The 144,179-nt window shown below is 47.4% G+C and overlaps 3 protein-coding genes across 4 annotated transcripts; 1 reads left to right on the top strand and 2 right to left on the bottom strand.

Annotated features, from left to right (window-relative positions):
* Nucleotides 1-51,246: 51,246 nt before the first annotated feature.
* Nucleotides 51,247-69,807, bottom strand: LOC144170471 (V-type proton ATPase subunit E 1-like). Of its 2 annotated transcripts, XM_077700299.1 has the most exons (3): nt 60,928-61,020; nt 59,160-59,447; nt 51,247-51,567 (listed from the first exon to the last, which is right to left on the bottom strand). In XM_077700299.1, exons 1-3 carry the CDS (start codon nt 61,018-61,020, stop codon nt 51,250-51,252), a joined length of 699 nt encoding a protein of 232 aa, XP_077556425.1. In that variant the 3' UTR covers nt 51,247-51,249. The 2 variants fall into 2 exon arrangements, 1 of the variants encoding a protein (XP_077556425.1); XR_013322619.1 differs by lacking the exons at nt 59,160-59,447; nt 60,928-61,020 and adding an exon at nt 69,693-69,807 and having other exon boundaries at nt 51,435-51,567.
* On the top strand, nt 69,570-78,799 carry LOC144170469 (V-type proton ATPase subunit E-like). Its single transcript, XM_077700297.1, has 3 exons — nt 69,570-69,956; nt 70,528-70,815; nt 77,694-78,799. Exons 1-3 carry the CDS (start codon nt 69,744-69,746, stop codon nt 78,006-78,008), a joined length of 816 nt encoding a protein of 271 aa, XP_077556423.1. The 5' UTR covers nt 69,570-69,743; the 3' UTR covers nt 78,009-78,799.
* A 4,723-nt stretch (nt 78,800-83,522) lies between these two features.
* Nucleotides 83,523-87,259, bottom strand: LOC144170470 (V-type proton ATPase subunit E-like). The gene is made up of 3 exons (XM_077700298.1): nt 87,170-87,259; nt 85,094-85,378; nt 83,523-84,204 (listed from the first exon to the last, which is right to left on the bottom strand). Exons 1-3 carry the CDS (start codon nt 87,257-87,259, stop codon nt 83,890-83,892), a joined length of 690 nt encoding a protein of 229 aa, XP_077556424.1. The 3' UTR covers nt 83,523-83,889.
* Between the last annotated feature and the right edge of the window lie 56,920 nt (nt 87,260-144,179).

Here is a 144,179-nt window from a genome sequence, read left to right as displayed (position 1 = left end):
GTATTTCGTCGGCGTGGCACCGTTACACGCACTGGATTAAACACTGAATTAAATTAGACCCTGGATAATTGACACTGGAGCATTGCGCAAATCCGACTAAAACCCCAGGCGCTCGCAAACCGTGCGAACAAAACCGAACGGGTTGGTAGCGAATCTTTTGGGGAAGTCACGGTCCGCTACAGCGAAAAAAGCATGATTTCTAGGTCGGCAGCAGTCTTGTGGGTGTGCTTGGCGAGCGACGTCCTGCTAAAATCATGCAAAATCATGCAAAAGTTTTCGGAATTTCCCAGTTCTTAAAAACAGTGACAGGTAGCATAATACGTCTATTCTTCGTGTGGGGCACCTCTTTGTACTATTTTGTCTTTATTAACCTTCCTCTACATTGTCTTATCTTTAGTTCTGTGTCATCTTCTTTCTTCCAGGGCTTTCCTTCTCTTTTTGTTTCTAGTGTTTTCATTTACTCTATTTTTAATATCTCTCACGTTTTCAAGACAAAACAGTTCGCCCTCGGTAACGTTGACCTGTGTCGTTTCGCAACTTTTGTAATCGAGCGCCATTACATGACGAACCTTGGAAACTACGTGAATGAAGGTCAGCTACTCCGTGGAAAAAATACCCTCTTAGGGCGAACACATAGATTCGTTACACAACAAAACCTCGCTGAAAGGTCCATCAGTCCAGATATAACATAAACAACGTAAACAAATATTTATTTTGTGTCGCGCTTTCGACACTCGATCCACACAAAAATATCCGCTTGCAAGATCGGGATCACTGCCCTTCAACGCTTAACGATATTGATTTCACGCTTTAGTTCAGTCGACCATCTCCACGTAATCACTTGTCTGGGTAGGTTTTTAATTCGACGAATAAACCTAAACAATGCAATAAACCCACAGGAAATTAAGGTAGTCGGGTAATGACGCCTAAGACTGCTGAAGTAAGGGCCTCCTACACGTATATCGTGACCTTTCACTGAGACGTAAGAGCAAAGCTCCATCTCTCGGCAGAAAAAAAGCACAGAAAAGTCGGCGGCGGTTCTTTTGAGCTACATCTGAAGAAGTAGGAAAGAATGAGGAGGAAGAATGCGACTGACGAGTAGAAGAAACTCATCTGTCTCAGTTCTTTGACAAACCTTCGGAGTAGGGAGCAGGGCAAATACAGCGGTTTCATTAGAAAGAACAGTACAGGAGCACTTAGGGATCCCATCCCAACCTTGGCGCGGATCCATTAGCGAGAGGCATTTTCCGCTATACGGTCGCACAGCAGCCGCTTTCTGTTTCATTCTCCTTCAAGCCGAGTTCACGGTTGACGTTCCGTGCTCCGCAGCAAGGCACGAACACTTGTTCTGCTTTGACGTGATCGTACGACGATGCGCATGCAAGCGAGGCGTTCCATGGATAACTGTGAACTAAATTACGAACTGCGAATCGGCTTAGAATCAAGACTACGGTGGAGCCGTTTTAGACTTTTATACCATTTTCGATAATTCTGTACTGTTCAGAGGGGAAAAAAAAGATGGCTACGGGATGACTTGCCGCGGTAGAGGCGGCGGGTTCGATCGATCCCCACCGTTTTTCTCATCGAGGAGAAAAAACGAAACGCCCGTCTATCGTAATTTCTTTGCACGTTAAGTTCTCCAGATGGTGTGAATTTATCCGCAGCCTTCCGCTAAGGTGCGAACCGTAAACTTAAAAAACCCTGATTACAGCATTTTTTTCTCTCTCCGCGGTACTGGTCGCTAAAGATCTTAAGATATATCAGTGGCTTACATACCTAGCTGACCCAGTTTTTGCGAACTCGAGGGACAGTAAAATCCCCTTCATGACACAGTGCTAGCCAACTTCCTCGGGAGCTTCCGTTCAAAAAAGGTTTCTAAATGTATGTGAGCACGCAAATAACTGTTATGCCGCATCCTTAACAACAGCCGCTGAACTTCATGCTGCAATTGTACAGCCTATGTTAAATTCATATATGTTTATGATATTTAGTACATAAGAATGGTAAATTCGATACTATTTTGCCAATTTATTAACAGCGAAGCTGTTGAGCAAATCGTTTGTGAATGGTGTCCGCAGTTAAAAATCCCAAGAAAATGCCGAGCGCGCGTGTACGCGTGCCTCGAACGCGCATTCGTCAAGCTAAGCATACCCACTTAGGGAGATTGGCCAAAAGTGGCCAAAAAAAAAAAAAAAAAAAAACTTTAGCGTTCGCGGTATTGTAGCAACGCTTGCTCGGAACGCGAAAGACACGTCATAGCGTACGCCCCTCGTTCGTTCGTCCTCGTGACGTCGTGAGGATGCGCTCTGTACCATACAAGAGCCGCAACTTCAATGTCAAAGCTGCTGTAGGGGATCGCTAACTCCACATGGCCCGGCCACAGATTGTCGCACGGCCGGAGAGGAGGCCGTGTTTCGGGAGGCTCGGCGTGCAAAGCATCCGCTAGAGGGTATAAGTCGCACTTGCAGAGTAACGTAGTACGAAAACGTGCAAAACGACGAGCTCACTGAGGCCTTGATCAACATAAGGTCATTGAAATGCCATGTCGCTAACGTCAACCACGACATCACAACGGTACTAAAACTCAACTTTGTGTCCGTCAATGATCACCTACAACAGCTTCGCCATTCAAGTTTTGCGCTTGAATGCAAGCTTCCCTGATTTTTGTGTGTGTGTGTGTGTGTGTGTGAGCTTAACCCTCCAGTGAGCCACATTCTCTTCAGAACGTAGTACCCCTCTGCCAAGAAGGATTGCTGATCGCTACGGAAAATTTCTCTCTTGAGCTCCGGCTTGAAATAACGGGCTAAGCTTGCCTCCCGCGCCACCCGCCAAGGAGGGAAAGTCCAGATGAAAACCAGTGCTCAAAAGTTTTGTTGAACGTTCTTGTAGCTACTATTGGAGACGGATTGGGAAAATAGGTAATTTTCTCATAGTCCTGCTAATTCGCGTCCTTATGAACACTGAAACACGGATGTGGCATTCAGAAAAGAAATCTTTCCGCCAGACGAAACAGAGCTATTTCTGTGCATGTCGTTTTATATTTATTATCCCGTGAATGGACAGTAACGTATATTCCATATCAGCGCTGGTTCGTGTCAAATTTAAAACTGGCAGCTAGGCGTTCAATGGATCTTAAACGACACGGCATCTGATGCAGCCAAAAGGGCAAATCACACTTTTTTTTTACAACCAGACCAAGTTTCCTTTCCCTCAACGGGACTGCAACATCTTTGTCTCTGTGGTGACCATATTGACTGCTGTGAAAGTGGCTGTACCCTCACCACAGATATCCACGTGGGCGTGCCATTGGCCCCCAATGGAAATTCTGCTTCCCGTACGGTGTCAACAAAAGGAATGATCGAGTTTTCTGTCGCCTGAGCCTGGGCGTGGCGTACACATGCAGCTTCATATTTAAGATTGGGTGGGAACATCCACCGCAGTGCCTGACGTAGTTTTTGTGCATCTGTCCTCGATTCGCCACGCACAAGCAACCGCAACTACCCATCTGTCTCAGCTACTTTGAGCCTGGAGAAACAGTGACGAATGGGCTTGTGGGTCAGTTTTTTTACTAGACTCCGTGCTTAAAAAAATTTCTTTGCTTCTTAAATAGCAACAAATAAGTGTTTATGCACATTGGTCGTGTTGTCGCGTTTGTACATTTCTTTTGCTGCTTTGGTATTTACCGATCTCTCTGTACCCCTCTCTCTGTTATTTTATCATTTTTTCTTGTGGTAGTTTTTTTCGCATTTTGTTTCTAGTATTTTCTTGTATTTTATTTTCAATACCGCATGGTATTTCCCACCATTCCAGCCCCCACTATTCCCCACCACCATCCCAGTTCGCAGCAGTCTTCCCCATCTGGCGTAGCAGGCCCTGCCGCTGTAAGGTGCGTGGGCTGCTTATTCGTAATATTTATCTGTCTCCCTCGCACCAAAGACACCATGAGGCCACTACGTGAAGGAGTGGTTGGGACAAGAGTAAATAGATTCAAACTTTCCTACGAGGAGCAACCACAATTAAAAATTGCAAGGGAGCAACATCAGGGTGTTATAAAAGAGGCAAAACAGGCGGAAAGTAGTAATAGGAAGCGATAAGAACCAACGCTTACAGTAGCAGTCTGGAGAGAGCATACGTCTGAATTTTGAAATTTAGCCATGCGCACGAGACACAATTGTCCCTCTTTCTTTCTAACGCACAAACACACGCACACACACCCACACGCACGCGCACAAAAAGTGACGAGCATGCCGAAGCATCTTGCAATTGCGCAGATATTTGTTAAGAGAGTTGCGTAAGTTAATAACAGCGGAAGGGAACGTACAGAAAGTGGGTGTAGTTGAAATTAACAAAAATGCCTCCCCTCCGGTACATGCCTGCCAACGAAACAACGCTTCTTTTCTTTCTCACTGTTACACGTAAGGATATCTATACATCCCATAGTACCACTTATTTAGTGCCAGCGGTGCCAGAAACTACTAGTTTTATTATCGTTACTCCGCAGTGATTTATGTATCTCCCGCGGTCGTTACTCACTCCTCTTTGCCCGTCATCAAGAAAACTGTCCCCAGCTACTAACGCATCGTGAAATGGGTCATTTCGAAGCGTACGATGAGCGACATCCACCATCAAATCCGCCTTCCACGCCTACGAGTTTGTGCTACGTGTCATATTCCTGTATTCCCGCCTTGGCGCCAAAGTGCGTTCCCATGTCAGTTCATCGCAATATCGACAAACCACTCCTGGATTACAAGCAGCCAGCTCAGGGGCGGTACTAGCGACGACAGTTACGCCAAGCAAATTTGCCGTTGCCACGTGCTAGAAGAATACGTTCGTCATTGTGTCTTCTTCACTATTTTGTATTTCTGGTCATGCGTGCTTCAGCGCGCACGTAGGGCGAAATTAGGCATGCAAGCAGAAGTTTTTAATGATTCTGTTTGAAGCGCGCCTCATAAACTACCCGAAACGTGGCAGCTCGTAATGACTGCTGTCGTATATCTTTGCTAAGGGCTTGCTAACATACTCGATACGTCTTCTAGTAACGCTGAGTTTTTGTGGCTATTCATAGATATTATCTATTCTATCAATAAAATATAACGGTACTGCTTTACCTCGTCAACGTCACTCGTCGTAATCGCCATCACCCTTTGCAATAACCTCCATCCTCGCAGTTATATTTTAGTGTGAATTGAAGAAAAGTTAACGAAGACGCGTGTACCCTACCTTCGGGCACTTTGCGGATGTAAGATGACGCCTTAGCTACGGCGCCACCGTTGTTGACGAGGAGCCGGCCGGACTATTCGCGGCGCAGTGGGAGGAAGGGGATGCCGGCATGCGCTGACCTGCTGTAAAGCCAACGTTACGATTTCAGATTGTAGCTTTAATGTTGCCAAACCGTGCCCGCAGCTTCCCGCACAGTAGGATTGACGTTACTTGGCAGGCTGCTAAGCTTAACGTTAGGGATGCCAAACGTTAAGCCTGAACATTGGGCCTTAAGCTAGCAAACGTTGGTAAAGCAATAGAAGCATACACAGCCGAGTTGACCCGCGCACAATGGGGGCAGTTTTGTGACCAGATGAAAGGCAACCTTGGCATGCGTCGCACTTGGGCCATATTGCGCCATATGCTCGATCCCGGTCACTCCCGAACAGCCAACAACCATCGCCTCACAAAAATAATCCAGACATTCCCTGGAACTAACCAAGAACTTCTAGAACGCCTCCAAGCACTATACATAGCCCAGGGGAGCACGATATCGCTTCCGCCTTATCAAGGAACGGACAACGAGGAGCTCGATAAAGATATAACCGAAGCCGAGGTCAGAGCGGCACTCCTTACCATCCGGCCTGGGTCAGCACCAGGTCTGGATGGCGTAACAAACAAACTGCTCCGCAACCTTGATGACAACTCCATCACAGTATTGACCCAATACTATAATTACTACTGGACCAATGGAATCCTACCTCCTACGTGGAAACACGCCAAAATTTCCCTAATACCTAAGCCTGGAAAACCGCTCAGCCTTGAACACCTTCGTCCAATTTCTATTACGTCATGTATGGGAAAAGTCTTGGAGCACGTTGTCCACGCGCGTCTGGTAAAATATATTGATCGAACCGGGGCATTTCCGCATACTATGATAGGATTCCGGCATGGGTTATCTACCCAAGACATACTTCTACAACTACAACACGAGGTCATCACACCTCCCTCCAAAGTGGACGCGGCAGCCATTCTTGCACTTGATCTCAAAAAAGCTTTCGACCGAGTATCCCATACAACCATACTCCAAAATTTAGAATCAATAGCTCCAGGCCAACGCACGTACAACTATGTAAAGAACTTCTTAACCGCCCGCACTGCAGTGCTACAAATTGGGGATATTGTAACCGACACCATACCCCTTCCTTCAATAGGCACTCCTCAAGGGGCTGTACTCTCCCCCCTGCTTTTTAACTTGGCCCTGCTCAATCTTCCTCAGCAGCTTGCTCGGATTCCTCATCTTCAGCATAGTATTTATGCTGATGACATAACCCTTTGGACGTCGGGAGGCAGCGACGCACAAATAGAAGATGTTCTTCAAACCGGGGCTGACATAGTAATTGCAGAAGCCACTAAGGCAGGCCTTGAATGCTCCCCAGAAAAGTCCGAACTTCTTGTACTTCCAGCGAAACGAACTTCTCCGTCAAACACCCCAATAAAAATCCATATGAGCCACACAAACGTACCGTCAGTACCGAGCATAAAAATCCTAGGGCTCACTATACAGAGTAACCGAGCCAACACTCGTTACATAGCACAACTAACTTCTCAGGTCAACCAAACGATAGGCCTCATACGCCGCATTACTGTCCGCAACAAGGGGCTAAAAGAGGCCGAGCGAATACAGCTAATTCAAGCTTTTGTAATTAGCCGCATTACTTACTCCTTGCCATATCTTAATCCCTCTCCATGTGAATTATCTAAAATCAATTGTCTGATTCGGAAAATTTATAAAACTGCTCTCCAGATACCTCAAAGTACTTCCACTGCCCGACTGGAACAGCTCGGCGTCTATAATACCGCGGAAGAGCTAATCGAAGCTCACCTGCTTAGCCAGTACTCTCGCCTGTCGGAAACACCTACCGGCCGACACATTATGAACAGGATAGGCATCAAAGCCCCAATAATAAGTGACGCGCGTGTCCCCATTCCCCAAGAAATTCATGGATTTCTACGTGTGCGCCCACTCCCGCGCAATATGCACCCAGTGCACAATCAGAAGCGGAGAGAACAGCGTGCACGGGCATTGGCTAAAAAGTACCCCATCAGGCCAAATACGGTATATGTAGACGCTGCTAGTTACAGACATCACGAAGCATATGCAGTGACGGCTATATATGACCCCATGGCACCCCCCCTCAATTCTCTCACCATACGTACGCGCCACGCGTCATCGGCGGAAGAGGCGGCTATTGCGCTGGCTATATCACATCGGCCGACCCCGGCAATTATAATTTCTGATTCGAAAACGGCCGTCAAAAATTTTGCCAAGGGGAATATTTCTCCCCTGGCGCTCAAAATTCTCCTTCAAAATCCTCCAACCTCCCAGGTGGAGCTGATCTGGACCCCTGCCCACACAGGGCTGGGGGGCAATGAAGCGGTCCACACAGCAGCTCGAGAGCTTACCATCCGAGCAGGACCTACTCTTGTCCCCCTCCATGGAGCCCAGTCGGCTCGCGACAGCCTATTGAGCTTCCACGATGTCACTGCGCATTACCGCCTCACCCGCCGTCGATACCCGCCTGCTCACCCGGAACTGACTAACGCCGAGGAGCGACTCTGGCGCCTCATGCAAACTAACACTTTGTCATGTCGAGCCAGGCTGAATTTAATTTACCCTACTGTGTACCCCTCACCCAATTGCCCTGCATGTGGTGCACACGAGACCATCACACATCTTATGTGGAATTGCCCCAAAGACCCTTTTCCCTTAATACCCACTGGCGAGTACTGGGAGGAGGCGCTGGGCAGCTCAGACCTGCAGGTTCAGAAGAATCTAACGGAACGAGCGGCCGAGGTCACCGGCAAGATACAGCTGTCGGTCACCACACCTCAGTAACCCAGAATGTATAAAATAAAGTTTTCTCTCTCTCTCTCTCTAGCAAGCGGTATTGGCGGCGGCTCTTAGTCGCGGTAACGAGGAGAAGAGAAAGAAGACGCAAAGGAAAAATGATGATGACGCTTTCACGACGACACCTTAATAAGCTACACAGGCGTGGACGTTCCCTGCAACTGGAATCAAGCTGACCGACAGTAGCACGTTCGCGCAGAAGTGATGGGACAGCGGGATGGCATGGGATGGGTGTGATGGGATGGGTGATAGGACAGCGCTTTACAAAGCATCTGATAAAATCAATCAATCAATCAATCAATCAATCAATCAATCAATCAATCAATCAATCAATCAATCAATCAATCAATCAATCAATCAATCAACCAGCCAATCAATCAACCAACCAATCAATCAATCAATCAATCAATCAACTTCAGCTAATGCTAAAATTCACAGCAACTCTACCTTCATTATTTTTTAAAGATTTCTCCGAACACGGACAGTCCACTTGCGCCCGGAAGTGCACCCCTGGAACCCACGACGTAGCAACAGTCATGCCTTGCAATTTTATGGCCGTGAACCCCGTGGATGCGGTTTGGGTGGACCGCACAACTTGGATGAAGTGTCATGACTCGAGTAGAGTAGCGGCGTGTGAGGGACGACAGGGCCGGTGTCAATAACAGCAGGTCGGAAAGCTCAAAGGGAGCTCGGCCTCGATGACGGGCTCTCGTCGTCACCCAAACGCGCACGCGGCCCCGGCGCTGCGGGGCCTGCCGGGCACATGAAACTCTAATCCGGCTCTTGCTTCTAATAGGGCGTGCCGATAATCGAACTGATTGATCTGAATTGTTTATGCGAGCGCGCCAGCCGCAGCGGTGCGCGGCTCTCGCCTCCACTGTCGCCTCCTTCACTTTTCCTCACTTCGGCGGGGCCGCAGTTTGCTTTCTTTTTAGCCGCCGTTGACACTTTCCCCTCCTTTGTATTTCGTTTTTTTCTTTCTTAATTTTGCTGCCCTTTCCTCTTAAATTAGTACTCCGCCCTTCTGTATGGGAAATAAAGAAAAAAAGATTAGGTTTAAAACCAAAACAGACAAAGGAGTAAGCGTTGTCGCTTAATTTTGAATTAATTAAATGTACAAAAAACTGCTTAAAGCTGCTTTTTTTTCTGGTATTGTTCGCTTGGTGAATTTATTCATGACAATAGTTGCGCAAAGGCGACTGGTCTCAAGCCCACGAGAAATAGCGGTGGATCAGCTCAGATAAATATTCAGTGTAAACATAGCTGCACCAAGCTGGACATAAGCGACACACTACTTTAAAAAAAATCTTCGTGCATAACATTATCATTCCAGAAAAAACGAGTAAAAGTGGTTGAGGTGTCTATGTTTCTGATTTTTAATTTTTTGTTGTGAAATGAATGGCTAGTACAGCTGACAATTGTGCGTTGTAATTATGATCCTGGCTACGGTGGCTGTTTCTTTTACAGAAGCGAGAAACAAAAAAGCTTGTGTGTGGAGATTTTGCTACAGGTTAGAGAGGCCTAGGTGGTCGAAATAATCCGTGCACCTATGGCACGGTGCGCTTTAAAGGCCAAGTGTAGACTCGGTGCGTAAACCTCAAAATTTTAAAACTTCTGTTGTCGGTTTTATTAAGCAAAAGTCGTCTGCTGGTGCGCGTGGTCGGAATTGTTCCTCGTGGGATACTGTGGTGAGAATGCGATTTTGGGCTAGCGTCACCGCTTTTCATTAGACATCCTTCCAGAGAGCTATTGTATCGCTGTCTTCACTGGTGCTTTCTAAACCCGTTTAAATTGCATTTTAATTGCATTACGAAGGTCTCTAGTTATCTGTTTTGGAGGCGTATGGTTCTTGGGAAGGCTTTTTTATCAAACAGTTTGAAACTTGCTGTAGTAAACAGGTATTTCAATTGGAAAGACTGTCTTGTTGGTGTTAAAATAAATCTGAGTGTATTGTAGAGGCAATGTTATTATGTTTTTATGGAAAGAATTGCCGGTCGTATGCATTGTAGTAAAGGTTAAAAATATTATCCCACGAACAAGAAAGCGAATTTCGGAAAGATAATCATATTAAGAATTTACGCCCAAAAGCAACAACACGGTCTTTGAAATTAAAATTATTTTTTAGTACAGGACAGATACGACCAATCGGCGACGGGTGTTTTGTATAAACTGCTATCTTTTCACCAGTAGCGACATTCTCCAATTAAACGGTTCCCAGTAAGCTTTTCCCCAACCTGAATCTGCCCGGGTGCGTAGCACGCCCAAACAAACCGGATGCATTCCGAGCGCAAGCTGCGATCAAATCATTTCCGAGTCTCTAACACTTCGCAAAAGCATTCGGCCGAACACAATCGAGCGTCCCAAGAGGCACGCAGTGATCTCTCCAAGCTGTGGAACGCGTCGCGACTCCGCAAGAAGGAAACATTCCCTATGCGTATGTACTTCCTTTACGACCCTTCCTCGATTTCCCTTTTTGGGAGTATTGGTATCAACTTCCTACCCAGCACACTGGCCGCGCACAGGGAAATCTTTGCCCATAGTATGATCGAGCTCCTCCTCATTCTCCCAGAGTATCCCATTTGTACCTATCCCTTCCTCTCCCGTCGTTCTCGTTGATGGTGTGCTTTGCGGGGAAGCCAGAGGCACGCTACTGATCGCCGTCCACGAACAACAAGAAGAGGTGCCCGTTCGCCACAGCAACACTAACAGTTCTCGTCGTTTAGATGCAGGCTCGCAGTAGACGAGAGTGCCGCGAACGAGGAAACGTCTTGGGCGAGATAGCGGCAACAGCGCGCTTCCCTTTTGGGGAACCAGGAAGGCGGAGTTGCCGAGGAAATGCGATGACGCGAACGCCCGAGAGTACGCCGTGACGACCTGAGCACGATGTTGTGAACACTTTCTCTGTCGAAGGAACGGCATTAAGTCATATGTCATACTACGGAGGGTGTAACGTGAGTGGGTGCAACGCCGTATCTCTTTATATTCGCTTTAGAGCGTAGGCCATTCCATCAATGCCACGAGTGCTCACGGAAGGGGGACGAAGACGGGAGGTGGTAAGGGCTTAGAGCTATATGCAGCTACACGAAGCTACAGGAAGCAACGTGGGCCCATTTAACGGGAAGAGTAAGACAACTGAGTGCGTCAAAATTGAAGTTCTCAGGACAAGTTGCAGCAGCGTGATTGGGAGACATGAAATTTCTCTTGGCCTTACAACCGTTACTAGAAACGAGCTTTCAGCTTTCCTGGCAAAGCGGTTTAGACTCGTGCTAGCGCTGATGATCGTCTCGATGCTTTGTTTGCGCTTACATTTCGTTCTCGGGTAGGGAGCAACTTCCAGCCGGGCATACCGTTCTTTCTCTGCCATACTCTTTTTATTTTAATGTCCTTGTATGTGGGCCTGCATGATGTGTGCGTGCGTGCGTGTTTGCGTGCGAAGCTGATCACAGAGGCCGTAGTATGTCGGTGTGTTTGACGTCGCGTATCTCGCGTGACGTCACGAGTGTTAGTCAGCATGGCGGCGTGGTGGGAAAAGAAAGATATTCGTCACTCTGCAGCTGTAACTAATCTGTAATAGATAGTCGTGCATTTTTTAACACGAAGGTGTTATTCCCGGATACACGAAGATTTCGCTGACGTTTCTCAAGTCGAGCGCCACATGATATTGCTGAGATCGTAATTTTCTTTTGTTTCATATCGCTTGGAATTCTTATAAACGTAGTGTATTATACTGCCACATCCGTATAATTACTTTTGGCTGGACATGTGAATTTATTATTGTTATTATCGTTATTAATATTATTATGGATGCGTGATTTGCTTTTGGAGGTAAGTCGCAGTTTTTCAAGAAGGCAGTAACAATACATTCTCCCATAAAATGGATTCTGGGAGTCAAATGACCTTGCTAAAATTCTGCCGCAACATTCCTTTCGCCTTAAAAGATAAAAAAATCCAACTTACTGCAAACAGCTTAAGGAGTACAGCAATATATTCGGTCTAAGGCTTGTAAGGATTAATGACTCCTGCTGCAAGGATATATCTTTGAACGAGTATTCTCCATCACTCTTATACACATTAGTATGCCACCGTCAAATCTACCCCATACGGGCTACACACTAATCTTGTTTCTGTAGTTTTCTATACCTGATTTTTTACACAGCCAAAATAGTAGGTTTAACGTAGGAAATTAACACATTGGCTGTGACGAGTGCCACGGTTGAGCGTTCCGGTGGGACGTAAAACCCGCCGGCGTGGCAAGTGGGCTAGAGAATGCTAATTGTTTGGTAACACATGCTAAGTAAGTAACGTGCAAACAGAGCGAGGGCCAAGAAGCGTACACAACGGTCGATGCCTGTTAGTCTTGCTGGCGGTACATACATTTACTGCGCTTCACTTTCATCACTATTTCAATAAAATTTATATGACAGTTCGCATAATCATTTGATACGATACGAGAATAACATGCAAATGAGATATAATGACAGAAATAACCTCCATAGTTTTGCCATGTACTTCGTGCCGGATTGGACTCTGTTTAACAATCAGTAAGGCTAATATCGTAAAGGTCACACTGAATCGCTACGAAAAATAACCAATGCTTTCTCTTGCACCGTGCTGTTTGCTACCGAAACGCGAACGCAAAGGCAAAAAGGAATACGCTTCTCATTATCATACGAATAGGCATGGCAACTAAAGACTAAGGCTTGCAGGGATCGAAGGACATCGAGAACACAGGCTCGATGAGCACAGAATTGGGAAGCGCCCTTCCGTATGCAATGGACGACTCTGGGCACCATGGAAAAGATGGCTGCGGCATCAAAATAAGATGAGGTAAATCGTGCACTATTGTCCTCGTGTATGTTGTAGACCTGCGTCACGTTTTATTTGTCTTCTTCGGATTGGCGTTCGGGCATATTAAAGCCGGAAGGCAGTGAGGAACTAAGCGGATTGGACGACGTAAACCTCTCCTTCGTATTGCGCTTGTGCCGAAAGGACATTGCGCTGCTCGCTTCCTCTCGGAAATAAAAGGATTCGACGTTAAGACCACGGGCGAGCCATCTTACAGGAAGCAGCTATGCAGTCACGCCGCTGTTGCTGAGGGACAATTTCAGGTGCAGCTGAAAGTTCGCTCTTTCATCCACGGGTAGTAACTACCACCTGGAACTAATTAATTTGGTAATAAATGCGATAGTGTATACGGGGTAGGGTTCGCAGTTTCTTTGCGTTTGTTCGTCTGTTTATTGCCGAAGAAGTTACATTTTCGGCGTCACCTCAGCCACCATGACGATGCGTACGCCTGAAAAGTTCCACAGGACATAGAAAGCAAAATAAAATGAAGCTCTCTTTTCTGCTTTCTTTTTTTTTATTTTCGCAGCGGAAAATGTCTCATCTAAGACTTGTCAACCTCCAGCATGGTCAATTACCTGACTGGAGGAAAAATCGGGGACGGCGGCACAAGAATTCCGCTCCTCTTCAATCCGCATTGCTCCTCAGCTTCTGCTGGATGTAGCTCCTTTGAAGCGTCCCCTCTCTCCTTAACAAAATTACACGCATACCGTTTTACACCATTTTCGCATTTCTTTGGATTACTTCGGACTAATTCTTGTCAGCCCTAATATGTTATTCCACTCGAGGTGCAGAATGACGTAATGGCGTAATAAAAAAAATCATTGAATGAATCACCCATTCACTCAAGCTATTGATAGACGTCTTTCGCCCCGTCTCGAGTGAACTGGGTGACAATTATGGGTGCATTTCTGAATCATTAATTGGTTTTGATGGCATTGTTATGACCCGGGTAAATAAAGTGTATATAAAGTAAATATGGTGCAGTCGTTTGGCTTTGGTTGTTTGTAGATGTTGAAGATTTATTTTATTTTTAGTGTTTTATAATGATTCAACAAATTGTAATACGTTGCAGTTAGTTTTATATAGATTTTAGTATATACAAATTTATCTCTTTTTCAGTCAACATGCGCACAAAAGATGCTCGCGTTTGTTTACTTCGCTTTCTTCCTTTCAGCTCTGTGCCGGGTAAATTCTTCCTTCCGACCTTTTTTTTAATATTTGATTGTCACTTGTGTGACAATTGATACAACGTCCAACCACTGGCCGTGAGGTGTCTCATTCCCCAGGCTGCCAGTTTAGCTATTCCGTGGATGTTATTGCTCTAAATTTTATTCTCTGCCTCCCATCGAACGCGCTGTTTCGTCTGTCGTGTTTAGTCCAGTCAGTAAACTGAGTCCCAAGTTCGATTTTCACAGCTCGTTCTAATTTCGTTCGTGACTATTTTTATAGTTTCTTCGTTCAACTATCTAGCGTCCGTTTTAAGCCGCTAAACGCAACCAAGTTGGCTGAACATTTGTCAGTCAACTGTAAGTGTATCGGTTCCTGCAACTGTCGGTTTTACTGCATTTATGGACAATCGCGATCTCTTTCAATCGGCTGTAGAGGCAACGTACCAAAACATGACGAAACCCACCGAATACCGTAATCTGCAAATAGCACAGTGCGACAGGTCCCTTAAAAGGACCTGCAACACTTTCTATAAGCGATTTCACTCTTTCCTTCGCGTCTGGAACCACTGCGAAAGCTATAGTTATCGCCAGCACGGAGCGGCACGTCGTGATTTGCTCGTCGCACTAGATACGCCTTCGATTCCTGCTCTGTTTTTGCGTCTTTTTTTTTTTTTAATTGCAATCGAAAAGCGTTCATTGCTGCAACTGAAGGAAAACCGGCCAACAGCCACTACATGGCCTTAGTGACGTAATTGGAGCCGTCGAAGAACGTCAAGACCGGGAAAGAGGAAAATCTTTTGAGCGAGTTTACAAGTTATCTGATGGGCATAGAGCAGTAATTTTTGGCTGAGGTACTTTGTTACTCCCTAATCTAAGTACTGGGTGTGTTGGGTGACTTCGTTCTGCAACCATTTGAGATTACGAAAAAAGTTAAAAAAAAGTCTTGCAGGTTCCCTTTAAGATTACTGTGACGATACACATGTTTCACCAGGAGTGGGGCAAAATTGCTGGCCAGATATCAGTTGTGGCTGCGTTATCGTGGCGTCAATGGTCAATGGTCGTATCTGTAGACAAGAAAATTCAATGGCACTGATTGGGCGGGCATTACGAACACATTTTAATGAGAATCGCGCGTCATTGGTGGCTTCGTTCGGTTTTTGCCGTGACGCAGAAGTGAATGGCAGAGGATTATGCATTCGATCCTGGATAAGCGATTGAGGCCGCACACCCCAACAACGGAGAAACTTGTTCAGTGACGGTAGAAACTCCTCTGGATAAAAACAACCTTCTATCTTTATTGTTTAGTGATATTTTGGCCTGTAATTACGTTTTATATTTGACAAATAACGCGCTCCATTGAACCAAGAGCAGCGTCATGATTCGCTATATTGTCATGTACTTCCTGTGGATATCCATATAATGGGCGTCGATCATACATAGTATACTTCTACTATTTCGATCCTTAAAAGGAACCCAAAAAAATATATTGTGTTTATTATGTCAAGCGGCCTCTTTTTCCTCTCGAATTTCGCGCTAAGTGTTTTTTTTAAAGTAAGCCAAGAACTACCAATCGGCATTACCCGAAAATTCGACTTTACAATGGTCGGATTAGACGGAGCTTTCTTTGCATACCACAGGGAAAGATAATCGGCTACAGATTAAATTACGTTTGGCGCAGGCATATTCACAAGCGTAGAGATCTATCCAATAACCTCTTTTTTTGTGCCTTGCGCAAAAAATAAAAAAAAAACTCATAAAGTTCTGAACTATGGTTGATATCGGTACACGTTCAGTTGGAAATTTAGGTTAACTGTGCACACCGTCTTAAAAAAAATTCTACTCACGCAGCTTTCTAAAAAAATTGTCATTGGCCTGTTTGCCTATCCTAAGAACCTCAAGGAGTAGTTAGTGGGTAAAAGCAATAATCTGCCGTTAGTTCTAAGCATTGAACTTGGATCTCTTGCGTTGCAGTTCGGTCCGCAACCGGTTCGGCTGTGCACGAAAGGTAAATCTAACGCGTTCGAGACGATGTCGTAGGAAAAAAAAAAGAAAGAAATGAATTGATGCTGCGATGTTTAGTAGCAGATCGCTATCATCGGTCCATGCGAGGCAAAAAATAGTGTGTCATGCAAGCTGTCGCTTCTCGACATATTATGTGGCGACGCCCGAATGATATATTCGGTTGATTCCAGAGGTTCCACATATGTTGGATATTAGGTAAGGTATACAGTAAGAACCCGGGATTGTCCGTGAAGTCACGATATGTGCAAAATGGAATGCAAAAAAATATATATTCCTGTGTTGCCCGATACCGCCATTACAAATATCCTATTTACAAAAAAAAAAAAAAAAAAAAAAGGTCGTCGGCGATTTATCTGTCACGTTGTACTCCACGTACCACGATTTGTGCATGGAGTGCAGTTTAATTTCATTTGTTTGGTATGTGTTTGATTTAAGCTAACCTGCAGCGCCATCACACCGAGTTCTTCGCGGAATCGATTTGTGTGTGTTTTCGTGGTGCTCTTTTTGCAGAGACAGAGAGGAACCACATTTTCCGGCGTGCAGCCTACATGGCATTTTTCAAGACCGTTTTAGATTTTTATAAAGATTTCCCTGTTTCTTCTTTTTCGTTCGGGTTGGTGCATCGATTACACTGCCGTCATCAGCTAAACTTTGCTTTTTGTAAGGCTGGCTTCTTCCATATACGACCCTGTCGATGGCGAAGCCAGCTTGCCGTATTCAAGCAAGAGCAAATCTTCGGGAAGAATCTTGGGGAAGAAATAGGTTTAGCTGCTGGAGAAAGGGGGCCGGAGAGCTTGTTGCTATTACTATTTTTTTGCGTGCTACCAATATCATCCGGAAACTAGGCTTGTTTGGGAGGGGCCGGCTAGAGGTTACTTGCTGGGGGCGTGTGCAGCACCAGACTTTGACCACTGTAATCCTCTTCCTATCGAAACGGGTAATCGCGTTTGCCGGGACCGTCCCGAGCAAGACTTGCCGGTGCCGTCGCAATTTCACTTCGGAGGAGGAGCCGGGAAAGTATTAAAATAAAACAACACGAAAGGGGCGAGTAGAGAAGGAAAAATAAGGGGAAGGGGGCAAGACAGTCGGGACGGTAGCAGCAAGAGGGCCGGGAAGAGAAGGAGGAGAAAGCTGGGCGAAGCATCTGATTGGTCGATCGATGCGTTACCGATGCCCTGTAGCTTATTTATAGCCCCGAAACTCCACCTATACAGACGTTCAACCTGAGCGCAACGACGGAAGCAAAAGAAAAGCCAACAGCAGCGGCCGCCGGGGCAACGTGATCTGAGTGTGCCTTTTGTTATCCGGCTTCGATTAAGAGAAGGGCGCACGACGAGTACGGCACGGCAAGCCTCCGTCCTGTTACCGGAACGCCGCCCAAGTTCGATCCGGCCCTGTCTTCGGCGCTCGGCCGGACGCCGCCGGCGCCGGTGCACGCTCTCTCCGGCTGCCCCAAATATCGCCAATACATCTACCAGCGCCGATGGACACTTTCCCTAAAAAGCCGCTGTCGTTCGGAAAGTTTGTTTCAATATCCGACAATTTAAACGTCGAATCAAGTACATACATCAAATGTCGGATAAGCATTTGGGGCTTACAATGGTTGGCGTTTGCTGTCCCGCCACGGAATATTTAGCAAGATGATTTAAAATAAAAATTTCGGCGTCATGGCGCGAAAAAAACCATATATCTTACGGCTCTCAGTATCGAATAACAACGTCATTAGTCTAAGTAGTGCGTTGAATGCTACGTTGTTACGCCACAAATCGCCCAGGCCGCCACCGGCGTCCGTCTCACCTTCGGATTAGCATCCTGTCGTGCTGGGAAGTCTTTGTCTCGTCCATCTGTCACGGGGTGAAAGTCCTATTGCTTGAAGAGGGAAGGGGCGGCGGTCTGGTGCCGAGAGGAAGCAGTTCGCCGCTTCGCGTCATACCTAGCTTCAGTCACTCCCCGCGCCAGCTTAACGACGGCGAGAGGCGCAGATCCTCGGGCTCGCACGTGCGTCCAAAGGAAGCCCCTCGCGTAACGGGCCGTCCGTAGCCCATGTTCGCTCGCTCGAGCACTGGCATCTATTTCTTGAGTAAGACCTCTGGTTCTCTTCTAACCGATTTAGTCTAAGGGAAAACTTAAACTTAAATCACATGAAACAAAAGAAAACAGGTGAGCCGGGTCGTCCCTTCAACCCATGGCCGGTGGTTAAGGGTCACCGCAATCTTCGGGCCGTGTCGCAGTCTAGGGTGCCGCCTCGGGTGCCGTCGCTCTTGTGTGGACCACCGCCCCCGTGGGCGGGCACTTACTGAGGTTTCTTCAACTTTTGCGGCCACGCGTCCCGTTGCGCCCCGAGCCGGGATGGCTATTGGGAAACCAAAACGGCCTGGTACATGCGCGGCCGGCGCGCGAGCTCGAGTCTCGCACGGCAGATGGCGACAGTGCGCGCTCCTAGAGGGCACCACCGGCTCGTTTGCGGGTGGCTCCGTCTTTAGGCCCGGGAACAAGACTCGGCGCAATTTTTTTTCTCCCCAAGGAGATTTTTGTTTTTTCTTCGATTGCGCGCAGGCGTGGGAGCTTATCACTCCTTCTCGGAATACGCCTGTCTGAAGTTCAGCGAAGGGCGCTTTTCGAGAAGCGCGGCGGTGTTACCGGTATTACCACTGTCGAAGGACGCCCTGCATCGTTTATGAGGGGAGTCAGGATACCTGTTAAGGTCTCTACAGTACCCTACTGTATAGGCATGGGAGAAGGGGCCTAATTCTCGCAGACAGCGTCAGAAAAGTGACGTCGGATGAATGTGAAGTGGTCGCAAAAGAAGAAAAAAAGAGAGAAGGAAGATGATCCGAACGAACTAAGAGTTCAGCGAATTAAAACCTCCCGTGTCAAGTGCAGGCTCGCCCTTCACGCTTGGCTGAGCCCATCCATTAAATGCGCGAGGTTCGCTCACCGTTATTATTAGCCGAGCGAGAAAGAAAAAAAAAAAGGGAAAAATCAAAGTCAACTTTAATGTGGGGCCTTTCCTAGTTGAATCAAACTTTGAGTATGATTGAGGACGGCGTGAGAGTGACCCGGTGTCTTTTCGTCTTTCCTGTCACCGTTTTATGCTGGCTTTTAATGGATTGCTTCTCCATACAAATTAGATTATCTGCAGCCAGGATTGGAGGTTTCTCTGCGTGGCTGAACGGTGAAGCAGCTTAGTTATGTAGCCGTCAGGGTCAATTCTTGACTTCGCTGTCTCTTCGCTATTTCGTGTGGGATGTCAATTGACAGTGCCAGACTCTAGTTATAAACAGCCCGGATAGGGGGCTTATAGGTAGGTAGTACGCGAAAGTTCTAAAAGAAGTAGGAAGCTGTTCAACAGATACTTTTTGGTCGACAAGACCACGGACACAAAATTCAGTACTTTTTTTAGGCTGGCAGGGAGCAGGGTTTTAACGGCGGTGTCGGGAGAAGCCGGTGAACCCACTTTTGTCGTGAGAGGTTTGGGGCATACATGGCGGTAAAAGCAAGTGATAGAGGTCAAGCATGTCGTCGCTCCAGATTATGGGGCCTGTGGTGATTTCACCCAGCAGTCTACGTGAGTTCATGGTTGTGCGATGGCGGTACGTACATTACATTTGACTATCAGGGATCTATTCTGTGGGGAAGGCCTCTCCGGCTACCGAATTAGAGCGCACTAAATTTACTGCAACCTCCAGAAATGCCCGCCATGTCCTATGGAGTCAAGCCTAAGTCTTCTTTTCTTACAATGGTCAGGGACGACACGCTGCATTTAAACGTTGAAACCACTGCAAACAAATTACATTGCCCCAACCATAACGGTTTTATGAAATGAGGTAGCTAACCTTGACTACCTTGCGTACACTAAGGAGTTATTCACGCGTTTTAAAATTGTACTTGTTCATAGTTTACATGAATTATGCCTGGCGACGGGTTATAAAAAATCTGTTGCTAAAAGTGAAGAAAGTTTTTTTACAAATGCTATTCTTTAAACCATACGACGTGACTTACACTTTTCGGAAGCAACAATTTTGGCTTCTTCCATTTTGCCGTACTGAGCATGGACGGCAGATGATGAGGTATACGCCTTACCGATACTGCTAAATGATTTCACTTCAAACGGTTTCTCTTTAGAAGGAGCTAGTGTTCGCGCTATACGAGAGTACTTCCTGTAACATTTCTTTTACTGTTTTCAAACTGTCACGTGTTATGCTGATTTTGTTGTCATATATATTTCTGTTGTGCATTGCTCTATTTTATGTTATATTTCTTGATTGACTCAGATCATGTATAAGTGTCTAAGCAGTGTGTTATACATGTATAAGTGTTATTTTATAAAGATAGTGTTTTTAACCAATCTGTTTTATTAAATGAGTGCGTGAAGCGCCTGCAACATAAGGTGCCTGTTTTGCTGAGGGTACGAGATGGGCCCTTGATGTATGCCTTGTACCCAAGAGGGGTGGGGGGCTCGGGTTTCCTCAAGTGAAAGCTGTTCACTTTTTGACCAAGCCTGCCCGCATCACTCTGATGCAAATAAAACTGATTTGATTTGATTATAGTGGACAACAAAGACTGCAGTGTATGAAAATGTCGCGTAAACTAGTTTACGATCGCTAAACTTGATGTTACTCTTCCGTTCACTATCAATTCTCGGCTAACGTTACCGATTAAAATGTAACTGGTTCCCAAAACGACGTATGCGATTCATGTTTAAATGTTACAGTGCCTCAGGTAGGGAAATATATGCTCGCAGATATATTGCTAAAAAAGAACGAGCGAACCAAACTTCTAGGTTAACGGCATTTCGCGGCAAAATGTGCACCATCACGTCATGTCCAATTAAAACGATACATAAATAGAAAATACCTTTGTATTAGGGACCGAAATAAAAACGTCAGTACCATCCCTTTATTAAGTGCGAACTGCGTTAGGAACTGCGAACTGCGCCGACGGAGCAACACAATTAGTCCAGCTCCAGACATCTTTCTTCCTTTTTAATTTTTTCGACAGCTGAACGCTCCGGCACCAAACGCGCACGAAAGCAAAAAAAAAAAAAACTGAATCGTTAGACCGTTAAAGTTGAATTAAAATATCCTGGCACGCATTAGGAAATCGCGGCATAAAAAGAGCTCCTGCTGCATGACTCATCAAACGCTCACAGCAGGGGAGAGTCGGAAATCATTAGCACCAACTACAACGTACCAACTACTAAATATTAGTCCGGCTTTGCCTTTCAGCAATTTGTGGTCGCGTACAAACGCCCTTCTTCGCTTGGCGATGCATAGCTCTTGAAATAGTTCTTTCGTAGACGAAGTGCGGAGTGAAAAAAAGATGTCCGCCGCCCAAATTGTCGTAAAGCTTATTTCGTAACCAAGGCGACTGCGAGTCGAAAACGGCGAACGTGCTCGTGCTTTTCTTAGTCGGCGCTAACGAGCTTGCTGCTGCGTAAGTGCCTTTGCCGGAATTGCCTTACAACTCGAATGTATGTCTCGCTGATTCAACCACTATACTTGCACGGAACAAAAGTTTCCAGACGACAGAAAAAGAAATTCGGTCGTTTTCACACCCAGCCTCGTACAATTGGAAACTGCCAATGGCAGCACCTCTTTTTTTTTAATTCTCCGTTCGTACAACTCCCCCTTCTTTTTGCAAAGGAGCAATTAGGAACTCAGCGAGCCGCTATTTAATGAGAGATTGGCAAGGGGAGGGAAGTTCTTAAATTCTAAAATTCATTACACGGGAAAATAAAACAAGAATAAATTGTAGGCACATTTTACGAAGTTTCTAGTAATTATGGGGTAAATTCGTTTCAATGTTTCTTGCGCTGAAAGGAAGAGTTTGATATTGCTGAGTGTATTGCGAAATAGATTCTGATAAACCTTTGAGCTTGATTACTATTACGTTTTTTACGCTTTGTCGGAAAAGTAGACATATTAAAAGCGTAAGTATAAAGTAAAAACTTATTAAATAGAAGTTCGAAAGTTCGGAAAATATTAGGTTATCCGCAGTTCTTGGTATAGGCGAAGTATTGATGATTTGAACTCAGATATCGTAGACTCCAGTAGTATAGCACATCAAGAAATCGCGTCAATAAAAACCAGACATGTTTGCGGATGTGACCACATAATAACCATGAAATATCATCGATATAACTAGCAATATCAATGACCCAGAGCTCACGCGAGCGAAGGGGACTCAAGAAGCATTGTTTTTAGAAATACATGCGAAATGCGAATATAAATTCCTATTTGTGCGCAAGCTAATCACTTGTTACTTGCTTTATTTATGGATCCGAACTTTGTTTTTTTTTCCTAATGTCAAAGCCGCGTCATACACTTCATAGCCTAACGCAGCCGAAACTAATTAAAACGAAGACATGTTATTGGATCAGGGTTCCAGAAAATGGGGAAGAAAGCAGGAAGCTAAGGTACACAGAACGAGGAGGTAGTTATACAGAGGCCCATGAGGACTGGGCTCTTGAGCTGCAGGGAAATGGTGGAAGGCTAAACTTCCTTTGAAAATTTCAGCCTACTTATCGCTGCGTGGGCGTGTGGAACGCTTGTTTCTTTAGTGTAGAAATATTGACAGCGCCAGGTGATTTCTTAGTGCAATTTTTATGAGGCTTTCCGCCACTCATAAAAAGGTGCACTAAAGCTAGGTTAACCATATTTTCGGAGGAAATACTCCGTTATGCTTAGGCTGTCCCAAAAAAATGTCGTGACGAGCAGGTTAAAGTACAAAAATGTACGGAGTAAACAGCTAAACAGTTGGAGCTCCTAGAAATAATTCGTAATAACTAAACTTGGAGTTACCGAGTTTGCTTTCACTAGACTTTAATGCTGTTTGCAAGTAGAAATTGCGGTTCTTATAGCTATGTGTAGAAAACGAGAGCTTATGTCACCAGCGCGGAGCTTTAGGGATGCTGTGTCGGCTTGCCAGGGCTGTATGCTTCGAGAGTGCCGAGCAAACATACAAAAAACTAATGGCGCCACACAGAAGGTTGGTTACCACGGCGAAATAATTCTATTTTATCCAGCTTATACACCGCTTAAACACAAGTTTACAAGCTAATAAATAACAATGATTTAATTGCTAAAAGGAATATACCTTAGTAACGAGAATCTTCGTCTTAAAGGCTGAGTGAATAACCCTGAATTTCGCCATTTTTCCAAAGGGTAATTAAAAAAAGCCGCAGTGTAAGGTTACGTGAACAAAAAAAAAAGGCTACCAGACCTGCAAACAAATGTTTCTACTAAACAGCCGCTGTTAATGTGCTCGCTATAAATGAAACATGCTCAAAAATTTAGTGACAGAAGACAAAAAAGAACACCTACCCTTCCAGGTACCACTTGTTCTCGCCCGGTTGCCTCCAATCAGCAGGGGCGAAAAAAAATTCAGAGAGGCGGTGCTGGACCCAGCCTGAGATGTTCGAACTTTTCTCTTGCCAGACTTTCATGCGACGTTTGGTGTACTTCAAGGTGCTCTCAAACATAAGGATGATCGTATCTCAGAGTCTGCAGTTTAGTCCCAAAGTTCTCGATGCCAACGAAATCCTGGTCGACGATGTCGGAGTGTGTGGTCCCACTGGGAACGGGGCCAACTTTGTCCTCGAAGTGTCTCCGATGAATCACAGCGGAAGAGAGTTTACGGAGCCGATACGCTCTCGGCGAAACTCAGTAACTTATAAAGTACTCTACGAAAGTTTCGCAAAGTATTTGTAGTAGTACAAAGTTACACCCACGCAACATGGAAAACAACAAGTTCTTGATGTCCTACAGTAACAGAAAGGTTTCTGCAGAACTTCGGCGTCTCGAGGGTGCCAGTACCCGAGGGGCGCAGCGTAAGTCCACCAAAGATTACTAACCACAGAGTAGCCACAGCCGGTAGCTGCTGGATTGAACTCGATGCTGATGTAATCTGGAGGAGACGGTTTGGTATCTTGTCACTGACGCTTGAAAGCGAAACACCAAGTTGTTCTTCAAAACCCGGAAAGACGGTGAACATTTTATGTGGCCCTCAACGAGAAAACACAAGGTAACCCATCTGTGTTCACAACAACACGCTACAGCCATAGACAGCAGGCCAAGCGAAAGCTTCCAGTCACCTCTACAATTCAAAGCAGATGCTTTTATAACCACCGCGCTACTTTGACCGAGACCAATCAGGTGGCTGCTCCCCCTCCCCCTGGTGGGCCCTCCCCAAACCACGGGCCCAGTCCTGGCCCCCCGGACTCTGGCACGACGAGAATTCGGCATCGGTCCCCGTAAGATTTCTGAGTAGAACGGCTAATCTGGAGACCGCTCAACGACCGCCTTCGCTGACATTGCGGGGGAGCCCCCCTACTTGCGAGGGAAGCCGCGCACGTGGATGGGACCTCCCGTGTCACACTTTTGCTTTTTCGGCTTCCTTTCAACGCGCGCTTTCCTCTTTGTTGTTGTTTTCTCTTCTTGAGGCGTTCGGGGGCTCAGCCGTGGCGCCGGCTTCGCGCGTACCTTTCTCCGTGGCGAACGCCTGGCCGGAGCCTGTTAGTTGGCGCCCAGGCGTTCGGTGAACGCATCGCTCGAGTGGGCGCCGTGTTGATCGTTTGCCAAGGAATGTGACCGCCGCCCGTGAACGCCAGGGCACTTCTGCAGTGCGCTTTGAGATAAGTGTCGTCCGCGGAACTGCAGGAAGCTGGAACATGGTGTCAGGATTCTCGAAGCGAAGAAGTAAAATTGTTTTGAATGTGCCACTGCAACTGCAGTTCACTGCGCCAATTGCTACCTCACGAATGAGTCAACATTGGAATTTGACGAGGACCTTCCGAATGCTAGGCAGGCGGCTGGCTTCGGGTGTTATGGGGCAGCGTTGTAGAGTAAGCACTAGTGTTGTTCCACAAAGGTCCGTAAACAACGTTGACCTCAGCAGCGCACCTCTCACCTTTCCGTCTTCGAACGTTAATCCCGATGACTTAGACCGTCCTCTGCCAACAAGCGAGAAGCTTGTTTCCGGTAACACGCCAGATACATTACTGTGCTGTGCAATTCGCACTCTGCTGAAACAGGATACATAAAGTGTGTGCGTATCCTCCTACTTCAGGAATGACAAGGCTATGCCAATGTCGTAACTAAAGTTCACTTTTTTTTTTTTGGCTAGCACTCAGTGTTGAAAAAAATCAGGAGGAGTGGGTGACTGAATTGCTCCATCGGCTCAGCAAAACCTTGACATTATGAAGCAGGTGTTAGTTTCTTTTTTGATTCTACGATGGGAGATTTTGTTGCACTAGGAAACTAGATGGTAACAAAGAGTAAGCGCTACAACGGAGTATTGAAAACTTCGCACCGCTTGGTAAAACGAAAATAAGGGATGGATGTTTAGGACCCTCAGGGCGTTCAAAGCGGGTGACTACATAGTCGACTTTTTTACATGCATAGCGTTGACTGCAACAGTTTCCGGAACGCAAGGACAACACACGGCAGTGAATACCTGTGCTACCTGTAACTTCTTCCGTACGCGTTATTGAATTTCTCGCTCGTCAAAAAATCGCCTACAGAAACAGACATGTCTGCCCAGCACATATATTTTAGCGACTGAGCCTCGAGTCCGGCTGACTTGTTACATCTGATGGTACACATTTCTTGTTTGTTAATTTTTATGGTGATTGAATTTACTTCTACCTTTCTTGTCTCCGTGTTTCCCTTTCTCGTTTGCAGCTCCACACAGCATTAAAAGGCGATAAGTCTAGTCAGCTTGCTCTCACCGCTTCACTCAGCCGCAACACAATAAAGTTATTAGGATCAGAAGACTGTTCGGGGGCTCGATCCCCGACCGCGGTGGTTACTTCTCTAAAGAGGGAGAAGAACAGATGTGCCCGTATATGCGGAATTTTCGTCGCACGTTAAAAATTCCTGGATTGCTTAAAAAAATTCTAGCTTTCCACCACACGGCGCGCCTTATACATAGCCCAAGTAAAAGCTTCGGCACGTGAAACCCAACTTCCATAGACCGGAAACCTGCGTTAAAGTCTTCATAGCGGTGTCGGGGTTCTAAAACAGTGCGTTGAGAATAGAAAAACGGTGGAGGTGAACTCCGTCCTCTCACACGCTCATTCATCACATCCTCCGTATCTCACTCTGCCACCCATTTCAACGACAACTGTGAGAAATTCGGAATAACATATAAATTTGCAGAGGTCACGGCTCGCTCCTTCGCTGCTTTGCTGTTACTATAACTTTCTTCCAAAAAGTTGGCCTCTTTGTTTCAAACTTCATCGGTAATATACCGAGAATCATTCATTTTGTGTGTTGATTGCAGGTGCGCTAATATTGCTTGTGTACATTACACTCTTTGCCAGTCTAAATTATTCTGGTGCTAACAAATATAGAGCTGCTGAGTTCGCACGCCTCCGCGGAATCGCGGAGTGAAGGGGCGTACTATTTATATAGCGCACTCCTCCGCCGTCCGCTCCCACGGAGCTCTCGCTGATGTGACTACGTATGCTCATCACGCATGCAATTAGTATTGCGTGGTGAGTTCTACGACGGAGACTGACTCATATTTCGGTTGATCACGGTACTAATTCCGGGTGTTTAGTAGTGTTCCGGGTGTTTAGAGTTTAGAATTCGTGGGAGCTGGGTTTCTTTTTTTCAGTCGGTATTGAAGTTAAGCCCTTTAGACTGAGTACTTTTATACTTACGACGACAGATTTTAAAAAATGGGCCCAGCATAAATGGCCCATTGAGCGAAACCGCCGAACTTGGCGTCGGGGCCTAAAGCAGCGGAACGTGTCATAACCACGCCCCTTCGAAGTGTTGCATAGCGCGAGGTATTCCAAAGCGTGCGCGTTACTCAGCCATAGCAAGAAGTTAGCCAGCACATCGCAAAAGCAAGGGAGCGCAAGAACGCAGCCAAGCGAGCGAAAAGACCCGCAGCTAAACCCACAATCATTTTCAATGCTCCCAACACACGGAGGGCACTACCGAGCAGCGGCGCAACGCGTTTGGAGAATGATCGAAGCCATTCGAAAGCGTTAGGCGCATCGCGAAGCAAAGCGTCTCAAGCGGAAAATTCATTCAGCAACAATAGGTGGAAGCAAAGCGTCTCCCCCGTTTAACTGCGCGCCAGTGCTTTCGCGCTCACAATACATCAGAAGTAGCTAATTGCCTCTCGGACGTTCTTATCGTTTAGTTAAAAATAAAAGAATCTACAATAAAATCCTAGTGTCGGGTTCATCAAGAAAATTAAATACAATTCAGTTGCAGAAGACTGAGACAGACACATCTTGCACGAATAATATAGAGATCACAAATTCACACTTGCATTTTTTTTTTACTCTTTACAGGTAATATATCTGTACATCCAACATTGTATCGCTATTATTGAACCGGATATGCGCCTGTAAGCATAATATTAGGTGGACGCAATCAGTATAAACGTTTCCGGAGATTGCATAAAGTTGAATCTTATTCTTGTCATTCTACCATCACAAGGAATTTCATTCCAAACTACAGCGCCTTTGAACACAACCAACCTTTGTTCGTAAATCTTGAAGAGACGGGTAAGTTAAAATGGTTACCACTTGTCCCTTTCAGTTCCAGCATTTTATTAATTTTTTTCAGCTAATTTTAACGTGTACACGAAATTAAAAGGTAAAACGAGTGGTTAGCTAGAGTCAGTATATTTCTAATACGTAATAATTCTTAGCGCTCTTAGCGCTCTTCTGTAATCGGACTAAAGATACTTCAAGGCATAAGGCCTGCCAGACAACCACTTGCATATACCTCTACTCAACGGTTTTACTGAAACTAAGCGAGCCATTTAAGGGCTGGAAATCACATCGTGCATTCCAGAGATCAGCTTTCTTAAACTTCATTTCTAAGGAGATTTGCGCACGAAAGCGGGTGGTCTGTAGATAGACAAAGAAACCAAGCTTTCATGATTACAAGAACTTATTGTACTAATAATTATTGTACTAATCAGGCCACCCCACGAAACTCGCATGTTTAAGCTAATTGAGGCTTCGCTTGTATGATTCTCAGAAACCCCCAAAATAAGCGGATTACGTACACCGAAACCTCCAAGTTTCCGAGACTGGAAATAGGCGGGTAAGGGCACAGGTGCATAAGGACACGTTATTAGTACTATAATAAATAACATAACTATGTACTGGTGCCTTCGAGGGGATCGTGAGCGGCCAGAGAACAGTAGAGGTAATCCCCTAATATAATTTGTTGTCTACCTCACTACGAACGTAAATCTTCTCTAGAGCTTTGCGGAAACGTCGTGGCTAGGCCGACAATTCTGGGAAAAATTAGATTTATCTCGACTAATCGGCAGGCACTATTTGCGGATTATCGGCTATCCCCAAACGGCTTCATTTTTTTCTCGCCAAGGTATCCTGGAATGAGGACACCTCCCACTATGAGACCGCCCGAAGATCGCGCTTGCTGCTTTATAAAGTTCATTTAATCACTTAGTCGTCTATATACTTTGGTCGTGTTTATTTCCGTGTGTATAAAACACACACTCAAACAGTTGTACATACCCAGAGAGAAGCACATAACTCCAGTGGAGAACTGGGCAACATTTTAACAGCAGAGCTGTTCGACGGACCACGCTGTTGAGCTTGGTCCGTTGGCGTTCGTAAAAAAGAATACCGAGAAAAAACAGGCGCGGGGCGCCCGGCATGACCTTCGCGCAGTGGTTTTCGCAAGAAAAAAAAAACGGCTGGATCGAGTGACAAACAAAACAGACATACAGGCAGACCAAAATTTATGCTTTAAAGTATCCTAATAAAGACTATCGTATTTATTATTATTATTATAATTCTTTATTTAGAAGGGGTAGCTCAAGGTCCATGAAAAATCCCGGACATCTCTACTAACGTGGAACCTGGGGAAGGGCGAAGCATGCAGTGTATAAGTGTATTCTTGGCGCCTTGGCGTTTTTGCCAACGGAGATGAAACCGTTGGGGGGTAGAGGTATGCAACTTTGCTGTACAAGTCTGTTGTCTTTGAAGCACGAAGCTCTCTAGCCCGAGGCGTAAATCAGTGTCCCGGTGTACGCGTTACGAAGCGCTCCAGCGCGAAACGTAAATGAGTGTCAGGGTGTTTTTTTTTAGTGCGCATTACGTTCTAGCGCGAGGCGTAAACGAGTTTCTCGGTGTTTTACTACCGTGACTACATCAGACGGCGCTTAGGACGACGGTGCTTAAGGGGCTTCGACCCTAAAATACCGAGCGCACGTGAGCTTAGGCCACGTGAGGAGCTTCCGTCTTCGTCGTCGTCATCGTGTAGCGACTGGCGCACCACGGGTTCGCCGCACCGAAGACGACGACGAATCTGTTAAGCCATCCCATCACAATCCACACTCGAGGTAGCAATCACTAAACTTCATTGCAAAATTCCCCCATTAAATTTTTATCTTTATATGGTCTGGCTCCATCTCCGCAATGTCCTTTTTGCGACGAACTAGAAAATATAGAGCATTTCCTGTTTAACTGCCGCAGCTTCTCCCCAATGCGACGCATGCATCTGGAGTTAACCTTTAGACACCTCCACCTTCCGCTGTCTACTTCCAAAAAGCTGTCATTAAGCGCTCCCGCCCTAGGAGTCTGCCACCGGGATGTTGTGTCCGCCCTTCACTCTTATGTTGTGGCGACAGGCCGGTTTTCCTGCTAGCCAGCTAAGCATTTCACATTTATTTACTTTTCCTTCCTGACTATACTTTCATATTATACATATAAAAAAATCTGTTCTGTATTTTCTTTTCTAAATTTTGAGATGTAAAAAATTATAGGTCACATCCTGATTAGGTACAAAGCTTCTTGGCCGATCCCCCGCGTGGGTATGTGCCATGGTATGAGGCAACCAACCAACCCAACTTCGAGACGGCCACCGGACTAGCTGACGAAGAAGTGGAGGTCTACCGCGGAGAGGACGCTCTACAAGAGGATTTGCCCTACGCGGCTGTGCCGTCGGGCGACGACGACGAAACGGGTGACGACGATTGGTACTGAATAAAACAGTGTGCATTCTGCAATGGTTTTTGCTTTACATGACCGTTCAAAACGGCTTTGCGCTGCTGGGGTCCGGCTGCCTCCCCTCTCCCGGGATCCGCTGTCAGTGTGCGGGGAAGCTAGGTCGACCCCCAGCTCTGCTGTTTCTCCAGCCTTGCACCACTTATGCCAAGCTGCGCCAATTTTTTTTTTTCTTTTCTGGATTTTCCGTTTCGTGCGAATGTCAAATTTGTTGCGAAGGTTCTAAACATATGACCATAAACCAGTAAGTTGAACAAGAGAAACGTTTTATGGCCCTGTTTGTCTGGTATAACATTTGAAAGCAGTGGAGTTGCACGGAGGACTTTAAAACATTGCCTGTGCCAAGGAACTACGATACGTTATTACCTGCGTATACAAACCACCATCGACCGGAGGCGGATTTAAAAAGGTGCTCTGGGGCCTAAGCCCCGTCCTAAATGTTAGTGTAATTTAGGGCAAAAGAAAAGTTGTTGCGGGTTACATTCCGAATGCGCGAGGCTGTTCGCACGTAAGAGTTCGTAAAATCAACTTCTGACTGGCCGGGGACCGTGGGAAATTGGTTCTCCGCGAAACGAAAGCTCACAGCCAAGGCACCGGCCAGCCACAAAATGCTCTCATGATCCCCTACGGCGGCAAATGGCCATTAAGTATGCGAAACAACGATGAAACAACCGAACACAAGTCTCAATGTAACACGTCGCCCGCGTGGAACGGACCTCAATCACTAGTAGACTCGCTCGTTGGGAGGAAGTCTTGCTACGAAGACTTCGTGTTGGTGTAGCCCTCTCTCCCGCTGTTACCCGGAAGTGGCCATCATGCTACCATGCCCCTTTCGCACAAAACTGCCCCTTTTGCATGGCTCCTGCCGAAGATGCGGACATAAAAAACCTGCTGTGGACGTGTCGTTTATTGAAAACGGCCAGAACATACCTTCGAGCCTTCGAGTCACAGGCCTCCACCCTGGCAGACCACCTGAGCTCCATCGGCGAATATGGGGACCCCACCACCGCTCCCTGCTTGCGTTTTTTCGCGAAACGGGAGTTAACTTATACCTGTAACGTAGCCTTTAATGCCATCGGGTATACTATCGCAATTTAAAAAAAGACCTCCCCCCCTCCCCCTGTTCGGCGTGGGCCCCCAAATCTACTTGTCTGGGCAACAAGAAATATTTTTGCCATAACTTCATAAGAGTGCCAACAAACAATGTTCCGATTTTAATGAAGATGTGTGACAAAAATGTGTGACGAATTGCTTTTCTGATTATACAGATACTCGCGTCAAACATTGTTCCAAAACTCGCGAGTTGTGTAGAGGCTTCCGGGAGAAACTAAACGAATCTTGTCTAGTGTGTCGCTATATTTCGCGCGTAAGCTGAGCAAGTTCCGCTGGCAACTGCAGATACAAAATTCGAAAAGAAAAAAAAATCATGCAACTTAATACATTTAGAATGTTAATGACCCTCAAGACACTTCAGGTACCGGAGATTCCGCCACACTGCGCGTGCGGGCTTGGCCGAGTCTTGCCTAGTTCCTCGTAGTCCTGCTTCCGCCGACAGTCCGTCTCGTTAGAGGCGGCACGTGACACCAAACCGAGCACCTGGGCACGCTCTCGTGCTACAGGCCAGTCAGTCGGAAGCCGCCGATTCGGACCTTGAAGCGGTTGGCGCTTTCGGCGCTGACGTTGGGTGGGGCCGGCAGCGCGGTGGTCGGACTTTTGGTCCCAAAGTGAAGCAGGCGCTCTGACGCGGGCTTGAGCACTACGCCGAGGCTGACTGGGGTGAACGCGCGCACCGAGATGACGTCGCTGACGGCCAGGGTTATAATGACCTTGGGCAGGCTGTGCACCTGCAGATCCAACCGGCGTTAGTTCGTCGACGGCGGGGCCGGTGACGTCATTCTGGCCAGCATCGTGGTCTCTTAATCCCCGGGGCTGAAGGCCTCCTCACTCGGAGCCAGCCCCGTGACGTGACTGGGCCGGGCAGCAATCAAGCTGTTTCTGGGCTGCACGCCACGAAGGCTCTGCTTCAAACGCGCCGCTTACGGCGGCGGTTATGCCAGAAAGCTTCGATGGCGATGAGAATCGGCTCCCGGTAACTATGATGTCTACTTAAACGGCAAGGGTGGCCTGCTATGCAGTCGCCTTCGAATCGGGCTTAGAGAAGGGGAGACCTGCTATGTCGTCGTCTTCAAAACGTGCGCACAGCGGTGGTTAAAGCCTCGTGCCACACGATGGCGAGGGTGATTATACACTTACTGGCCAGCCGGATTACGCACGCGTCCCCAAGGAGAAATAACTTTTCAGAACGCTTTTCGGAATTTAACGATGGCGAAGGAAGTAAGTTGGATTATAAAACATCCTTATGATTTAACTGAGTGAGAATGTTGGCGATGGGTGGACATCCTTGTCCGGAAGCCAAGAAAGCAGAATAAAAAAAAAAAAGTCTTATTTTTTTCTATTTTTCTCCTTCTTCTTTGGAATGGTTAGTTCCAATATGCGGAGGTAGAGGACGGTGTTTTTTATCATCATCATATCCTTCTTCTTCTGAGAATAAGAAGGTCTGCGGAGGTAACCCGCCCTAGCGACGATAACAGAACATCCTGGTCGGCCGAGCACCCGTGGACTTCTGGACGGGGAAGCCACACGACAAGTTTAGCTCAATAAAGTTCATCTTCTCTCTGACTTTGGGTAACGGCTGGCACCACCAAGTAAATAAATCACAACAAGCACAACGATGTGCCTCTCCCTTGCTTTCTAGAGACGTCTGCATACACTACAGGCGCTTCCTTGCGGTGAGTACGTTCTACAACAGCGGAGGCCGGGGAACAGCGCGCGTGGCTCGACACGCGCACGAGGAGAATTGGGAACATTCGAGTAACTCTATGTCATATTTCAGAAGTTGCGCTGAACCCGGAACTCAGCATGGTTATCGCTCTTGTTGGGCGGTGCAACCCAGCGCTCTTAAAGGGGCCATGAATACAAAATACATTCGAAAGATTGCCTTGTTACAGTAACACTGACACCTCTTTTAACGCAAACCTCACTAATATAAGCGGTATACTAATGAAAACGGAGAATAGCCATGCGACACTCTAGCTATTTTTCCGCACCTAGCTCATGACGTATTATGGGCAGCTCGTTGCGATGGGCTGAGGCCGACTAAATCCAACGCAAATAAACGGGAAATATAAGCTTTAAGAACTACCTATTTTCGCTTAAATTTATGTCACATTCTTTTTATAGCAGAAACAATGAAAGGGGGGGGGGGGCATGCAAATAAAGTTGAAGTACCAGTTGAAGTTGAAGTACAACATTGAAGTACCAGTACATTTATTTTTTTAGTTAATGTTTAATTTATCAGTGAATAAAGCATCGTTTGCTGCCGGACAACCGCTGGGGTAACCATGAAAACCAAACCTTTCGAAGAAAACAAACCTGTATTTTGTCTTCATGGCCCTTTTAAAGAGCACACAGTTCGGCCCGCATCAATACAACAACCCTGGTTCTTCAGTTCATCCCCAAGGACAATGCACCTTTTGTCTGGTTGACGAAACGCTTTTACTAAGTTTTAAGGGGTTTACAGTTGATCATTTGTCATTCAGTTTCAGATCTTCTGAACCCTGAGATCTGAACCCAGATCTTCTGAACCCTGAGATCTGAGGATCTGGACCCAGACCTCTTGCCCCTCTCGTCCTTCGCCTTTGCCGAGTCCAAGCTTTGCTCCTACCATCGGGTGTCCCGCCGCAAATTCATGCAGTATCCTTTGCTTTTTCTTTCAGAAGGATGCTAAATCCTGAATTAGAAACAATAATATAGGATATTTGCGGCGTCATTGGGACTCAGTCCCGATCAATGCGCTTGTTTATAAAATGTTGCCAAAATGCAATTTCATGCGCATTTGTCATTCATTTTGCAGTAGTGTTATCATTCGTATTTTAGTAGCTCCGCTGTTCAATCGTGTAAGCGCAGCTGAGTGTCAATATTTCTTCTTATTCTTCGACTGTAATTACCTTTTGTTTCCAAGAACGAGGAATTTTCCAAGTGTATATAGACAGTGTCGGTTTATGCCCGTCTCTCCTCCTACTAGACCGTCTCTTCGGCCCTCTCAGCGGGGCGCCATTCCTCGCGTCGTTCTGTTTCAGTTTGCTTGGCACGGGGCATGGCGTTTTTGCCTAACCAGCACTAGAATAATGCAGCTCCACGAGAAACGACGTCTTCCGCCACCTGTCAGGATGCCGTACCCCCCACCCGTTTGAGAAACTAGGCAATCAGCGAAGGGAGCATAAAATCGCGTCACCGCCGACTGTCACTGCACGGCCGTACTCCAGCCCTACTTAACTTCTTCCTGTCTCGAAACTCCGTCCAAGGTCTAGGACGTGTTTCACCAGTCCGACTGCGGCTTTCTGGCGGTGGCCGCGCGCAAATATCATGCTCCGTGCCATATTTTTTCCCCTTTTGAGAGCCGGATGGGCAAAGGAGGGTTCAGACGCCAAGAACGCTTTACGTTGATAGGGCGTCGACAACGCTGGTCACATGGAACTGTGGAGCTTAAGCCAATTTTATTTGTGCCTGGTACACCGAAATTTTCTATGATGTCCAGAAGACATGTGGGAGCTGACTCATTTTGTAAATGGATACAAAGAGGCGCCAGCCATGGCCTGCTTCAAGTTATCTTTATTGAACAAGTCCTTCGATTGTTATTTTATTTTATTTACAGATACTGCAGGTCAAAACTTTGACCCAAGCAGGAGGGGCTTATACAAAACATAGGAATGAAACGAGTACGAAAGGGAACACAGGCAATAAATATATCAGAAACAATTCATGGTACCCTGCATCTTATACACATGTATTACAAAGCAACACGACAGAACACATTAATTTGAAAAAAGATGACGCTGTAGCGCTTCTGCATAATCTTTTGCTTTTAAAACATCAAGAGGTAAAGAATTATGATTAAGTGTGCGGTGTCGGGCCTCGAAATTCTTGAAATATTTCTGTTGGTGTATTATAAATTACGTATATCGACGGTGAGAACGGTGTAATGAGGGTGCGTATAGAAATAGCCACTAGATTCAGTGGCTCTAGATATAGTACCTTATACTAATTACCCAGTATACAGTACAATTACAAAGTAAAGCAGCGACGTGAAATGAAACAACGTTAATAAAACAATCTAAAACGTGGCTGCCCAGGTGAAGTCGGTTCCCTCCTGCTCCCCAACAGCTGACTCTCCGCGTGCGAGACTCTGCGTGGGCTCTTTTCCGCGCCACAGTTTGCGCCGTAACGCCAACCGATGGAAGTGATGACGCGTCCAACGTGGGTGGAAAAGGGAACCACCCCTGCGCTTCCTTGGACACACTCCAGAACGCTGTCAAAGGCGTCGTTCTGCCCTCTAGTTTTTCGCTGCCACGGCCTTCGCACGAGCTTAATGTTTTCTTCGTTCGCATTTCCGGTGATCCCAACTATTGGCAGAGTTTAGAAACACGCTGTCTTATTGCAAGAGGTCTGTTTTCTCCGGACTGGAATCCTCTGCTTCTCTTTTCCTCGTACCGCACCCCACCAATTTTTCCCCAGAACATAACCGTACGGACAACATGATACTTATTAACCTAGCTAGGTCCAGCACTCTAAAGCTTCTCTTTTTAAAAGGGGAGATGGAGGGGGAGGGGGCAGCAACCCAGAAACAGAGAGAAAATGTGCGCATTAAACTTTCGGGCCTAACAACCGCGGTCCGAATAGACAAAGCTTACATTGAAGTCAACTGCGTCATTTCGAAGAAAAATTGCTGGGGCTCGTTCTAAATAACCTGCATAGTTGATATTTATTGGAACGAACATGCGATGCAGTAGCATTGCCACGCTTATGAGAACTAGCAAAGCCGAGGCATTAAGGGAAATACGTACGTAGAAATTGTAGGGATGCATTGCAATAAAAAGAGCAGCTTCTTTACATTTCTGTTAGAACAATATAGCTGTTCGTTCAGGATTAGTTTGGTTTGAGGCGTTGTGATGTGATTAGATAGGCTGTGCTGTGCTGTGCTGTGTGCGGCGCCGTACGGTAAGGTGCGGTGCTGTGCGGTGCTGCGGTGCGGTGCTCTGGTGAGGTTCTGTGGTGCGGTGCGGTGCGGTGCGGTGTGGCGTGGCGGTGTGTTGGTGGGTTGCAGAGTGAACGAAAGGGTTCGCAGGTGCATCTAGCACTCAACAACTGGGCCAGAAACAACTAGCCCGGAAAGCCCGTATGCCACCGATTCTGTATATAAATCGATAGGAGCTGCAGGCCTCCTCTGTGTGTCTCGCTGGAAAGGTATTCGTTGGAACTTTTGAAAATGTGTTGAAAAAAAATGGTCTTTGAAGACTTGGTCTGAGCACTTTCTACGGGCTGGTACAGTGATGCTTACTTTGCCGCTGTATAAACTACAAAAATGCCTCGCCGCGGAGCTAAGCGCTTTGAGCCTGCATGATAACGAGATCATTCAACCACGGCAACCGGGATAACGAGTGAACTATGGAAAGACTTGAATTAATTTGCTAAAATGTAAGGGTGATAGCGGGAGCTTGCGTTCTGTAGTCTGCTTCGTAAAAATTCTGGCACCACGCGGTCTTTTCCTTTCCTTTTGGACGCACCTCGTGCGGCAGTTAAGCAACAGCAACTACTGCAAGGGAAATGGAGGTGACGTACTGTTGGGTGTGAACCCGCGTGTCTCGGTGTAATTTTGTGCGCCCCCTTCGAGCGTGGCTGACCTACCATGTTAAATATTCGCCCACTTTCGCAACGCAGCTGTGTACAAATCTCTGAATTTCCCACGAACTCTGGCGCAATTTTCGAAACATTGCGTTTTCTCCCGCGGCACTGCCGAACAGAACTATATATATGAGAAGTGGCTTTGTCCGTGATTACAAAACGTCCTCCAGTGCGTAACATGAAATTGTAAAACCTTCTTTCACGAGCACGTAAGGCTCCGTCTGATCTGATTTATCCGTTCACATATGCAGCAGTCGGGGTTTCGTTCATGATTGGCGAAAGAAAACCGTGAAGTTCGCAGGTTTTGCAACTGAGTCGACGTAAATACGTTTGAAGCTCGTACTTTGCCTCCACGTTAGGCAAAGTAAATTTCACAAGCCTTTAGGACAATACCAACGTGTGAACCAATTTCTTTCTGTCTGCCGTTTTCTCCCCTAACTTGCTGCTGGCACGTTACTACTTTCACAGGAATCGCAAACCCCTGCTGTCGGGACCAAGATTGACAGGACTAATGGTGCTCAATTGTGCTCGAGAATTAAAAGGATGGCACTGATGAAAAATCCCTCTTTTTTTCGCCCAAATTCATAGATGAGGCAAGACAAAAGCGGCCGTTTCGATAAAACCATTTTTTGGCCGACAGAAGGTTGAGGGGAAGAGGGAGTGCATTGTGAGGGCGATCGATCACGGAATTGATTTCTAGTAGAGTAGAGTTCAACGCTCGTGTAGGCAAACGCGGTCCGTGTTTGACATCGTTGCGCGATCTGCGTGGGCCAGAATGCAGGATAAGTGCTCAGTGCGCGATTTGAAACGACTTGCAACATATGCCGAGAGTGCCACTTCAGTCGCAGTGATGTCGGCTTGAAAGTTGCGTGGGAGAATTTAAAACAGAGGACGAGGATAATAGGCTGGTACGAACCCATATATTATCCTCACAGTGGCCAAGACGGAGCGTCGACCGACATGTGAACACCCACTTCGGAATACTGAGGTCCTTCAAAAAATAGAACACACAGCCTATTCAGAGTAACTTTCTCTTCTTGAATATTCTCTTGCGGGTTTTCTAAAAGAATGGAAATATAAATGGCCGTGCTTTTTCTTTAGCACTGAACAAAAGGACACTCGGCGAGAATAGTAAGAAAATTGAAATTGTAGTCCGTAATATTCACAAAGAGGTTGATTCTTGCATGAAAAAAAAAACTTCACTAAAAATATGTTTATTTCAAATACGTATGGCGTCGACATGTCATTATGCCAGGGAGGCTTGAAATTCGAAATCGAGTACCGCACAAATGACATCAGTGTACTATACAGCGAAGCATTGGTATGGGAGAATGAACACCAATGCATCAATAACAAGCAGTATAAGTTAGGTTACAAAATTTTCAATAGCAGTATAAAACGAAGGCGGGAAACGACTTCGTTGAGGAGAAAGTCTTATCAAGCCACTGTATACCAAATAAATATGAACATTTATCGAACTAATCCGGCAACGATACGGGCTAATTTTGGTGGTGTTATGCCGCCTAACAGGGAGTTACTGTAAATTGTAATTAATCGTAACAAATTGTAACCAATAGTAACCAGCCGTGTTAAACCATGAAGTAGAATGTTTTATATATATAATAAGGAATATGCATAAAAAGGTTTGCAACTTTTAAATAAATTAAGGCTTTCCCGCGCACTAACTCTCAGTTTTCATATTTTGTAGCGTTTTTCTCGACCGTTATTATTCTGGCGCACATTGCGCAGCAACTAGTATTAGGCGGTCAAAGGCAGCTGAAAAAGAGTAAGTTCGCGATGTACTGCCAGACGGCTTATAACGTTCTCTGGGCGAATCCCCCATGTTCTGGATTTAACATAAGCGTGGGCCCACACACACAGGCACGCACAAACATGCATGGCAAAAACGTTAACGACAGACACGTCAGTGAATACAGTAGACTCGCGATAATTTTAACTCGGATAATTCAAACTTTCGGTTAATTAAAAAAAACACGAAGAAATTTTGTTGGGTCGCTACGTTTTCAATGTATTTAAGGCCGCGTAATTCAAACTTCTCCATTGCGTAAATTCTGTTAATTCGTACTTTTTGCTTGTCCTCGCCGGAAAATATCCGCTGCATTTTCCACTTCTAGCTGCACATTTGCATCCTCTTAGCATACTGCTGGGATCTTGAAGTTCTTGACCAGCGCAGAAAACTCTCGCAATGAACTGGCTACCCTTGCTGGCATCGGAAACATTGTTTTGAACTCTCGTACAAAGACAAGGCAGTCATCCATTCGTGATTTTTAGATGCGGCTGCATCTCATTCACCCGCCTTGTCCCTGCATCCGCCGTCGTCGGCGTTGTCGTCGTCGGCGTCAGCCCCTCCCCCATTATCCTCGCCGGGCCAGCTGCGCTCTCCCACGCTCACCCCCTCTCCTTTCCGATTGCGAACACTCTCTCGCGAGGGGCATTGGATTGGATTCGATTGGATTGGCTTGGGTTGGATTGGATTGGATTGGATTGGATTGGTTTTGGATTGGATTGGATTAAAGTGGATTGTGTTGCGTCATAGCCGCGGCAGACGCACTGGCGCCGGCGCGTCCCCTCACCGTTATGCGCGCTATAAAACGCGGTGCCTGCGGCGCTCCTCTCCATCGTTCTAGCGCCGTTCCTCCGCTGTCCAACGCTGCAACGTGAACCCCCTATGCCTCGCATCTACACAGGGGTTCCCGCGAGGGGAGGTGGGAGTTTTTTTTTTTTTCGGAGCGTTGAACAGCACTTCAGCATTGTGTGTGAATGTTATATCATTAAATATATGTGAATATTGTGTTACAACTCGAGTCCGCAGGTTTTTCAGAGTGAAACAATGAGAACTTGTGATAATTCAAACAATATACTGTGGTTACTTCGAGTTTGAATGATCGCAAGTCTACTGTATATATTGAGAGGCCGAGGTTCAGTCGGGAGGCTGATGTTCGGAGCGACCTTTTATTGGGACGCTCGAGCCAAGAAGAAGCGGGCACACGCGATGATGATGGTATCTACAAAGATGACAAAGTGCTGGCGACCCAGCTGATGACGCTGATAATATATCGACGAAGAGGAAGTACCGCAAATAGTCCACCCAATCCACACCAAAGGGTGGTTACACCAACCGGCCAACCTGGGTAATGACCGCGTGTGCTCGCAATATATATATTCACTCAACCGACAAGAGAGGCTTACCCTAGTTTTTAATAATCACAAAAGGCACCTCTAATTCGCACAGGTCGCGACACGTGTACGGAATTGCAATACATTGTAGCGTCAGCTACATTGGCCGAGTTTGGGAAGTTTCGCGTGGCTCCTGGAGAGCCGTGCTGCGCATGCGCGAGGAGCAGTGACGTTTCACGGCGCACAGCTGGCGCGCCGGAGCTGCCCCTCCGCGACTGAATTGGATTGGATTGTATCGGATTGAAATCGTTTTAGCAGCAGTAAGCATGATAATCAGCTAATCCTAGATAACCAGGAAACCTGAGAATAACTAGCTGAAACTTAGCTCACGCTACGTATATCATGGCATAGCCGAGCGAAGCCACCGCTAATTTTTTTTTTTTAATCAGCCAGAAGAAAAAGTCGTAATAGCCAGTATTTGTAATAACCTAGGGGGCAATGACAGCCTCGCTTCGCAGCGTCAGCGCCGCCCTAACCGCCACTCCTGACAGGCAGTGAACCGCTTGGGCCGAGGACGCCCGCTTGTCTCGTGTCGGACGCTCGTTATGGAGTAGACTCCGCGGAGAGTTTTCAAGCTGCCTAGAACAACAAAGCCAAACAGGAGAAGCCGAACTTGAGCCGGCTGACGCCCATTCTTCCCGTCATCTTCGTGCTTCTTGGAGAGACGGCGACACGCCCCTTTCGCCAAGCAAAGGAGGAGAGAGAGAAAGAAAGAGATGCCGATAGGGGAAACAGAAGAGAGAGCGCGCGGAAGCATGCTTGTGAAGTTTTCCGCCAGCGTGCCAGACACGTTTCGGCGAAAGTTGAACAGCAGCAGCGAGTGGGGAACGAGAGCGGATGATGATCGGTCATAGAGGATGCAGCCCCCGCGGGATGGGCGTGCTGCCACCTCGATGTCCGAGGAATCCCCATCATCACCAAGAAAACGTGTATGCGGTCTTGTGTGGCGATCGATGCTGACAGAAGGGCGCACGAGGGTCGAGAGGGGAAGGCTCGGGGGAGGGAAGCAACAGCGGCTAGGCACAAGCATTGATTAATTATCGATTTGGCCGCGGGCGGTCGCCTCGGAAATGAGCGATCTTGGCCGGAGCGGACGCCTTTGCTGCTGCATCAAATCTTGCTCCTCTTCCTCCATCCCAGCATCTCTCTCGTCTGTTGGCCTCTCGCGGACTTGCTTTTTCTCTGCTCGCCACCACCTCTGCTGCGCCGCTTTCTTTTCTTCTTAGTGTCCTCATATAGATTACGCTATTTTTTGTTCATTTTCTTCGGTGTTTGTGTCCTTCCGTTTCCGCCGCTTCCTGAGGTGAAAAAGAGATTAAGCTGACTTTTCCCAAGGCGGTAATTTCTGGATGCTCCCGGTCTCAGGCTAAGGTCTGAAATTTGGCCCAGTGGCAGAGGGGAAGATGTCGTTCCCCATTACCGGGCAACTTGCCTTGTTTCTTGTTCGCGGCAATGTGTCGTTGTTTCGTGCGTTTGCTGTGGTTGCTGTAGGTGTTCCCTGCGTACTACTGCTGGGGACGGGCATTGTAGTAGGTTGTCCGGTACGCTGTCCCTGTTATCACTCTGCAGGTCTGTCTTCTGCAGTTAGGACCCGTTATTAAGGAATAGGGATGGTATTCGCGGCGGGATGTGGTTACATTCATTGCGAAACCATTGCCACATGGTGGAGGCTCGAACAAGATGAAACTTCGAGCGATTCCCAGGTGCAGGCCTACTTCCTACCGTCAAGTTTGTGTCCCTCGCCCTTTTCTTCGTTTTTCTTCGGGGAAAGTCAACGGATTCACGTGCCGCCACTCCTGATGTGGACGACGGTAAACTCGAGAAAAAGAAATCGATTTCCTTCGCCGGGAAAAGGTCAACAAAACATTATGACAGGTTGGCCGGGCTCTGTCAACACCAACTTTCAGGAAAGGAGTGAGTTTTTATTCAGAAGGTAAAGAAAACACGGAAAGAAGTTTGACGCTCGTCTGTGGCGATTATTATATTGCCTTTTAATATATTTTAATCTCCGCTCGGTTGGTGCCCTTTTTATCGTATTGATAAGGAGAAAAGCGTTCGTGTTGGCAGTAAGGCGAAAACTGTATTTATTTGCACCGGCCGTACGGAAGAGAACGCAAAGGTCTCTCTTATCGTAGTCCTTCTATATTACTAGTTCTACACTTTTAGCAGTTACACGCCAATTTTGCGAAGTATTGTCCCTCGTGCGGGCTTAGGTCCCACTTTCTTAGTTTCTTTTTCGTTGTGATTCCGAATTCATTTACCTAGTCTGAAGGAAAACGCTCGGGGCGGCTTGGCTTATGCTTTTTTTTTTGTTTGACACCGCACCAGTGAGGGGGAGATTTCACTTCTACCGTTACACGTGCCACTAGTTTGATTAGATAAATTCACCGTGAAATGTCGCCAACGCGACAATTTTCTCTTATTATTCGCTAACTATTAATGTGCTGTTCGGGCGTACTACTTGTTATTTGAATCAAAGGGAAGGGCGTTCGCCAAGGAGCGTGAGCTCGGGATCGCCTCCAGTAAAGCGAAGCAGCAGTGCGGGAGGAGGGCCTCAGGACGGCTGTAAGGAAGGGCGATGCAGCGCGCACTGGGAAATGGAAACAGCGCCGCCGAAGCAGTGTAGGCCGCTGCTACCCGTGTAATACGAGCTGTTTTGAGATCTGAAGGTCCCGGCGAGGGCGAATAGGATGGTCTTGTCGATGGCGAGCGAGTGGAAATAGCTTCCGGGGGGTACTTTCCGGAGGGCTGGTCAAGTGGCGATGGTCGCGGTTCGCGAAGTTCAACAGGACGTTCAACAGCAGATCGCAGAAGAAACAACTGGGCTTTCACCTTCACATTCCTTACAGTGCTAAGGATAACAGTGATTATTTTTTTTGTTCGAGAAATACTGATCACGCCTCTGCTTTATCATCATCTCCGTCATCAAATAATTCACAATTATCGTCGTCCGAGGCATCGTCGTGTTCAGTGGTCGGCTGCCCGTCCACTGTATAGCAAATGCCTCCTTAAAGACTTCGCAACCCGCCTACTCGCTGAAAAGACAGCCGCTCCCGTGCTCTTTCTTTTTTAGTTCTCGCTACAGCTTAATAAAACAGTTCTGTGCGCCAGTAGCGAGTGTGTTGTAATGCAAAACACAGCACGTGCGGGGACTTATCCAGTGGGCTCTACTTTCACTTTAGCGTGGGTTCAGGCGGCACATTCTTCACTGTCCGCCTTCGTTCGTAGGCGCGCCCAACCTCAACTACCGCTCAGTGAAGCCTCGAAACCGCTTTCCGGCCCAGCGTTCGCTGTTTGAACATCCACCGCGCAGATACACTGCGTACACTTCCCGGGGGCTGCCCGGAACAGCCCACCCCCGGCTCGGCGGATATTATTAACGGTGCCCGCTCACGGTGAGCGCACATCCATTCTGCGACGCCGCCGCGATGTCGGTGCAGCCGCCGAATGCCGCTCGCGTACAGATTGCCTCGACGCGTGTTCTTGTGCGCGCATATGGGAGCTATGCGTGTCGGCTGCGGGGGCAAGCCTGATATAGCAACCCTTAATTACGCCGTGGTCGCTCCCGTAGCGCATTGCACTCATTAGGCGAATGCACGTGCATCTTCACCTTTCATTTTTTAGACGCGCTCGGTTTCATGCTGTATTGCTTTTTTCAGACTGCTTTTGCTTGCTTGTTTGCCTGAACACTCACGTTTTCCGTTTTGTACCGCTGCGCGATTCTTTCTCCTCCGCTTTCGGGGCAGTAATCTTAAAGAGCCCTAACGTAGCCAGTGTTTTGCCCACGTTAAGGGTCGACCAGGCATTGTAGATAGGGTGCAGTCATCGCATCCGGTTTTTACGGTAACGAACTTTTCTGCCGCCATCTAATAGTCTTCTTTTGTGGGGGCCTCGGTTGCCCGCGCTTTAAACGACGACGACGACGACGACGACGACGACGACGATGATGATGACGATGACGACGACGGCAAATGCGACAGGTCTTTATTATTACATATTGCCAGCAACCTTTATATTTCACAGATGCACATTCGGCACATTTACTGCCTATCGTTACCTAGATTATGTCTACATAAGCTGAAATTTAAACCTCCTGATATCGATTAATTTTTGGTCACCCCCACTGTATCAACTTTGCTGCTTATCGGCCCAGCTAAAAGGTAACTAAGTGTTCGTGAGGCAGTACGCAACGGATCCAGAACGGGGCAAGTGAGCGTCCTTCTCTTTCAAGCGCCAGCCCCCGAATGATCACGGCATGCCTCCTCCACCCCACCAGGCGAATGAGATCACCGTAAGTGCCACTCTGCCTCACGTGGCCTCAAAAAGGATCACTCCACTGTGAGAATTAAGGCATGAAGCAACAGCCTGCTTGGAGACCCTTAAGGGACACGTCCTTGTATTCACCGATGGGTCCGTGTTTCCAAGCCATGCACCCTGACCCCCTAGTTACATCTGACAAGCTACCCGACCCGTTTCCTTCGGAGGGACTGACCCGTGCTGAGCGCGCCCCCCTCCTTCGCCTGCGATTCGGCTGTCACCACTGCGCAGAAAGACGTCACAGGATCGGCGTCGCCAGAGAGAGAGAGAGAGAGAGAGAGAGAGAGAGAGAGAGAGAGAGAGAGAGAGAGAGAGAGAGAGAGAGAGAGAGAGAGAGAGAGAACTTAATTTGTCCAGAAGTAGAGAGCTTGGGCTCTCTCTGCCGCGTTCGTCATACAGAAGATCTTGGTTCCTGGGGGCGGCTTCGGCCATCTGGACAAGGCGTAGCAGCGTTAAGGGATCGGAGCTGCGCAGAAGTTCACCCGCCTGCCCACACTGTCCTGCAATAGAGACACTCGCGCATGCACTACGCGAGTGCCCGCAACATTCGCAGGCTCGATCAGCGCTTACAGCGTCGTACGCGAGACTCGGACTGCCTTCATGCACCCCTTCAGACCTGTTGTTACCGAACTGTTGCCCCTCAAATCGCGAAAAAGCGTTCCGTGTCCCGCTGGGCTTTTTCGAGGACACAGGACTGTCGGACCGTCTATGATGCTAGCAGTGCTGTTCACGCTGCGCGGCTAGTAATCCATCATCTTTATTCTTCTCCCGTTCTCTCCTCTTTTAGATGCGGCGCATCTCTTGCTCTGAGGCATGTCCCTCCTGCGTTGTCGGCGTCCGTACGCACGCCACCTGCGCATGCGCGACTCTCCTCCGTTCGTCTCTCCCACAGCTGGGCGCAACACTCTCACTCCGGCGCATTAGCATAACGACAGCTGGCGCGCTTGGTTGGCGCGCGCTTTGCTGCGTCAACGCTGCGTTAACAGGTGTTCCGGTGCGCATGTGCGCGCATGCGCGACTCTCTCCCGCGGTCTCCTCTCCTTCAAGCGCTGTGAATATAAAGCGGGTATCGCTCCGCGGCGTTTCAGTCAGCGCTCGCTCTCGTCCTTCTCGAACATCGACGATGAAACCAAGATTCGACCACTACTGCGGCAACCGCTCACTGTGCACTTTACTGACCATAAAGTCATAATTCCTAAATGTAATAAAGGGCTGGGTGGTGGTCACTAAAACACGTGTACTCTCTCATTTCTCGTATGCATGCGCCGCATCACACCAGGGTTCCCTCGCGGGGAGATGGGGGCAATTTTTGTCTATCTCCTCCTAGACTCAGTCTTGATTGAGGCACCCTCAACCCGAGAGGCAGTCATCGGTTGAGTCAACTTCTCTTTCTCCTCTCTCAATAAGGCAACACACCCCACAAATTATCCTTGCCAAACGCACTGTACAGGTCATCCCCCTTTTTCACTCCTGTCCACACTTTAAGGAGTCCACACTGTCATACAGCACCCGACCCGACGGGTCTCACTGGATACGCTTCTGGTACAGCAGTCCCGGGTCCGCATTAAGTTCAATTAGGAATTAGCCTGACAGAGATGGAGACAGAGTGAAGAATGTACGTCGACAGTCCGTGCTTATTAATCGCTTTGTCTTCGTTTCTGGTCCACTGGTTCCACTCAAAAAGGTCATTCCAGCTCGCCCAGCTTGCATCACTTCAAGTAGCATTCCCCCAGGGCATGGTTAGTGCCTGTGCTATTTGGTTGCTGGGCCGAAAACAAGTACAAAGTCGCTGCTTGCGCACTGTAGCCAAGTTTGATTATTATTCATTATTATTATAAATGCTGCTGCCTCTTGGTTCTTACGTCACTTTGCTACGCGCTTCTTTATTGGCTTCGCCCGTCGTTCTGAGCAGCTTTCGGGCCCTCAGTTCGACTACTCAAGAGGGCACAATTCGTTTCGAGGAAGATGCTGCAAAATTCCTTTGTGAGCCCGGTCGTAGATTTGCTACAGCAAATTAGTAGTGGTGTCGCCACGTTACCTTAGCAAGCAGAGACGGCCACGCGACAGCAGCTCACCCACGCTTCGCACCTTTTCTTTTTGGCATACTCATTTGCATAGTTTCGCTTGCCCCCCGCGGTGTCCGTTGCTGCTGGCATAGCTGCAGCCCCGTCGCCGCCCGCTCCCCGCCGTGATGGCCGGATAAGTGGGGCAGGCTCATTTGTTAAAAGCAAGAGGGCGGCGCGGAGAGGCTCGGTTGCTTCTGAAAGTTATTGCGCCCTCCAGGCGCCGTCATCTCGTCGGCGCCAAAAGCCGCCCTCGTTCTATATGCGGCCCCTCACTCCGGCCACTGGCTTATTCCTGATCCCGTGTTCGCGCTCCCGAACCCACGCGCACTTCTTACACTCGATTTTCCCAGCTTAGATGCTTGTTTTTTTTTTGGTTTCCGAGTATCATCTGTCATCTCGCACTTCCCCCTTACTTTTTATCGTGCGAGTGAAGCGCAGTGCCGTTTCTCCTGGCGCTCGTATGTTTTACACAGCGCTGTTGACTGCTACGTGACCGAGAAAAAAAAATCAGTCGCTTCTAACTTAAGTGAGTGTTACAACGAACGTGGATGTCGCTCGCACGACAGGAGGCGCACGTGACCAGGCATGCGAGACGCAGCATTTTGGTCGGAAGTGCACTGCTCCTCTTTAATTTAAGCCGCTCTGTCACCGCATAACACCCAATGCAGGGTTGGGTATGAGGCATTAGTTCGGAGTGAAGGCGTTTATGTACTCAGCCGGTGGTCGCGCGATAGATTCCTGGTAGCTCTGTTCTAATCCCTGTGCTCTGCAATGTAGGAAGCACCTCCATCGCCATCTAGTGACACCCTTTTAGATGGCACGGCCGGGGGGGGGGGAGCGACGTCGAAAAGATTCGCCAGGTTTTATTTCTGGCGTGCATTGGTATAAGTCCCGCAGTTCGAACTTTTTGATCAATTCCTTGCTTGAAAAGTATGATTTAATCATCTTCCTTTTATGAAAGAAATATTTGTAAAATATTCGGGTGATTGCCGCTGGCAATCGTGTAGGATACCACGTGCGGCCTAAACCGTCGGTAACTTCCAGTTTCTCTGTGACGTCATATCACCGCTATTCCCACCCATTTCCAACCAAGCACCCGCGCGCTTACCACAAAGTGTGCAGTTTGCTATGGAATTCGTTTCTCGCTTGATAAGATGGCTCAATGGAGTATTACATCCCTGATTATGGTTTTAAATTCGTCAGCGTTAGATTAACCACGACGTTCATCCCGGGGCGTGTGACCTTGGGCCACACGATAGAGATGACCGTTATTTTAAGCCCTATTTCTTGCTATCTGGACAAGTCATGTAATCAAAAAATTGGCGGCAACTTTTTTTTTGAGCCTGGCTAAGCGCCTATTCCATAAGGGGGGGTGGGGGGGGGGGGGACGGGCGTCAAGTACAACTTTGGACAAAAATCTCAGGCAATGCCAGAAGTTCCAAGGTCACAAACACTTCAAACAAGCTAAACGTTCGAATGGAATCAGAATGTTCTTGCTGTATTAACAATGAATGATGCTTTCGTTAGCTTTACGGTATAAAACATTTCGTTTTATTCCTAGGCTCCTGCTTTGAATTATTAGTACTTAAAAAAATTTGTCATGGCCTGGCGTCCTTTGACCAAGACCGCACGTGCGTGCATACACAAGCTGTTACAAACACACGAACACTACTCTGTCACAATTCCTTAAGCAAACTCGCCGAATCCTCATCCAAATGGCCTTCAGATCAACAGATTCAACGACCTTTGAATTTTCATCGTCTCCGGTCTCCCAAGTTCTTTTCAAGTACCGTTTTACAGCTTCGTTCGCTACTCTCTAGCCCTTTACGAAAAGCCTTGGTAGACAGGAAGGCACCGCATTAACCTGATTCCCGGAAGGTGCTCATTTTCTGGAATTCCTCATTTCCCTCCTGTCTCCGCGTTCAATCTAAAGAAAATGGGTGAGGCTCAAAAAGCGGCAAAACAACAACCGACGTCTTTTAGGTGCGTTGAGTACGCCGGGGGTCCTCGAGGTGAGCCGGCTGAATTAAACGCAAGAACCTCGCAAGAGCACCGCAGAGGGGAACGCCTCGGGTCCTCTAGCGAGGAACTTACGCCAGCGGCGACAGTGAAAACAGCCTGGTGCTCGGCAGTTGACTTGATTATAAGAAAAATGTAGTGCTACCCCGAGGCATTAATTAGAGCGTAATAAGGACAAAAGTTGTATTTACGAAAAACGTTTTGTTATCCTATTATCGAAATTTTTTTCAAGGAGAGAGTGGAGTTCCTTCTTTGAAGCCCAGTCGCCTAGAGGCTTGCTGGATAAGACGGCTGGTGCGTTTGTATTTACCCCCCGCCTCTATTTTTATTTGCGTTGTACGCCTATCATTCCGTTTTTGCGTTTCGTAAAATCGGTTCCAAAGTGGCCCTTGCCTGTCAAGAAAAAATGGCAGCACCACCACTCCGTGGATGATGGCGAGGGTGTGAAGTACGGGGACTCGAAATGACATCCAAGTTGCGCCCCGAGTGACATCCGGTTTGCGTCCCGACCGTCATTCTATTAGAACCGTGAGTTGCACCTTGATTATTACTAAATGAAACTGCAACTCAAGGCTCAAATCAAATTTCGCTTGATTTTCGCTTGATGGTGGTGTGCGCAGGGATGGACGCGGACGGACATTGGGAGGTCCTAAGGTAATCCGCACCGTTACAGGCGTGGGAGTAAGCCTTTCACGGTCGCAGTCCAATGGGTAAGACGACTGACACTAACTCTGTCTGGTCTACCAGACACAGGCTCGAATCCTGCCGGTGCCGGTGCCGGTGGGATGTTTTGCTATTGTAAATGCTATGCGCACGGACATTGCGCGGTCCTAAGGTACTCCGCACCTAAAATAAACGCCCGCAGTGCCTTATCATTTGGCACTTTTGTCGGGACAGGTGAAACTCAGCTTCTGAACCAAAGGCACTGCTTCGTGATCTCTCTCTCTCTCTCTCTCTCTCTCTCTCTCTCTCTCTCTCTCTCTCTCTCTCTCTCTCTCTCTCTCTCTCTCTCTCTCTCTCTCTCTCTCTCTCTCTCTCTCTCTCTCTCTCTCGGTGTCTATGTTGACACATTCTTCGTTTAACTAAACCCCAATAATCTGTCACCACATTTCGAAAATATACTGCTTCGCAGAATTAGCTGGCACCACCAGCGACGACTTCACTGTAACACTAATTTGCAGCGAATATGAACATAAAACTCTACCATCCCTTCGTTAAAGAAGTTAGAAGCGCTAAACCGTTCTCACATCAAAGGTGCGCCAAAAGTGCGTCGAAACCTTTGCTAAACGCGCGTCCAAATTTCACTGAAAGTGCGTCCAATCGATCGTCAAACCTTGGCAAAGACACAAATCGCAAACGAAGAGCGAACCCATGCGACAATTTTTTTCCGCACTAAGTAAACGAACGATCTAAATGTTCACTGATACGTGGTTTATGAGATGACGGTATACTATTGCACTCCTTCTTCTGGTCGGTTGTCTTATCCAGAACCGTTCGTTTTTCGCGATTCTCAAGTAACCGTTTTGGCACAATGGAAGCCCGGTTTCACGCATGCGCCGTGTGTCCATAGTTCCTACCAGAGCTTTTCGGTCGACCAACCGATCTATGCGAAAATGAATTACATTTTTGCCAGGACCCAATCCGTCCCACTAAGAAGGCTTTCGCTTTAAAATACACGCAGTCACCCACTTTGCTAGTCGCCGAGATCTTTTCAGACATAGCGCATTGTGTTCATTCTGAGACCTAAGGTTGTTAGACGGGCGTGTTATTGAGATATTTACTTATGCCGGAGCTGCACCCTGATTGCCTGTAGCTGATGGCTGCAGGAGGCCACAGTTCCCGGTTTCTACAGTTTTCATTTCTCTTAACGTGCCTCTATCGCCAAACCGCTGTCGCTTCCAGTCAAATAAAAACAAATTCTGTTTCAGCAAATGCCTCAACACCTCGCCTTTGACGCATGCCGTAATAAAAAACAACAAAATAACTTAGGCCATTGTCGGTTAAGGAACTTGTCAATAGGAGCTGAAACCGCAGACACGAGTGCGCTTTACCCTTCGCCTTCATTAGCCCCCGCGGTCGGTAATCGAAACCGACACATCGTGCCTCTAGGAGCGGGGCACCTCTGTTAGCACGCGAGCAGGAATAGTACGATTGCTGCATGCGCAGTTTACTTATATTGACGACACATTATGGATCATAAAATTTAAGGCTTCACGATTCCATGATTTGCTGGTTCTACAATATCGCGGACCACGAAATAATACCTTCTTGGCGAGGCATGCGTACGACACTGTATTTCAATGTATAATTGAACGAACGAATTGGCAGACCTTACCTCGTAGAAGCCAGTACGATGTCAGTAGCCCAGGCTTATAGAATGCACCGGGCTAATTGTGGCACCCATTTCGGGGAGTCTCAGTGGCAATTCTGATTCAGATTCAGTTTCAAATTATAAATCTCTTTCTAAATTTACCCGTAACCCTCCTACGGGGAACACAAAATCTAAAATTCACTGAGGAAGCATTTATCTGCAACAAAATTTCAAGGTGAAAGGATGCCGAATAGAAATCTGCTTAGTCAACTACACTTGTTTCCCTCGTTGTGTTGGACGGCTTATTGCATTCCGCGTTCGAAAATTCCTGTCCCTTCTGACAACTCCTGTTCAAGCCGGTTACTTCTCGTTATGCGCAGGCAGAGAGAGACAGAATCCAGAGTGGGCGACCAGAGCGACCGGTTGGAAATGGGCCGGCGTGTTTAATCCTTGTGCTTGCGGTGCTTGTTGGGTCCGAAGAGCGCCGTGCGGATCTGGGGCATGATGCGCGAGGCGATGAGGTCCAGGCGTGAGGAGAGCGTGTTCACCACGCGGATCTTGCCCCCATTCGACGAGAGCACGACGCCGCCGAATGCGTCTTCGGGCAGCGAGGCGTTCTTGTCGATGACCACGCTGCAGTTTAAGATGTTTGTCTTCTTACGGAACGTCTTGACGGCCACCTCGAGGGCGGCCTGTACGTCCTTCACGTCCTTCTTGCGGCACACCAGCACCACGTTCTTGGCCTGCAGACGGTACAGGCCCTGGGGGAAAAGGAGGTTGCCACGAGGCCCTGTGTATATATGCGCACCAGCACGCCCTCTTCCCTCACCAACCGAGAGCCGACAAGCGCGCACGAAAACGTTGCCCCTCCTAGATAGCGCAGCGAGACGCTGAACGAGTTCAAATGAGCTCTCCACAGTGAATAGCTGGTTATTACCGTATTTTCGCGCGTATAACCCGCACCGAAAATGCGAAAATTTCAGCTGGAAAGTAGGGGTTCGGAGGGGTTTTTTTTTTCGTGCAGCTTCACGGCAATGCGCGTTGTGCCGTGAAGCTGACCTTGTGTACAACACTGAGGACTGCGGCTTAAATTAAGTGATAGCTCCAGCGAGAGCAGTGACACTGAGTGAATTGGGACTTTCGCCTTGCAGTCAGTGTATTCTACTTGCTAAATATACGCTTTTTCTGTCATCACAGTATGTGATGTGTTGCTTGAGAAGTAGCTTTGGTGCTGCCTTTCCTGTATCAAATGTGCGGGCACTACGCTAGGACTTTTTTTTTTCTTTCCCGGAGGGCTAGAACTATGGGTGTGGATTATATGCAGGGGCGGGTTATACGCGCGAAAATACGATAATGCGTAGCATTCCTTCGCAGCCAGGACCGTGTAACGCCCTGCATTTCCACAAAAATGCAGCTATATATTTCGAAATATCCGCCTGTAGTCATTATAATAGCGCAAATGGAGATGATTGGTCGAACGAAATTTTGACAAACTAAAAACTAAGAAAAATACAAAAAATGTCGAACATAATTTGAAAAACGAAAGAACTAGAAAAATATAAAAACTACGTAAAAAGGGGAACCGTGTAACGCCCTTAATACACAAAAACTGTAGATTCGGTGCAAGTTACACCTGTGCAATTATCCTGGTCCGGTGCACTTAGCACAGGACCGGGATAATTGGAGATTAATGGGAGAGGCCTTTGCCCTGCAATGGGCGTAGATAGGCTGGTGGTGATGATGATGATCATGATGACACCTGTAATCGTTACACTCGCGTAAATGGCGATAACTAATCGGACAGAATTTATAAAAAACAAAATAACGTTGGCTGTAAAGAACTCACGCTGAACACAAGCGACATTAACAAGGCTGAGCATTCCTAGAGAATTCTCGGAATTTCTGCAGATTTTCTGGCGGATACTTCTAAGGTCACTGGAATAATAGCAGCCCTGCAGTAAAAATGGTAGGGCTAGAAAATACATAACGACCGACCCATGTTTTTTTTTCTTTACAAGAAGAGGGCAGTGTAACAGTCAGACGTATAAACAGAACTATCGTAAAGTGGCATTTCTTGCTGCAGGAATGTCATTTACAGTTACATACGCCTTTGAAAATTGCTCATGTTTGCCTGTGATAAGCCGGGTATATCGTCAGCGACTCACTTCTCGTGTTTGATTTGACTACGTCACAGATAACGAGTGTCGTGACCAACCCCCCCCCCCCGAGGCCCAAATACGGAGAACCTTAGTTTTAAAGGCAAACGTTTTTTTTTTCTTGCTATTGGATTCCAGCAATGTCTGGTTTTGCTTTCGAGGTTTTTACACGCTGTAACTCAGCAACCGCCTTAATCACAAGGTAGGGTTTTTTTTCCGCTAAGGGCATTCCGCACGTGTCGGCTGTTGGTTGTTAAAAGGGTGTGCCGATTTTCTATTCGGCCACTTGCTAGTCCGGCGTGGGATTTTTCTTTTTTTCTCTCGCTCGTGACTGCGTCTCGTTGCTTGTCGGTTTTAACACGAAAATGTTTTATGCCCGGGTACACCAAGATCTTACCGGCGTCATATCCGTGACGGAAATGACGTCGCTAGAAGAAGTTCCGTTGACGTGGGGGTGCCCGGATTCGAGCCACGAACTCTCTCGTCGCAACGGGAGGTGCACAGCGTTCTGCCCACTGCGCTACAAATTCCAGCGGAAGTAGGTCTACGAACGCGCCTCATATCTTTCCCACTACTTTCTTCATTTAGATGTCGTCTAGGAGATGCTGCCGTCTAGTAGGACAAGTGAAGCGAAATAGTTCATCATAACACTCATGAGCGTCGACAGTTGGCGCCTCGATGCCAGTGTCTTTGTGTACGCGGGACGCGGTTGAATTGAGCCACCCTCCGCCACCTACTGGTTTCGGTTTCGGTTTGGGTTCCGTTTCGTTCGCATGGTTATCAAGGGGCTGTGGTTTCAGTCGGATTTACGCAATGTTCCGTCGCGTGCAATCCAGTGTCTAACGTTGATGCGTCTAATGGTGCCACATCGACGTAATTTAAATAGTGATCTGAAAGTCCATATGCATGCACAATAAATGCTCCTTTGTAGGCACATCTCACATTCGTTTTTTACCGATTCCTATGAAAGAGACATCAACCATACTTTTTTCTCGGTATTGATAATCGTAGCAGTGGCATTTCGGCTTGAAACAGGTACTTTTCCTGAACTATTTAAAATTCCGCTCATTATAGAATGCAAGTGAAAGCCTGTTGATAACCGCGAGGGAAAGGAGGCCAAGTAACAAGCGAAATAACATTACGACAAAAACCGATGGGAAAACCACGTGTTGAGAGCAAAAGTGTACGGAAATTGATCGCGCGAAAGCCGCACTGGAGGGCATTTCTTGTTATGTTTGCAGCGGTAAATATCGCCGCGGTACTATTTACCGGGCGGGAACGAGAACGCCTTTCCGGGAAGAAAGACGCTCGACAAATTAACTGTCCCAAGAGGCGCCGAAGCGTTCGCTCCTTGTCCAAGTACAGGCTGGGGGAGGAACCGTTCATCTGTGCAAAATAAATGGTCCTCGTTCATACAACGCGCCCACAGGTTATCCAAAGTATGAAACGCTTCCCAAAACCTCCGACCATTTTTCAGTGAGTGTCAACGTCCAGCAAGCAAAAAGGGAGGACAGCTTCGGACGAGCACACAAAAGAAAATTACGGATAAGCTGATGTCCGCTGCAAAGCCACCTTTTCACGCAAAATGTCAAAGCAATTTCTCCCGCTATTTTAAAAAACACAAATAGAAGCTGTTAAAAACAATGTACTCACTAATGAATACTTTATCACCGCTTTCGTAAATTACTTTGATACATTCTCGCCTCAAATATGTTGTAGAGCGCTAACACTGTGTGCGTATACCATCTTGATCCCATGTCGTAGGTTGCGTTTGGTTATGTTACGGGGTGGAATCCGAGTCCAGGTAGGACATCCTCACAGTGCACGCCGTGTATTACAATCTCGTTTCGGGTTCACCATGCCGCCATATACCGCGACTTCTATGTTTTCAACTCGACGTGGGAAAAGGGAAAATCCTGCATATAGTCAAGAAAGTAAAATTTAAGCATTGAAGAGGCAGGAATGGCAGTCACTTGATTTCGCAACGAAAAAAGTATAAAAAGTGAAAATGCGACGTTTGCCTGGTTGCTGTATTTTCGGTCTTGGTCGTGGAAAAAGAAAAAAAAAAACGGCAATGGCTTTTTACTGTATGTTAAGCGCAGGTCGAGTGTCTATTTTCATTTTTGTTTGTCTTGGAGCACTTACAAAGCATATGGGCACGACGTCTTTATTTCCGTTACAGTAAGGATAAAACATGCCAACCTAGGTCAGTAAGGGCCACCGGCTCAAGCATCGCGCTGAGTGGCGCTGTTGTTCAGGCTTCGTTTCTCTGTCTAGTCGCGGTAAAATACTTTCTCGTTTTTCACCTTGCCCTAACATATGCTGCTACACGGATAGCTCCGAGTCCTGCTTCCTACGAATTCATTAGAGTACGCGCAGGGTCAAACATCATACAAAAAGGGCCGGGAATCAACGGAAAGCCCGGCCGTTTCGCCGCAGAGCATGTCCCTAAGCGCGTGCGGGCGCTTCTTGCATAACCGGTCGAGCGCCGTAACGACCCTTACCTCGGTACGCGTGCTATTAGGGATGATCCCTCCTCTCCACCGGCGGCGCCCTTGATGATGCGACCGTGACTGAGGTTGCCCTCCCCTCGTTTTATTATTCCTCCCCGTCCATCGCTGTTCGCTGGGCCGCCATCGTAAACCCGGGGTTCTGCGGACTCATCGCACAGGCTTCGGCGATGGTCGTAACACGGCGGTACCTGCCTCCGCCGCCCCACGCCCACCCCCCTGCGCTCTTCCGAGTTGCATCTCTCTGCCCCGTTATCAGCAGTTGCGTGCACTGCTGAATGCGCCGGAGCCGTAGCCGGCCAAGTAATGAAGGTAACGAAACTCGCTAGGCCGGTCCCGCGAACTTTAGTTGGAGCTTTGCGTCTAGCTCGTACCAAGCACTGACGTCAGGTGGTGGCTTTGGAGCAACATGTATTGCAGCTAGCCGCTGCGAGACATTACCACGAAGAAAGTGATACATAATTGCGTCTATTTCAGGGTTAGTGAAGCTTCATCGCTAGGAACAATATAGAGTGCGCCTATATTTGAGAAAGAGCGTTTCCGATGCCGTGCTTGATTAGTGAAGCCCTCACGCATGCGTGGGCGTTAATAGTTTTCTATAGTCAAGGCCAGACGTACGCAGGGTAGCGGGAGAGCCATTCCGAACGCGCTCCGCTTTTCATCGAGGACGCAAGAGCCATTCGGTCGAACATTAACGCTCGCATTGTGAATCAGGCTAGCTGCAAAGGAATGCCAGATTTTATTCCCTCTGACTGGCGATGCGATCCCCAATAATAGCTCCAGCTTCGATCCTGTTGCACAGAATTAAACAAAGGAAGTTGCGCCAGCGACATCGCCTGGCATGTTCGCATTGCAAATGCGCGCACATCTAACACGGACCCCAGTGCGTCTTCGACTGCGCTCGAACTTCCCGGCCCACTCATTAAACAGCGCCGAACTCGAGCAGTCCTCTTTCTCTGCCCTTTGATCACTTTCATGATCACGTATTGTCTCGTTATTCTCCTCTTTCTTTCCCATTCGCACGTTCCTTTTTACGCGCCATTTTCATCTACCGAAACGGAAGTGAACTAAACCTCGGCTTTTTGCCAGCACCCCTGACAAGAAGTTGAGCAAAGTTTTAGACGCACGCAGTTCTGACAACGGTATTTCTGTTTTTTTTTTTTTTTTCACACAAAGGTGTTTTATTCCCGGGTACACAAAGATCTCACTCACGTCATATCCGTCATGGAAGTGCCGTGGCCAGAAAAAGTGCCATTCAGACTGCGGTGCATGGATTCGAGCCCATGCTCTCTCGAGCCATCTCGCCGCAACGGGAGGTACGTGACGCTCTCCCGACTGCGCTATGAACGGAGACGTGGGCAGATGTACAAACGCGCCTTACGTCCTTCGCAATGACTCATTCAGATGGTGCTGCCGTCTAGGAGAGGCGAAGCGAAATAGCGCATAATGACGCTAATGAGCGCCGACAGTTGACGTCTCGATGGCAGCGCCTCCGTGTACGGGGGACGCGCGTGAATTGAGGCACACTCCGCTGTGGCGTTATTTGGTACCTTTAACATTCAACTGCTCCTGTGAAAGCACCCTTCCCTTTCGTGTTTTACGGATTCCTATCACCGAGGAATCAACCACAGCTTTTTTTTTACTTTGTGTCTGTGTGTGCCGTATATGAAACGAGAGGACATGTGGGGCGCGCTTACTTTAACAAGCCCTTCTCTCGATCGCTTCTGACCGTAAAACCCGGGAAGGAGACTCTGAGTGCAGACCAACGTGCAAGCCGCACGCTCTGCTGCGCTCGCTTAGCTTCCTATAATGGAGGAGAGGAAAAATGAAAGTGTCGCGGCGGTTCTCGGCAGGCTTTTCAGATCACCGTAGCAACGCATGGCCACGAGACGCTCAATTGCGGGGGGGCCCCTGACCAATTTGCGCAACGTTGGCCTCGTTAATGTGTACTAAAGGTCATCCCTGCTTTCACCGTCGCCTTTACATTGCGTTTAAATCGCAATTAATGTCGCGAAGACATAAAAAAGCAGTTGTGTTTCGCACTGGAGCAAAAGCTCTACGGAAGCCGGTAGGAATGCTGCGCACATTGTCGCGGGAAAAGAACAGCCAACCGAGTTTTAAAAAATGCGAACTCAGGCACTTCACTGACCCCTTTACGTTTTCGCTTGCGTTATGCACTCTGAAGGACCGGGTGTCACTTAACCCAAACGCTAAAAAAATTAAGGACGCGTTCCGTCATCTAGAAGCTACACCTGGAAGGAATAAGGCAGCAAATTTTAAAGCAAGGCTTTCGATCTTTTGACTTGAAATAATTGTCTCAGTAAGGCTTAATGGAAGCTGAGGCTATCTTACAATAAAGTTGTAACGCGTCCCAGTAATCATAAACTGCCGCTGAGTGAAAAAACAAATACACACGCCAACACCCTGGCGTATTCACCGTTTTACATGCAAATTTCACAATTTCAAATGGCCAGAATGCCACGTGCCTACTTCAGACATGGCGCACGCTAGGGCAGGCTTTCATATTCTTCAGTGCTATGTTGTGCCACGTGCGCGGCTCCAACGTCACCAGCGCGCATTACAACCCCCTCTTTATTTTGAACACGGAAAAAAAGCTCATATATTGACGGTGTCTTTGCCCAACGTGCGGCATTTCACATGCGGACGTTTTAACACTGAAGAACTTATCTTGGTCATACCTATGCTTAAAAATTAATATGCAGAAAACTAAAGTAATGATCAATAACCTCGGGACGGCACAGCGATTTGAGATAGGTGGCGAGGCAGTGGAAGTGGTAAGGAATATACCTACTTAGGCCAAGTTGTGACCCCGGTTCCCAACCATGAGGCAGAGATATTTAGGATAAAAATGGGGTGGAGTGTATTCGGCAGGTATTCTCAGGTAATGAATGGCAGCCTACCATTGTCCCTGAAGAAGAAAGGTTATCACCGAAAGTTGGGCGAGTTGGTAAATAATCTTGAAAGAACCACACACAGCGCGCAAAAAAAAAAAAAACAAGACGAAAGACGGAGGGATGTACATGTGTTGTATATCCCTCCGTCTTTTGTCTTGTTTTTTTTTTTTTTTTTGCGCGCTGTGTGTGGTTCTTTCAAGAAAGGGTATGACAGCTGCATCTTACCGGTAGTTACCTTCGCGGCAGAAACTTGGAGGCTTACTAAAAGGGTTCAACTTAACTTGAGGACGACTCAGCGAGCAATGGAACGGAAGATGGTATTTGTAACGTTGAGGGACAAGAAGAGAGCGGAGTGGGTCAGGGAACAAACGCGTGTTAAGGACATATTAGTAGAAATTAAGAAGAAGAAATGGACGTGGGCAGGACATGTAATGCGAAGGAAAGATAACCGTTGGTCACTAAGCGTAACAGAGTGATCCCTAGAGAAGGAAAGTGTGGCAGGGGGCGGCAGGAAGTAAGATGGGCAGATGAGATCAAGAAGTTTGTGGGGATAATTTGGTCGCAGTTAGCACAGGACCGGTATAATTGTAGATTAATGGGAAAGGCCTTTGAACTGCAGTGGGCGTAGTAATTTAACTTATTTGAAATAAGTGGTATGTGCGACATTATGGATTGCGGTCAAGAAGGGCGGCCTCTTGCGCTTCAGCTCCCTTGCTGAGCACGGCGCACTGTCAACGCGAAATCAAACGAGCGTTGTCTCGGGCGGGCGTACCTCGAGTATGAGCCTCTCGAGGAAGGGCCTGTAGCGCTTCTCCTGGTCGGTGATCACGGTCAGCTTCTTCTTGGTCTCGGCCACCACGCGGGTCACGTGCTCGTTCATGGCGCTCAGGATCTTCAGCCGCGCCGCGTTCTTCACCTGCGAGCGCTGGATCTTCTTCTGGCGTTCCACGTTCTTCTGCTTCGTCTTGTACACGTCCAGGATGAGCAGCTTCTGCTGCTGCACCAGCCGGCACTTCTCGGTGTAGAAGTCCTCCTCGGCCTTGGTGTCGATCTCTTCCACCTTTGAGGCGAACATGGTCGAAAGAGGGGGCAAAGGAAAATTTCAAGTCGTTTCGGCAGTAATCGAAGGGGGGGGGGGGGGGGGGGGGACGTGCTTGGTTATGGTAAATTTCACGGGGACGTGCTTGGTTATGGTAAATTTCAATTTTTTATTTAGTTTAGCCCCCACTTAGTGTAAACGGACGCACGTTGAGCTTGGCGTCGTTCACAGTGTTGTTTAACGCTACAAGCACGACACTGAACGCTAAAATCGGTTGAAATACTTGACCCGCCCATTGTCTGAAAGTATTTTAAGGCGACAAAAGCCACAGATACGACACGCGCGGCACAAACGTGGGGAGATAAAGCTCCGTAAGCCGGAACTGGGCTTACTTTGTCCTATGGCATTATATATTTCTATTCTTATATCCTGGTAAATTTTGGTGGCTTGCTGTGACGTAGTAAGCTAGCCGTTGAAAATTTTCGTTGCTTGAAGAAATGGTTGCAATGCAGAAAGCTCAATGTGCTGAACCAAACGGTCTTGTAGGAAAAAGGCGCATAGCGTCATGACATTATAGGCATGAAAACCGCAGTTCTCCCCAATTGCCTTAGCTGTTTTCGTTCGGGTCGACATTAGGTTGCCGTCGTGAGAACGTGCCCTATAATTTAAGACGGGAAATTAAGCATCTCTCTTACATTCGAACCATAGGAGAACAGCCTAATGGTTTAACCGCCATCCTTGTTTTTTTGTTTGTTTGTTTGTTTTTTCCAAGCATAGAGCTATTCCTTGTTTCCCCGAGCGTAGAAAGCCAACGGTGTGTTAAAACGACGCTCACAACATGCGTGTATCCCCGCGGTTGCAATTGGTATATACGGACCCGGTACCTTTCCACCAGGCACTGCACTCCATACCTTTTGGTAGTGTCTATTACCCCGGTAACCGTGAGAATTACCGTAAGAAATTTCTCACGGCAGTCGCCTATTATCTGCTAAGCACGCTACTCGGAGATTCTTAGGGATAAATATTCCCCAAAAAGCTTTGTTTGAAGCTGTCCCTCTGGCGCTGTGGCATCGTACTTGGTTTTAAACGAGAAGGCTCAGGTTCGAGTAAGCCATTGCGATTGTTTTTTGTTTCTTTTTTTTTAGCTTTCAGAATTTTTCGTTCATCGTGATTTTGTTAATACTTTTTTAACTCTGCTTTTACTACATCAAGAGATCGACGCACAGGACTTCTAGAATGGGTTGGACTACGTTTAATACAGGTTGTGTTCTGTGTCGTTGGGCTGGGTTAGATTAGGTTTGTTGCAGTTGGGCTAGATTTGGGTAGGCTATGACCCGTTCAGTTAGGTTACGCTAGGTTCGGTGAGGTTATGTTATGTTAGGTTACGCTGGGACGTAATATTATTCAGCAAATTTTAGGCCAGCCAGATTTCACGGAAACTGCCGTGCGAATTTCCCGGGGGTAATTCTCACGGCTGCCGTGAGATTAGACGCAGCCATACCTTTTCATCGGCCTCTTGCTCAATGAAGGCCACCATTCTGTAGGTGTCGCCCGTGGGGCCCGCCCTCACTCTGTCCGTTGATGAGTGGGCCATGGTGGGCCGAGGGTCAGACGGGTGCTCGGAACAAGCGGGAAGGCGAGTGCGCAGTCGGCTGTGACGACCTCGTCTCGCAGTAAATGTGTCTAATGCGGACCACAACGATGCCAAGACCTTCCTATTCTTGGCTATTTCTTCACCAGGTTGACTCACGCCGGTTAGGTGGTCCCGTTGGTAACGTCGACAAGTGGTCGAGTCCAGCAAAGATCCCGTTGGTAACGTGGAGGCAGCGGTACAGAATGGAACGCGTATGTAATAATGATGATATTGACCCACGCGGAGATGGAGGACTGTCGGTCACGGGTACTTATTTATGAGGAGAATGATGCGACCGTCGAAGATGTTAAAGAAAATGTGGTTGATAACTATTTCATGGGAATCGGCAAAACGCGAAAGTGAAATGTACCTTCACAGGAGCATTTATTGTGCATCCGTATGAACTTGCACATCGCTATTTCTATTACGTCGGTGTGGCACCGTTAGACGCAGCAACGTTAGACACTGGATTGCACGCGCCGGAACATCGCGTAAATCCGACTGAAACCACAGCCCCTTGAAAACCGTGCGAACGAAACGGAACCGAAACCTAAAGCAGTAAGTGGCGGAGGGTGCCTCAATTCAACCGCGTCCCGCGTATACGAAGACGCTGGCATCGAGGCGCCAACTGTCGGCTCTCATTAGTGTCATGATGAACTACTTCGCTTCACGTCTTCTAGACAGCAGTATCTCCTAGACGGTGTCTGAATGAAGAGAGTAGTGGGAAAGATATAAGGCGTGTTCGTAGACCTACTTGCGCTTGAATTCGTAGCGCAGTGAGCAGAGCAATGTGTGCCTCCCGTTTCGGCGAGAGAGTTCGTGGATCGAATCCGGGCGCAGCCGCGTCAATGGCACTTTTTCTGGCGACGTCATTTCCGTGATTGATATGACGCCGGTCAGATCTTGGTGTACCTGGGCATAAGACACTTTCGTGTTAAAATGCGCGGGGGAAGAGTGGCCGCCGGGTATAACGTATTCTTCTGCGCTCCTGTGGGATCTGCTGAATGCGAGTGTGTTGTGTTGTGTGACGGTGTGCTCCCCCTTTTTGGGAGGAGGGGATGTTGTGTTGTGTAATTCAGTTATGTTCATGCCACCAGGTGGCGCACAGTGCTAAGGTGGTCAATTTTCATTGTCATCATCAGTAACCGCAGCACGGTTATAAATAGCATGTAACAACAAAAACGGCTCTTTTTTCCGTGGGTACGAGGTGGCGTCTGCATCTCTCTGCCACGTATGGTGACTCGGTGGGCGTGGGATACAACATAATGGCGATGATGTAACCCTTTCCCGCTGTGGGCGGAACGCCACGTCAGTACTCAAGTACGGCATACTGCAATCTTCTTCAATGGCACTGACGCCGCCGCCACCGTTTCTACCGACACCGGGAAAGCCCGCCATACCATGGACGTAATGGCGTCGGCTGTTCGAGAACTACCTCGTCATTATGTTGTACCTCATGCCCACCGAGTCACCATACGTGGCAGAGAGATGCAGACGCCACCTCGTACCCACTGAAAAGAGCCCTTTATTGCTGTTACACGCTATTTATAACCGTGCTGCGGTTACTGATGATGACAATGGAAATTGGCCACCTCAGCACTGTGCGCCACCTGGTGGCACGAAGATAACTGAATTACACAACACAACAGAGTGGGCCTGTTAAGATGCCTCAAGAGAGCAGCGACAAGAGACTGGACCGCAATGTTAGACGCGCCCGATTTGTAACGTGGGTATGTTCCAGATGTCGGGGACAGCGGCTTCCACGTATAAAGGAATAGTTGTAATGAGAAGAAGAAGGTGCACACAATCAAATAATAGACAGCGGAGAAACAGAAGGGGAGAAAAAAGGCGGGGAGGGCGAGAAGAAGCAGAGCAAGGAGGCATGAAATGGGGAGGAGCGGGGGAGAGAAAGTCAGCATGAAAGAAGAGGACGGTGAAGAACAAGAATATGAAAAATGTAGTGGCTCAAATCACGGCAACCGTGACAGTTGCTGTAACAGATTTCTCACAGCAGTCGCCTCTCATTGGCTAAGCATGCTACCCGGAGATTCTATGGGATAAATATTTCCGAAAAAGCCGTGTTTGTAGCTGCCCATAGATGCATCGCTGGCAACGGCTGTGATGTTTCCCCACTAGTACATTGTAGAGACGCTTCTCCCATCTGAACAAGCGTTGTATATCCTTGCCCAGACTTTATACCAACATGGGAACATGTTACTTTCTCACAATTATATGTTCATGTACTCTGATATTACAGTGTCTCCGAATGTCATATTTTCCTGCTTCTTTGTTCTTTGTTGCCACCGCAGTTTCACTGTGTTGCGTACTTTGCGGCTCAATTGAAGGCTCGCCTAAAGGTGGTTGGAGTTCATGTGGCGACAGTATGTACGCGTACCAGCGTCGGTCACCGCTTCGAGCGTGCCAGTGTATTATGTATATAGGGCTAGTGCGCTGCTACTTGAGCGGCACAGGCAGCGTCTCCTGGCAGCCGCGGCGGCATATTTTGCTCGTACGGGGCAGGCGCGGTTAGCCGCCCCCAGCGGCGGAGGTATCACAGAACGGCGCCTTTACGGGCGAAAGATAAGCAATTCTGCCTACTTTTATGTTTGCCGATGGCTCAACAGTTACAAAAACAAGTATGGAACATCGCCAAAGAATAAATTATGTTGGTTTTTATGCGAATGTTATTAAGATAAGCGCAGGCTGCGCTCCGAGGAGCCATCTGATCACCTCAACGCTTGGTTCCAGCATTTCTTCGTCAACAGCGTCTGTCGGAGCATATGTTGGCTCTACATTTTTGCGGCTGCCCTCGTACGGAGGAACGTCAGCAAAACCGCATTTTACATCACGAATTTCTGCGGGCACCTTTTTCGGGTGACGTGTACACTAATTTCGATGTTCGACAGTTTCAATAGCGCTCGTCGTGCTAACATATAAATAAGCGTTTCATTTGCGGCTGTGTGTCCTGCGTTCTGTGTGTCCTTCGTCCTGCACAGATGGCTTATCCCACGCACGCGGCAACCTCTTGGACAATTCCTGCCCGGCTGTCGTGGCTACTAATGTAAAATCCCCGTCGCCGTGTGTTAGCCCCAGCCGCGGCAGACAGCCTTCCAGCAGCTTCCTCGAAAAAAAAAGAAAAGAAAAGTAAAAGCGCTTAGACTTTGCCGACGACCACAGAAACGAAGCAAGGGATTATGTACGTGAACTATCAACAAAATTCGAGAAATTTAGAAAATTGTACGCGTGTATGGATTCCTATGCCGCTACTGTTCATCTTGAGGCTCTTAATTGCAGCCAGATTGGTGCTTTTCTGACTTTTTTTTTAAGAACGTTTGTTTTGCCACATGGATTATGAGGTGATGGTGATTAGATCTTTTCTGACTTCTTCGTGTTTTTGTTTGCTTTTCTGGTTTGTGTTATTTTGGAATCAATAAACAGGCGAGTGCGGCGAATCAGTTTTCTTTTTGTTCCATTAGTTAATTTCTAGCTCTATTGGTATTTTTAGTTTTTATTATACAAATAACATACATTTACGTTATTATACAACAAATGTTTTAATAATTGTGGACTTTTGTGCGAATGCAAGGCGTTTGGGATTTGGTGCGTATTAATAACTTTTTGTGTTCTTCGGGTAGCATTTCCGGGTTGTTTATAATTTTGTTTTATTAATCGTGTGATTGTTGTGAATAGGTAGACTTCTCGATATAGCAAGTTCATTTTTATTCTTTTTTCCTGTATTTTTAACTTCACTCGACAAATGGTCTACAGTTACACTATTACGACGCGTTAACTTCGATTTCCCATTGTGCGTTATTGTGCATATGCCAGGCATTACACAGATTGGGCTCTGGGGTATTAGTAAAAAATGCTGGCGGATTAAAATTTGCCTTTCGTATCTTTTGCTTACTTCCAGCCGCACTTGCATTTTAAACTATTCATTTGAATCACACCATGTTCCGGGGCAATGTAGAGGGCCCTGTTTCAGTCTGAACTTCTGCGTTGATGCTGGCGTCTAGTCTTTTTTTTTCGCAGGTCAAGTAGACTTTATTTTTTAGGTATTTCTCAGGGCCCCCTATTTATTCTAAGCCGCAGAATAGTTCACGCACGGCTCGCTTCGCGTAGTCACGCTGGCCCTGCGCACGGGATACGCTGGCCGGCGAAGCGTGGTACGAGCAAAAGATGCGGCGCGTGTCGACAGGGGGCGCCGCTGGTTCGAATTCAGTGGCGCCACCATACCAGCGCACGAGGCCTATATGTATACCTTTGTAAATAAAGGTTGTGTTTGGAAAAAAAAAAAAAAAAAGCCCGTGTAGCGCTGTGGTATAGTACCGGTTTTTAAAAGAGGCGGCTCAGGTTCGAGTCCGACATTGCGAGGTTTTTTTAATTTTTTTCGGCTTTCGGAATTTTTCGGTAATCGTAATTTTGTTCATCGTTTTTCTTACTCTGGTTTTTACAATTTCAAGAGATCGACGCACAAGACTTCTAGAATGGGTCGGATTACGTTTAATACAGGTTGTGTTCTGCGTCGCTGGGCTGGGTTAGATTAGGTTTGTTGCAGTTGGGCTGAATTTGGGTAGGTTATGATGCGTTCGGTTAGGTTACGTTAGGTTCGGGGAGGTTATGTTATGTTAGGTTACGCTGTGACGTAATATTATTCAGCGAATTTTAGGCCAGTCAGTTTAAGAGGAAACTGCCGCGAGGATCTCCCGGGGTTAATTCTCACGTCGGCAGTGAGATTAGACTCAGCCCACGAAAAAAGGAAAGAGCGCGAAACAGATAAAATAAAAAAGAAGAGGGCAAGCACGATAACATAACCATGATCTTGGATCTTCATCTTCGAATGTGTGGTATTCTTTTCTTTCTTACATTTTTTGCAAGTTTTATTTTGTGCTAAGTATAGAATGCACTCGATCCGCGCAGGACAGGAACGGTTGAAGGTGAAGGAGAGAGGCATTCGTCCTGCAGTGGACCTAAGTATGACGATGATGATTATTATGATGGGGATAGTTTTCGCATTACTTAAGCGTATCGTGTTCTCCTCAACGGGCTCTCCCTCCCTCCCTTCCCACGCCTTTTTCTTCTCGTATAAAGCCTTGCCAAATTTGGTATAATTAGTGATAAAGATAAAGGGAAACAATACTTCCATCTGAGCATGACAATTCTCTAGGAGAAAAGGCGAACACGGCAGGAGGTGTTTCGAGTATGAGACATCTAGAAGACCGTGGGTGTTCTAGACGTGAGCCTGGTGGGCCCCTTTTGGAGGCGAGTTATGTCGGGTGCCTTCATTTCAGCCAGTGCGTGTTGTTGTGAGTGAGTGAGTGAGCATTTTGTTAGTCTGCAAAACTTGCTTTGCATTGCTAACTACCACCATTCGTCGTGCTTTTACGCCCCCATTACCATCGAGGAAGCCATTTAAATTACACTTTGCAATCAAGTCTATCAAGACTCACATAAAAACGCGTCTTTCCATCTCAAAACGTCGCGATAGCCTGAGCTTACATCGAAAAAATACTAGGAGGTAAGAGAAACAGTCAAGGGGAATCTGTAAATGAAGAAGCAGTGAAACAGTGCAAAACGGGAAGCGCATGACAACAGAAGGGTATACGAACGAGGCAAAAACAGCAACGCCTGCTGCTGATTGGTTGTGCCACCCAGCACGAGAACATAAACAGTTCTTAGTTCCTGATTTTCAGTCTCAAAATGCCCCACTGCTGAGAGAGAGAGAGAGAGAGAGAGAGAGAGAGAGAGAGAGAGAGAGAGAGAGAGAGAGAGAGAGAGAGAGAGAGAGAGAGAGAGAGATTTTTATTTGCCCTTCTATAAAGGCTTCTGCGTTCCTGGTGTGAAGCTGCTGTTACGAGTCGCCCCCAAGGACTGCCTCAGTGTGTTGGAGGAGGGCCTCCCAGGGCTCCTCTTCTGTCAATCTTAATGAGGAGGTGGCCAAGTGCCTGACCACCGGCCGGATGAGTAGCGGCCGGTGCTTTTCATGCGCTGAGGAAAGTTGGAGAACCCAAGAACATGCAAAACATTCCCAGCCGTGTTTGTTTCCATGCTTTGAGTGGCCTCTACAGCGTCGGGGTCAAACAAGGGTTGGGAAACAGGTTTGAATGGGCGCGCGAGGCTGAAAGCATGCGGTTAACGGCTCCCGCATCCGTCGTTATTTTGGGCTGCCCATCCTCGCTGCATGCCGGGTTCAGCGTTTCATCGGCAACGCATACAGCGCTATGTCACGTCCGCTTCCTCCTTCATCCGCGCCTCTGTTTTTTTCCTAGTTTTTCTTTTCACCGTTGTTGTTAGATCACTGTGTCATAGAGCTTCATACTAATATGTACTAGAGAGAAATCTGGCGCCACTGTCTGGGGGAGCCACGCTTCAGCGAGCGTTCCTTCAGGTACCGGACAGGCACGTTCCACTTGTCCTTGGGATGGCTCATGAACAAGCCGAAAAGCTGGCTCTGGCTTCGAAAAAGCAACAATATTACTGCAAAGGGTTATACAAATGTGTTTTGTTGTTATAAAATTGAAGCTCCAAAAGGGTTTATCCGTCAGTGATTATTTAGAAGCTTCACGCACGATGAACGAGAAAAAGGTGTTACCATATGTTGTTGATTTTGGCTTCAAGATAAAAAAGAAGCCACATGGCTAGCTAAGCCAGTTAGGCGAGGAACGTCGCTAGCTGCAATGGCCCGCCCACGGCGGCCCGAGATCTCAGCACCAGATTTCCCCTCTAGTATATATTTGTATGAAACTCTATGCAGTGTGTAACTCTCAGCTGGCAAATTCCTCCGCAACGGATGCGTGAGTGAAACAAAGCGCTCATGCGAGAACTCCTGCACGCATGTTCATGTATATGTCGGTGTGTCGTGGGTACTGAGTTCGTACCGTTACCTACACGAATCGCTGATAGATTTCGTGGTTTTTGAGGTTACTCGGCTGTCCGTTGCAACTGTGCTTTACGCGAATCCAGTATGTTTGAAGGTGGCATTTAAGGCGTTAGTGCGGTCAGAATTCCACCTGCGCTTTCATGAAAGTTGAAGGTCATGAAAGTTGGAGAACGTGACTATTGAGTTGCATTAGTCATAAACTACACCGACAGTTTCGAAGGCCATTGAGTCAATTAACACTCAGGTTATCAGTGGATTCCGACGTCACTAATAGCATTTTCACAAGATTATAATCATCAGTATTACTGCATTGATTTGTGCAACAAATCAGTTCGTTTTAAACGCAAAACGATGCCATATCTAAAGTGTGGTAATTATTAAGCGGTCCTTGCAAACCCTTCGATGGTAGTCGTATTGTGGGTAGCCGTTTTTTGACGTAATCGCGACATACGGTCTGGAATTGGGAGGTAGACGTATTCGTTCGTGGTGAATAATCGGGTCACGGCCCGGGAGTCCACACTATACGTGGCCTCCACATTACGTCGCCAGAGGAGATGCGATATTCGAAATGGAGAAAGGCAACTTATCAGGGAAAAGCAAGTGCGGAGCCAAATGAAAACAGACAGACAGACAGACAGACAGACAGACAGACAGACAGACAGACAGACAGACAGACAGACAGACAGACAGACAGACAGACAGACAGACAGACAGACAGACAGACAGACAGACAGACAGACAGACAGACAGACAGACAGACAGACAGACAGACAGACAGACAGACAGACAGACAGACAGACAGACAGACAGACAGACAGACAGACAGACAGACAGACAGACAGACAGACAGACAGACAGACAGACAGACAGACAGACAGACAGACAGACAGACAGACAGACAGACAGACAGACAGACAGACAGACAGACAAGGCCTCGCGCTCTAAAGCGCCTCGCTCTTTCGCATCAAAATTCGGGACCTGAGTTTTTGCACAGCTACATTTGTTGACGGACGCGAAAAATACGAGCCCTTGCCATAAACAGCTTCACCGTAAAACGTAGAAAAAATTTCGTCAGCGTCGAAGCACACAAGCCGCTGAGACCGGGGCTGTTTCCGCACCTCTCCTCACCTACCAAGAAATCACGGAATACTACAGAACCACGAGGCAGACATTCCCCAGTCCTCACACATCTTTGAACAAAAGCCAAGAAACCACACTCAGACAAATTCAAGGAGGTACTTTTCCCCACCCCATCCGTATGAATTTACTCTTTCCCACACAGTACTCTGATAAGTGTAAATTCTGCCACGAACCAGGAACTCTGACACACATATTATTCGACTGCACAAAAAACTCGGACCTTCCGCCCCTCAACCCGCCCCCTTCCCCTGAGCAGTGGGAGATACTGCTGTCCAGCTGTCGACCTGAGGACCAGCTCTTGCTTGTGACCAGGGCTACGGCAGCCTGGACAGCACATGGGCTACTGGACTGAGGAACAACTCTCACATTATTGCGTAATAAAGTTGTCTCTCTCTCTCTCTCTCTCCCTCACTGGGATCGGTCCATGCTACTGAGCAATTACATGCGCCATCCTGTGGGCATCTACTACCACCATTTTCAGCTGGCACGCGCCACATCTGCCTCGCGCAAACGAAGACCAGAAGAAGAAAAAGGAGGAAGAAGGTGTGTGCATTCCGTGAGCATCGGCTGGCTCCAACCAAACCGATCTTGAAGCACAGGCCTGCCTGCATACCTGTAGTCGGACGTCATCGGGGGTGAACAGCAACGACCTGACCGCATCAAGATGTCGGACAAAAGGAAGAAATCACCGGCAGGCCCGGGGACCGCGCCCGCAAAGCCCGCGGCGGTGACGGCAAAGCCTGCGGCGGAGACGGCAAAGCCCGTTGCAGAGACGGCAAAGCCCGCGGCGGTGGCTTCTGCGGGCGCTGGCGAGTACGACCCCGAAGAGCGGATGAGGTTCATGCTGTCTTATATCGAGAACGACGCCGCAACCAAGGTAAAATTGTGTAGTGTGCTTCGCCCTGGGTCTTGAGCTGCGCGCGCATGCCTAGCTATGTCATTGCTGAGCACGTCATAGCGTGTGATTGTCTGGCTTTCCACGAGTGCATGCTTCATAAATACGGAGCAAATTGGCTTCGTCTGAACGTTAAGGTCTACGGCGAAGTTCATTCCACAGTTTGTTTTGCTAGCGGTCACAGCAGAAATGTGCGGCACCCAGTGCTAGCTTCAATTTGCAAATAATACTTGTCCCAGTTCGCCGATACGTTCCGGTACCGAACCCAAGGGCGCGGGTTGCTCGGGTTGCATTCGTGCAGCAGCGGGGTTCGTTTTCTTGCTTGAAGAGGGAAACAAACCGCCTACATCGTGCGCGTACAATACTGCGCCGGCCATTGTGCGCTTCAAGTTGATCTGTACCCCTACAACGCGACGCGAGTGATAGCTGAAATGTTGTTTCGGCGCGTAGAACTTGAATGTCGATTCTTCCTTCCTGCTCGCCTAACAGTGGCCACGTCATGGTGCCGTGTAACCCCCCTTGCCCCTTGCCCCTTTTTCACTGACGCGTGCAGATCCGCGAGATCGAGGCGAAGGCCGAGGAAGAGTTCAAGGCGGAGAAAGGGCGGCTGACGAAAGAGCAGTGCGACCACATCAGCGCCTTCTTCAAGAAGCGGGAGAAGCAGGTGGAGCGGGTGCGCAAGATCCAGGGCTCGCACATGAAGAACGCAGCGCGCCTGCGCCTGCTGAGCGCCATGAACGACCACGTGGCCAGGGTGCTGGCAGAGGCCAAGGCCGGCCTGAGCATCATCACCACCCAGGAGAAGCGCTACAGGCCCTTCCTCGAGAGGCTCATACTACAGGTACGTGTACGGAAAGAGGGTTCATGGCGTGCAATTGAGCTTAAAGGGGCCATGACGACAAAATACCACTTTGTTTAATTCGAAAGATTTAGTGTTCTATATGCGTATATTGCCCCCAGCGCTTGTCCGGAAGCAAAGGATGCTTTAGTCACTGCGAAATTACTCAATTTAAGCTAAAATGTTGATTTTCGCTCCAAAACGTGTGTTTGAACGAAGTTTGCCATGACATCATAAGAACAGGTCTTCAGCTAAACTTGGTGGAGAGCGGAGACTTTCTTACTGATAGTCAACCTATATGGCGCCACCACACCGCGGTAAACCGTTTTCTGCCTTTGGTTTGTTTATGACCGTATTTACAGGTGGCTTATTTTTGTTCATGGACAAAGGCTGCGTTCCAATTCGCGGACAGCTTGATAGACAGGTTACGAAGCAGTCAAATAAGACGTCTAAAGGAAGCAGAATTGGAACGGCGCAGCGGTCGCCAACGTAGTAGTAGAACTTGTAGTAGACACGTTGAGTAACGCCAGCCGCAGGTTTCGTAATTAATATTACCGTTATTATTACAAACATTATGTAATTTAAAAACTAAACAAAAGCACCTTCACTCTTAGTAAGCTGTATTAAATATTTCAATAACATAACAGTTAAATTTGTCACAACATTCTTACACAAAAACGTGGCGCTGGCGTCGCTTAGTGGATTGGACAGGAAGGTAGCCTGCATCGTTGCTGACTTCGATGCTGTCTCTTCGAAGTAGTCTTCGTTGACTGCTTCGTTCGAATTGGAAAGGGGCTCAACATGGTGGACTGTCTGCGAAGACGGAAACGAGGCTGTCCAAAAGATAAATTGGAACGCACCCAAAATAATCGTTTCGTGAAACATGGGGCTCGCTCGACAAATATGGTCACGTAAGACACCGTCGCTTGCGTCAATCGGCTAGTGTCTGACACAACCCCAAAGCCCCGCAGTGCTGTGCACATAAACGAACCATAGTGCGCGCAGTGCCAACAGCAGTACGCATCGGTACTTGTATGTTTACGTGTGCTTTCGTAACTTCCACTGTTTGTCCCACCATTCTTACTGATATAAAAATAATATGCCCTAAATTTAATCGCAAATAGCTCGTTCGGCAAGCTTATCAGTTCTGCATAATTGGCGTTTGCTTTTTCCGATTTCCGCCAATCACAGAGCGGTCAGGTATGACATCATAGGTTCTGTTGCTAAAGCCACCTTAACGACGCATCCCACGCGCACTTTGGAGCACGTGTCTCAAATTCACCCGTACGACTAGCCGTGGCGCCTATATTTCCGACCAGTCGCGCATCGCATACGACGGCGTAGTCGTAATGGGAGCTGAAAGCGCAGATGAGACACAGACAAAGAAAGGAGACAGCAGGACGAGCGCTAAACTACCAGCAAAATATATCTGGAAAAAACCCACAATTTATACATGTCACGCTTTCCCCTTGCGTTCCACCACACTTGCGCAGAGACACTTATAACCATCTGAGATAACATGGTTCTTTTTGAGAAAGGGATATAGATGGTGTGCTCACGCATTGAGACTGCAACCTATCTATTTTTTCAGCTTCCATAATTTCTCTGGTTAACCTATCTTTATTCTTGCCGATTATGATGCATTTGTTGAAGAGCGGTTCGCAGCCACACGTGGAACAGTGATGCGCTAACCATCCGCCACTCCCATTCTTGACATTGCCAGAGTGCTCGCGAAGCCGGTCATTAATACAACGACCAGTCTGCCCAATGCAACGTTTGCCGCAAGAAAGGGGAATTTCGTATACCACGTTTTCTGTGCATTTTGTGGGCTTACAATTATGTTTTTTACCGCAACGGCTAGAACGTTGACCACAGGGATCGCTCACTATGCATAACTTGCCTAGTTTTTCTGGGGCAGAAAAAACCACTCTAATATTGGCACGTCCTGCAATTTTCTTCAACTTGTGGGAAATACTGTGGAGGTAAGGTATAACCGCATACTTTGGACGGGTTTTGAGTGATGCCGGCGGTTCTTCCTGCGTTTAGGCTCGCAACTTTTTTAGCAAGGACTCTGCAACAGAGATTTGCAAAGGAACCGGATACCCCGAGTTGGACAATCTTTGTGATTGTTGACTAAGGCTGGCAGCCATTGAAGGAAGCACAATTTCTTGATAGCATTCTTAAAACACATGTGTATGATTCCTCTCTACACCAATTTTGAGTGCGCGGAATGAAAGGGGGGGAGTGGTTTACTGCTCCTTGGTTGGTATGCCCAACAAGTGTGATCTGATTGAAATGTCAAGTTTATGTCGAGAAACTGGATTGAGTTATTAACTGGAAGTTCAAAAGTACACTCGAGGGGCCTAAAATTTTCTTTAACAATGAATAACACATCATGGGCGCGACATTCTAGGACATCAGAATTACAATCCAAGAAGAATAAATAATCGTCCACAAAGCGAAACACACGAACAACATTCATGCTGTCAAGGCGGCTTACCACAATGTTATCTAGTTTGGAAAAAAACAAGTTACTAAGAATCAGGGGAATGCGTGAGCCAATGCATATTCCTTCGCGTTGTAGGCACGGCTTACCATCATACCGAATAAAAGTGGAAACGTAGGTAAAACGATAAAAGTTCTAAAAAACTGCTAACAGACATCCCTGCGGCATTTTGAAAAGACACACTACCGAACTCGTCAATGTAGCCTTCTATAAAATTAAGCAATTTGTCATGAGGCAAGGAGTAATAAAGGTCTTTAATGTCTAGAGAAAAGGCATAGAGCGCTTGTTTGGAACACAACGCAAGAAGTCTAAAATTTCTTCCGAGTTCTTTACAAGGAAGGGATCGCCAAAGGTTAAAATGCTCAACTTCTCTTGTAAAAATGATGCTATTGATTTCTGCCACGTGCCCGTTTCGGAAACTATAACTCGAAGTGGTCTATCTGGTTTGTGCGTCTTGGCACTGAAAAACACATCAAGAAAATCTTTCGTTGAATTCGTGATGCCGTTGACAACTTTGCCTAGATTTAGCTTTTTACACAGTTTATTGTCTTCACTTTTCACCTTAGAAATGACAACATTATCGTGAACCCCGAAAACATAGGAAACTGCCATGTCCGCCTTTGTACGAAACAGGTCGTGAGATAAGACAGCAAAGCCCCCTTCTTTGTCGGCGGGAACACTGAAGCGTTGTATTAATGACCGGCTTCGCGAGTACTCTGGCAATGTCAAGAATGGGAGTGGCGGATGGTTAGCGCATCATTGTTCCACGTGTGGCTGCGAACCGCTCTTCGACAAATGCATCATAATCGGCAAGAATAAAGATAGGTTAACCAGAGAAATTATGGAAGCTGAAAAAATAGATAGGTTGCAGTCTCAATGCGTGAGCACACCATCTGTATCCCTTTCTCAAAAAGAACTATGTTATCTCAGACGATTATAAGTGTCTCTGCGCATGTGTGGTGGAATGCAAGTGGAAAGCGTGGCATGCATTAATTGTGGGTTATTTCCGAACATCTTTTGTTGGTAGTTTAGCGCTCATCCTGCTGTCTCCTTTCTTTGTTTGTGTCTCATTTGCGCTTTCAGTTCCCATTATCCATCACCAACAGGCCCAAACCATGACCCTTTTGGGCGTAGTCGTGCATGTGCCTCGCACTTTAAAGTCGACGGGGAAGTTCATTCGACAGTTTATTTTGCTAGCTGTCGCAGTAGAAACGTGCGGAATTCAGTGCTAGCTTCAATTTGTAAATAATACTTGTCCCAGTTCGCCGAGACGTTTCGGTACTAAACCCGAGGGCGCGGGTTGAATTCGTGCAACAGCGGTGCGCGTTTTCTTGCTCTATGAGGAAATGAAACCGCCTACATCGTGCGCGTACAATATTGCGCCGGCCATTAGGTATCTATATGTTTCAAATCATCAAGGTGCTTTCACACGCGAAGGAAAGAGTTAAAGCGTTTACTGCAAGTGTTGCAGAGTCCTTTTCTCTCTTTGCATCACTTTCACTCTTTCCTTCGCGTCTGGAAGCACCGCGAAAGGTATAGTTATTGCCAGCACGGAGCTGTGCACGTCGCAGCAGGTACGTCTTCCGTTTCGACTTTGATTCTGTAGCTTTCTTTTCAAGTGGATATCGAATGTGTTCATTGCTGCAACTTAAGGAAATCCGGGCAATAGCCGCTACAACGCTGTAATGACGTAATTCGAGCGGTCGAAGAATGCCAAGATCGGGGAAAAAGAGAAAAATCGTTTGAGCAAGTTTCGAAGCTATCTGATGGGCATGGAGCGGTAGAGTTTGGCTGAGGTACTTGGGAACCCCTGATCTAAATAGTGGATGTGTTAATTGACTACGTTCTGCAAGCATTTAAATTTTGAACAGAGTCGGAAACACTGCTTTATGGTACCTTTAATAAATTCCCCAGAGCCTGCCTACTTTGCCTTCCTACACTGCCCATATGGCGACTGAAAAATGTCTTCCCAGCAAGGCACAAGGGCACTTTAAAAGGGATATATGTGTAGCAGAGCGGCTTAAGTATTTATTCGACAATTCCTCTCGGTAGATTCTGAATTTTGCGGTCTCCTTTATTACATCACACACTTACGGATTGTAAGAAGTATGATCGATTTTTATGGCCTTAATCAGCCTCTTTCTGGATTATAGTTTGCGCACACTGGTTGCGCTTGAACGATTAACTAAGTCAGTGTAGGCCTCGACTTATCGCAGTTACGGTTCCTACCTGGCCGATGATTTCAGCATACCAGCCAGATATACAAGTAGGAAGGACATTGCAATGAAGTATTGCGTGCGTAGGCCCAGAGTGGTGGAGAGGATGCAAGGACCTACGCTTCGAAACGTTCACTTGTAGGGAAATCGAAATTTTTAGCCTTTTGTAGGAAAGCGCGTCGTTTTCGTTGTGAGACATTTTGGTGCGCTGGGTTTAACGGTGAGTGGAAGAGAACGTGGCAGTCTATGGCGCAGCTCCCCACCATTTGTGCTTGCTCATCAGTGAGTAATGTAGTCATTTTTCTCTATAAGTGGATTTGCGGGTCGATGAGGTCGATTTGTCTAGACGCGTGCAAGTGTAGCAAACCTTAGCATGCGGCCCAAACATGCAACCTGCTCAGAGCCAGTTTCTTTATTGTCGCCTGTTCGGTTCACTTGAAGTTGTAGTTCACGGAGCAGTTTTGCTAGTTATCGGTAGCAAACTTGATGTTACGTGTTTTTTTTTTTGTCTGCTTTTCCTGCTGTTTATAAACCGAACGTGCTTTGTTGACCTGTAGCTACACCTTAATGCTAAACCTAATCACGCCATGGTTATATTTAACAGGGGTCATTTATGCTGTCACAGAATGATAACTGTTACATGGGGCACTGATTGAAGTTCGCTGTTGTGTTCTGCTTCGCTTTACCATGAGGTAAAAACATTTGGCATTCGCTGGTGCCTTTTTGTTTCCCTTTGACGCAAAGTATGATAAGAGCGGCTCCTACCAGTCGCATACTAATGATGCCTCGGGTCCGAGCACGCTAGACTTAAACGCATGGTTGTAGAAATAGACGACGAACAAATAAGGATGTTCCGCTGCCGGCGCTCGTGTAATGAGCATTCCTATAAAAGAAACGGCGAAAAATCGAGAGCAACAAATCATTACAGCACCCGATCGATACCAAAGAAGGCTGGGAAAGGAAGTGTGCGCTTTTGGTGGCATCGTTTGTCTGAATTTATCTGTTGACAGAACGATATTGAACGAAATATCGTGGCCCGTAACCGCTGAGTTTGGCATTGTCAGGCAGGCAATCACTCCCAGCCATTACGGTGGAGGCCTGTTGGCACCATCCGCACTCTGAACGCTATAGAACATTCGCAAGAAGATACGGGTATGTACAGGAACAAAAAACGAAGCTAAAGTGGCTGGTCCACCCTTATTCGCCCCCTCTACGCTTTCCTAGAAATGAAATAGCCCATTCGTTGCCTTGCTCAGTCACGTGAGACACAAACAGTAGCGCCCACCGCGGTGTCACAGTGGATAGGATTGCTCAAGCTGTTATGCTGAGAACAAGGACTTGGGTTCGATCCCGTCCGTGGCGGCAGGGGCGCCTCAGCGGCGAGGTTCGAACCAGTGGCTGCGCCTGGTAGCCTCACAGCCCAGACGTGGCGTCGGCGCGTAATACCACTCAATACTACAGCTAAACAGTAGCTGCTTACGTTCCGTGTAGCATAGTTTATTTTGTTTTATTTTAATTTATTAATGCTATCATTAAACAATTTTAGAGGGATGCGGTAATGGCGCCTCGCAGTGGCTAGATGGTGCAGAGCTGTAACCCAGCCAAATCTTTTGCTCGGGAGTTGTTGTAGGCGATATTTTGCCGCCACAAACGGAGCATTCGTGTTTACCCCGCATCTTAATCGGTATCATTTTTCCCTAACTAGCGGTAGGCCACGTCGCGGCATGGGCGTACCCTTGCTGCGTGTCCCGGTCTAATGACGTATTGGCAGGCCAATCCTTATCTTCCTCGCAATATATCCCAGGCGTGACGCTACATCCGAACACCGAATCGCGTAGAATGGGGGCGCTAGAGCTCACTCACCATATAGAGCTGCCGTACGGCAAAGCTCACGGGTATACGCCGGAACCACCTCCCAACAGGTGTGACCACCACCTAAGGCGAATGGATGACACCTTCAGCGAACCGGAAGGCGACTTTGTTGTCTTAATGGCACTTTGCTTGCTAGGCCTGTATAATTAGACGCGCATAGTTTCCCTTCCTCCCTTCCTCCCCTTTTCCCTGCCGCCCAAGGGCTATCCCATTCATAATAGATTTATTCCTCCTACTAGAAGAGCTGTGTCCCTCTTCTTCTCCGAATGCACTCGCGTCCCCCGCAGGGCCTGCTCATGATGCTGGAGAAGGACGTGGTGATCACGTGCCGCTCCAAGGACGTCAAGCTGGTGCAGGACGCGCTCGAGGTGGCCTCCAAGGCGTACACCAAAAGGACCAACCGGCCGCTCAACGCGGTCATCGACAAGGACACCTGCCTGCCCGAGGCGTCCAGCGGGGGCGTCGAACTGAGCTCGATGCGCGGCAAGTTCAAGATCTCCAACACGCTCGATGGCCGCCTCGAGCTCATATCGCGCAAGACGCTGCCGCAGATACGCACGGGCCTGTTCGGTCCCAACCCCGACCGCAAACACTTCATGTAGGCCCCGCCGGTGCTACTCGGAGGGTTCCCTGGGACTCTCTCTCTCGATACGCACGTCCTAAAACCACGGCCCGGCTGCTCAGGGAATGCGATTCGAAACTTCAGGCGAGGGCTCGCCTTCGCCGCCCTTAATTAAACGAAAATTTATTTCAGATCTCCGACACCGATCACCGCAAAAGGCGTACGGCATTTGTCTCTTTGTAAAATTTCCTTTCCTCGCCGACTTGAAGGCCCCAGCTCAAAGGTCCTGTTATCACTGAATGACAAAAGAAAGCTCACCAACTGTTACAGAAGTCTAAGAGCTTTCACACCGCATCTCAAACTGCGTTAAAAAAACTTGAGGTGGTCCGTACCACGTGTTGTTTCGGTTCGTGCAGGGACTGGTTTGTATTTTTATTGCAGAGGTTGGTTTTGAATATGACTTGGTTTATATTTTTTCTGGTCATTCGCTTTTCGCTTTTCTTGTTTGTACTCGTGCTTCTGCTCGCGCGTATTGCCGTGCTTTTATTTTTTCCTTTGCTGTTTGTTTAATTAATTGCTGTTGGATACGACGTTCCTAAAATTAGTTTGTCGAAGCAGCACACAGTATACGACCGCCTTGCATTTTTATGATGGCTGTGTCTACAGTGCCGTCCGACGGCACTATAAGCACTCCACTGAAGTGTCGTTCTGTCGCATTTTCTTGTGTAACGCCGCATTTAGCACTACTCCGCACTCCCAAACGTTTTTACATAGAATAACCTTAAAAAGCTAGAGTTTCCTTATGTGACCTGGCCAAGCTACCGTAGCCTAACGTAACGTAACCTAACCTAACCTTAACGTAACCTAACCTAATGTAACCTTATCTAACCAACAGAACCGACAATTTCAAACGCTTAAAAATTTAATAAAAACTTAAATCAAGAAAATCATCGAATCAACTAGAACTACAAACCGAAGAACGACACAGCCACCGGGTTCAAACCTTGGCCTTTGTATCATGAAGCTAAGGCGTAACCACTGCACCATTATGCCAGACATTCCAAACAGCGTCAGCCACGCCCTTCAAATACGAAGCGCGTTGGACGGTGCTTTAGCCGCAGTGCTGGGCTGGGATGCCGTCGGACGTCACTATATACACTGCGTTTTAGGATTCCATTTCATAGTACCTATTTTCTTCCTGCTACTACCTAATCAGCAGTTAAAAGTTCCAATGACGAATATTACCGAGCAAATTAACATGCTGAAGCTGCAGTTGCGTCGAAGTCTGCATTCATATCTCTAATTACAACGTGATCCATGTATCCCTATGATCCAGTGCACAAATTGCTTGCACGGAAGAATTTCGTGCAAACGTTCTCAAGGTAAATCAGACTGTGTGTACGAAATCTCTTAAATGGTATGCAGCACTAAAATGATGATACTACTTGCAAATACATGTATTGTATTGGCCCATCTTAAAGCGAACGGGAGTGAAAGAGCGAAAGAACGCGAATAGCATGGACGAACCGACAAAACACACCGGGAGAGCATGTTTTGTGGGCGCGAATATTGGGTTGGTACACAGCCATATGGCTCCGAATTTTCGTAACTCGCTCCAACAGGCGTATATTTCGTTCACCGAAGCATGAATGCAAAATACAGGTGGTGCACAAATCAGGCAACTGTTCGGCATCGTCGTCGTCATCATCGTCGCCGCCGCCGCCGTCGTCGTCGTCGTCATCATTATCATTATGTATCCTGCTGGATGAAGCCCTCTCCAATAGACTTTAAACCACCGCTGTCTTGCCGTGCCCGGCCTTGTCTAAGCCTTGTCCCAGCTATAGGTTCCGTCTTTAAATGGCTAAGCTAAATTTAAAACATTATACATCCAAGAATGCATTATTAGCGAGTGACAATAAATGTGACTAGGAGTTCAATTACATTTTAATGCTTGCAGCATTTTCGGGAGTCCTTACGCCAGAATGGGTATCATGATAGTCGTCGCACGATCTTCCCGTTGAAGACACCACCTCTCAATTCGTATCGGACCATTTTAACAGCAAAGCTGTTCTTACTGGCCGTAATTCCCGCGTTGCAAAAACTCTTCGAGTGCATACCCATTTAGAGAGATTGGCCACGATTGGCCATAAAAAGAAGACTCCAGCGTCCGCCGTAATCGTGGCAACACTTGCTCGGTATGGGGAAGATGTCCTAGCGTACGCCCCCCGTTCGTTCCTCCTCGAGTCGTCGTGCACATGTGCTCGGTACCGTACGAAAGCCGTCGCGCGCGGCAGCTTCTAAAAGACACCCTGTTTGGGAGAGGTCCTCGCGGCCGCCGCATTCTGTAGAAGCCATTATGGATAATTTGAGACATGGCTACGAGTGTGCCACTTCTTCCAGAGACGACTTGCAGATCCCGCCACCGCTGCCTCGAGTCGATGACGAAGAGCTGGTGGAAGTCTAGAATGATGAGGATGACTTTGCATCCACCACTCACCGCGAAGAAGACGACGACCTCTTCGATACATGTGACGGCGGTTACTAGGACCGGAACTATACAAACAAACAATGATACGGAAACTTAGTTATTATTCTCACCTACAACAGCTTCGCCATTCAAGTCTTGTGCACGAGTGCAAGTTTCCTTGAATTTTTGAATGGCCATTAAAAAATTCGTGATAAATGCTGTTATAGGTAAGTTACGGTTCTTTCAATCACAATTCACAAAACAAACTATCCGGCTTCGAGTAATTTTCAGAAACCTCTTCATAAGTTTCCTTGAAGACAACCCTCACTATTCCTGCATTGCTTGGTATTTCGCTTCAAAATGGACACCGTGAGAGAGAGAGAGAAAAAGAGAGCGAGCAAACTTTATTCAGCAGGTCAAGTCCGAGCCGCGGAGTTGTGAGTCATTGGCCCAGTGGCGTTGCGCAACGAACTCACGGTCCCGTGTTCAGTGCCCGCTCGCGGCGATCATTTTTCTGATGAAGGCGAAAAACAAGAACGCCCATAGGCATGAAACTTTGGCGCGTGCCACAAACTCCCTGAGTGATATAAATTTATCCGCAGTCTTTCACTACGATGGACGCGCAGGTGCAGCGTAGGCGCGTGCAGCCCCAAATAATATCAACTTTCCCTTCAAAGTGGTATCTGCCGGTAACTAAAACGTCAAAATAATTTAGAAGTGCGACATTTATGAGGACTATTAAAAGGTCATAATTCATGTGCTTTCCCCGAACCATGAAGCGAATTTAAGAGCGCTTTTAAGCACCTCCTGCGTTGGAACGCTGCAAAGACGCGTTAACCATCTAGACATGAACACCACATGCGTATGCATTGCATATGGTAAGCCGATACACTCAAGTGTACTTTTCCTTAAGCTTTCAATGACAGTGAGCTCAGGGAATTCCTTTCGTGAAATAACACCATTTAATATAATTCAATTATAGTTGTAATTTATTAATTGAGGCGAAATTCCTATTGTTTCCTATGTTTATGCGTAGGGAGTCACCTAAAATGCAGCCACACGGCTGCCCACCTCATGGCTACATTTGTAGTAGATGACATTTTCCCCCCATGCATATAACTGAACGCAAATCTGGGATTTATGGTGTAGGTCTAAAGAAAACCTGAAAAGAAACTATGCTGCCACATTTGGGTGCATTTCCTGGCATTCACCAAGGTCCCCAGGATTTTTGTTGTTGTTTTGGGCTTTGTTCATTTCCTGTAACATCAGCACTGAATCGCTATTTCTATTCCACGCTACGAATTGTTCACTAACTATCCCCTCGTGATCTTTTGATCTAAGTATGGCTGCATTGAGTCCTGCAATAGCAAAAGGCCACCCTTAAAAAACAACGAAAATAAGTTAAAAAAGTGCCAAAAGAAGAATTGCAGTGAAAAGAAAACTGAAAGCATGCAAAACAACAGGGTGAGGTAGAAATAGAACATCTTGCTTCATGAGAACTAAGACGAGCCGTGATCGCATAGAAAGGTGTTTATTATGCGGTGATGTGAATAACATTTAAATACGAAGAGTATACTACATTCTCGGCACCGTTGGAAACATACTGCGACAGAGTGGAGTACGAACACATTTTTCGCCGTAGTAATGGCATCCGAACAATTTTCGTTCAGCAGCACGGTGCCGCGCGATCTTTCGTTCGAATGTCAATTCAGAGTATGTCGAGAGCCGAATTGAGCAAAAAACTTGTGAACCACTTCGTCACTCCGAGCTTCCCCGCAACTCACTCGGTCGGAATCGCATTCGCAACGTCGCGTTGCCTCGGCAGTGGACGCATTAGAAATCGATCCGGAACTTTTCTAGCCACTGTCCATTATAACACGCTCTGCATAATGCAGAGGCACTTTGCGTGGCCACTGGATAGACGCTTCCTCCGCGTTTCCATCACGTCGCAACTAATATGGTTCCTTACCGAGGCTGGCATGGGCCAAATGGAGCGGTCGCAAGGAGATGGCCTATTTCACCGCGACCAGCGCAGTCCCTTTTTTTCTTCGAAAGGGAACCAGCATGCACGCACCATGGAATATCCGCTTCCCGTTTCCGGAGTATGATGCAAACACTTTCTCTTTACTTCTAACTTCCCCTTATCTTCCTTAACACATCATCTGTATTTTATTCAAGCTCCCCGCTTTCGTAAGTGTCAATAGGAATGAAAGTTTGGAGCTCCATTAAGTGGACAGTCACCAGGAACATTGCATTTCCGAGGGAGGGCTGCCACACTTTTTAGATGCAGGCAGGTACTTGGGCATATCTTGATCCCTAAGTAATGATTATTTGGATTAAAGCGACACTGAAGTAGAAATACGTGTGACTCTAGATTGATAGTCCAGCATACCGAGAACTGAAATATACCACTCATACGCGTAGATGTTTTTGAAATAAGCTAGAAAACAGCGAAAATGTGAAGGCAGGTGCCGCCACCACTGGCTATACAGCGCTACTTGCACTGGATGTGCTTAAACCGTCCGCTGTACGCAACGTCTTTCCTGGCTGACGCGGGACGGCGATAGTGGTCCACACTTGGGGTGTCGGTACCACTTTTCTAGGAAGCGTGCGAGCCGCTACGCACGAGCGGTTGGTTCGACGCCAACATTGGCAGGGCCTCAAAAGGACAATGTTTTTCTTCAACAAAGCGTCAACACTGATCGTGGTTCCCATTGAGGAATATTTTCTTTAGTGGACGCGGGTGTACAGGAAAGCACAACTGACCAAACCACTCGGTACGTGGTAGTATTACATTCGGTTACTTCTATACCGCTATACATCACTGCTCCCTCACTTGCGATCAGCGTCTTGTTAGCGATTTCTCAGCAATTAAGGCATCTTTCGCACTCAATCACCGTTAACATGGCTATGGGAAGGTCAGACTTGTTCGAAACAGACCTGCTGGTTGCCGTCAGTGTGTTTTTTTTTTTTTAAGAAGTAACGGCTATATCTCAGTCGCTTCCGCATTCCGCAGCAAATCACTTGAAGGCAAAACTGTTACGCCACTGAATCCTCTATACAGTTGTCTGAAGGCAATGTGGCCTGTTGAAAGAAAAGTGCGGGAACTGTTTCGCCCTCACTCTTCTGCAATGAGACACCACGTACGAAGCGTGGCGCATGCGCACAGTATCCACGTGAGAGGTAAGCGGTAAACACATGTGCGTCCGAGCGATCCGGTTTTCAACGCGGCGCGGCAAAATATCTAGCGAGTTGGATACGCGCGGGAGCGGCCGATCCCAGGATCTTCCGGCAGCTAAACCGGTTTTGGGAACCAGAGACGCGTACGCAAACGCGTTCTTTTCAGCTTATAGTTTCGCCCTTTAGCCGTGTAAAGAAGAGCGTTCACATGCACTCGGCTATTGTCTCCTTTATTATCTTAGCGAACGACTGACGCCGGGATGGGGCGGCGGCGCTAGTCGCGGTACTTCCGGTTGGCGTTCTTGCCAAAGAGGCCGGTCCTGATCTGGGGCAGGATGCGGCTCGATATGAGCTCGAGGCGGCTCTCCAGCGTGTTCGAGATGAGGATGCGGCCCCTGTTCGTGGCCAGCACGACGCCGCCGAAGCAGCTGTCCGGCAGGAAGTTCACCTTGTCCACGCTCAGCGTCGCCTGGATCTTGGTTTTGTCTTTGAACATCTTGAGCGCAGCGGGCAGCACCGACTCCACGTGGTTCACGTCAGCCCGGCGGCACCTCACCACGACGTCCTTCGCGAGCACCAGCAGCATCCCCTGGCCACGGCGAACCAACACGCGCGTATATTACGAACCCGCGCACAGCCTCAAAAGCACAATGACGTGCTGGTGGCTTTTAAGCGGAAGCGATCACCGCTTCAACCAGAATGCGTATACTCGAATAAAAAAATAGCAGTGGCTTAGCTCCGCTATGCCAGGATGCACGTAGCGTGAGCTAAGGTTCAGCTGGTTATTCTTACGTTTCCTGGTTGTCTAGGATTAGCTGATTAGCATGCTTACTGCTGCTAAAAACTATTTCTAGTCCAATACAATCCAACTTAATCCAATTCAATCCAATCCAGTCGAGCGGCGGTGGCTCCGGCGTGCCAGCTGTGCGCCGTGAGACGTCACTGCTCCACGCGCATGCGCAGCACGGTCCTCCAGGGCCACAAAAAACTGCTTAACCTCGGTTAACCTAACCAAAAAACGCACATGCGAGAATGGCGCTTCTTTCATTGCACGCCCCTTCAGCATACTTTTACATTGAAGCAAGGCGTTGATCAGTTATTTGGCACCCAACAATGTATGTGCGCCCATGTACGCGCAGTACATCCTTTCTTTGGTCTCGCTTCCGGTCATCCTGTCCTTTCTTGAATGCATTTCGATTCGTGTGGTGACCACTGCTTCTATTGTACTTTTTGTATTGTTAGCCGGTTCACTAGTACTCAAAACAGGTCAAAGGCCCGTAGCCGCCATGCATTTGACTGCTGGCTTTAATGTTATCGGAAAGCGTCGGTCACTCGTATCCCCGCTGCAGGTGTAGTAGGTGATATGGCAGTTACATGTACACTTACAGCAGCATTTAGTTACAGGCATACCAAGGAGAATCCCCCTCTCTCCGCCCTAGTGAGGACGAGGGGTGTCGAGTAGCCCCTGCAGTGTGTACCTGGAGGATGAGGTTCTTGAGCAGAGGCTTGTAGCCCTCCTGCTTGGTGATGGCCCCGAGGCATTTCCTGGCCTCGGCGAGCACCTTCTTCACGTGCTCGTTCATGGTGAGCAGGATCCTGAGGCGCGCGGCGTTCTTCATGTGCGAGCTCTGGATCTTGCGCTGGCGCTCCACCTGCTTCTCCTTCTTCGAGTACGCGTTGATGATCTTGATGCGCTGCTCCTGTACCAGCCGCCCCTTCTCCGTGTTGAACTCTTCCTCGGCCTTGGCGTCGATCTCTTGCACCTTTGGAACATGCGGGCAACTTCGCCTCAGACAGCGTTCGCGGGTGAGCCTGAAGGCCCAACTACCTGTACGCGTGAAACCGACGTACTCGCGCAACGACGTACGCTCGCGGTGACATACGCCGCTGCCTTTACGCCGACCGACGACGTCGGAGAGGTCCAGTAACCACATATCACCGCAACGTGCGCGTAAACAATGCGCCGCGCAGTGTGGCTCGACTACTCCGGACTCAGCTTTGTGGCGACCAGTTCGACAACATTTTAACTCAAATAAAACAACTAATGCCTATTCTCACAAAAGTACGTACATTTAATACAGAAACAACTAAAACAGTTCTTGGAACATTAAAAAACGTTAAGGATTAGTATGCATACTTGGCAGGCACAAAAACCCTCCGCTACATTTGGCGTAAACTGCCTTGTTCCCATAGTTGCTCGTTGCTTCGCGTGTTTTGTCCGGTTGTTTGGTCTCCGTATTTTACAAATTACTTCGTTTTATCGCATAATTAATAGTAAAGTTAGCTTATTTATCAATTCGTTGTCTTCTAATGCGACCTGACCACCGATAACATCACCTCCAGAGGTCTACGTCAACCCCGTGCGTCCGAAAGTTGGCGTCAATGTCTGGCGGGCTCTGACTTGGGCGTAACAAGCGCGTAACAATGCATTCGACGTACGCCGGAGTAAGCCGGTTCCTTACGCGCTTACGCCGATTTACGTCGTTGCGCGAGTACGTCGGGTTTACGCCTGCATGTGGTTGGGCCTTAACAGTTATCCAGCTAACCTAACCAAAACCCACCCTTCTCAACCTAACCTAACCTAATTTCACCCTCATAATTTAGATCCGCAAAATTACGGGTGTACCCGTCAACATGTCGTCGGCAAAAGGAAGAACGACAATCGATGCGGGAGAAAAAATTATGTGGAAATTCGGAGAATTATCTACTAATGCGTAGCATTCTTATGCCGCCTGTCTTGAGTGTGAGTTCCATCCAAATTTTTGTTTTGTTTTTTCTAAATCCTGTCCGACCAATTATCTCCAATGACGCTATTATAACGATTACAGGTGAAGCTTTCGCGAAATCTACATTATTGTGGAAATGCCATGCGGCATACTTTTTGACATTTTCCGTAATTTTTTTATATTTTTGTTATTTGTTATTTTTTCAAAATTTCGCATTCTAATGAGAACATTTGGAATTTTCGCAAAATCTGCAATATTGTGGAAATGCAGGGTGTTACACGCTCCTGGCTGTGGAGGTACTCGGCAAAGAATGCTAAGCATTAAAACAGAACAGCACCACTCGGCTGTCCGTGTCGACCACGCCTGGCGTTGACAAAACTGCCGGAATGCCGGAGGAGGTTGCAGTGGCAAAAGCCGGACGTTTGTTTTCACGGCTACGACGCAGGGTTGGTGTAAACGTTAGGAGGGGACTGTCGGAAGAAATTTGCCGAGATTGTTCTCCCGGCGGATGGAAGAATAGGCACTGCCAATTTTCTGCAGCTGATTTCCCTCTGCGGTCAGTCGCTGTGGGCTGCAAATGCACTCTGAATCATCCCGAACCTCCTAACAGCCCGCGAACTGCCAAAGGCCCCGACGCGTACCACTGCACCTCCTGCACCTCCTGCTGCAGGGCACTTTCAAAGGTCGTTCAAAACGACAACGTACGCCACGTTAGGGTCTCACACGGTCGGCATGCAGACGCCTCTTGAGCAAAACAAGAAATGGTAAAGGGAACCAAGAGAGTACAGCCAGCTTGCGCACAAATTTTTGGAAAGAGCGTATTCGTACCTTCTCGTTGGCCTCTTGTTCAATGAACGCCAACATATGCTTTATAGGCTTGGAGACGTCCATTTCGGTGTGGCCCACTTTGGCTGCCATAGCGAGGTTGTCTGCGAGAAAATTTTCCCTCTTCGAAATCTAGGCGCTCTCCGTGTGCTTTCGCGATCGTTCCCAATGTTGTGGCGCCTTACTTTCTCGGAATTAAACGACGCTTGCCTGGGAGTGGCTGCGGTGGTGGTGGCACTCAGTTCGAGCAGCGACAAACTTCCTCTTCTCCTGTGGCTACTCGATAGGGTGCCACGTCGAGAGGCCGCTCGTGCTCTCAAAAAGAGGAAATGCTCGCTTGTGTTTCGAAGCTTCACCTCATCCTGTAACCGGCCTTATTTCTCGTGGTGATTTTTAAAAAGGAGCAACCAATAAAAACAAATACAGTGGCAACCCATTTATCACCTAAATCGGACTAACACCGCCACTTGGAAAACGAAGAAAAAGAACGGTGTCTTTGGCACGAGCAATGGGATGACAAAAACGAAGATAACATCAAAGGGTTTGGAACTCAATGGAGTTGAACTGAAATTGAATGTAATGACTTGTGGCATTGCAGCTTTCTGTCATTTGAGGTCAAGCGCCACCGTGGCGCGTTGGGATGATTTATTTGCCGTTTACGCAATACAAAGCTCTAAGATTTCTCTGCAAAATATTTTGAACTGCGAACAAGTGATCATAACGAAGAAAGGCCAGATAGAGGAGGACATGATGGTGCTCAGTGTAAGCGAAAATAAAATCGTCTGGTCTATCACCCAATAGAAAAAAAAAATTAGCAGTAGCGTAGCTCGGCTATGCCAGGATATACGTAGCGTGAGCTAAGGGTTCAGTTGGTTATTCTTAGCTTTTCTGGTTGTCTATGATTAGCTTGATTGTCATGCTTAGTGCTCTTCAAGGACACACACACGGTATACACATAATGTGACACATGTACATTTATCAAGCGGCTCCGGCGCAGCGTCACCAATCGCCCCAGAGCTAAGCTGGTTCCACAGGCACACGCCGGTGTTGCTGCGACGCACGAGCCATCAGTTCCACACCCGGCCACCCCTCGCGAGATCATCAAGTGGACCAGGCTGCCACGTGCGAAAGGGAGGTCGGCGAAGTCGCTGGGCGCGTGGGGTGTGTCAGAGACGCCGAGCAGCGAGCAACGTTCTGTGCGCCGTGTGACGTCACTGCTCCTCGCGCATGCACAGCACGGCTCTCCAGGAGCCACGCGAAACTGCTCAACCTCGGCCAGTGTAACTCATTCTACAGCACTCATCTGTGCAACTATTCTCAAACAGAGCAACGCATACGCTTTTTCGGGATTGACCAAAGACCTGAATGCGAAGCGAAAACCAAGCTCTTTAAAAATGCTTCAGTTTACACGCATGTATCATTGCAAAAAATTTACACTGAGACGTAGCGGTTTGTGCCTGCGCAAGTCGGGATGCATATCGTTACATCGCGCTTGTAGCAGCGATCGCTCTACTTTTCTCTCGTTTTCGTTCCTTCCCAACTATCATTTTTAGGGGCGAAGCACCTTAGGATTTCGCTTTGTCCGTCCTTTGTCGTCCGTGTACACAGTGTTGCGCATGAGCGAGGAGCATTGGATTGGATTGGATTCTATTCGATTTGTTTTGTATTGGATTAGGTTAAATTGAATTCTATCGGATTGGATTGCATTGGAATTGTATATACTGCACACACGCGCTGTCACTCATTTACATGCACGAGTTGGAAATGCCACGGGTGATTTACGGTAAGAACGATCCCCAGTGCTTCGCCCACTCGTCATGAGTCACTTCGTGGAGATGCGTGAATTTTCACCATTTTCACCATTTTCAAACACGACGACTGACGGAAACGTGGAAGGCTAACTTGTGGGAGGATTTAAAGAGGGTGGCAGCACTTCATACCGCTCTGAATAAGCCGGCGAAAAACACTAACAAACAGTGGAGCCCGTTTAAGCCCTGTTTCGCTGATTTTCTTTCTTATTGTGCATCCTGTTTTCAGCATTAAACTCCGCTGACCACGTGTCTTGCCCTATACTCGTCGAAAACAGGAAGTATTTTATGAAGAAACAACACCTACAAGATGTAAAGGATTAAACTTAATCTTGTTCTACCGATTACAGTATTCTGTTCAAGCTTCGTGGGTGAGAATAAAGAAAAAGCCCGGGCCATCTCCAGTAACGTGAAACCTGGTGAGGGGCGAACCATGCAGTGTATAAGTGTATTCTTGGTGGCTTGGCGTTTTTGCTAACGGAGATGAAACCGTTGGGGGCTACAGGTATACAGCTTTGCTGTAAAAGTTTCTTCTCTTTGAAGCACAAAGCTCTCTATCGCGAGTCGTAAACGAGTGTCCCAGTGTTTTTAGTACGCGTTACGAAGTGCTTCAGCGCGAGGCGTAAATAAGTGTTCCGGTATTTCAGGGCGCAGCCCTCTGGCGGCCGTCTCAGGTCTGAGCCGCGTGGCCGTTGTCACCTAGTGAATGATGGCGAGCCAGAGAGAGAGATCGAATTGTGATGTAATGAGAGAGACCAATTAGTGACCTCCCTACCGAATAGTGAAAGAAAGCAAAGAAGGAAAGTGTCGCAAAAGTGTGAGGGGAGGGCGGTTCGCCGTGGCGGCGTGAGCGCTCTCCGAATGTGTGAGGCGGGGCATGAGGGATGGGGGAAGGCAGTGTGCAGTGCCCGCACGAGACGCTCGTCTGCGCGATGCCGGCGAAAACTTGAGGGGGGCGTGCGCGTTACGACGGTGTGCGTTCCCTGCTTAAGACGCGGGCAGCGGTCCCTTCTTGAGACGCACTTCGCGCCGCCGACGCAGAGGCTCATCATCGCTGCCGTCGAGAAAACCCACGAGTGAGTGCTGCCTCAGCGCACTGCTGCTGCGCCCGCATATCGCATTAGGGAGTATCGTAACCGCCAGCCAATTTTTTTTTTGTACGCATTACGTTCTAGCGCGAGGCGTAAATGGGTTTCCCGGTGTTTTAGTACCGTGACTGCACCAGACGACGACGACGATGACAGCAGACGCCAATAGCCCCAGCCCCAAAGGGGCTTCGCCCCTAAAACGTCACAAATATACAATAGAGGTAAACGACCACAGTACAAAAAAAAATAATAAAAAAAATGCAGTAATGAAGCTATGGGAAAGCAGAACGTCGACTCGATAAAAAGGACAAACCTTGATTATAGCGCCTTATCCAACTCTTAATTCCGGACCTCGTATATATAAGCGGTTTCTGGTGTTCTTTTTGCCACCTACCGCTGCTCTAAGACTTCTGCAGAAAATGCGCGAAGAAACAGCCGGAATATATCTCAAAAACTGACTCGCAGAACAATCTGTACACTGATATAGCCAGTTACAGCTTTGTGAGGATATTCGGTGGGCATGCACATATACTCGGTTCCTTTCAGCTTACGAAAAATCGTACGAACTCAGGGAGCTGCGAGCGCAGAGACACGGATGAAAATGTCTCGCATGCGTTGTACCATTCACTCTCGCCGTAGACGAGAATCCTACGACAAATTGAGGTGCATGACAAGAACCGCCTTTTCAAATGTAACTCACGAGGGTGTGACTCTAGCTTGAAAAAATATTGTCCATGCTTTGCAGTTTTCAACCTATTTTAGTCTGATCGATTGCGTTAATATGCTTCGCCCTTATTTTCCGATGGTGAGTACTTTCGATAATATTAACAATACGGACTCAATGTTAGGTGAAGGACGTACTGGTGGTTTTCACTGTAAGAGGTTTGGCTTTCTTGAGTGCCATTTCGTTCCATGAGGCATGGTATACCCAGGAGTGACAACGCAAACTCAGCATTCTAGTATTTTTTTTTTTTCTTTTGAGGCGTGCTTTCGACATCATGGCTGATAGTGCTAATCTCTCGAAATTTCAATTGCACTGCTTTGGAGTAAAGATGAGAGCAGGCACATCAATTTACATCATTTACTTTCCCTATAGAGGTATCGGGACTTCGGGGTACTTACTGAATATACGTGTTTAAGAGGTGGGGAAATTTCATTGGAGGCGGAAAGAATATTGTCAAAAGAGACTGACTCACATTCAAAGAAAAACACCCTTTTTTGGAGAGTTCATCTTGGCTGGGCCATCAGCCAACACGTCAGGAAACATCGTTATTGTGTTTTCAACGCCAATAAATATCTTCCAACAATACATACATACATACATACATACATACATACATACATACATACATACATACATACATACATACATACATACATACATACATACATACATACATACATACATACATACATACATACATACATACATACATACATACATACATACATACATACATACATACATACATACATACATACATACATACATACATACATACATACATACATACATACATACATACATACATACATACATACATACATACATACATACATACATACATACATACATACATACATACATACATACATACATACATACATACATACATACATACATACATACATACATACATACATACATACATACATACATACATACATACATACATACATACATACATACATACATACATACATACATACATACATACATACATACATACATACATACATACATACATACATACACACACACACACACACACACACACTGGCTAAAACCAATATTTTGTGACAGTACTCGACAAATCCCCCTTCAGGAGGGAGCCAATCTACCAAGTGAATGCGGTGCGCCTCTTCGTTTTTGTCTCCATACTGGCGCGGGTGTCTTGAAAGGCGGCTGCTCGCTGCAAATTGCGAAGAAATCGATCCTCGGAGCGACGCTCTACTGCAAAATTGTTCCGGGCAGTACCGCGCAGTTTGGCCACGTTTTCCAACTTTTTCCATCGGCTCAAGGCGCCGGTGTCGCGTGAACCGAGATCATTGCTATGCTTTTCATCACATCCGTACGCCAGGTGGGAGACTCACGCAATCAGTTTTCCCCCCAGGACAGCAGCGAAGAGAAGGAATTGATCTCGAGGCCTTACGCCGAACACTTCCGCAATTTCTTTCTGCGAGATCTGGGGGGCGTTGAGCACGCGAGAGTGGTTTCTCTTCCCGGATTACTTCCATTATCTCGTTTTTATTTCTTCGCCGTTGGCGTGGTAACGACGTACGAACTAACGTAGACTCGCAGAATAAAATCCGCGAGTTTTGTGACGTACTACACAGATAGACCAAACAGGGCTGCTGGGGAATAACTAAATTCTTCGTACCAAACGTGTGGCCTGCGAAGGTTTACCATAATCCCCTCACCCTGGGATTGTTTCAGATCCATATTATGGGGTTTAACGCGCCGATGCTACACCTGGGATATGACGCGCTCTGTAGTGGAGAGCTCCGGATTAATTTTGACCTCCTCAGGATATTTACCCTGCACCTAAATCTCGTCGAACGGGTGTTTTGGCTCTTCGCCTCCACCTGAAAAGCGGCCACCGCGCCGGAATCGAACGCGCATCCTTGGGCTCAGCAGCACAATGGCATAACGCCATATCCACTGAGCCACCGCGGCGGGTACCCCCAGAACCTTTGTAAATTTTATTCAAGATTTTAGGGGCGAAGCCGCATGGGGGCTCGGGTTGTTGGCGTTTCCTGTCGTCGTCGTCGTCGTCGTCGTCGTCGTTTCGTGTTGTTGTTGTTAAATCTTTTATTCAAAAAGGGAAGGCCGGAGTGTATTCATGGTGCTAAAACACAGGGACAATCGTTTTCGAACGCCTCGTGCTTCAAAGACACGAGACATTTACAGTAAAGCTGTATACCTCTACCCCCCAACGGTTTTATCTCCGTGGGCCAAACGCCAAGGTGCCAAGAATACATTTATATACTGCACGTTTCGCCCCTCCCCAGGTTTCACGTCAGTGGAGATGGCCCTGGATTTTTCTGGTGGAGGAGACAAAGAAAAAAAAATCTATGAGAGCTTTCGGTGCACGTAAAGCCCCAGTCTACGTTCGTTGCCAGCCCGTTTCTTTACGGCACGGGTCATTACTTTGCTTTATATTCAGCGTTTAAAGCATGCGGCATAAAAAAACGTACTAAGGACACCATCAGGACCGTTTGCTTCTTTACTATCGTTTGTTGGAAGTCAGTTAATTTCAATGATGATTATAGCGAATAATTGCGTTGTCTGTCTGTCTGTCTGTCTGTCTGTCTGTCTGTCTGTCTGTCTGTCTGTCTGTCTGTCTGTCTGTCTGTCTGTCTGTCTGTCTGTCTGTCTGTCTGTCTGTCTGTCTGTCTGTCTGTCTGTCTGTCTGTCTGTCTGTCTGTCTGTCTGTCTGTCTGTCTGTCTGTCTGTCTGTCTGTCTGTCTGTCTGTCTGTCTGTCTGTCTGTCTGTCTGTCTGTCTTTCTTTCTTTCTTTCTTTCTTTCTTTCTTACATCATAAGTTGTCGAAGTCCTCTCAGCGCTCCAAGCAGGCCTCGTCAAACCACATAAATTTAAATGGCGCTGCACCTTATCCATCGGAACGCAAGCGGTGCGATCTTCAGAAACGATGCATATATAGATAAAATTCTTTGGTTGGAAGCACGGAGCAAGATATAAAGAGGAGCGCCGACTGTGGCCCAGAAAAAATCTTTTGCTCGGGCCGATAATGTCCACGCGCCGCCGGCTGCCCAGCTTTCCCTTTGCTCTCTTCCTCCTTCGTTCGCCCTCTCGTCGCTGTGCCTCTGTACATAGCTCTTCCCTTCTTCGCTCTCCCCAGAGGCATCTTTTCTTGCGCAGCGACGTCTGTCTTATGCCTGTCCTACTACTCAGGAGGCATGCGTGCACGCGCGTAATTTAAACACCCGTGCGCGGCCGCAATAGACGGCGCAGATAATCGCACGCCACCGCATACATGGCGATCGCTTATTCCCGGAACGTTTAGTCTGACATTATGAATATCCACAAAAATATTGTACTAACCCAGCACATGTAAGACGCAACTGAACGACGACGACTTCAGAAGCACCGAAGAATGAGCAAGAGTAATATGGAACGCCACAACGTAGTCTGGCGTGATTCTGCTTACGACGAATCGATGCAGCGCAAAGGTTACCCTCTGTTGTTATCCCGCTCTCCGGCCGCGTGCTTAATTATTTATGCTGCTTCTGCGCACGAACAACGCTTACAAGGGTCGCCCGGAGACTCCATCGGCAAACGGCCATGATGCACATTTCTGTGCCAATGACTGAATTGGACGGCTGCCCTGTTGTATCAAGTGTACAAAAACACTGTCAGCTTGATAAGGAACCCAAGAATATCAAGCGCATACTTCATTTTAACTCATGCCTCAACTTACCGCCCGATGTTCACTGTCGCTCTACGGTCGTGTTATCTCGTCGATAACACCGCGGTCTCCAAATAAAATGCTTCGATTTGTATGGCTGCAATTTTTTGGCCTACCAGGGTTCCCGGCGTTTTTTTTTTTTCGTTAAGCGGCTGACCAGCAAAACAACCGGCTCGTTAAACCTTTTCTTTCGGCGAGTTATCGCGAAATGAAGGCTTGTGAAAAGACCGCACTGTCAGGGACTTGATCTTGAGCAGATTGCTACGTCGCGGGCAGTCGCGGGTGTTGTTATCGCATTTCTGTTCTTTTCTGATGAGCGTGTAAGTGCCGACCTGTGTTCTAGGCACACTCTGTTTTGGACGCAAGTTGCAGAACTGCGAGAAAGCTGAGGGAACTTTTATAATCGCCAGTGATCAGAACCAGTTGCTCCTTTCGCCTTTTGTAAAACCTATTAAAACACAGCCAAATTGGAATTCCCAAATTTACAAAACGGAGCCTAATTTTCGGCAAGCACCGCGCAAAAGGTAGTGTTTGTATGGCAGCCGTATGTTTGTATGTGGTCTCTATATTTTGTTTTCCTGCCATGCAAACCAATCCTTAACGTATCTTTGCCGTAGGGCCACTCAATTCCTTCGGGTCCGGGTTACCCGGAAGGTGCTGTCGAACAAGTTAATCAACTGTGCGAAGGAGGCGCGCAATGAACGCGAAGCGGCGCCAACGCAGGCCCAAAGTACTCCGTGCCCAAAACTACCGTCGCCGAAGCAGACGACAGAGCCGACGAAATGCGTTCCGCCAACTCGCCCGCCGGCGCACGGGGAACGCCGGCCGCTTAGCCGCCGCGCCGCCGCCGGCTAAGGTCCCTTTCGCTGCGCCATCTACATTGTCCTCCGCGAGTTATGGACATTAAGAGCCCGCCGGAGAGAGCGAAGTCGGCGCTCCTGTTTATCTTGCTCCGTGGTTGGAAGCGAAGAGAATTTCCTCGAACCGTTAATGTGACTCTACATACTACATGCGGGCGGTAACCGGAAATTAACTAGAGTAGTATTAGGGAATATAGGAAGGGAGACTAAAGTGTGCTCTAGGAGAAAGGTGAATAAAAAAGAAGGCTGAGGAAAGCTCGGGGGATAATGCAATTCCGTCGCAGTACCGAATCATGGGGGCGACAACGAGAGCTCAAAGCGATCGCCGTTACGAATGCTCGTGGGTTTGCATCGAACATTTACTTGAAATTTTGCCAGAAATATGAAAACGCAGGAAGGTTATTGTTATCTTTCCGCTAAAACTGCGTGGTTATGATTTGACGAATTTAGTTGGTGCCTCCTTTCTTATGAGTAACCTATTAGACATGAATCAACTTAAGTGATGCCTTTCACTGCGTATTCCGGGACTTTACTGAGATATAAGACCTGCAAGATCGAATTGCAATATTATTAGTGAAAGCGCAGAGTGTGGTTTCCAATTTTACATGCAGGGAAAGGACTTCGTCCCCCAATGTTCGGGCTCTGTCGTCATTTTATGGGTTTTTTTTTGTGTTTGCGAGTAGGCGAAAATAGATTCTCATCAGTAAAATTCCCTTCGGCGCATAATCGACGCCATGCTTTTAGGCACACCCGCCGTGCCGCGCAGGACACCGTTCGTGTCAACCGCTGGGGGTTCCATTATGTTTAGTGGCATGCTGAGCCGGCCGCTAAGTTGCCGCGCTGCCTTTTGGGGCCCGCGGTTATACATCGCCGCCGCTACAATGGCCGATTGCTGTGCGCGACCGGCATGTTAAAAGCGGCGGGCACAGTACGAGACATTGCGGGGCATTCCGCCGTTGCCTCGGCGACGACCTCGAACGAAAGTGCACTGCTTTTTTCGCCGCCGTCCCCCAAGGGTTCCCAAATGAGTCGGACACGGCACCCTTCGCTCCCACGTAACCCATTTCCATCATGCCAACATTTGACCTTCTAATAACGATCCAGGATGAACGCGTTACGGTGGGGTGCCAATGGAAGGGAGGCGGGCGTTTTGGCCCAGTGACCACCGCTGGCGCCAAGGTGTAGATGTGACTCGGCTGTACGTCGCATGGCAGTGTTGGATGCCTGCTATTTCAGCGGGAGGCAGGTAGTAGTAGATATCGGTACATGGATATGTCGCATGCACGTCTTTCTTTTTACAGCGAAGCTCTATATATTGTCCGCTGGTCGGGAGGCCTTCGCCTCGTGGTCCGTGAGCAAAATACGCGTTGCGGCAAAGCCAACTTTTTTCGTGAACGCTCTATAGCTCTCAACATTGTGTAGATATTTTAGGATAAAATAATAGTAAATTCGGCCGTTGGGAGGGCTCCATCCATACACCGAGTTTCATTTACTTGTAACTAGCTTGTTCACCTTAGAGTTGTAAAAAAACTGTAGTTGATCCCTCTGTCATAGGAATAGGTGAAACACGAAAGTGAAATGTGCAGCGAAATCTGCAGCTGAGCATGATTTGCGGGCCGGTGGCTGTCTTGTGGGTGTGCTTGGCGAGTGATGTCCTGCTGGCGGGTCGCTTCGGCAAAGGTGTATTGGCGTAACCTCCGTGACGGATATGACGTCAGTGAAATCTTGGTGTATTCCGACATAAAACATTTTCGTGTTAAAATATAAAACCCGAAAACAAGCAACCCTAAGTATAACGTACACTTTAGTACTAAAGATTGCTTCCCCGCAACAAGACCCTGCGTGCAGGGGCGCACCCTTTACAGGCCGCTTGCTTCGTTGCAATGGCGTCACCTCCGTGACGGATATAACGTCACAGAAATTTTTGTGTATCCGGCAATAAAACACGTTCGTGTTAAAATGAGTAAATGCATGGGCTTATACAGGATAAAGGAGCATCGCAAAAGAAAAAAAGAAGAATAAGTAAATTTGGAAAGCGTCCTTAACAAGGGTTTGCAAAGTATTATGGCCTCTAAGGCAAACACCTAGCCCCCTAGCGCGCGCAGACTGGTCTTTCGAACCCGGCTATCCCGCGATCCCATTTCAAGGCGGCGAACTTTGAAAGAACCCGGGCAGATTTACAGCCATCATGTGGCGATGCGGCGACGCACAGCGGCCGTTTTGTGCGCCCCGTTGAAAGAGCTCGGCGTTGCCATGTCGTTTAGATCACGAAGCACTTTTTCACCGCCTGCGGGGGCCACGCCGTATCAAGCGGGGCCGCTTCCAGTCGAGCGATCGGCCAACGCCGATATTCAGCGTCGTAAATTGCAATCACGCTCGCTCTTCGTGGGCGGTGGACACACACCGCATTGTTCCCGGGAGAGCGGTTTAAATTCGCTCCATACGCCCCGGGAAAGTTTTTAGGGCTTGTTTTGGTACTTGTAGCTTCTCCTTCGGGGGGGTCTTGGTGTATAAGATTTATCCTGGGAACGCTTATCGAAGGCAGCTTTCAACAGCCTCTAGGTACGCTTGTATGGTGGTTTATGCGCGCGTTTCATTATGAGTCCCTTGAGCACTTAATACTGGGCTTCTTTACGTATCAACAGCCCAAACCCGAAAAGCGGGATTGTGTAAACTCTGTGCCTGTTTCAGTATGTGCGAACCAGTAGATGACAAAATCAATGATTGACAACTATCATTAGTTCTTTTTTTTTTCCCGACGTAGCCGTCGCTATCGGACAAGTTAGAGCAAGACTTTCGCTGTAATTTTTCTACGTCGGTATTGCGTTGGGGTAATTTTGTTGTCGCGCCATAGCTACAGTCATTTGCCATGCGCTGCCGTCATAACTCTTACCTTTAAATGAGAAATTTACCTCGATGTTATGGAATTGTGTTTGACCCGCCGCGGTAGTTCAATGGCTAAGGCATTGCGCTGCTGTGCACGAGGTCGCGGGTTGGATTCCCGGCCGCGGTGGCCGATTTTCTGATGGAGGCGAAAAGCAAAAACGCCCGTGTGTACGAGATTTCGGCGCACGTTAAAGATCCCCGGGTGGTTAAAATTAATCCGGAGCCCTCCATTACGGCGCGCCTCATCGTCTGCGTTGCGTCGGTGCGTTAAACCATACAATCAATCAATCAATCAATCAATCAATCAATCAATCAATCAATCAATCAATCAATCAATCAATCAATCAATCAATCAATCAATCAATCAATCAATCAAATTGTGTTTGTATTCCGCCACCACCACGACGCACGCGCTTGATGCATGTGATTTGTACGAGAGTGATGCTAAACCCGTTCGTTGGCCGTGGAAATCCTGAAAAACCGTAGGCGCTGAAGGACATGGCTGCACTCCCCCGCTCTACACGGATTTTACAAGTGCAAAGACGGAGATGCAGCTCACAAGGTGCATATACCTACTCCCCAACGCGTCACAGGTATTATTGAAAAACGTTTATTAAAGCAAAACTTTCAGCCTTTCGCTGATGTCGTCTGTAGTCCTCCCAAAACGCACTGCAAGAAAGCCAACCTCCTCTGACGATGAAGGTGATTGTGGGTGAAGTTGAGAAAACGTAAAACGCTTTTCGTGGTCGGACTCGAACCCGGGTCCCTCGCGTTATGAAACCGACGTCCATCCGATTGCGCGTAATTCCGACACTTTTTTTTTTATTGATGCCAGTCCTCCAAAAAGAGCTAGTTTCTTTTTGGAGGAACGAAGGAATGCCACCGTTCCATTAAGGGTCGGTGGAACTGTAACGGTAACTCGTTAGGTTTTTGAAGGAACGGCAGGAAAGGCGTTCCTTCTGCAAACGTTACATCGCTAGGATTTGGCTGTTTTTTGATGCCAAGGCTCGAGTACAAAAATCCACAAGCCGCTACTGTGTTTCTCTTTCTATAACCTGGCCAATTTGCCCGCCCTTCAGCGGAACATGCTCCTCGAAGATCAAAGACAGAAGAATAACCAAGCGACGGGCAGCATCTTGTGCTTGCTTTCATGCCGGTTGAGCTTACGCGGCGCTCGACGGGTGGATAGCGCAGCCGCGAGAATTCTTTTCACCCTTCATCGTTCGTCTGGGGAATTGTTCCCTCCCCGAAAAAGGCTTCTAATTCCGAGTGGCGCTGCAGATACCTTGTAAAACCACCGTATTTTGTCAGGGGTAAATACCGCATTAGTGCGCGCGAGCCGCGGGTGCGTTGTTGTCGAGAGAGTCGCTCTCGCTGTGACGTCGTTCGAAGGGTCAACGGGATTGCAGGGTCACCGGGTCACCGGGAATTGTTCGGGATTGCAGGTTCGGACCCCTCAAAGGAAAGAGCGAGCTCGTTGTCGCCAGTTGCTTAATCCCAAGGTGTAAGCTGTCATGGATGCCAGACAGTTCTATGTGAGACAGGGCGACCAACGGCATAAAGACACAGCTGGCTGCGGTGACCGAGCCATCCAGCGCAAATGTTGCCACCTTGTCCGCGCCCGAGGATTTCGTTTCCTTTGGGCAGCAAACCCTTCCAGCCGAGGCACAGGATAGCTGTCGTGGTACCTGCTGGTACCAGTTGACTACCCGCTGTCGCAAATTAAGAACTTCGAGTGACTGAACCAACTTTTCTTCAAGTACAACACGTCAGTACCCTCAAGCACTTCCGTGGAACAGCTCTTCAACATTGCCAATGAAGTGTTGACGAAAAAATGGGTTCGTCTGTCTGACTCCACCATCGAGATGCAACCTTGCTGAGTTCAAATGAGGGACTTTACTTAGTTGTGACAACGCATTCCGGCATTTTCTCCCACTAATTATTTTCATTTTTTCATGCATTCTACATTTTTTTCTCTTCTGCCATATCCTGTAACTTTATTATGTACTTAACTTTTTTCTGCTTGAAGAACCAAAGAATCTTCGTTTTTGTACCACGGCACGTGTTTTCTTGTTTTCTCATTCCTTTTTATTTATTTGTGGTTGTTTCGTTTACTTTATAGTGTTGCACTTTGAGTCGGACTATATCTTTCATAGTGTAAATAATTTTTTATGCGCGTGATTAGGCTCCATGTTATTTCATGTGCTTTTCCCTTACGCGTATTTCTAACCTCCTCAACTGACTCGCGCGTCGCGTCTACATACTTGGTTTTATTTGGTTGTTTCTTTTATTCACTACCCTGATTGTGTTCGGCATACTTTGTAGTTCTTGCACGTAGGTTTGGTGTGTGACAACGCTGTTGGCTTCTATTTTTTTCTTGTTATCGTCTTCCGATCTAAACTTGGATTGCGAACCTCGCAGCCATTACTTGTTCTGCTGTGTTTTGTTACTCGCAAATTTGTGCTGTATGATCCACAAAGCTTCAATTTTGTAACCTCCTTACTAAATTTCCTGCAGAGGTGCCTGTACGGCAACGTTAATACACTGCAATCAGCATTTAAAGGACTATGTATTGTTCCTTTTTGACGCGGTTTCTAATGCAAGACATTTAATTACGTTCCTGCATGGGAGTAACTTTCTATTTGCACACCTGAAATGCAGTAACCTTACGCCGCATCTGTAAGACCGAAGTGGGAAGTGTCATACGTGTTGCACCTATAATAGACAAGCACCAAAATCGCAGTTAGACATGTCTGGAGTTTTTCCGGTGATCTCTAAAAAAATCGTCTAGCAGCGTTTCTTTGGATTCTGTTTATCTCCAGATAAACTGCTGCCGGCGGTGTTCATATTCGTACAATATACGTAGTTCCATGTGAGTTTTAAAATTCTCATTTTATTCCGCCTAAGGAATACGACAGCATATTTTAATTTAGAAAATGAAATGTAACGTTAATGTAACGACACGTTCCAATGTTCGAAGTGGAACTAGAACGCGTTCTTTTAGCAATAAATGAAGTTGTAACAAGAATTCGTTTCAAAATTGGGAAGGAACGAGGAACGTGCTTTCGTTCCCGTTTTAGAGGAACGTGTACAACACTGATTTGGACATACGTGCATGGAAGTTCAAAACTAGACAGAAAATGCATCCCTCTGTCTAACGACGACGATAGTTGAACGTTATAAAAAGCCATTATATGCCCTGTACCAGGGAAGCATAGAGAGCACAATCGCAGTGCAGTAAACCGTCCCGATAAGAAACAAGTGTTCGCATGAAGAGCGTACAGCTTTACGTCATACACTCGACCAATAGTTTCTGGGTTGGTTCTTTTGGTGTTCGACTTAATTTTGGAAAACTTCGCGTTCCCTCGTTGTTCTCGTTTCGACGAGGGGTAGTTGATGTATTGCCAAAAGGATGGCGCTATATGCCCGAGGAGGGAAGTGAGGGGACTGAGAAAAGGAGTCGGTTAAATTCTTCAGTAGGTGCGTTAAATAAGTTTTAAGGCCCTTTGAAAAGGAATTCCGCTTCCTGCAATTCAATTTCTATATCACAGAGACGGGGCAGCACTATCGTCGAGAAGAACTGACGTCACAATTGCGACCGCAGCAGCAAAAGTGTAGGCATTCCGGCAGTGTTGCCGGTAGTTAACACTATCAAAATATCAAAATTAGCGGCGGCTGTGAACAGTCGGAATATTTTCTAAACACGCAGTACGTATAAAAAGCTTTCGCCTCACATGTGTTCCACTAACCGAAGTAAAAAGAAAACGACTACTATTGGTCGAATCCTGCGAGTCGAATCGAGCGAGTCGAATCCTGAGCCCTCGCATTCCACTCGCGTAGATGTTTTCGTCACTGCGTGCTTGCGCCAATTTAGGGACGCGGAAAACGTGACTTCGCGAGAAGTCCGTGACCACCATGGGTCTGATTCAAGTTTTAAAGCGTGGCTGCTTATGTATTTGTTCTATTTGTGAGTCTAAAAGTGTTCTCTAAACTCGCCCTCAATGTACTGATGCAAATCTTCACGCTTGATTGCGCAGGTTGGCATGCCACGTTTACTTTCTCGTATTTTTTTTTTATTTCGTCTCTTTTTAAAGGGACAAAACATGAACGTGAGGTTAGGGTGGGGGGACTCCGGGCCTCGCGCGCGGCGTAAGGAAAGCAGCGAATAGCCTCGGGAAAAAACGAGAGAGACCTCGAAGCAAGAGTAAGAGCGAACGCCGAGTTTGAGCGAACAAACCAGCGGGGCAAAACGCAAAGAAAAGGCAACTTCGAGCGGGACAACTCTTCCGGACCCCGTCCCTAATGGCCTCCAAAACGAACCCCTTTTTCCATTTCCTCTCTTCCTCTGCGTGCCACCCTTGCAGCCGACCCGATAGTTCGTCCTGCAGAGGTAGAGCCCGTTTTGGACCATCGATTCTTATTTCGTCTGCGGCTGTGTGTGTTGTAGCTGGCCCTGGTGCAGCTGCACCGTGTCACCCCCGCGCTCTTCCCTGGTCTTGCTTGCACCCCCCTCCACACTCCCACACTACCATAAGCGCTATCAGGGAAGAGTGTCCACTCTTGATAAGGACAAATAAAAATGCGAGAGCAAAAGCGCAGAGGCAGCGAATCGTTGCCTCCTTTCTCGTCTGCTATCCCACGGCGACGTAGCTGCTAACTCGGTCTCTTCTTATCGGGGGAGGAGGGGAACCAGCCGTACCCAGCGCCGTAATCTCGGCTGTTGTGTTTGCTTCGCGGGTTACACGTTTTACGGGCACTACGACACGCTTCGTCCATTTCGACGCGCTTCCTTTTGCCGCTTCCTTCTCGATCGGTGCACTTCCCCGTCGACCCTCTCCTAATTCCTTTCGGCGCCGACAAGCTTATCCTCTCCCCTGTCCCGTTCGCTCTTTCTCCACCCGGTTGATGGTTAGCGCGGCTTTGCTGTGGCTTTTGCCCTTTTCTTTCAGTGCACGCCGGATTAGCAGCCTCCCTTGACGGCAGTGCCACACCTCTGCCCGATTACTATAGTGTTCACCGTAAGCGAAGCCGTGCTTCCTCGTCCCACAGGGTGTTGCCACCATATGCACATAACCGAAAATCACGTGAACGAAAAGAGCTATCAAATTCCTATCGATCATATATAGCGATTAAGCCATCATATCAGCACTACCGTGATTAGCGCAGTTCCCCGCAACTATGGAGGCAGGGATGTCTTTAGAGTGCCAGCGAAGTCAGCCCTGCTTCCACACGAAAATTTTATGCCACATTGGGTACCTATGGACGCAATAAATAAATTCAAAGTAGTTTCCCTAATTTGAATGCGAAATTAGCGCTCGAGCGGGGTTATTTTTGGTTGGGGGTGCTTGAGGGCGAATTTGGCACACCTTTTATATTTAGTGGGAACGGAGGGGCGGAATGCCAAGGCGGCAATGCGTGAAAAAAAAGTCTACTCTTCAGCGCTACCACTTTGAAACACGCAAACCTACTGCTGTATTCTCATCTTACCTTCCCCCACAAGCATGGTTGGGCTGTACGCGCCACAAAGCGCTGGAGGCACCGCGCACTTTGCTTCCCGTCAATTTAAACTTCCGCTGCCCGTTGTCCAACCACCATGCGCGTGCAGTCATCACGCGCGCAGAACAAATCAGAGAACATCTTAAACTCCTGGCCACCCTCATGAGCAAGTGAACCCCGGTATCTGCATCAAGTGAACTTATCCGAGCGTTCTTATAAACCGTCATACGGGACCCGACCGAGGGTATGATGGCACGTAACATGCACGAGGAAGGCCGAGTTCGAGTTTTGTTGACTTGCAAGATGCTCAATGCTCGAGTCGTCTAGCAGCCCCCTCTCCCGCAACTCTGGAATAGTATCCGCCCGCTCCAACGTTTACGCGCATTCCCTTCCGAAATCTGCTCGTCGAAGATAGAGAAGAAAGGAAAATATTCCGCACGAGCACTCTCGTCAAGCAGTGCGGCGGAAGAGTTTAATCCTGGCATCCAAACTCACACTGCGCGGGCACGCCGGGAGATTCCACCGAGATAGAGGGAGAGAGAAAAAAAACGTGGATCTGTGAGTATCTGCATAAGCGGCCGGGCGAACGTAAACGTCTCCCGGGTACGCGCGGCGTCTGCCACGAATACGGAGCGCAATTGCGACGATGTAATCTTGGTCGCCCACGCCTCTCTGCAGGTAATGGGAAAGAGCGAGAGGTTGGAGATGATCCTCAGAACCCTGTACGTGTATGCTTTCAATTTAAACGTAGACTCGCTTCCCGAGAAGCTTCTCTAGCGCTCAGAACAGAAACACAAAGATTAAACCCGAAAGTCGCCTTTTCGTTTTTGCTTCCCATCACCGAGTTTCCTTGTTCGCTTCACCTTGTTTTGGGCTTCGTTTCTTCAGGCTGCGTAGTTTCGTTTTCACAAACTGCGGAGACCTTCTCCCATTTAGGCGCTTCGAGGCATGCAGAGCGCGGTATACCCCTCGGCGCTGTTCAGGTATACGACTGTGTGCGTGGGTTTCCACATCGCGTGCGGAGACGGCCGACGTGCCTCTGCCGCCCGTCCGGCGCCCGCCGCGTACACCTGTATCTCCGGCGGCGGCCGAGTTTATGGCCGAGCAGGCGGCCGACAATGAAAGCGCTAAGAACGCCGGCCGATTCTGCGCGGCGATATCACGTACGCTAACCTGCGTACCATCGTGCAGTGCCTGAAATTGCGCTTCTCGCGCGCGTTAACATTGTATGCATTTATGTATGTGTGTGTATATTGTACATAATATGTATATATAAAGAAGGGAATCCTGGCGAACTTTAACGCTCAGACGGTGATTTTAAATACCTGACTTTTCGACGCACTGCGGTTATTTCACGGTTCCTGCGTTTGCAAGCGCCTTGAAGTGGTGCGTGTTCTTAGAACAGCTAACTGAGCGAATTGGTATAAGTTCGCCGCAAAAAGCTGTGCGTAAAACAAAGAGTTTGGAAGAAGAAATGGGAAACACGAGCGCATACTGCTCCGTATGTTCGGTTAGCGTATCTGCAAACGGCCGCATGCGTGCCTTAAGTTCAGCAGCGCGCTGATTCGCTTTCGTATGTGGTTTATCGTATACCCACATTAGTTCAGGCACTAAACGGTTGTTTGCCGCTTTCTAATTCTCCCTGATTGTAAATTATGTTTCCGCGCAAAAGCCACCTTCCGCTCGAACGACATCTTTTCTTTTCACGTTATTAACTCTTTTCCATTTCTTTTACTTTCTTTGGTGTTTCAATGCTTCCAATGAGAAAACCGCCGAACGTAAACTTCCTCGCCGACACAGAGAAGTCTGTGTACACAAAAGTGGCGCGACAACGCACAAATGTTCACTAACCTCACATCTAATGTTCACTCCTGGTGTTTACGCCCGCCATAACGAGATTCGAAGATCAGCTGGTGCCTCTGCGGTCTACAAGAGTGTGCTAGGCGGTGCAGCAACCTTCGCAGGTTGCGGCAAAGTTCGTTCCAAGAATTTCGGGAGGAGTCGTTTCATAAACGCGGGTTTCCTTACCCGCGTGGATCAGAGCAGAAGCGCTTTCCAGATTTCTACGCCTCTGCCCTCCACCGCGGAGCATTTTACTTCTATTTTATTTTATTTTGGAAGTTTCGGCGTAGAGTTTGCGCTTCCAGAAGAGAGCCATAAGAGTTCCTCAGCAGCGTGAATTATTCATTGGTACCGGATGCTCATGCTGATAAAATGCTCAGATGAAAACGCTACAGCACACGAAGCGTTTGGCGACGGTATAACTGCAACAGCGAACGTGGAGAACTCCTAGGGAAGCGACGGCTCGATCACTGAGAGATCACCCAGCACGAATCATGCTATCACTCCCGCGTGGCTTGCGAAGCGATTTTATAATGTTGTGAATACAGAAAAGCGAGGAAATTTCTTTAAGAATTCCGCTCATTCTGCGTCATTTCCACCTGCTGGCGTAATGCAACGCAAGAAAACTGACCTTGCTTACTACGTACTTGTATAATTAAATCATACTCTCTTTTCTCCACGCTACACAATATGGGCGAGTAGCTTCGGGGCCATTTCTAGCCTGAAAAGGAAGTGATTTTTTACACCAGACGTGACCGTATGTATGCGTGTAGGCTTGTATGTTACCCGACCCGAACCTCTACAAGTATTCACTTGAAATTTAAAGAATGCATTCACTCCCTGCCTAAGGCGGGCTTTTTGGAGATTTCAGGCATGCGGGCATGAAAATCGCAGTCATGGGTTTTTACAGATGCCCGGTATTTCTATGGCCCATAAATACGCCGATCTGACTTCGCATTTTAAATTACTACGGATATGCCTAAAGATACGTTTCCGGAATTCTGGACATTTCACGACTAACGACGTTAATTAAGGAGCATACGATGGAAGCAAGCTTTTGCAGACCTCACTATACCTCATAGGCCCGTAAGCTTACTGCATCAAAATTCGCGTGTTAGATCAACGAAATTTATCAACGCCAATTTCAGAATTTCTGGAAATTTCGTTCCTAACGAGGTCAAATGACTAACATCTGGTAAAAGTTGTTTTTGTTACTCCCGCGATACCTTATGAGCCGGCAAACTTATTGAGCTGCATTTGCGTATAACATTTACTCATGCAAATGTCTAAACACCAATTTAAAAAGTTTCAGAAAGTTCGCTCCTAACCTTCGTCGTTTTTAATGACGAAACAGTCATTAATTCCAATTCTGAGAGGTTCTGCGCAATTAAGCTACGCCTGTTCTATGAGGCGCACAGCGGTGGATTGCTACAGATTAATTTACACCGCCTGGGGGTCTTTCATTTGCAAAGGTTTTAATCGCGCCAAGACCAACAAAAAGTATTCCATTGACAAAAACAACTACTGCAGTCAGTCCATTGTATTTGCAACTTCGAAACAAAGTTTTAATTGCGGGAGAAAAAAAGAGTACAACAAACTACAACTACAGCACCTAAGCGAGAAAATGCAGGGACGGCGCTTGGAGTTTTCCCTCTGAAAATTGCCCTCTGTTCAGCATCCCTTATTTGCATTTCCATGATTTCAAGCGTCTGTTCCGTTCCCTGACCCGTGCACAACTCGCACATCCTCGACGAAACTGCAACCGGCGGCAACTTTGCGGAATCCCAGCCAAGTAACACAAATGCTTTAATGCATGCAAATGAATAGGACTTGGAAGAGAGACGACATCTAAAAGGCTTTGGACGCCTCTCCGCTCTCGCCACTCTCAGACCGCAGAGGGACCTGACTGAACCCCTTGCGAAACTGTTGGCATAAATGTTCATTGGCCCTCTTCCATCTAACCGACTACTGCCAATGTCGAGTAATCCTCATACACAGTTCCTACTTTCTGTACTTTAACCGCTCCCCTCAGCTACATTTCTCTGTTTCAGCGAAGCTGTCTATGACTGGGATGCAGCAGATTATCTCCGAAAGCAGAGCGATGTAGTCAAGTATCGAACGCGAGCGTAGCGCCACCTTGCGCCACACCTTCAGGGTATGGAAAAAATTCATAACAAATCAAAAAGGGTCCTAGGACCTTCGTATTTTGATATAAGACGGTGTTTGTTGCCCCTGAATACAGTGGTTTCAGCAATGCCTTTGTGTTCACAGGTGAGGCCGACGTTAAGGGCACCGGGGTAATGGTTGTTGTAAGTTGGCTTTTCCCCGTGGTGGTTGCGCAGTGAAGCATGGCCACCTGAGGAGGGAAAGTGATTACAGGAGACGTCTTAATTCTGGTGTTATCAAAAGTACTTTGAAACAAATTATATGAAAATTAGGCGCCAAGACGACTGTATTATTACGCCGAGTTTTATTTACTTGTCATGATTAGTTAGTTCACAGTGAAGTCGTATATCTTACAGAATTACTGTCTTCTGTCGATACACGGCCAACTGTGGCGGGAGTATGGTTAAAGAAAACGGCTGCAACTCTAGTCTTACCGGATCTATATTGGAATCAAATTACAAAAGAATTAGCCGCTAAGATGATTTTAACATTGCGTACCACAGCTTCGATGGTCGTCCTTCTTCTCAATGAGGAAGGGCACTGAATATTTCTTCGTCCATTTGTCTCCCTTCCGCTTATATTATCACATTACAAAACTGCCATGCTTCAATGGTTTTTCATACGTATTTGAACTCGTTTGAACAGTTTTTAATACGTTTGAACTTACGGTGGTATTTTTATTCCATTTTAATGCAGTAAGGCTCATTCTTTTGTGATATACTCTAACCCGATATTTCTCCAGAGGTATCACAGCCACCCTGGAATTCGAATTGGACCCACTACTGCACCGAAACGGCCAGAAAATACTGATATAAAGATGCTTGTTATATCTTACTATCTTCCTCCTATTTCCTTCTGTTTTGAATTGCTTCGTTTCTTCAATTATCCTTTCGAATTCTAATAAAGAAAAAGCTCGTTAATTCGAAGCGCAAGGGGAGGCCATCTCAGTTCGAATTAATTAAAGTTCGAACTAATGAAAGTGTTGAACAACAGTACACTACGACTGAGACGCAGTAGGGCACGTCGACAATTTGACGCTTGAAAACGTCCGTCATTGCGCTCTGACCTCCGTCCTTGAAGGCGACAGCTAGCACTTTTTGCTCCAGCGCTCGAATATGGCGGAAACCTTCCCCTTCGCCTTCTTCAAAACAGAACAAAAAACGGCCGGCATGCCCTCGACCATGACTTCCGAGTGAACGGCCGCAATGGTATTCCGTCTGCTCCTCCTCAACGTCACTTGCAAGGAGGACAGGTTCGGTGCTTCGGTGCTGAGATATGACGTTCTGATCCGTCAGTGCATTACACGCCATTGCACTCGCATCCACATTGACATAGTCCGCGAAGAGTACGTCTTCCGTAACGTGCACCAGGGGGTTTTCAGTTTGCTTTGACCTCAATTTACCTTCTTTCTCCGCTCTTCTCCCCGTTCCGCAGGCGGCGATGTCACCTGTGCTGGTAGCGGGTGCGTCTCTCTGGCCGCTTGTCACGCTCCAAGCTGCCAGTGGGGTGGCGCGTAGTTCGAATTATACGCGTGGTGATACCTACTTTTACTAGTTTTTTTTCATGCGTAGGCTTCTATGGAGCTTGGCCTGACCGAATTGTACAGTTCGAATTAAACACAAATTTGAATTATCTAAGTCACGAACTTGGACAGTTAACAAGCGCTCACTGTATTCGATATTTGCCAGCTAAGCAAGATGCGTAGGCATCTTGGCATCACGTAAGCTTCACGTACAGACCGTATACGGCAATATTAAACGCCAAATCTTGTAACTTTTATCGCTTTTATCTCTTGATGTCACCTTTGTAATAGCAGCTATTCCGGCATGAATTACTAACATGGAGATTTCGATTCGCAGTCACAATTGTTTTTCCTGCCGTTTTCATGATGTCCGATGTTCTTTTTTTTCATTTATGCTTTCTTTTAAATGCTTTATGATAACCAATACCACAGTAGAAGAATCCTTAACACGTTTTCAATGCGATAACTTTCCTGCGGGCTGCTTCTTGCTACGTGATTACAATGATCAAACCAGCAATTTTGCGCGAAAAGTGACGGCGCCTTTCGCGGGTTCGTTGCGAACCAGAGCGGAAGCGCATTTAAGCTTGCATGCAAAGTTTACACAAATCATACACGCTTGCGGCTTAACCTAAATGAATAAACAGATGAACCGTGGGCACAGAGGCCGGAGCGAAGTAAAAAAAAAATTATGCCGTACGCGCCTGAAGGTATGTGGAGCGCAGTTCGCAATTATGCGCCAGAAGGAGCTCCCACGAATAAAGCGCGTGAATGTAAAAATAAAATCACAGCTGTACTGCAAACACTTTCCCGCAAGCACGAAAACAAAACAACCGAATTCACAGCCCGCGGCGAGTGTTTCGGTTCCATTTCCTGAAGCGCAGTTAATTTTCCGAAGCGAAATTTCTTGCGTGTTTTCGGGCCATCGTAGAGAAATGCACGAGCGCCTGCCTTGTACGACGCGGGCGGCAAAGACAGTCTTTTGTCGGTTTCTTTTTATTGTATCTTCTGTCGCTAACCTCACTTCCGCAAACTAAATCATTACCAACTTGGCTTAAACCGAGTGTACACGCGCAATCTTTCTTCCGGCTTCAGTGATTTATAAACCCCTCTTTCTGCGTGGTGTTTCTTTTTGTGCCTCGCTGTTTTTCTCGCTGTTAATGGGAATGATTCTTTAGTTACCGCAGTACATGGCTGACTGAAAATTAGAATTTTTAGCTTTTTGCGCCGATTCACGTATCACTGGCTTTCCTGTAAAAGGTGCACTCCAGCATAAATATCGGTATGGTGGTGAAACAAACTTTAGCATCAATGCAAATTATACTTGCACTACTTACACTACTCGCACTGGCAGTACTCGCGCAACATAATTTCACCCGCCGCGGTGGCTCAGTGGCTAAGGCGTCGTGCTGTTGAGCACGAGGTCGCGGGCTCGATTCCCGGCCGCGGCGGCCGCTTTTCTGATGGAGGCGAAAAGCAAAAACGCCCGTGTGTACGAGATTTCGGCGCACGTTAAAGATTCCCAGGTGGTCAAAATTAATCCGGAGACCTCCACTACGCCGCGCCATTTCGCTTGCGTTGCGTCGGCGCGTTAAACCGTACAATCAATTATTCAGCTATTTAATTTCGTTGCAATAAGGACCCAGCGGTTCCTACTTGTAAATGTCTTTAAAAAAAAAACTGAGTGAATCTCCAGACTCACCGCTTGCTTCGAATTTAAGAAACTTTTATACGTGACGCGGAAACGTCCAAGTATACAAAAAAAAAAAGCTGTTGCCGGCTCTGTTAACGATCTGTATAACAGATTGGGGTGGAAATGTGACATGAAGCTGCGCAGGCTACTCAACTATCACACGCCTTCATACCGAACCCCTTGCTGTGTGCTTCGTGGTTACGACATAATTAATGAACGCTTGAAGGAAAATTGCCAAAGCTATACAATAGGTACGCCTTTCTTATATTTTGAAATATTATCCCTATTGGAATAATTGCCCCATTTATTCCGAACATACTTTGGTGATATCTTTTGTTCGTTATTTTTCTCAGACATTTTTTTTATTTGCGTTTTATTGCTCTGCGTTTACAGGGGCCTTATTTGATTACGAGCTCTTAATAGACCCGATACTAAATATTCCCATGCGGCTTGATCGTAAAGCGATCACTTTTATTAGTGCGAGGGGAACTACGGCCCAACTCCGGGCGCTGAGTTTACGGCCTGGACGTAAGAAATCACCAATGTCGAAGAATAAAGCCATAACGCTTCAGCCTGCAATATATTTTTAATGGTACCGTCATTTCCCTGGTTCTGTTGCTGGTCTAGCTAGCGTCTGAGGTGGTTCAGCTTTAACGCGTACAGAAAAAAGAAATCGCTTCACTTTTTTTTTCCAAAGCAGATTTTATTGTACTTAATCAATTGTTATAACATCGATAACGACTTGTTTCACAGCTGCAACAGGTGTCTGAGTTAAGTAACGCAACAGAATCACAACACCACCAGTAAGAGCTCTTCATTGTCTGTAACCCGAGATTCAGTGACTGGATATATTCCAGCAAGTGTAACACGCAAGAAATGCGAGTTCTACAGCTAACAAGTCTAGGTATCAGGACTGAAGGAACCACTTCATCCCCAACTCAGATATTACCAAGCAGCATACGAACATAAAGCAAAAGGCAACATCGCGGATAAAGGTGTTAGCACATGAAATGAGCTTCAGCCGCTTCATTTATAGTTACAAAGTTGTGAAGATGTTAGAAGGGGGTCAGTTCGAATGAACCCCTTGTTTAATAGCTGCGAACTATCTGTGCGTGTGGGGTAATCATGCCCTCTGGGAGGAGTATTCATGGACTGTAGGCAGAGTGTGCGTGTGGGTGCAGGTCCTCTACCAAAGACACAAGCCAATGAGAGCACAAGTACACATCGTAGGTCAGAGATAAGCGCCAGACGAAATAACTGCATTCCGCATGCTTCTAACAGTGAAGTTATAGGCTAACTACCCGTTTTTGTGTGTGTTTGTGCGTCCGTACGGACTAGAAAAACCGCTCTTTCTCTCGGCTCCCTGGCCGGGGCTATCTGCACGTGCCGTGACTGACCGCACGTGTTCTCTTCCCGCGCTCTGTGTAGACCCTCTCCCTTCGGCCGCCTGTTCGCCTCCGACGCTTCATATTTCGATACAAGATGGCGTATTTCGCTCACGGAAAGGTGTCTTCCTATCATTTACTTGTGTTTAGAAGGGAAGCCGTCTCTAAAAAGATCAAGGCAAGCTTGGTATTTGTAAAAGAGACAGAAAGAGAAGGCCCTTTATTAAAAAAAAATTAAAGCCGTTCCACTCAATGTGAAAGCTGTCGCAAGTGCAGAGCAGCGATTCACCATATTGGGCTGTAGCGCCGTTATCCGTTCACCGACACCACCCAACTCATTTCAAATTTCCCGCCTTCGCAGTGCTTGCGCGCCCCATGCCTGGAACTGCGCCAGCGGGAGTTCTGTTCTTTTTGTGCTTGCTTTTCCTCCCGCACGTGCCGGCCTTGCACTGCCACTTTTTTTCGCTTACTATCGTAAAAACCAACGCAACGAGCGTTCCTAACAAAATGAACCCGGGCGCTGCCGGTTAATTACGTATATTTTGCCTCAACTGTACCTACAGTTTTCTTTGCGCTAAACAACGGGGAGATGTATGAAAAGAGCCAGCAGTTAACGAGTTTCGAACGCTTATGACTATATAAACCACTTGGCTTTCGAATCTCTGGGTTACGCCGCTGTGACCGAACGCTGTGCGACTCTACTTGTGGCTCAGAGGCCTAAAGTGCTCTGCACTTCAAAGCAGGGAGTTTTGCCGGCGTTTGCAATCGCGTACATGCTACTCTGCTAGGGGTCGAGGATGTATGGAAAACAAGCCAGAGAAAGCTGGCTTTCTTACATTGCGGGTTGCACAGTGAAGCCTACTCATAAAGAAAAAAAAACGGCAAACTCCTTGCGAACGCGGCGGAAGGAGACTATTGGCAACTATGGGGCCGCGGACACCAAGCGCAAATGCAATGCCTGTCGGCACCCCGAATACTGCGAGGCGGAAAACACAAGTGTTCGGCGTGGCTACAGTACCACTCAATACTCCCCGTGCGCGACGGCGCTATTCGAGCGGGAGTTTGTGTCCAACCAAAAACCCCAAAACAGCTCCGATTGTCATCCCCCTTCACACAGTGGTATGGAAATGACTTTTTGTTTCTTTGAAGCTGGCATACGAGGGCGCGAGTAACTTGCAGTCAGGGTCGACGTCGGCGCATTCGAATTCTTTCCGCATACACAATTCCAGTTTTCGTAAATTCATTAGCATTAAATGCAGGAATTCTTCGCGCTGCACGAATGCAGCGATGGACACCAGAAGCGACATTGTATTCGAAGGGCGAATAAAGATATAATCATACGTACCGGGAACGCTGCAACCTCTAAGCTAGAACGTTTTAGATTGCGAATTCATTAGCGAAACCCATCGGTAACACAACGGGCTGAAACGAGGGGCTGTGGCCACGTTAACGGACGCTAGCCGGCGACAGCCGCAGACGCCATCAACCGGAAACCCAAATGCCGGGCATGTCCACACGCCAGCTCCATACACCGGCCAGCTTCCGCCGAATTGGCCACCCGCTCCGGTAGTGTGGCACGTGACCTCGTGCACGTTAGTAAGCTGCGCGACGTCCTATGCCGAACCACATTAAATTAGCGCTGCAGGCACGACATAATTTACATCCGCAATTTTAGGGGCTAATTCCTCCCTCGCCTAAAAAAAGGCCCAGCTGCGCAGTTGAAGCTCAGCCTGGTCTTAGAAGAAGACACCGCGAGCATCAGCTGCGCCTCCCTGTTCCTTCAATTCGTACTTGAAGGTCTGTCGCCGCTATGGCGTTCTAGTGTTCAACCGCAGTAGTTATTGGTGGATCTGTTGGCGCGTATTACGCATTGGCATTGAGTACTGATTGTTTGAGCTCTGCGTCTGCTACTAGTAGACGGCACTATTCTCAGAGCAGCTACACTTCGAAAGGCGCTAGAATAATTTGGACCAACTTCAAGGTATCCGCTACCTGCAGGGCATAGTTCCAATTTTCCACTTCTTACGCCTCACATCAGATTGTAGCTTATCCTGGAAAGGCGAATGATAATTATGACTATGGCGGGCCGACTTCTGTCCTTGCTGTCCCTGTCTCACTTTTCTATGGTGCAGCTCATTGTTCCCGTTCTTGCTGTTATGAAATAATTAATACAGGTGTTTTTTTTTCTTTTTACAGTGGCTTTTATAGGGCAGGGTTTCACGGTCGCACCTCTGACATCAAAGAGCCACAGAATAAAAGAGCTGAGTCACGTGTAAAGGGTGGGCCACCCGTTCCACTGAAGGCAGTGGTCCATGTTACGGGCAGGTGGCGTACACACGACATCGACGGTGTCATTGTGACATAGCAGTTCCATGTAGATAAGCAAGTTACGTGTCAAGTTACGCAGGTCATATTGCGGGACTGAAACTCGTAAAACCTACCCTGGGGGGAGAAGGTTCCAAAATGCACCTGGTTACGCCCTATCCCACCATTTCAGGCAGCGCTCCTTAAAGCGTATCAACAAAGCTATCAGACGATCTGATGCAGATTGGTTTTGGGTGCGCACGCCTCATTCGGTTCATTCGGTTCAAACGGAGCTTCCTGGCTCTCCTCAACGCGTGTGCATCGGATGTTCTGTTTCTTCGCCTAACGTCATTTCCCCCTATCGGCGGCAGTCTCTTGCTTCTCTCGCGCAGTAGATTATAGCGGAGGCTGTGCACCTACTTACCCACAAACACCCTCGGCCCTTCAAACGCACCAGACCTACGCAGCGCATTCCCACTGCGCAGGCGCGGGGAGTGCCGACATCACGGGTTCGCCATGCGTCTTTCTCTACACCTATTCTAGCCACTGTACTTTCGCGGCCATAGAGTTTCGTACTAATATATGCTAGAGGGAAATCTGGCGCTGCAATCGCGGGCCGTCGTGGGCACCGCCATTGCCGCTAGCGACGTTCCCATGGAGGAAAGGACGTTCCTCACCTACTTGGCTTAGCTAGACAAATGGCTTCTTTTTTGTCTCGAAGCCAAGCTCAACATAAAAGGGTAACATTTTTTCTTGTTCATTGTGCATGAAGCTTCTGTATAATCACTGACAAATTAATCTTTTTGGAGGTTCAATTTTATAATAACAAAACAAATTTTATGAACCTTTTACAGTAATATTGTTGCTTTTTTGCAGCCATGAACAAACTTTTCAGCCTGTTTATGAGCCATGCCAAGGACAAGTGGAACATGCCTGCTGCCTGGTACATGACGGAACGCTCGCCGAAGCGCGGCTCCCTTGGACAGTGGCGCCAGATTTCCCTCTAGTATATATTAGAATGAAACTCTATGTTCGCGGCAACCGCGCCAACAATCCCATTGATGTCACGCAATGCGTTTTCTCGTTATTTCGGAGTTCAAAACCTGATTTTTACCAATGTCGTGATTGAAATCGACAAATGTCGGGGCGTTTAAAGCGATATGTTAAATCAACTCTGCTGGCTCGCCGATATGTTTTCAGGGAAGGAGGAAGGATTCATGGATGCTGACTAGGATAGCCCCACTAACGGTGGGGAATGCTATAGTTCATATAGAGTGAGTACAGGAAGGTGAAAAAGGGAGAAATAATGAGATTAAAGCGAATAAATCGTAGGGAGGATAAAATGGAATAAAACTGTACCCATGTAAAAAATGCAATTACAGGAGAAAAAATCTACAGACCCGAGGGTTAGAGAACCTAGGACAATCCTGAGTCGTTTAGAAAAAGCCAATAGAGCCTTTGTCGCCAACGCCGCGTGATGGCGTGGGTCAAACGGGGCAGTGTCAAAAGCAACTTTTTCCTTCAAAAATGCGCGTAACTCTAACGTAAACGCACAGAACGTGTTCTCCTGATTTTAGAATTTAATCTGGTGAAGCGCATAGACAATGTTTATAATTCACGCCAGTGCCCTTGCAACGCACTAGGGGAATTTCTTAAACCCTCGTTTGTTGCTGATTGTGCAACTATACTATGGCTTGTGTAGCTCTACTACTGTAATACCTCACTTCTTGGTGGTAACTCTCAGCCTCAGATTATTTACAAAGCTCGGGAGGATAAAAGAGACAAGACGACCCTCACGGCAGCGGCATGAACTGCAGCAATTACTATAGCGTTTGCAATGCGGTTTCATCGTTCATAAAGCTTTGAAATACCGCCAATTTCGTGGTTAATATCGACTTTCTGCTTTATCAGGCACTGTTTATGAAGGTATAATGCGTCCGCAGTTTATTAAATTTCACCCTCCGAGTTGGTGTAAAGACGTCACGACATTGGTGTAAAGACGTCACGACATTGTCGACAAAGCTGCTGTAAAAGAAACGGCACTTTTCAGGGCATTTTTTTTTCGGGAAAAGTTAAGTGTAAATAGGCCATGGAAACTGACTAAGTTACTTGCACATTCTACTTTTACCTAACAACGTAATGGAACAATTTTTACAACTCACTTCAGTGCCCCTTTAACCCAAGCTATCGAGAGGTAGAAAGAGAGATGGTAGGAGGAGGAAAAAAGAGAGAAGGGATGGGGTCTGAAGTTTCTGTCACGACCGTAAAGTCAATATTAACATCTGCTTCGTTTATTCATAAGTTCCTCGCTAGAATATGGCTGTCAAGGTTCCAGCAAGATGACGGCACCAGCGATGCTGGAGCTCTTCACCTGCGGACATCAGAGCTGTGCACACCTGTCGCTTACAGGATGCGCATCGGCCACTTGCCCTACGCGGAACTTAACTGTATTTTTAAGGCGCTCGTGAGCGAAAAGATTGCCTTTAGTTATTATACATCAGAACATTTAGAAAAGAATATAAATCTAAAGATTAAAATGAGATCAAGAAAGCTTTTTTACCGGGAACTACTTTAATATGGAATATGGTTAGTGACAAGCTTCCCTACTACGGCGGTATAGCATGTTATACTGGCGCGACTGACGTGTCAAGGCGCATTCATTAAACAGCCGCTCACGTCAGGTTCAAGGCTTTTATCTAACACGGTGCCATATTTTTTTAGTTCTTTGTTTTCTTTATTTTAGCTCGCCCTATTTTACGCCCCGTAGCGTTTCTGCGATCACTCTCCCTCGTACCGTTATGGCACTCCGCTGCGCAGCCGACCAACAGTAGTAGTGGTAGCAGCCAACGGTAGATTTCCCCTTCGAAATCGTACGTGTTCTTCATAGCTGCTATTCCCGGAGCGGGCCGTAACAGCAGCAGCACAATGGCTGTGACGGCCCCGCGAGGTAGTTGTCAACGGAGCACGTCGTACGGAACCGGTGGCCAATTTCCTAATGATGTCGAGCTGGTACAGCGCCTTTCCCAAGGTGAGCCCGATTTCGCCCGAGTCCCGGAATCGGCGCCGCATTTTCTTCACCGCTCCCAGGTCCACGTCAGGTGCGGCGTAGGCAACAGAAAAAGCGGTAACTCGTCGCACTTTCGCATGTCCGCTCCGCCGGCTACAACAGTGGAAGCGAGTTACCTCGCGTGCAAGCCAACCCGAGCTAACTGTCCTTGCTTCGTTTCACTACGTCATGTCCGAGTTCGTCCCATTATCCCGCGTCTTGAATTTAGGGCACACCTTTAGTTGTTCGTTTCACTGTCATCTTTTCCTTTTTCTGTCTTTCTTCTCCTTTTATGTTTCCACATACGCCTTGGGTGCTGTCGTTCTAAAACAGCAAGAAAGGTTTTCACCGTATTCTTTATTTCCTTTACTTATTCCGTGTTCCCCGTAAGAAAAACAAAAAAATGGGAACAAAACCCGCTCCAGCCAAGCTATGGCAGGTTAACAGCCAATAAAAAATAAATAGAAATGGAAGAAAGCCCAAAGGTATTTCCTACTCCACAATGCCAATCGAATGAGAATATTCTTCTCCCGCTTTTACGTTAGAACGACAGAAATATAGGAGAGCTATTGATGCACGCCACATTCGTGGTGACACGTGCTTGCCCACTTATTACGCTACCGCACTTTTTTCTCGGTGAATGTGCGCCTTACAAAAGAAGGGGTTCTTTCGAGCGCTCGCCCGCAATTGATGTCTGCATTGTTTGCTGCAATGCGAATGCAAGTCGGAACTTTCGAATGAACAATGCGGAGATGAAAGGCATTTCGTGCACTCGAATACTGAACGGCAATTGCGAGAGCAATTAGTGCCTAGGGAAGCTGTACCGTTTCCGACACCGACATTGATGTCGTTCACCGCGTTCCTTCCAAGGCTGGCACAAGCCAAAACATTATTCGACAGTTCTGTTCACGCCAAAGAAAGAAAGAAAAAAGATAACGCAAACCCTCAAGCAATGCGTGCAAGGCCCGGATAAACAAGGACAACCTCTGTTTCCCCAGAGCTAAAAACTTCCCTGCGTTCATCGATTGTCACCTCACACCTGATTACAAGAAGTTGTTTGTGAAGGCACTGTAATGAATGCAAACGACGGCTTGACTAGTGGCCCGACAATGGCATGGCTTTGCGTATTGCCTCGGAGTCACAATATTCTATTTTGCTAGTAGGGAGCATGCCCGCGCTATCTGAGCGATAACAGTATAAACACTTTTATTTCCACCTACTTTTCACCCAGTACCCGTCAATCTTTATATAGTCCATGTCTATCAGCAATGCATTTCATTTTCCGAAGTTTGAAAAACACCGCGATAGAATTTATCACTTCTATCAATAATTGACTGTAGTTTTTCTTGTATCTGCCTGGCCGTAACGTGGTTTTCGCGAGATAATAAAAATTTACACCGGCTTATATCCTATTCATCGTGATACCTATATGTCTACCACAGTGCTGCTGCAATATTCGTCTGGGATATTAAAAAAATAAAAGATGAGTTAACCTTGACCAGCCCATCCAAAATTCAGAATCTGTTTAGATAGAGCTCAGTGTTTCTTTTTTTATTTTTTTTTAGAATCTCGCGCTAACTAAACTATCTTAGGTTGCATTTATAGTCCAAGATATGGGTTTCGTCAAAGCAGCGGTGGCAGATTTTCTGACGGAGGCAGAAAACAAAACCGCCGATACGGCACATTCACATTTCGGTTTGTGTTGAAATCTTCTCACAGTCTTAATTAGTCTCTGCTCGTCTACTACAGCGCACATAATATCCGTGTAGCTTCGGCGCTCAAAACAATAAGAATTCGCACTTACTGTTCACCATAATCATCGGTGTCACGCTTTTGCATCGCACTTAACGAACTCCTCACCACTTTTTTTACTTCACAACAACAATGTTCGTAATATGGGTGCAACTATTATTGGTATTGTTAAGCCTCCCCTTGTCAGACACCATCGTTTTGAGGTATAGTAAAATGGGCGGGAATCCGGGGAGTCATGGACAAAGAAGAAGGAAGAGAGCGTGCAATAGGTGATCATCGGTACAGAGGCCGTTCGGTTAGCGCGCCTTGACTCAAAGTTGACCGCGTGGTTTTTTGCAACGTCCAGCGTCGCCCACCCGGTTGACCCGATGGAGACGTCCCAGACACGGCTCGATGACTCCGATCCTACACCGCATCTTCGAAGGCGCCAATCACACATGGCTGACATATCAGCCCACCCGCTGTCAAGTTTTGATGTCGACGCTTCGGATGACACCCCGACGCCGCCCACCGCCACGCAGCCTCCCTCCCCGCATGTGCAGCTTCGACGCACCCCACAAAGGCCTACAAAATGCAAACACAAGCAGGGCAGTGGGGACAATGCCGGCGTCCCTACGACAGCCCCGTCGAAGCAGAAGCTAAAGAGACGCCACAGCATCCCTGTGTGCGGGTCTCCATCAAGGCCACCACGTCCTGCCATAGCCCAAGACAGCATGCACCTGTAGGAGTTCAGACAAGATGGCGCGCCAAGACTCGGGCAAGAAGAGCTGTTTTTTGGCACCCTGGGAGGGGTCAACGGAATGCCTGTCGTTGACCCTCGAGGAAGTAGTGCACATCAGGAACGTCCTCACAAAGGCAGAGTTGTAGTCGCTCCTCGCCAACAGGTCCCTCTATGAGGACGTTGGGAGAGGAAGAGTCTGCTTGGCGTGCAAAAAGGCCAAGTTCTCCTTTTTCCGACCCTGTGGGGTGGAGCGCAAGTTGTGTGAGCGAGCAAGCTCCGGAAAGTATTCAACCAAGACGCACATTCCAACACATGGATTTGACGCAATGCCCGTTTACACGCTGTGCCCCAAGGGAACCGCAGTGCCTTCCCTCGTTACCAGTGGGTGGGCAACGTCCCTTCCCATCCCGAAGAGTCCCGGCGGTGCTACTCTCAGCGACCAGCGTAACGTGGCTGTTTTCCCACCGACGGCTCGGCCCTTGGTTCCGAAGATGCGGCGTTTCTGTGCAGCCCGCGGGCAGCTGAGGACACCCCGAAAGCCATGGACCGGGCCCTTCTGCTGCCCTTCCAGCACAAGGTCATCTCCCCACAGGAAAAGCGGCTGTGCGGCCCGCTTATGAGTGTCTGGCGGCACTGAAAGGGCACGGTCCCGCACACATTATCGTCGCTAGCAGGGCCGACATGGCCAAGCCACAACGAAAGGCGTGCCAGCCGCTCTTGTTCGGCTCACCCGGGCTTGGCTCTCCTACCGGCACGCCCTAGGACCGTCCACCCACACTGGCCGGTTCCTGCCAGTGAGGTTCCAATCAGCTCACCGAGGCTTCTTGTCGCTGGCACTTCCATGATACAGAAACTTTCTAAAGGCTTGCTGTATGGGGACTGTGCCCCTGGTTCCGCTAGCTCTGACGGCTGAGATTACCTATTGTGCTTTGCTATGTATACCATCACAACTAAAAGGCTAATGAACTTACGTCATGCTGCAAAGGGCATAGCAGATGACGGTGCCTGATACAGATGAGGGGTAGCAATATTTTAGACTGCAACAATGCACCATGAATTGGCAATACTTGTTTTATTGGTATAGTCTACAAATAAATGAGTGTTCTCCCTTGTAAATGTGTGGCGGGGCATACAAGCACATTAATTGAACTCATATTTGCGAACTCCGTAACACTTCAACACTGTGGCGTCTTTTCTCTTTTTTATCTTTTTTTCTATTTTCATATCACTAATTTGTATCTGGTTTTCTTCAGTATTCCGTTTCTTTACGCCGAGCTCACTTCGATCATTTGAAACCCGGAGAATCAGCGCGAAGCGGCTCTTTAGCCACGTAACAAATACGGATCTGTCTACTGTTTCAGCATCAACTCACTCAAAGGACCCATATGACGAGTTTTCATTAATGAAGTGCCTGCAGGAACGCCATTCCCTATATAATCCGAAAAACGTTTATGCTCCCTAATACCCGTGGTAACACCTATTTCGCTTAAAATAATGCGCCAAAAAATTTTTGAAAAATGAAATTTAAACTGTGTAACTCGCGTTGCTTCTCACTTGTCATAAGAGTAATTCTGTGTGAGCTCAGCTACAATACTTATATTGCATTGATATCGTATGGTACTGCATAACTGTTGTATTGTGGTGGTGAAGGAAGACAGTGGGCAACGAGGAAACAAATCCTCACGCGAAATACTTGGCTATTTGAGTGTCAAGAAAGGCAATCCGAAAGCCACTGTGGAACAAAAAAAAACCCAGCGAAATAACGTTGCCACCGAAATAGAATCCCGCCCTGTTTTAGGAAACAGAGAAACACCTTGCCCCTGCACCCCTTCGGCTAGCTCTATTCAGAAGGGCTGCACGCAAAGAAGGCATAAAAGCTGGAAGAACTTGATACGATGATTGCTGGTGAAAGCACGGAAATCCCACAGAAAGACCGAACAAAACACAAAGCTAGAAAGATGAACAACAGAGGGAGAAGATAGCGACCCTGCGGGCAGCCGCGGTGCACGTCGTCGGGGCGCCAGACGGTACAAGCGCCGAACACTGCTATATCGACCCTCCCACAACTGGTGACACACAATGTAGGTCGTTGGGAAAGGAAAAAAAAAGAGTATTGCAAGATAGTAATGGTGACGGCTGGCAGTGGTGCCGCCCCGCCGGTGACCTTGCAGCCTTCACAGTTACAGCGCCGCGTCGTCGTACATGTTTAATTCTCTGCGAACGTGGGGGAGGAGGAGAAGACCGACGTACAAATGACGGGAAGGGGATGGGCAGGGGGAAGCGTGCCCGGTGTCCCGTTTCGAGCTCGAAATTGTCAAACTTTGTTTTTTCTCTTTCCGGGTTATTATTCTTCCCTTCTCGATTTTTTTTTGTTTCTTCCAGCAGCAGGAGTCGAGAGTTGAAGTGAGGAAATTAAATCGTGACCTACGGGCCTTAGCGACCCTATTCAACGATGCGATAAGCGGGAATGACGAAGGCACCGTTCATCATCCTCGACACACGCGCACTCCACACCAAGCAGAGACCTCTTTTTTTTATATGAGGTGGTCTCCTTTTCTCCTTTTTTGTCTCGTTCATGCCTTTTTCAGAGCACGGAGATAATGTACTTGATCTCCCGTGCTCTTCAAGCTACGCATGACCTTCATGTCACAACTTCTCAACTTCCTTTGCCGAGCAGAAAGAGTTCAAGCGGACCAGTTCTAAATTGCGTTCAAGCATCTTCTGTGCAATGGCCCACTGAACAGAAAAGACTTGAACGCCGACAATTGGTAATTCTAATTGTCTGCGCACTTCTGTGCAATGGCCCACTGAATAGAAAAGACTTGAACGCCGACAATTGGAAATTCTAATTGTCTGCGCACGCTCACCGCAGATAAACAACACATTCATGTGAAAATGCCTTACACAACTCCGCCGCACTGCATGTAACTATTCAATCAAGTTTCTGCTAGTCATTCCCGCTATTATTCTACGAACAAAAATTTCTAGAGTTATAACAACGAGAGTTCCTCATGTAATAGGTGATGTGTCCTTCAGTGGCGTCCTTGCATCAGCGCACGAATTTCGTAGCGGTGGTGAGCAAATTGTCTTTACTACTGTCATCATCATCATCGTCGTCGTCGTCGTCGTCGTCGTCGTCGTCGTCGCCCTCGTCGTTGTCGAAGGCCTCTCCCACTGACCTCCAACCGTTCCTGTCCTACGCGGCCCGAGTCCATTCTTCACCTCCGAATTTTTTTATTTTGTCCCTCCATTGACTTATTGGCCTTTCCCTTCTTCTGGTCCCGTCTATCTGTATTGGCGGTGAGATGTTTGAGTGGCTCCCCCTGCCTCTGACGTCAGCTTAGGGACTCGCACCGCTGTCGTCTGCTAGGCTCGCGCCGCTGTCGTCCGCTGATGAGAAGCAGCAGTGCCTGTGCTAGAAATCGCCCTTTTTGATGCTTTAGTACATTAAAAAGTGCATTTCCAGTAATTCAGTTATTTTGCCGGTTTCTGCCTACCCTGAATAATTTTAAGCTTTACCCCCACAAGTTTGCAACACACGAAGAAAGAGAGAACAACTTTTTTCAGATCATCGGTCAGACGATCGTTTGTAACTTGTCCTTCCTAGCTGCTTTGCGAGGTTCAGCGCTGAGAGCTCCTCGATAAGTATTCAAAATTTGTAGGCTTCCCTAAAGTATTTTCGAGATGCTCTTATGAAGACTCAATGGTCTAATGCTACGCATCAAGCAGCGGGTCCCTACACGCGCTTTGCATAGAGGAAATAAAACGGTTGTCTTCTATTTCTTTCGTTGTTGTTGTCTTGCATCAGAAGAAGGTCCGTCTGTTCCCATGGCATTAATTTTTCTGCACCGTCACAAACGTCTTATTAGGAAGTTATGGGGTGTTTGGGCGGCTCACAAAGTTCTTGTGGATATTTTATTCGGGCTGTGAGGAATACAGTACCTTCTTCAGAAGTTGCATTTTGTTATGGCTGAGTAAAATAATATATTCACAGCGTGCCTTGTTTATTCACATGCAAATGCAATGAGAAGGTTTGTGCTACGCCACCGCAAAACCACGCAGACAACTTTGACTAGAGTACTCGAAGGCTGCTTTTGTGCCCCGAGTTTCTATCGTAATTCGTTATCGTAACGAACCGAATCTCAACCCGCAAATTTATGACACGATTACGGTGTTAAAGGCTTGATATACCCGCTAATGAACGCATAAACAGTATACGTGCCGGTTTTCAGTATAACAAGAATCGAAACTGATCAATATGTCCAAGCAGATAGTTATTGTTTTAAAACACCTTCAGGCGTTTAGCAACAAATCCTGGCCTACTCGGGATGACGTTCCATAAATTGAAAAAAAAAATTACTCTTATTGTCTTGTCCTGGACCCAGGAGCTCGCCCACCAACCAGCTATAGTTTGCAGGGCAGGTTTACTATATAACGCATATCAATGTGGAAGTAATGGCTGTGGGAAATGTACCGAAATATCCCTCCAGCTCTAAACAAACATAGCTTTACTGTATTTGTACTGTACACGAGACTAGTTTTGCCCAATAAGCCTCCATACTGGTTATAGGTTATTTGGAACTGAACCTACATTTTTTGCGCCCTGTAGTGCATGTCGGCATCCTTTCATGTCATGACAACGTAAAGTGATGCGGCACAATACCTTCAAGCGTTCGGCAAGGTTGCAAAAACTTGTTTACCTTACGTACGATTACCGGGAATCGTAATACGCCTTCTGCCAAAGCCGGCAGCCCCGAAGGCCTGGAATTTGTTTTGGTCTTGCATTTTCGCTGTTGTCGGCTGTTAGAATCCGGCTGTTCTCTTTGTTCGAAAGATTCCTGAATACAGAAGCCGACGCCTCACTCCGACTCTTCGAGCTCCGCACAGGACCGGCTTCAAAAACGGTACCAAAAACTATACTTTAAATCACGCCTTCAGCTAGTGTACGCCATTTTAGGTCTTTTATTATGCTAACAAGTAGCGCATACGCAAAATATGGTGCGGACAAGCATCAAAAGTCAACTGAGCGCCAAGAAATAGCAGGGAGAGCGAGGTCGAGTGAAGCAGACGGCAAAAGCAAGAATTCTTAAGCCGACGTCACGGAGCCGCGCTTCGCAGCACCGCCCGTGGTCGCACTTACCGCCAATAGCCACTCTGCCTCACTACACGGACAGCCCAAAGCCATTTCGTTTAACACAAAAGTGTTTTATTCCCGGATACACGAAGATTTCGCTGACGTCATATCCGCCACGGAAGTGACGCCAGTACAACCAAGCAACCGGCCTGTAAAGGGTGCACCCCTGCACACACGCTCTTCTTGCGGGGAAGCAACCTTTAGTACTAAAGAGTACCTCATACTTAGGGTTGTTCGTTTTCAGGTGTTTAACATCAAAGTGTTTTATGCCGTGATACCCCCAGATTTCACTGACGTCATATCCGTCACGGAAATGACGCCAGTACACCTTCGCCGAAGCACACCCACAAGACAGCCGCCGACCCGCAAATTATGCTCGGCTGCAGATTTCGCCGCACATTTTACTTTCGTGTTTTACTGATTCTTATGACAGAGGAATCAACCACAGTTTTTCCTAATTTGAATATCTTCTACTCGAGTTTGTTCCCCGATCCAGGAAGATCGTTTCCTGTCCATAAGAGTTACCCCTATCATCCTTCTTTCCATGGCCCGTTGAGCTGACCTTAGTTTTCTTATTGCTCTTATTTTCTTATTTCGTAACATTGTTAATAATATTGTAATTATTATTATTCCGACGAAACTCGTCAGATGGCCGGCGCAGGAAAGCGTCGTCGAAGGTATACCTGGGCGTATAATGGGGCTAGTGGACGGCGCCATGTTTCTAAGCCACGTGGTACGTGAGCTGCGTCGCAAGTGAAAAGGCGACAAAGCAGCGTTCTCGTCTGGATTCCAGCCACACGACGAAGTCACCGCGGTACGCACGGCGACGACGCCGGCGGCGCTTTTATAAGCCCCGAAAGCTCAAACGAAAAGCGGCAGGCTTTTGCGCTGCTGGCGGCGTTAGCTCGCCGCCGCGGCGTGATTTGTGGGTCCTCCGAGAAAAGTGCGCCGTCAGCGACTCGAGGCTACGACGTCACCCATGGCCGAGCGGAGCCCCAGTCGCGGGGTTTCCGAAACGAGGCACCGAGGGAGCTACTCTCCCTCCCAGGGGCCATTACCTCATGGTTCACATCCTCTCCCAACTCCCTCGGTGGAGGGTCTTTGGTCTCTACTTTTTCCTCGATACAAGGAATGGAAGTGTATACACGTGCCGAACACTTACACGGAATGGTTATTGGTTTGGAGGCGCCAAGGCCATTATCCGGTGGCCGAACACGAGCGCATCTTTAGCCACAATTTCTGCGGCATACCCATCCCCCTAGAACGCCACTTATAGAAGTTCCCAAGGTCTTTCTCCCTCTTTTCCCCCACGCCTTCACTTATTCCCGTCACGACGATCTATTTTAACCTGTTCTCATCTCTCTTACACGCTCGCGCGGAGACACACGGCAAAAGCACGTGACCTGAAAAGCCGGCCGACACAAGTCTCGGAGAATCGTCGCGCGATTTTCAACAGTTTATGATTCCCGTAAACGTTCTACGCTTTGTGAAGTAGGATACCGCAGTTAGGGTATACCATTAGGGATGAAGCAAACAAATCGCGGCTAATTTACCCTTTGAACGAATTGTAAAGAATGTAGAATGTGGTGACAGTTGTCCCCCGTTCACGCTTGCTGTAGGCGGTTGTCACCACATCCATTGCCACCCGTCAGGAGAGCGATGTAGAGGGGCTCAACGGTGCGTTCATTCGTCTCCGCCGGCAGACGGAGCCAGCTTCTCGTTTCGCTGATCACGAGGAAAAGCTCCCCTATTGAGGCCATCACTATTTCGCTGCATCGCGAGGTGCGTACGGACAACTTCTAATCAGTAAGCGTCACGTGTTACTTCACTCTGTTGGCTGAAATCGTGGCGCGCCCGCGCGCGCGTGACTAAACAGCGTCACCAGAACCTGCCGGCAAAACTCTGTCTGTTGGGCGAATAACATTAAAATTCTTCGGAGGTTTAAAAAGTGTTCTTCGTTCCTCGTCATTTGATATAAATATGCATATAATGTCGCCTAGAAATGTCTTCCCGATAGTGCATTTGTTTAAGGCTATGTCTAGAGTGCCGTGCGACGGTAATATAAGCGCTACACTAAAGCGACGCCCACGGGCATTTCGCGAAATATGCCTCGTGTGGAAATACTTCGCTCTACTTACATAGCGTGACGTAACGCGATCCAACAAACAAAAGCAACCAGTTAGAACCCGAAAAACTCATCTAAGCTATCAAAATTCTAATTTTAACTGAAGTCGCAAGAAAGAAATAAATAAAGGAGGCAAGAACCGGACTCGGCCCACCACCCTTTCAACGAGGGAGGAACCCTACACCACAATGGCAGGCGCTCGGGGCTGCGCCAGCCTAGTCTTAAAAATTCGAATTTTCTCGGACGGCACCCTAGCCACGGCTGCAGCGATGAGCTGGAGTGCCGTCGAACGGTGATCTACACACCGCGTTTGTGTAAACAGTAGAATGATCTTTTAAAAAGCTCGGCGTAAATTTTTCCTCTGTAAAACCGGTTTTCCATATGGTATGTAGCAGTGCGGTTAGTCATAAATAATTATTCAGGTCTTGTGTATTTTACGACGTCATGCGGTCAGCAACATTAATTATACTCAGCAGCACAATACTTCGCGACTCGCAACTCAATAACATGATTCGGCGCCACGTTTTAGTGGTGTTGGTGGTGGTGGTTGTGTGGGATCAGGCGCGGTTAGCCTGGCTGGTTATGCCTGCTATTGGTCCGCCCAAGCTCCTCCTAATTAGCCAATGGTAGTGTCCTTTCACCACGAGTTTGCCGGTTCCGACTTCTGAAGGAAGCTTAGTAGAAGGCACGACACATCTCTCCGCCGCATCCAATGACCCCTTGGAAACACGATGTGGTCCAGGGTGTTGTGTGGAGCTGCCAACTTTCGAAGCGCTGCAGATCATAGCAGTCCGCTCGACATCATGATGTGGGCAACACATTACATAGTGGTGTACATCCCCTACCACTGCACATTGAGAAGTGATGTCCACGCATTCTCAGATTGTGAGAGAAAGCATAGGTGCCCCCGCAGTTTCAATGCGTAGCATTCTTTACCGAGTACCCACACCGCCAAGTCCGTGCAATGCCCTACATTCGCACACAAATGCAGAATTGACAGAAGTAACGCATACACTTGTTATAATAACGTAAGTGGAGAGGATTGGTGAAACGGAATTATTAAAAACCGAAAATAGGAAACACAGGAAAAGAAAATGTGCAAAAATGAACTTACGAAATAAATATAGTCATCTTATACATGTTATTCAAAAAATTAAGTCTAAAATGAAAGTAAGCGCGCAAAGGAACGTTGTAAATGCGAATAACAAATAAAAGAAACGGATAAAGCCCTGCATCTACGGAAAATACAGAATTGGCGAAGTAATGACACTTTATCGCAATAATGATATACATTTACATAACTTGCAAAAAGAAACAAAGGAAAACTTAAGAAAAATAAATAACCTAACGTTCTGGTCTACTTAGAGCCAAATGTGGCTAAAGAACTCAGACAAGCGGCATAAGAATGGTAATCATTAGTAGACAATTCTCTGAATTTCTCCAGATTTTTTTTTCTTCCAGTTAGCATACGTCAAATTGCATGAAACAAATGGCACCCCTATTGTGAAACTGTTCCTCTTTTGGCTATACTGATGCGACCAGCCGGAAAAGAAGGTCATAACATGCAAGCTAAGTGTTTCTCAGGCGTAGCTTGTTAAGAGCTCTAAAGCCCCGCAGCAATCACATGCGCCGCAGTGCTACAACCTGGATTTATTTAGACCCTGGCTTTATTTCTTCGCCCTCAAATGTTGTGCATGTATTTATATTGGTTTGCTCACTCAATAGAAAACACAACCAGCGCCAGGAATTGAACCCAGGACATCGTGTTCTGCATCAAAAAGGTTTGAACTATTGGTGGCAGCGCTATATAAGTCTTTTGTCGACCAGTTGTTCGAGTTGTTAATTAATTCGCTCTCGCGCTACGAACGACTAGCCTCCTGGTTAGTTGCTACGAAATTTAGGTGCTAGTTGCTACGAATGTGTTAGTAATGCAGATTACTGTACCTTTTAGAACTGATTGTATTTTGTATTTTGTATTCTTTAGTTGTTATTTCTTTCCTAAAGAAGCATATCACGTGTCTCTTTCTTTTCGTATTTATTGCCCGTCCAGTGACAATAAACTCAGCGGTTAGCGCCCTGTCTGTGCGCCCTTTCTGTAGTCCTATTTCCCGCGCTGTTTTATAACTTGGTCAGCTCATTTGGTAGAGCGACTGCTCCGGTTAAGCGGTAGTCCCAGGTTCGAATCCTGGACCAGGACCAATTTTCTTCAACTGCGAAGTTTGTGAGAAAGCTGTACAGCTTTCCTTTGTAGCCGTACGGCTGCACTGAGGTGAATGTCAAACTTTCCTTAGCATAAGTATTTTGTTTTTACACAACAGCTCTTGCGTTTGCACTGTTTGTTTTAATGTAACCACTAAGGTAGGCAGTGTACTGTCGTATTGGCAAGAGCCCGCTGTACTATGTCGATTATTTGCGAATACCCCTAGATTCAACTGGGAGTCCAGTTTACGGAAACAAACGTCGCCACGCTGGTTCCCCAGTTTTGTAACAACCGGTATGACAACGGCATCGATGTCCGCGCATGCGTCCGGCTTCGTACATAATGAACGAATACACGTGTAATCATTGCAGTTGTTTCCGGCAGCTTGAGAGTGACGCCAGACTCGGAGTGGAATGGATTGCCACTGAACTCCCGGCCTCGGTATCGATTTATCGCGCATTGATTGTCTCTGCTTAGCGTGACGCCTAGACGCAGAGGACGGGCAGGTCACGTGGTCCGGTTTCTTGCGGCGAGGCGATACAAACAAAGAGCCGAGCAAATAACTACACGACTACTGCCGTGGAGTCGTGCGTACGTGCCCCGTTCGGAATCCGACTCAAAACACATAGGCGCGGCTGCGGCGCAGTGGGGGACGCCATTAAAGCGCGTCACCCGATTGATTTGCTCGACGTTAGGTATGCCCGTGTGCGGCAGAGGTATTAGCCAACAAAAGCAATGGCTACAAGCGCAACTGGGCGGAGGCCATATGGAGGGAGACGGAAAGGACGTCGCCGTGGGCGAACAAAAATTCAAATGATTGTGGAGGACCTACAGTTCGAAGTCGTCGAAGACCCGTATGTTTATGTTAACGAGGTCGTACTTTTTTTTTCTCTCTTTCACTCGCAGTCATGTTCGGAGAGGTAATGAGGGAAACGCGCTCTTTCAGTCGGGCTCGAAAAAGAACCGCGGGACGTTCGTCATTTAGGATTGAAGTGCAGTTTGAGTCCCTCTCTGCGTAATGAACTGGGCAGTTTCTGGAGGTCGAAAAATAAATTGGCGACCGGAAGTGAAGCAGGTTCACGCACGCGGTCGTTTCCACTGTCGTTTATTGGCGTCGTTCTGGTTGGTAAAGTTGGGCGATCGACCGAGGCTATATAGATATATGTGAGCTGCGGTGCTATGTACGCTGCGACGAAAAAAAGGGCAGCGATCGTTGGTATAGTTACGGCCGTAATCCTTGCGTCGCAAAAAACGGCAGAAACGAAATGCCGCGGCAGTTACTCCGTTTTTTTCTATACGGGTTTGCGCTTTCGGTGTGGTACATCATGGAATTTAACGCTTCCTGTTTTTAATGCGGAATAAACAATAAAATGGGACAACGAGCACTCCAGATTAACAAATGCACGCCAATCGAGCTCTTTAAACCACGTTCGTGCGAAAGATTGCGATGTATCTCTTGTTGTGTTTTCGTTTATTCCATAGCCTCAAGGATTAGTAGATACTGAGCGAGTTCTAGCTGTATCCAGGAATCGTGTTTAGTATCCTGTATATAGTCTAGCAAGGAACGGTAGGCAGGACCATGGAGCCACTGATGGCAATGAGTGTCTTGCCGAAAATACAGGCCTGCCACAATCACATGTTTTCTCCTAAAAGAGGAACTAGACCCATTTAGAGGAAAGCTTAACGGCGAAAGCTACACATGGCAAAAAACTTTTTGTGAGATGCAATAAAACCTAGCTCGAAGCAAAATAATTATCGCGTACCTTCGTTTTTGAAACTGTGACGGAGAAAAAAATCCTGAGAAATTTAAAAACGCTCATGACGGAAGCAAGACCGAGCTCATGCACCCGATGATCGCGTACCACGAAGTCACACCACAGTATCAACTAGAGAGACAACACTACCCGTAAACGAACAAACAACCGCCCTCCCTTTCCCCTTACATATCAAGAGCGACTGTTCCGCACCTTCGACAGAAACTTTTCCTCCAAGCAATCTGAGGGGCTTTTGACGTGATAGGAGAAAATGTGCGAAAAGGAGGGGGCGAACACAAAGAAAACACAGAAGACACCACGCAGGGCGCTGTGTGGTGTCATCTTTCTGTTCATCCCGTCCTTTTCCCGCATTTCCTCCTAAAATGTCAACTTTTCCCCACCTCATTCGAAGTCGCATTTGGGCCCCTACCCGCTTCCTCTCGCAGTGCCGATTCTGGGAGGCCCCCATGGACACTCACATGGTAAGCGGTCACATTGGCCCCTCAACGCTCCCGATTTTCGGCCAATCCCCAAAGTGTGCATGTACGCGCCACGACGAAAGGAACAATACCGACAATTTTTGTTCTACGCTAATAAGCACCGGTAATAAAGAAAAAAAAAAACGCTGACAAGTACAATTGGTATACTGCCGACCCGAGTTCAAATCCCATCGGATCACACTTTTTTTTTATTTACTCATTACAATGGTGACAATTTTCTTTGACCAGAAAACTACAACAAAAACAACGACGACGCTTCTTCACTCTTAAAGCTTTCGCCTAAAACGCACGAGGGATCCGATGGGATCTCAACCCGGGTCTCCACAGTAACAACCCGATGCGCTACCAGCACGTTGCGAGTAGTAGAACAAAAGTTGTTCTTCCTTTTTTGCTCGGCACATACCCACTCGGGGGATTGGCCGGGAACCGGATCGCTTTGAGGGGCTAATGCGCCCGATTCACAAAGTTTACATAACTGTGAATTGTAAACGTAGAAGTAGTAGAATAGTGCATGCCTTGTGACACCTGAAGTGATGGCAAGTGACTAGTCCGGATGCACTCAGACCGCGCATATTCCTGATTCCAGCGAAGCTCTGGCGTGTAACACAGCGTGCTGACGCAATTCGCGCCATAAGACAAAAAAATTAAAGGGACCCTGCAACACCTTTCTCAATTTTTGAAATCTTAAATGCTTGCAGAACGTAGTCACCCAACACACCCAGTACTTAGATTAGGGGGTCGCAAAGTACCTCAGCCGAAAATTACTGCTCTATGCCCACCAGATAACTTGGAAACTCGCTCGAAAGATTTTTGTCTCTTTCCCGATCTCGACGTTCTTCGACGGCTCCAATTTTGCGTCACTGAGGCCATGTAGCGGCTGTTGGCCGGTTTTCCTTCAGTTGCAGCAATGAACGCTTTTCGATACCAAGTTTAAAAATAAAGGTTTGAATCAATCAATCAATCAATATCAACTTTAAAAATAAAGCCACAAAGCAAAGCAAAAACGGAAGGCGTATCTGGTGCGACGAGCAAATCCCGCAGTGCCGCTTCGCGCTGGCGAAAGCTATAGCTTTCACAGTGCTTCCAGACGCGAAGGAAAGAGTGAAAGCATATATCGAAAGTGTTTCAGAAGCAAAGAAAGAGACGAAAACACGCTGTAGCAGAAAAGAAGCCTGTCGAAGTAATGCGCGCGCGCCACATGACAGGAACGACAGCGAAGAAAGAGACGCAAATACGATGTAGCAGTAAAGATGTTAATAAGTATCGCCAGGATTTCGCCTGGAAGCACGCAAGCAGACTTATGTGTCCGGAGTGATTTCTTCTTTTTTTTTTTGCAATTATGAACTAACTTTTTAAAAGAAACGTATCATGTTTGGCATCCCTTCCGCACTACATTTAGAGGCCGCGATGATTTCCCACTACCTTCCTTAGTGTGGTACTAATCCGCAAATCCGCCAAGTCCGTGAACACTTGACCAAACCGCCCCCCTCCCCCTTCCCCCAACGCCTGCACTTCTTTTTTCTTATTTTTATGAACTTAGTAGTACACAGCGCCAATATCCCGTCAATGCCTCCCCCTACCCTTTTTATAGCTCCTCCGCTACCGTTTGCGTGACCGCGAAAAGCTGCGACGAGAATCGACCGGTTTACCACTCGCCGACACATGAGCAACGCGCACGAAAGCCACAAGCACAAAACGGCGAACTCATCTGCACTCGCAACCGGCAGTTGATATCCCGAGCCTGTGAGCCATGCCGACAAGTCAGCCGTGCACCGCACAAACCACACGAAAGAAATACTTAAAAAAAAATCTCGATACGAGAAATTCCTTCGAAAGGCCTCGCCCTTTCCATTCAGCCGCTCTACAAGAGACGAAGAAAAAAAAAAAGGGGGGGGGGATGTAGGAGGTATACGATAGTATATATGTTCCTTGAAGACGCAGAGGGCGGAAGCAAGTGCCGGCTCTGTAGATGTCTGGCCCTCAATGGGCAGATGCGTCATTCAGGACATCTTGGGAACTGCAGGAGGCACCAAGGAATCGTAATGCGCCGATTGCGTGAACCACCAAGAGGGGAACAAGGGGGGGGGGGGGGGCGAGGAGGGTGGAATGTGAGGAGGAGGGACACGTGTACGAGGGGAGTGTGGAAGAGGGCGTCGTGGAATAAAAAGAAGAGATTTGGAGCCAAGGCCAGGGGATAGCAGGCAACTCACGCCGGCAGACGAAATGTATCAGCCACCCGACCGTCAGATTGGGCTGCCGAGATCTGTTGTTGCGCCGATTGGGAGCGCAATCGCAACGGGGCTATAAATGGACGGGGTATTTCGCCTCTCGCTTGCCCTTTTTCTCAAGTGGTGCAGAAGTCTAAGCGGTGTTGGACGCAGGACGGGGCTGTTCGGCAGCACGCTCGTGCTACGCAATGACGGGAAAAAAATGGGTAGTCAAAGGGGAGTGGATTGCTTGGAAGAACGGAGACTCCTTTCAAGGAAGCATGTTTAAGATCTTTGAGGACAGCTACCACTTATGCCAAGTTGTAAACGCCTCTGTGTGCGATTTTTCTATATGTGATCGCTCCTGGTGTTACTAATCGTCTTTTAAAAGACACGTCTACGTGAAGTATGTGCTTGTCCTTTTGGGACACGCTTGGCTTGTACTGTGTAAATAGGGTGCTTGCAACGGTGAACACTACGACGATATTTATCAAAATAAATACCAAAATAGTAAATACTGAAATAAATACCGATATACAGTAATGTCTCGTTAACTCCAACTCGGATATCTCGAAATATCGGTGAAGTCAAAACTACCTCCCATAAGTCAATTACCTCCCATAAGCGCCGTGTACTCCCCCCCCCCCCCCTTTATATTGGAACATTTTTTTCGGGGGACCACGATTATCTCGAAATGTTGGCAGAGAGGACACAAGGCAAAGTCCGCTATACAGGCAGCTGATGAAGTATGCGTTCGAACGCTTAGCTCCAACTACACGCCGAACGCACGCGTGAATGGCAAAGTTACGTGGAGTACGCGCTGTACGAGACCTTTGGACCCCTTCCCTCTAATCACCAGCAGCAAAAGTGGAGGGAGACGTTGGGTAGCTCTGAACGGACTGCACAAAAAGCCATGGTCGAAAGAGCCACTGAAGTCGGCACCAGTTTTTGACCGGTGGCCACCGCGATTCTCTGACTAATAAAGTTTTCTCTCTCTCTCTCTTTCTCTCTCTCTCTCTCTGTTACCAGTTTCTGTCCGACGCCGGCATCTTTAAAATTGCTGTAGACGCACAGTTGGTTATGCGGACGACGAGGAGCCCTGAGAAATGTCTAAAACGACAAAAACAAACATGCTGCGCCTGATTCGCAACAAGGCAGGTAGTATGTAGAGGTGGCGACCAACAATTGAGATGCATGGGGCAGCTCGCGAACGCTTTTATGGGACCAGATATAAACGCGAAAAACAAGCGAGAATCACGCAGTTCCTTCTTCTGCAGTAATAAAAATTGTTTTTTTCCGGCAAACTTTTTTGCCTTTATTATGATAGCAACCCATTCCAGTGGAGCCTTTGTTACTAGCTCTAGCTCTTATTTCGGTGACGTGGCAACAAATTTTCGGCATTTCGCTGAACTCGAAACTCCGCTTAACTCGAAATTTTACGACTTGGAGTTAACGAGGAATTACTGTATTCATACAGCAGAAAAGACGCCCTGTTGGAACTGGCCGATCGATTTATCTGCCTCGAGTTACTGAGACCAAATAAGGTTCGGATGTTTCTTAATCGGTAAATATGTGCAAGCAAAAGCACTGCGCTAATAAGGAGGCCAGGTAAAACAAAATCACACGATTTGTATGTTTCATGGAACACCTACGCGACGTACCCGAATGTATTCAAACGGAGAGCTCGTGGTTTTGTTCCTTCGTGGTCAGGGCTGGGTTGTCTCGCATCGTATCACCGCGCAACACGCTAACGTCAAGACCGCTTGCGCTTTGCGCCTCCATTATTCAACTGTGCTTCCACCGACCTCGCTTCTTTTTGTCTTACTCATTGTCTGTGCGCCATGCCCCGCAAGAGATGCAGTGCAACGGCTTCAACTATCGCTGATACGGACGAAATCGCCCTGAAAACAGCTCGCCCCGTCCCCGCATTTTGCGCCCCCGTCGACAGAATTATATTCCAACGCGCCGCACGGAATCTTAATGAGCGGTGCCAAAGGGTTATTGCTTCGCGTTGCTGCGCGGGCGGGCCCGTGAGAGCGGGCTTTGTCTTCCCGAAGGAGTTGTCTTTAATGCATGCCTCCGAAGCGTCGCGCGTCTGCACGGGACGTGCACCATCTCGCCTGTGCTTGAAATGAGATTCCTGAACTTCACGCTCGTGTAGGAGTAGTTGGACTCCGGAGGGTTGAAGCGCCTGCCCCCGAGTTTTCTTAGCCCACATACCCGGCTCGCTGTGTGAGCATTTATGCACGAGCTTAGCGGTAGGTTGCTCGACACTTACCCGAATTAACTGGATAGATAAAATGAACAACAGGTTCTGTCTGCGTCGGCCAAGAGACAGGAATACCAACCTATGATTAGTCTGCGTATGTTTTGGGCAGTAAAGACGTAAAGCAAATGCTCCCGGAAAAATTTGAGCGACTCGCTCAGCCTTTCACTTTCTACAAATGCGACGCCAGTGTTTAGCATATGCGTCACGCCTAATTGACCCATTGAATTTTGCTCGGCCTCATTCCGCGCATAATTTCTCCTCGTAATAATCGCCGGCATCCTTGAAGGGCTATAAACTTTGAATGAGGTCGTGAAGAGCTAAACAAGTCGACAGCCCTAATCAGGGCACGTCCATATTGATTCGGAAAAAAAAACTGACGTGCACTTCGGAAGCATATCCGTAAAAAGTATCAAGGTGTTAAGCAGCGAAATTAATTAGAATGGTGAACATCTGTGTGTGTGTGTTCTTTTGCTGTCTTGTGAAGAAATGACATTTCTTTACGCCATCCATTAAACGTTTTACTGATGCCTGGAAGGCGTTCAACTGGTTCACACCATGGAAATTGCTGGCCTGCGTGTCTACAGCCACCCTACATGAAGTGATATCGCTGGGATCAATCCCTTCGGTGAAGTATAACAGCCGAAAGCACTTCTCATTCCATTTCCCACTGTTCTCATGCTTTCAGAGCGATAGTTTGATGAACTGCTGTTACTTTCGGTTGGGTTTAGGCCATAACCATTATTACCAATTCAGAAGCTGACTTTCGGCATTCCTTGAATCTCAGCACAATGCACTGGCGGAATCCGCGTCCTCTAACGCCTTCTCAGCAAGCACTGCTCAGTTTGAAGTGTACCGCTGTCCCCCTGTCTACAAGTCCTTAGAGCGTCAATAATCCTCTCTTCCCCCGTGTCGTCCTCAGAAGAGTTCGATTTGAATCCGCTAATCGCTCAATTGTTTTACGCGCAGAAATCGAAATCGTCCATCACCGCATTGGGCTATGCGCAGGCTGTCAGCTTCCTGTTCCAGGCAGAATATATTTTCTTCCTTTTTTTTCAACTTACCGGGGTTGCAGGCTTTACCTCAGCCCTAATCTAACGGAGTCTGTGCGCATGCACGCCTGTATGCAAACGTGTTCCGGAGGTAAATGATTATACTGGAGGCTTTGAGCGTCATGGCCAATCACTACCCTTGCTTTTGTTTGTTTATTGCTGCAGCTATAATTTGTACAACGCCACTGACGGAAGCAGATACATGTTCTTCCACAACGTTCTTCACCCATCATTCTGTGGTCAGCGTATATGTAAACGTTTTGCGGAGGCTTTTCTGAGGTTGGTAAGTTGCAATATTACTAGGTAGTGTCTATTATCACGGCAACCTGAGAATTACCGTCAGACATTTCTCACAGCAGTCGCCTCCCATTGGCTAAGAACGCTACCCGGAGATTCTATGGGATAAATATTCCCTAAAAAGCCGTGTTTGCAGCTGCCCCTGTTGCGCTGTGGTTTAGTACTTCGCTTTAAACGAGAACGATCAGGTTCGAGTCCGACATTGCGATGCTTTTGTTTTTAGCCTTTGGAATTTCTCGGTCATCGTGATTTTGTTAATGCTTTCTTTTTACTCTGGTTTTTACTATATCAGGAGGTCGACGCACAGGACTTCTAGAATGGGTTGAATTACGTTTAATATAGGTTCTGGTCTGTCTCGTTTGGGGTGGGTTAGATTAGGTTTGTTGCAGGTTGGCTGGATTTGGGTAGGTTATGACGCGTTCGGTGAGGCTACGTTAGGTTCGGTGAGGTAATGTTACGTTAGGTAACGTTGGGATGTAATATTATTCAGCAAATGTTAAGCCAGCCAGCTTTTAAGGAAACTGTCGTGAGAATTTCCCGTGGGTAATTCTCACGGCTGCCGTGAGATTAGACGCAGCCATATTATTAATTAAAAGAACAGCGCAAACGAAGGAACAAAGCAAGGGAATCGTACCACATACCACATGCGCCTTGTGCCGTCATTTTCGTTGTGTGTTTCACGTTTTGTTACGTTTTGAGGGCTAAATCCTCCCAAAAGACCATTGTTCTCTCAAAACTAATAAGCCAATGATTGCTTGCGGGAAATGGCAGTTCTCACCTGTGCACACTTGTGGCTTACCTATAAAAACTAGTTGGCCCAACTCTTTCAAATACATGTCATGTGCATGTGTGAAAAATCGAGGAAAATGGGCAGCTTTAAGCTGAATTTTTATTCAAATCCCGTCTCATTCTGCAACCTTAGAAACAATGCCGAAACGATCACGATGGACGACGTTAAGTTCCTTGTAACTAATGTGAAGTGCTCAGCACAACGTGATTAAAATGGTCCAAAAGGAGAAATAAGAAGCACCGTTACAAAGGGTATGAAAATACCAATACATTGTCAGTGCTAAAAGGAAGAGCACTGCTTGTACGCGCAAACTCTGTAAAAGTCATTTGGGGCTTTTTTTCTGCCTCTCAATTTTATACGCATATAACGTGTCTTTCGTAACACATAAGGCTAAACTACCACAGCACAGGTCTACGACAGACAAAAGGACTTCCCTCACACATCAATAAAAACTGGACCAACAGACAAAACGATCAATGTCTTTCTGGCATGTTTTTTCTTCTTCTTCAAATTACGAGCAAATTATACCCCCTTATGTATAACACAGCGAAAGATGTAGGCAATTTCTATTACAAATCCGTTATTATTCCGGTATTTTTGGTTTGTGCACTTTTCACAAAATTACAATGGATGACATTTTATGACGGCAGCGTCCACAACCCACTTTATTAGTAGTTTTCCCAATTTTTTTTACTGTACTTATAAAAGTTTTTTTTTGTAAACGTTCGGTGGTATGTCTAATGCCTTTCATTGCTACGAGAACGGGGCATCCCAAAATCGCCTCCTCGTGATTTGTAACTGGCTGAGGACACGTCTCTGGGCGAAATTAGGGTATATGGTAACTTACGAGTCAATATAATCATGGCAGCGCTTGGACTCGCTGCATCCCTTTGCTTATGCTTTCTTCCGGATGCAGAATCCTTTCTTGCAGCATCTCGTGAGCACCAACGCGTGACTGTAGTAACGGAGGCGTTTGTGTTTTGTATTCGCAAAGTTGTTGGAGAAACTTGCAGGTCGCCTTTCCTAAGCCTCGTCTCGTTTCTCCCGAGGAAGGCACTCTCACTAGTTAAGCAGTCCCTCGTCTCGTCTTAACAGCGTGTCTGCCTCGCTGGGGCACGCAGGCGCCCGTCGCCGGCCCTGGCGAAGCATGCGGCCCCACCGTAATCCTTCCGGTTTCTCCCCGGTCCTAACCACTCAATACTACGCGAAGACGGGAGCTTTGGTACTGGTAATTATGGTAATTATCCCCTTGAACCAGTGACCTTTCGTTGCAGGCACGATTTTAGGCAAATCGTTAAGCTGTGATTCCCAGGACGTGCCTCCGTCCATACGATGCTGAAACTGTAGTAGGCACAATATAGGCAGTAAATACCTTGAGTCAGCTTTTTGTTTTGAACGTCCGCAAAACTTTGCGTCGAAAGTCGTGTCTAAAGAAGCAAAGCTGTCCATATCAAATGTTGCTGCAGCACCCCGTAGGTGCTCTCTCTCTCTCTCTCTCTCTCTCTCTCTCTCTCTCTCTCTCTCTCTCTCTCTCTCTCTCTCTCTCTCTCTCTCTCTCTCTCTCTCTCTCTCTCTCTCTCTCTCTCTCTCTCTCTCTCTCTCTCTCTCTCTCTCTCTCTCTCTCTATTATATATATATATATATATATATATATATATATATATATATATATATATATATATATATATATATATATAATCCAGGGAGTAGTAGAACTGTGAAGATGGTAAAGAACACAAGAGAAGAAAAACTTCAAACAAGGTAAAAGCACGATTGTGGCCTACGTTTCAGCACAGAGAACTTGCTTTCCTCAGGGCAATCTCTCGCCTGGCAGGCAGGGTTTATATAGGGGTAGGACCCCAGGTGAAAGGAGAGGGAAAGATGGAAGGGAAAGAATGGAAGGGAAAGCAAGTTCTCTTTGCTGAAACGTAGGCCACAATCGTGCTTTTACCTTGTTCGAAGTTTTTCTTCTCTTATATATACATATATATATATATATATATATATATATATATATATATATATATATATATATATATATATATATATATATATATATATATATATATATATATATATATATATATATATATATATATATATATATATATATATATACATATATATCGCATCAGATACCAGGTACCAGGTCCGGTAGATAACGCTGCCGGATACCTCGGGAGGCTGTACTAGATAGGTTCAACCATGCTAGGTGAGGCTCCCCGGGGACACAAACAACATTTCCTCACCAGACAAGTATTTGGCAACCCTGGTTGAGTACATTTGCTTTTTTAAAAACCTCCCAATGATTATACAATCACACTATCGGCCTTCAGGCCCTCGATAGGCATGGCTGCAGATCTTTGGGAGAGACCTTCGTCCTGCAGTGGACGTAACCAGGCTTAAAGGGGCACTGACACAAAATTTTGAAGGCGAGATAACTTCGCAGATAGATTAGTGGGAACACATATACATCATCTGCAAAATATCGGCGGCGAATACAGCCTGGAACATATTTAAAATCAATTTTGAAGTGTGCGAAAAGCAACCGAGCAGCCAGCAGAGGACCACGCGCAATTGTAAATAAACAACATCCAAACACGTCACGAGTTTGTGTTTGCCGCTTCCGCACTACCGGCGTTTTTCGCCGGTTGCCCGGCTCGCCGCTCCAATCGGAGGGCCGGAGGGCGGAGCTTCTGCTCTCGAGAACGAACGACCCGGTCGTTGGCGGCGGAGGCGCCGTGATTTCGTCAGCTCATCGGGCAGCTGGCCGCGACCAAAGTTCTACAGCGATTCCAGGCACTCTGTCTCTATTACTTTTTATTTACATTGGGCGCGAACACGCGCCGGAGACACGAAAAGCCCACTGAGCGAGCCGCGCGGTTGCTGTGCAGGCGGCGGCCGCGAAGTGGCCCAGGCCGGCGCAGGTAGCTCGAGTGATAGCTTGTTACCGCTGCACGAAACTGTACCCAAGTGACAGCTTATATGAAAAAGGAATTAATGATGCGATGGCGGGTTGCATTAAAAATTGTCATCTGCTTCGCTTACGAGAGCGGCAATCGAATATCCGCGACAGTGCTGAGCCGAACACATCTGTAGGCGGACCTGTAGGCAGACCGGCCGGCTGCTCCCGGCGCGCGTCTTGCCACCCACCGTCTCGAGCGTCGCGCGTCGTTCTTTAGCCGCGGTAGCATTTGCACTCACAGAGCCTGCGTCACATCTACGGTCGCTTTTTAATTAAGCGCCTCACGAGATCAGTACGTGGGGGCATTCGCAGAAACTGCCGTCGATGCGGATTCGACAGTGCTGCGGCGGCTCTGCTCTGTGATATCCCTCCGACGGTCACGTGGTCAGCTTTGTTCACACAAAATCCACAAAATCCATCGTTTCGCGGCACTCGCTGAAACCGAAACTGCGACTGGCCGCATTGAAAATGCCTCTAATTAAACAACCGTCGCACGCTGAAGCAAATGAGGTTTCTACAGGTTATAAGTAGGTCACTAGCTACTTATCGCAACAAAAAAAACAAGATGCAAAATTTTTGTGTCAGTGCCCCTTTAAGATAAACATAAATACGCACACACACACACACACACACACACACACACACACACACACACACACACACACACACACACACATGTATATATATATATATATATATATATATATATATATATATATATATATATATATAGAGAGAGAGAGAGAGAGAGAGAGAGAGAGGGGGGGGGCAATACCCTGGATTTAATTGCTCCCTTTGTGTCAGCGCTCCGAACTTGCAGGATTGTGTGCTGCAGCAGCGTCGAAAAACTGCTCGAACGCTGTTTACTGGCGGCAGTCTTGCAACCGAATTCTTTCCTCGGCACTAAAATCCACGCCATGCGTGAATTTACCCTCCTGCTGCCGCGGGCTTTGTTTCCCTGGATAATTAATCCCCTAGGTGGCAATTCAGCGCCCGAGGTTTGCCAAAGAAGTAATCAGTAGGTTCGGCTAATAATTGCGTTCAAGACCTCAACCATTCAGATTGCGTTCCAAAATGTTTCATCTGAAATAGGTGGAAGATATCTACAATAATTACACCTTTGGGTATGATGATGGTTATACGCTAAACTTCTTAGATACACGACGCGTAAATTTCATTTGTAGTTTTTTACACAGCGCGAACAACTCAATGACACTTCAATTTGCCTCAGCCTTCATAATCTCTGGTTGCCTTCATACACTAAGGAAGTTCATATTTGTTTTTTTTTATTGACAACTCTAGTTGGCTTCGTCATTGCGCGGTATTAAAGAGACCCTACCACAACCATAGCAAACCGAACAGAATCATTTAGAAATGTTCTCCAAGGGCTTTCTTTCCCGTCCTTACTTAAGCAACGGGAGTTCAGTAACTAATCTAGGACAGATAAAACACACGATCCAAAAAATATCGACGGGTTACTCGGTATCGAACGATAAAAAAACAATGTCCGCTGCTCATACGAATTCCAACTTGCCGCGAGGAGAAGCCAGGGCACACGCCGGGCTTCCGTTATGCCTGCCGTATTGACAAAGTGGCCAGTGGCTTTCGTCAGCCACGCGGAGGGAGCTACAGATAGACAGAGAATAAATAGAGACCAGAGGGGAGGGCGAAGAAAGGAGGGAAGACCAGACAGGAGGTAGTCATGACGTCGCAGGTCCTGTTCCCGGCTACGCTGGCTGAATTATGCCGGAGTGCGGAAGATGGATAGGAAAATGACCGTAATTAGTATAGTTCACTGCTTATCAAGATTACGCAGGATTGGCGCCACATTTGAATGCTATTTCCCAAACAAATTCATAGATTTGGTGTTACGCGTCGAAGCCACACCCAGGCAAGAGGTGCGCCGCAGTATAAGGATCCAGAATAATTTGAACCACTTGAGGGCATTTAACATATGCCAAAATCTCGGCTCAAGCTTATTTTAGTTTTTTGCTTCTATCACAAAAAAGGGCAACCGCGGCCGAGATTGAACCCTTGTCTTTGGGTTCCGTAAAGTAACGCCTCCGCCACTGCACCATCGTGGAGTATGCATGGTATTTCACGAACACCACCATTGTAGACATCGTTAAGCGTTGTGCCGGCCTACTACGACATTGAGTTTACTGTCCTAGCGCAACCTTTCAGCCGCACACTTTAAAATTTTTTTTTCTCGCGCACAAGCAACCGACGGGCATGCATTGCTATCGGATGCCCAAAGACGTACGCGGTTGCTCCAAGCGGTTGTCATGCAACACCGCTGCTCCTTCGGCGGCGTGTTCGTGAGCGAGTGAACACAGAACACGAAAGCGCTCCACCACAACTCCAGAATCTCTCTTTTTGCATACACCTTGGAAGCTTAGCTAAAATAGATACGGCCGAAAACTGTGTTCAATCACGTTTCCAATTCAGCAAAAGCTGTCGGCCAATCTTCGTTTATTAAATGTTTACGCAATGCTCTCGTGCGGTTGCAAACATGGTGATGGAATCGTTCTTGAATGCGGGCTCCAGCATATGAGATTTGTTGAGATTCACCTTTCATAAGCACCAGTTGGCCCGTATCGCGGAAACAGATTTGTGATCACCTAAATATAACTTTTTTATGCTTTATATAGCGAGAGTGGAAGGGAGTTTCGCAGGTAAAAAATTCATCTTCACCTTCTTAAGTCCTAAGGCCAAGCTACAGCTGCG

The sequence above is a fragment of the Haemaphysalis longicornis genome, unplaced genomic scaffold (genome assembly GCF_048455015.1).
Source record: "Haemaphysalis longicornis isolate Haplotype H1 unplaced genomic scaffold, Haemaphysalis longicornis Haplotype H1 scaffold_2, whole genome shotgun sequence".
NCBI lineage: Eukaryota > Metazoa > Arthropoda > Arachnida > Ixodida > Ixodidae > Haemaphysalis > Haemaphysalis longicornis.
The sequence above is the reverse complement of the archived record's forward strand: the minus strand, read 5'-3'. Positions and strand labels throughout refer to the sequence as shown.

What these genes read in the sequence shown, in the direction of transcription:
- LOC144170469 (XM_077700297.1), top strand. Translation starts at nt 69,744, where the DNA reads ATGTCGGACAAAAGGAAGAAATCACCGGCAGGCCCGGGGACCGCGCCC. An exon ending in AGAACGACGCCGCAACCAAG is followed by an intron (nt 69,957 to 70,527) that starts GTAAAATTGTGT and finishes TGACGCGTGCAG; the next exon opens with ATCCGCGAGATCGAGGCGAA. An exon ending in TCGAGAGGCTCATACTACAG is followed by an intron (nt 70,816 to 77,693) that starts GTACGTGTACGG and finishes CGTCCCCCGCAG; the next exon opens with GGCCTGCTCATGATGCTGGA.
- LOC144170470 (XM_077700298.1), bottom strand. Translation starts at nt 87,259, where the DNA reads ATGGCAGCCAAAGTGGGCCACACCGAAATGGACGTCTCCAAGCCTATA. An exon ending in AACAAGAGGCCAACGAGAAG is followed by an intron (nt 85,379 to 87,169) that starts GTACGAATACGC and finishes CATGTTCCAAAG; the next exon opens with GTGCAAGAGATCGACGCCAA. An exon ending in TCAAGAACCTCATCCTCCAG is followed by an intron (nt 84,205 to 85,093) that starts GTACACACTGCA and finishes CGCCGTGGCCAG; the next exon opens with GGGATGCTGCTGGTGCTCGC.
- LOC144170471 (XM_077700299.1), bottom strand. Translation starts at nt 61,020, where the DNA reads ATGGCCCACTCATCAACGGACAGAGTGAGGGCGGGCCCCACGGGCGAC. An exon ending in AGCAAGAGGCCGATGAAAAG is followed by an intron (nt 59,448 to 60,927) that starts GTATGGCTGCGT and finishes TTCGCCTCAAAG; the next exon opens with GTGGAAGAGATCGACACCAA. An exon ending in TCGAGAGGCTCATACTCGAG is followed by an intron (nt 51,568 to 59,159) that starts GTACGCCCGCCC and finishes CTTTTCCCCCAG; the next exon opens with GGCCTGTACCGTCTGCAGGC.